The sequence below is a fragment of the Vigna angularis genome, chromosome 9 (assembly GCF_016808095.1).
Source record: "Vigna angularis cultivar LongXiaoDou No.4 chromosome 9, ASM1680809v1, whole genome shotgun sequence".
NCBI classification, from domain to species: domain Eukaryota; kingdom Viridiplantae; phylum Streptophyta; class Magnoliopsida; order Fabales; family Fabaceae; genus Vigna; species Vigna angularis.
This window is the reverse complement of record NC_068978.1, coordinates 28,835,834-28,964,794: the sequence shown is the minus strand read 5'-3', so window position 1 is coordinate 28,964,794 and position 128,961 is coordinate 28,835,834. Positions and strand designations below refer to the sequence as shown.

Here is a 128,961-nt window from a genome sequence, read left to right as displayed (position 1 = left end):
AATATTCAACCCCCCAACCCTTTCTAGTATTTTCTTGTGATTTCAATTGGTATTAGAAATAACCTTAAGGGTTAGTTCTTTTCCAAACTTGAGGAAGGGGGAAGTTCGACTATTGGAAACGAGATGAGACTATTATGTTCACCAAAACAAAAACATTATTAATGTAGTGTTTGTTTCTTTGCTCCAACATAAAATAATATCAATTTTTTTAGAGTTAGTGAATCTTTGTGTTGGATTAGCATGACCCGTTATTTATCATGGTGGATAATTGCTTGATATTTTACTTAAAAATATAATCTATATGTAAACGTGTTTATTATAGCTTTAAGTTTGAGACATGAGTTCGGTCATGGTCATGGTTTGGAATCCTAAATAATTGTTTAAATAGGCTTATGTTAAGCATCATTTTCATTATATAAAAATTTTATTAATAAAAAATAAAAAGAATAGGAAAAATATGGAGGGACCACGTCAAACTCATGATAAAATTACATTATACACACACGCAAAATACCTATTATGAAAACAAAACTAAGTAAATGCATTTATGGAAAATAGTAAACTTATGTAACTATGGGTGGCAAAATGGGCCAACCAAACTCGTTTTAGCTTGACGCGTTGTTGACACGTCAAAAACGAGCTAGGCTAGGTTGGCCCACAATTCAAAAGCGGGTTGAATCGTAGGACCCGTCCCACAACAAGATGAGTTGGCGAGTTGGTCCACCAGTTTTTATTTTTTTTTTATGTAGTCCTATACATATCAAAGAGAATAGACAACTTGCATCTAAGATGATAAAGGAGGAGGAATATCTAAGAATGCTATGAGCAATAAGACAATGCAGAAAGATAATAAGAAAAATCAGTACAACTCAACTCAATTAGGACAAACATAAAAAGAAATTAGGGTTAAATCAAGACAAAATGTTGGAATCATAGCTGTTGTGGAAACATTGTTGTTGTGAGTCTCCTCTTCTAATCTCACTCTCCCTCATGTTGAAGTGGTGGTCCTTGTCATTGTTCGCCTCCTCTGTGAGCCTTCATCCCAATCTTGTTGTCCCTTGCATCATGGTGGTGGTCGCTACTCTAAGTGGTGGTCATTGCTAGTGGTGGTGGTGGCTCACAATTTCTGTGTTTTGTTTACCTTATTTGACTATGTGTGAGGGTGTGGGTTTTGCCTTTATTTAAGTTAACAAACCCTACCCACCATTACATTGTGCAATAAATGAGTTTGTTATTTATTTAAAACCAAACTTTGAGTTGACCTCGCTTAACCCGTAGGCTGGCCCAATGGGTTGGCGAGTCAGGTTGTTCAGGGCTGACAGGTTGAAATGGATGACCCGACCCAATTTTTTTTATTGGGTTAACAAGCTGACTTGTCGGGTCAGACCCATTTTGCTACCCATAAATGTAAGTCCAACTAGCTTAATAATCAAAATCATGAACATATCACAAGATTTATCATTAGCTAATTTTCTCATATTCCAAAAAGCCTTTAAAACTCATCATTTCCTTTTAGAAGTCCTTGCTTTGATAAGTTTAGTATTAGTTTTCTTTGGCTTATCCCTACCAGATTTTTTAATAGTTTGAACTGACATGTCATTATCTTCAATATTAGAATCATTCATCTTATCAAGGACCTTAACCTATTTAAAAGCTAATTTCAATTCTACAAAATAAGTTTTCTTAGAAGTGAAAGAATCATGATCTATCAGAAAATTAATATAAGATGAATCAAGATGTTGTAAATCATACAAACTATTCACAATGATACCATCCAAAAAAGATATATTAGTCAAAGAATCAAAATTCATTACACCACTAGAAGTAAAATCATCTAGATTTTTAAAAATAATTTTTTTTTGCCAAGATAAATATTATCATGATTTCAGAAATTCGATTTAATTAACTTCTTTACGTTCTTAATGTCGAAAAATTAACTAAACTTTTTTCTATCAATTTTTATTGCATGATTTTCCACGAAGCACACTTCAATTCTAGCTGGCAAACATTTTCCCTCAATACACCGCAATCTTACGGCTTGCGTACGTTTCCCGCACCGGAGGCAAACAATAAGTTCCTTTAACCTTTTCATTTATTTGGATCAAATAATTGCTACATTTAAATCACCCAACTATAAATTTTACTAAAACATTTTATTATAAAGCTTCATAAAATAAAAATGTACATAATAATTCAATAAATTTATCAATGAAGGTAAGGGTAAAGTTAAAAATATCTCTATTCAAAATTAGTCTTTGCAAAAGTTGTGTTTCCATATTGTTTTGTTTGAATTGGTCTTTTTTTTTGTTCCATAATATTTTTTCAATTTTAATCAATATCCTTGAAAATTTATTCGATGGAAACTAAAAAATATATTTGTATATTGCAAGATCATAAATTAAATAAATTAATATTTTACATAAATTAAAGCTATATATAATATATTATAATGATAAAAGAAAAAAAATCATATTTTAGAGAGAAAAAATATGACTATATTTGAATGACAACAAAAATTTAAGCATACCAAATATTAGTAAATTGTGTTAAATATTACTAAAAATTGGATTAACGAATTGCTGGTTTTAATTACTTCACAAAAATAATGTCACGCTAAAGATGTCTCTACTGAATTATAGAAATATTAACTAAATATAAGGAAAAAAAACATTATTTAATATATTTCCCTAAAACTTATAAAATTCATATTATTTAAAATCAAATGTTATTTATAAACATTGTCCCTTTATAACCAATTAAAATATATATTTTTATAACAGAATCGTATAATCATAAAATCCAAATCAGATAATATCTCCAATAAAATAATAATATGACGATGTTAGAAAACTTAAGGTATTGACCATAATGTCTTAATGAGAAGATTGTTTCATTCACCTACCAATCCATTGTTTAAAAATCATACCCATTGAAGCATTTTTATTTTACCTATTCTTTTGTTAGAAAATCCATCACTATCAAATATTAAGTCAGACAATATTTCATACGTAACTGTAAAAATTCAAACATGATTTAAATATAAAGACTTTAATGTATTAAAAAAAAATTTATTTAATATTTTATGTATAATTCATTAGTAAAATTTAATAAGTTTAGTTTAATATTATCTTTAGATTTTTAAATTTATGTGAGATTATATATTTAATAAATGATTAAATAGTGCTTTGATGGATTGTGATGCTTATATTTAATAAAAAACAAACAAATTTTACTAAAATAAAATTTAAATGATACTAATATAATTTTAAAAAATTTAATATATAATTCAATTTTACAAAACTAAATGATAAAATATGATATTTTCGTCAACTTTATATTTGTTTTATTTAAAGTCAATATGAGATCTTTAACAAACAGGAAAAAGACATTAAACATAAAAATTAAGAAAAATCTCATAACTATAATCAATGACATAATAAATTTAATTTATTTTAATTAAAATGAACTTTTAGTTACTTTTATATAAGATAATATATCTAATTCTTATTTAACTTTACAAAATAAATTTTAATATATATTATAATTTATTTATTTATTTCACAAAGTTATATCTTTTGTTCCTATTTTATGTTTTTATGTGAACTATGGTTATGAGAGCAGTGTATAAATATTGAGATATATGAGAATATTTATGTGCAGCATAAAATGGAAGGAGTCTGTCCGCGTTTATTCCGCGTTTGGTTATGACTTTAATAACTGTCACTATATAAGTAATTAAGTAACTTAATTCTCTAATGTGAAACTCATTTTGTCTATTAGGTACGTTCTTCTATTTATATTATTTATCTTTTAAAGATTAGGATGCTTCACTTAAATAATGTTTATGTTAGATGAAAAAGAAACTTCTCTATTATTTTATCCATGATACTGGAAATAAAACACACACAAAAAATTCACAAATATTTAAATAATTGTTTTATTTTAAATTTTTAAATATCTCCTAAACTTGGTTGTATCTATTTAAAAATATTTACATTTTATTAAATGTCTAACTTTTTTTTTTTAATTTTGTGTAAGCATCGTGATTTACTATATTGTTATATTTTACTAAAAAAATATCTAAATAATGACTAATTTTAATGATAAAAAATAATTAGTTTATACTAATTTATAAATTTAAAATTATTAATAATTAAAATAGTTTTTAAATTAGTCATTATAGTAAATTGGTTTTTAAATTAATTACTAATATTATTATCAAGATTTTAGCTTCAAAGAAATTGGTTTCTAAATTTGTCTTAATTAAAGACCAATTTGTTTGGTTAGTAATAGTAAACAATTTTAAACAATTTTAGTTATCAATAATATTTAGTATATAAATTAATCACGTGACCAATTACTTTTTATTAGTACAATTGGTCATTATTTAAATATTTTCTTAGTAGTGTATGATTTCTTGTCTTTGACCCACTAACTAATATATTATTTTCTTTTTAATTTTTTCTAACTTGTTTGTCAATTTGTTCTTGAACGAAGAGCAAATTGATTGAAAAGTATGAAAATATTAGAAAGAAATTAATAAATGGATTGGAGATGAAAACATAGTCGTATGATTGACAAAAAGTATTGTAGATCCTACATTAATTAGAAAGAACACGGGTTTACAGTATGTGCAAACATTTCCTTACAAATCAACTTTATAGAGTTGAGTTAGATTTAAAATCCTCTTTTAATATGATATTATAGTAATCCAAACCTATAAGATTTATTATTTGTTAGCATATTGTGTCATTACTATTGAACCATTCATTAATATATAGTCTCACACTATATATATATATATATATATATATATATATATATATATATATATATATATATATATATTGAATATAATGAAGATTGATATGTATGAAAAAATTTTGGTGCTAAATGTTTTTCATATTCAAATTAGGGATGTAGGGTGATTTCATTCACGAACATAGTATGATATATTTCATCTGTTAATTAGTTTAAAATGAATATTAATGGTACAACTAGATGTAGTCCTGATTTAATTACAAGTATTGGTATTTTTAGATGAAGTTGAGATAAATATGTGAATATTTTTTCAACTATTTTAGGAGTGCATACTTCTATTTATATGCTAAGTCGTTTACGTTTTGAAAAAACCTTGGAGCGAGGGCTTTTAAAGACTTTGATCCCAGAAAATGGTTCTATTTTAGTTTATCATTATTTATAAAATTAACAAATAATTCTTTAAAATCTTAAAAGAAAATAACGTGAATGCTTGCATTTTTTTAAACATATATAATTCAAAATTTTAGGAAATCATTGTATCACTTAACTAATTTTGTTTTTATTCATAAAAAAACCATATATATATATATATATATATATATATATATATATTTTAATGTTTTACTTCGTATTTATTTATATATATATATATTTTTATAATAGATATAATTAGTATATATTTGATTATTTGTAATTTTGTATAATAAATTTGGTGTGATATCTTATGCTTTTTATTTTTTATTTAATAACTTTTATGTAATGGTAAATAATTGATAAGTCATATGTCAAAGTTCATATACGTATAAAACAATTTATACAATTTTCCTCACATATAAAAACTTATTCAATAAATTCAATCAAAATATCGCAAATGAAATAAATGTTTTAGTTGTGGTAGGAAAGAAAAAAGGGCAATGTGATGAAGAATCATGTCAGAAAACTTAAATTATTTCTTCAAATTCCCACTCAAAATTCTTGAGTTTTTGTTTCATGGCATATATAAGTCCACATTGTCGTGCATGTTTCCACAGCTAGTTGCATATCTCAAGGCCACAGTCTTTTTCACATGTCTTATATCTCATGGCTCGCAATAGAATTTAAGAATCTATGTTTAAATTTTAATAACTTTTCATTTCTTAAAGTTTTATCACTATTATTATAATTTTTTATATTTTGTAGGATTTTTTGAATTCTTTTATAAATATTCATAAAAAATCATTTTCTACACACTTTTACATGATTTGTGAAAGTTCTATAAAATATTCACATGAAAAATCTCATAAAATACAAAGTAACTATTTCATAGAATAACAATAATGATAGTTATTAATATATTCTTTTGGAAAAGTAACTCATTATTCTAAAAATGAATAAACTCTAATGTTGGCATTCTCTTATATTTTGATCCGTGATTATAGTTCTATGGTCAACTTTCGACTTTGTGTATGTTTTTTTTTCTTTTTTTTTTATATTTAGCTATTTCATATTAATATCTTCAATGAAGATACTATATTTATGACACTTTACCAAAAAAAAAAAATTAAATTTATGATTCAATTGAAAAAAAAATTGAATAAATAAGGTATTTGAGAAATTGATGGTTTGACTAAAACTATATTAATATAAAATTATAATATTTACTACAACTAATTTTTTGTTTTCAAAATTAATACAATATTATCTTCATAAAAGTTTTACAGTCTTACTCATAAAAACTAGTAATATATCACATATAATAATGACATGTATCACATATAATAATAAAAATATTATTTAAAATGACTTTGAAATTGTTGCAGGTTCTAGAAGTGAAGTCAAAGAGAAAAATAAAAAATAATCAACAAAACCAAACCATCGACATCATGTGATGTAGGAAGATAACTTTCCACACCAGTCACGTTTGCAAAATTGATATTTTTAGCATTCTAGTTTTATAACAATTGTAAGGAGAAATAATGTATGCATTGCTTGATAGTATGCACACATCATTATTAATAATAATTTAGTTTGCCTCTTAAAAAAATGATTGATATCTCATTTATAACATTAATTTAAGATGTTTCTTTTTCAAGTTTATGTTATTGTAGTGTAACATCCTCCATTCAATATAGGCTTCTTTTCTCTTGTTGCACTTGTTTGTCTTTATACCCATACTCTTTCCTCCTTCAATTTTACCAATAGTGCTCACATTTCTATATCATCTACAATTATTATATGTAACCACTAGTATATGTTCGCCTTATACAAAACAACAAAGGCTACAAATTAAAAAAGAAAAGAAACATAAATGACAAAAAAAACTGAAAATCAAAACTAAAAATAGAAGAAGACAAAACAAAAATTGAAAAGATAAGATGAGACTCCAACACATGTTAAACGATACATAATACTAAACAATAGATGATACATAAGACACTAGACGATACAAAACACTAGACATTAAATGAAAACACTACTAGATTATACAATAGACATTAGACGATACAAAACTCTAAACATTAAACAAAGACATTATATGTTAGATTAAACAAAAATAACTAACTTAGACTATATTAGACTTCCCTTGAGTTGAGAACACAAGATAAGAAGATTTGTTGGAAATGCATAGGAAAAAAATTGTTATACTAATGAATTTTTAACATTTTCTATACATTTTGACTATTAATAATAGCTGTTTTTTTTTTGTTACACAAATACATATATGTCTATTACTATTTGTGTTGGAAATCCAAGTGTGAGTCTAAGTCCTACATTGGATAGAAATAAGAAAGTAGAGCAATATATAAAGGCGAAAGACCTATTAACTCATTGCCTTAAAGTTTTGGATAGAGAATAATGTCAATCCTCTATATGCTTGGACTCATATCTCATTTGTGTTTGTATCTCTCCGGTAAATTTCTTCCTTGATGACCCAACAATTTGATGAGTGTCTTGTTAAATGGTTTTCCAAAAATAAATAATTTGGAATTAAAGATATAGTAAGTGAATATACATGTATATTTTATTAATACCAATTATAGTATTAAGGTCAATTATGATTATATTACTAAGTAAATAAATATATTAAGGAAAGAAAATATTTTGACTTTAATAAATAATCTAAATCAAATCGATTAATATATTAATTAGTATGACATTGAATAAGGTCTTTGTGTCAAACTTTATATATTAGATGCAAAGAATTACTCTAATATAGAAGTTGAGGTTAGATTATCAATACTTATGATGGGCTAGGTGCCACTTTTTTATTTGACATACGTAATACTTGTATGTGTAGAGTTTGACGCATTCTCAAATAATCATATTAAACCTACAGAATTAATACCTATCCCATTAGAAACACTTTTGGTGATATAATATCTACCTATTATACAAAATTTGAGACAAGCTTCTTCTCTAAATTTATGCATAAAATAATTCTAATTTAGGAAAAAATCTTTCATTCTTTTAAAATTTGATGGAAAATTTAATTCAAACACTTAAACATAAGTTTGAAAGAGTATTTTAGAAAAACTAGTAATTCTAAAATTAACTTTTTTAAGTAATAAATATTAATTGTTAATATGCTACTTTCTTTGTGTTTAGTGGAGATTCGAATGCACAGTATTATTTGCATCGTGCAATGGTTACCCGATGGAATTGACCGAACACATTATTGAATAAATGATGCTATGATACATCAGCCAGATTAATAATTCAAGTGTACATAAAGTATTTTGAATTATAAGCACCATCATTTAACAAACAGTTATAATATGAATATAAAAAACCTACTTTAATTTATACAAAAAAATCAACATCATAATATTCATATTCAAATGTCAAATATATACTATATTTAAAATAAAAAGGCAGCAAAATTTCACTAATTAAAGTGAAACAACATTTGTTTTCGGTTTATTTTCCAATTAATTCATTTTTTTAAAGCAGCACAGGTCCTACATTTTCTTAAGAGAGAAATTTGATACGTTTACCATCTAATGACATTTAAAAATAAAAGCAACTTTTAACTTTTAAATGTGTCTACCCACTAACAAACCTAATATTCTAACCTAATCTCTTAAGATAGAATATTATGATTAAATTATTACTATAAATATGGGATAAAATTATTATTAAGCTTTAAATTATCTTACACAAACATAAAAATTATTATTTGTGTTTTTTTAATTAATGCACAGCAAATTTATTATGTTTACAAGAATTATCTTGAAAAAAATAAATCACAACAAATTTCTATTGATCAATGATACAAAAGTATACTGAAAATACATAAAAAAAAACAGCTTGTATCGTTTATTTATTTGTCTATTTAGATATATAATCTTACTGTAATTATAAAATATAACATGAATTTGGATTCTCATCGCTGAAAAGTTGTGGTGCATAGACATAGTGAATGATGTAAGGAACATTATCCTTAACCTTGACATCCTCTTTTGGGTGTCCTTCACGAGTTTCTATTATTTTGGTTGATTCACCACCTTTTTCCTTGGTTGATTCACCAGATTTTTTAATACTATTATCTTCACCATCTTTTTTCTTGGTCGATTCACCATGATCCTTCTCTTTGCCCTTCTTTTCTTCCTTTTTCACTTCCTTTATGGAAACAATCTCCACATTCTTGTGAACCCTCTTTCTCAAAAAAGATTTCAGTTTCTCCACTTCAATGATGCCTTCCACTGTTACATTCTGTGCTTTCTGATCAGTTTTCACATCGAAAATACCTTCATTAATCAAATCAAAAACCTTAACCTTAGCTTGTATGGTTACATGGATTGATTCAAATGTTATAATAATTAATACCTTTGTGCTTTATTAATCTCCTTTTTAGGTCAGCTTCACATTTGTCACAATGCATGTGAACTTTCACCGAGATGATGCGGATCATTGGCTTGAAACCACACATGAAATATGTTCAATTAATTTAGTAGCCAAGTAGTCCCAAAAGTATTTCAACTATGAATTGAATAGTAGATTGTTTTGCTATTCTTTTTATTAATGCCTATTTTTGTTTGACTACTACTAGTAGTTTAGAAGAATTTGATTACATGGTATTACCGGTGTAATTTTTTTATTTCTTTTTACATTGCAAATTGTCATACATAATAATTTTGTTAAATTTTTCAAATAATAACTACCTAAATAATAGTTTTGTTATGTAAGTCATGGTTGAATTATCGTTTGAAATTAGACTTATTCAGATTGATGACAAATAACCAACTTGAATAATAAAGCCATTAGAGTGATTTAAAATGTAGGATCATGATATTTCACTTGAGAGTTGGAAGAAAAGATTACAAAAAAATTTACTATTGAAAAAAATGTAAAACATGTTCCTTATGTCATTCCTCTTATTTTCTTCTTTGTGAAGTATGTGTCTTTGTGTATCATTATTTCTTATATTCCATCTCTCTAAGATTTGGAGATTATTATCATTATTTTCTGAACCAAAATGTATTAGTGAGATTATGACAAAGTGAAAATCAATTCTAAGAACTACAACCAAAGTTTGCATGTATAAGATTTTGTAGCTATATGTGATATCTAAGTTAAGTAGATTAATATATAGTAATCTTGATATGTAATTTGGTTTATGAATAAGGGAGATTTTACTAACTTTGCATAGTTTTTGGATAATTTATTTGATGAGCACAAGAAAAAGAATCAAGGAAGCTATCTTTGGAATATTATATTATTATACTTTGAATCTATTTGGGAAGTGACTAACTAGTGCAATAATATCTCATCAAGATTATATGCAATGTTCAAGCTAGAAATCTTATTCAAATTAGAAATTCAAACATAAATCAAATTTATTTTCTTTCATTTAATTTTACTTAGGTGAAAATTCATATATTTTAAAGTTAAAAAATGTCACACACACACACACATATATATATATATATATATATATATATATATATATATATATATATATATATATATATATATATATATATATATATATATACGTATCTCAAATGCTTTGAAGATATTATTGATTAATGAACTGATATTGAATATATGAATTTAAAATTACATATTTGATTGAATTGATATATGATATGATTGATTAGATGATTTGTTGAGTTATGTATTTATGAATGATTTGTTAACCTTGCTTTAGTATTAATTAAAGAAAAATACAATATAATAGATATCATAGTTTTACTAAATGTCTAAACAACACATTAGTATCTTAAGTGGTATAAAGTTGAGGAAAAGCTTATGACACATTTTAGATTTTATCTGAGAATTTTTTTTTTTTATTTTCTAGAACTTATAATTAAAATATTCAGTTTACCACTTCCTAAAAAACAGATAATAAAATTATAAAGAAAATACTATGCAAATCAAATAACAGAACTTGTCAATGTGATATACCGAAATCTAATCATAGGTTAGACGAGTAGATATTTATATAATATGATTATAAGTTGGACGAGTAGATATTTAGACAGATGCCGTTTTCATATAATTTTATAATTCTTTTTCATACAAGAATAAAGAAAATAAAGAATGATGAACCTTAATCTATGAAAGGACCATATAATGAAAAGTTACGGTGAACAACATGATAAGAAATTTGATGATGAGAATAATAATAATAATATTTTTTTTAATAATGATGATAATAAATATTATTAGACCTATCTAAATAGGTTTGGTTTCACATATTAGTTTTAAAAACTCGCAAAATGATTTAGATTAAGTTAAAAAAAAATATGTTTTGAATTGAACGGAACTATTTGATCAACCCATTCTATAAAATAATAGATTTTTGTAAAAACAAATAAAAGTAATGTTAATTTTTTTTTTCAAATACATGGATCTGTTATGATTTTGATTTTTAAATTAAGAGAAAATAATTAGATAGTACTGAACTCCAATTTATTCTATGTCTCAATCAATCCATATTTTGATTTTTAAATATAGGACAAAATAGTTAATTTATTGTATTAATGACATAGCACATCATTTTCCAAATCATTATATAAGTGAAGCATGAGAACCGTCAATAATTTATCGTGAATGAAATGAGAAAAAAAGAAATGAAGGTGGAGAATTTGGTGAATGGAAAATGATATTGATAAGTTAAATATGCTTTAAGTTTTAATATTTTACATAAAATTATATTTGATTTATGTCTTTAATTTTGATATATTTTTTTATTCTCAAACTTTAAAAATATTGGATATAATTCTTTTAATTTAATTATTTTAATGTTTTAATTGTATTTTGCAACTAATATGAAAATTATATTAAATGATATAAATAACTTAAATACTAATATGAGATGTATCAATTGTTATAATATGTCAAAAGGCTTAAACAACTTAAATATTAACATAACATTTGATTCGTCAAAAAATTTAATGTAATTAAGTTAAATAAATTATATCTATTCTTTTTTTAAGTTCAAGATCAAAACTTATTAAAGTTTAAGACATAAAAAAATTCCAATTTTACATTAAGATTAAGAAACTAAACATATTTATTTCATTCATAGTTAAAAAAAATAAATATGGGCATCACAAACTTTACGAAATCATAATTTGTCTATTTATATGAAATAATTAAATGACTCAATCATTTATATTACTTCATATTTTATTGAAAAATGAACTATGATTATAATATTAAAAGTGAATTATAAATGTTTAAGTAAATCACGCTTTTTTTTTATGAAAGTACAATATTAAAAGTAAACTGTTAAATGGAAATATTGGAATAATATTAAAAAAACTTAAATCTTTGTTGATAATATTTTTAAAATTAAATATAATTTATACCTTATCTTATTTGTATAAAAAAAATATTTATATACCCAAAAATAATGCAAATAATTTAATTTAAAATATATATTTTGTTACCAATAAGGAGTATTGGTAAATCTTGAAGAAATTTGTTTTGATGATGTTACAAGAAGTTTTAGTTGCAGAAGATATTAGAATTAGTTAAAAGCAATTTGTAGAAATTAAATGTAGTAGGAAATTCTTGTAAACCCTGTAAACTTACATTTTTAACTACAATAATCGATTATGATGAAGCAATAATCGATTATCACAAGTCATACTTGAATAATCGATTATCACTTCATATAATCGATTATCACATCTTTGAAAACCTATAACGGACTTTGAATAATCGATTATCACTTACAATAATCGATTATTCATGGCAGTTGGGAGCTGACCTTTGGCATTCAGTGTACTTGGCTATATATTTTGTTTTGGAGAAATTAGAACAAAAACGTTGTTTTTGAACTGAGAAAGCTTAGAACACTGTGTGTCAGAGGAACGTTCTCAGAAAGCTTTTTGTTCATTGTTCCCTTGCTTGGTCTTGTGAAAGGAGAGGCTCGCGTATCGTGTGTCGATAGTCGGAGCAGACTCTCTTCAAGTTAGCAAGGTGCTCTGCCTGGTCTTGTGAAAGGAGAAGCTTGTGAATCGTTGGTCGATTGCTGAAGTGGTTCTCTTCAAGTTGGTAGAGTAGTTCCATTCATTTTTATTGTTCATTATCTTGTAATCTGTTAAACAATTTTTAGTGAAAAAGGTTAATCACTATTTATAGTGATTAACGACTGGACGTAGAATCTTTTGATTCGAACCAGGATAAAAATTCTGTGTTGTTCTTCTTATTCCCTATACTTATTTTATTGTACGTACATCAACCGTTTGGAAATTTGTCTCTAAGAAAATTAAATTTCTAAAACGAACCATTAAACTTGATTTGTGACCGTAACACGCTTTCTAAGTATTTTATTCCGCTGCGCGACTCTATAACGATACCGATTGTTCCGACAATTGGTATCAGAGCTTGCTTTGATATTCTTTCAAATCTTTTCGAAAATGGCCGGTCATCAAACTCAAGTATATGCCGAGGGTGCTTCCATCAACAGACCACCACTCTTTACTGGTGATAACTATGCATTCTGGAAAGTCAGAATGGAAATTTTTATGGGGTCTGTTGACAGAGGCATCTGGGAAGCTGTACTAAATGGTCCCTATATTCCTAAAAGAACTGTTGATGGTGTAGAAGTAGAAAAACCATACTTTAGCTGGACTCCTGAGGAAAATAGAAGAGCCCAATTTGATATTAAGGCTCGTAATATTATTTCATCTGCTGTTGTACTTGATGAATTTTATAGAATTTCAGTATGTAAGACAGCACAGGAAATGTGGGAGGTCCTCAGAGTCACACATGAGGGTACAGACGACGTGAAACGTGCAAGGAAGAATACACTCATCCAGGAGTATGAGATGTTCAGAATGCAACCTGGAGAACCAATTTCTGATGTCCAGAAGCGTTTCACTCACATTGTGAACCACCTAACAGGTTTAGGTAAGAATTTTGACACTGATGAATTGAATGTGAAAATTTTGAAATCATTAGACAGGTCTTGGCAACCAAAGGTGACTGCCATCTCGGAGTCTCAAAACCTCACTCAGATGTCAACGGCGATTCTCTTTGGAAAGCTTCGTGAGCATGAGCTTGAGTTGAGAAGATTGACGGCTGAAGAAGATCAAGGCAAAAGAAAGACACTAGCCTTCAAGTCCGAGATCTCCAAAGGAAAGAACTCTAAAAGGATTGAAGATGATGACTCCGATGATGATGAAGAAAACATGAGTCTTATGATTAAGAAGTTTGCAAAATTTATGAAAGCCAAGGGAAAAGACAAATACCGTGAAGAAAGGAAAGAAAATCATGGATCTTCTTCAAGCATTAAATGTTATGGATGTGGAGAAAGAGGTCATGTGAAGACTGACTGTCCAAAAAATAAGAAAAGTGAAGAAAAGAAAGAAAGAAAGTTTCCAAAGAAGAAGAAAGCTTACATAGCTTGGGAAGAGAATGCTTCTAGTTCTTCAAGCTCAAGCGTTTCAGATGAAGAAGCAAATTTGTGCTTAATGGCAGACCTAGAAGATGCAGGAAGCCAAGTAAGTGATTCTAGCTTAGAGTCAAGTAATGAGTTTGACTTACAAAAGGCATTTCTTGATTTGTTAAATGAATCTGAAAAACTTGATGTTGCTCATAAAAAGCTAAAGAAAGAGCATAATGAATTGAAATTGAGATATGAAAAAGTTCTAGATGACGAAGTTGTTTTAAGAAACAAAGTTAGTAATTTGAAAACTAAATTATCTGAATCTGATACTATTGTACATCCTATTGAATGTCTATCATGTAAAAGTCATCTATTTGATATTGACATTCTTGAGCACTTACTTGCAAAGGCAACTAAGTCTAAATCATATGCCAAAACAAACTTTGAGAAAAGCAATGCAAGAAGTGGAAACACACATCTACACAAAAAATCTAAAGTGATAAGAACCCGTAGAGTTTGGGTAGAAAAAGGGACTTTTGTGAAAAATAAAGTGTATAAGGCTTGTTGTTTTTACTGCATGAAACTTGGTCACACCTCAAACAAATGCAGCATCAAACACTTTGGTGTTCCAAATGGTAAATATGCATGGGTTAAAACTGTAAAATGATGTATGTTGGCATAAACTAACCCCAAGGACCCATAATAAGATTGGGGACCTAAAGTCTTGCTCAAATTTGTTTTGTAGGAACTTATTAAGTCAAAAAAGTCACTGTGGTATCTTGACAGTGGTTGTTCAAGACACATGACCGGTGACAAGAAAAAGTTCATTTCTTTTGAGAAGAAGAAGCAAGGCTTTGTGACTTATGGAGATAACAACAAAGGTAGAATCATTGGAAATGGAGACATTGGAGGAGGAAACACATTGACTATAAAGGACATATTATGTGTTGAAGGTCTCAAACATAACCTCCTAAGCATAAGTCAATTATGTGACAAGGGTCTCAAGGTAACTTTTGAACGTGATAGATGCACCGTATATCTTAAAGATTCTACTGAAATTGCTTTGCAAGGTGTTAGGCATAATAACATTTACTTGATTGATATTGAAAATGCATCTAGTCATAATATAACATGTTTAGTTGCTAAAGAGGAAAACCCTTGGCTATGGCATAAAAGAGCTGCACATATACATATGCAACATTTGAATAAATTGATTTCAAAAAATCTTGTGATTGGTTTGCCAAATTTAAAATTTGAGAAAAATAAACTTTGCTCTGCATGTCAAAAGGGAAAGCAAACCAAATCCTCATTCTCATCTAAAACTATGATTTCAACATCAAAACCTTTAGAACTTCTGCATATGGACTTGTTTGGTCCATCTAGAATTAAAAGTTTTGGTGGAAACTACTATGCTCTTGTGATTGTTGATGATTACACTAGATTTACTTGGACATTCTTCTTAACCCTTAAAAATGAAGCTTTTAAAGCATTCAAATCGTTTGCAAAACGTGTTCAAAATGAAAAGGAATTGAAAATCAAAACCTTGAGAAGTGATCACGGTGGTGAGTTTGAAAATGAATCTTTTGAAAAGTTTTGTGAAAAACATGGAATTGCTCATAATTTCTCTGCTCCAAGAACTCCCCAACAAAATGGTGTTGTTGAAAGGAAAAATAGGTCATTAGAAGAACTAGCTAGGACTCTTTTAAATGAATCAAATGTGTCAAAATACTTTTGGGCTGATGCAGTTAGTACTGCTTGTTACGTGTTGAACAGAATGCTAATTAGGCCTATTCTTAAGCTAACTCCCTATGAACTGTTTAACGGTAGAAAACCAAATGTATCTCACTTGAAAATCTTTGGATGTAAATGTTTTGTTTTGAATAATGGTAAAGATAATTTAGGCAAATTTGATGCTAAATCTGATGAGGCAATCTTCTTAGGATATTCTTTAACTAGCAAAGCATATAGGGTGTTTAATAGAAGAACCTTGACAATTGAAGAATCAATGCATGTTGTCTTTGATGAAATTGTGGACCTTGAGGTGAACCCTCTTGAGTCAAATAAATCAATTGCAGGTGATGAGGATTATTTGAGGGAAGCTCTTGAAGAGATGTATCTAAATGAAAACTATCCACCAGAAACTCAAAATGAACATCAAGTAGTTGATCCTAAAAGCTATCAACAACCAAGAGGACTTTCTCTGGACAACATCATCGGAGATATATTAAAAGGGGTAACTCCTAGACACAATCTTAATAATTTCTGCTTAACAGTAGCTTTTGTGTCTCAGGTAGAACCTAAGAACATAAAGGAAGCTCTTCAAGATGATAAATGGTGTGTTGCTATGCAAGAAGAACTTAATCAATTTGAAAGGAATGATGTTTGGCAACTCATTCCTAGACAAGATGATCTTCAAGTCATTGGAACAAAGTGGGTGTTTAGAAACAAGCTTGATGAAGATGGAAACATCACAAAGAACAAAGCCAGGTTAGTTGCAAAGGGCTACTGTCAAGAGGAAGGTATCGACTATGATGAAACTTACGCTCCAGTAGCCAGGTTAGAAGCAATTAGATTATTACTTGCTTATGCCTCTTTGATGAAGTTTAAATTGTACCAAATGGATGTGAAAAGCGCATTTTTGAATGGTTTTATTAAAGAAGAGGTATATGTTAGTCAACCTCCTGGTTTTGAGGATTTTAAATATCCTAATCATGTTTATAAGTTAAAAAAGGCCTTGTATGGTCTTAAACAGGCACCTAGATCTTGGTATGACAGACTTAGCACCTTCTTGATTGAAAATGATTTCTCTAGAGGAAAGGTTGATTCCACCCTATTTATTAAGAAAGTAGGAAAACATATCTTGATTGTTCAAGTATACGTAGATGACATTATTTTTGGGTCTACAAATAATTCATTATGTGAGGGATTTGCACAAATCATGCAAGGTGAATTTGAGATGTCTATGATGGGTGAGCTTACCTTCTTCTTAGGGCTGCAAATAAAGCAAATAGATGGGGGGACTTTTGTCTCTCAAACTAAATATTGTAGAGAAGTACTTAAGAAGTTTGGTATGGATACTTGTAGAGAAGCCAACACACCTATGGCAACGTCTTGCTATTTAGATAAGGATGAATCTGGTGAAGGGGTAAATGAAACCATGTTTAGAGGAATGATAGGATCCCTACTGTATCTAACTGCTAGTAGACCAGACATTATGCAAAGTGTATGTGTGTGTGCTAGGTACCAAGCTAATCCTAAAGAATCTCATCTAATTGCTGTCAAAAGAATTTTGAAATACCTTAAAGGAACCACTTCTTTTGGACTCTGGTATCCATCTGATGCTTCACTTAGTTTAATAGGTTATTCTGATGCAGACTATGGTGGCTGTAAAATTGATAGGAAAAGTACTAGTGGCACTTGTCATTTTCTGGGTTGTTCTTTAGTGTCTTGGCATTCAAAGAAACAAGCTTGTGTAGCATTATCTACTACTGAAGCTGAATACATTGCTGCTGGAAATTGTTGTGCCCAAATCTTATGGATGAAACAGCAACTGGAGGATTTTGATATCTTCCTTGATCACATTCCTTTGAAATGTGATAATACTAGTGCTATCAACCTAACTAAGAACCCCATAATGCACTCAAGAACTAAGCACATTGAAATTAGACATCATTTCTTGAGAGATCACATTCAAAAGGGAGATTGCCAAATTGAATACATTGACACGATACATCAATTAGCTGATATCTTTACTAAAGCCCTGCCTAAAGATAGATTCTATGAGCTTAGAAGAGAGTTAGGGGTATTAGACATGTCTTAGACTCCACATTTATGGTTCTTTGCAAATTTTCAAAATATCAGCGTTAATAATCGCTTATCATCAGGTCATAATCGATTATTCCAAACCTGGGATACATCCTCTACACTACCATAATCGATTATGAATCTTCAAACTCATCCCTGGAAAATCATGAGCAAATAATCGATTATCTTCATACATAATCGATTATCGCACAATTTCTGGAACGAGACCAATGAGCAGATAATCGATTATCACTTACGATAATCGATTATCACGCTACCAGTTTCAAAAATAAAGCCGTTAGAGACTCCATAACGGCTCAAAACGGTCATAAACGGCTAGTTCTTCCCTTCTTCTTATAAATAGGCCTCGATAATCGATTGTTAGCCATCTCTTTGCACCTAGAAACTACTGAAATCAAAATCTTGAGCTTCAAATCCCTCCAATTTTGCTCACTCTCTCAAACTATCACTCCCTCAACCTTTCTCCATGGCAGATTCAAGGAGACATCGCCGCAGAGCTGTTGGAGCATCCTCTTCCTCTCAACCACGTCCGGCAACGATTGATGGATGGATTTCAGATCAAGAAAGACATGCGGACTATGTTTCTTCCTGGCAAGAGAGACGCATCATGGCAGTAAAGTATATTCGCCTTGATTTTTTCGGTTTCTATGGATTTCAATTTCCAGCGCTGTTTAATGATCAAGGACTCTCAAATCTGGTGGAGCAAAACGGTTGCATTTATCCCGATCTCATCAGAGTGTTCTACTTCAACTTGCGATATCGAGATGGGATTATTTCCACCAAAGTCAAGGGTGTCCCTATAATTTTAGATGATGATGTGTGGACCAACGTTGCCCACCTACCCATCTGGGATGATGCTGTCAAAGTTCATCTCGGACTCCAAGATTTCGATCGCTTATTGACCTTCCAATCCTTCCTACGTCACCCTGAACAACAGACTAATCGAAGGCAATTGCTTGTTGGAGGTTTCAAGGTTGAAGAAAGGATGATTCACTACTTACTTGTCTGGATCCTCTGTCCTAGAGCAACCAATCATGCTCAATGCTCTGAACAGGATCTACTTCTTCTATATGGGATCCTGAATCACATCCACATCGATTGGCCTGCTCTCATTGCTGACACTATGGTAAAAGCTAAGAAATCCCATTCTTATCACCTTCCTTATGCTCTTCTTATTTCTAGAATCTTGGAGTACAAAGGGGTCAATATTGAAGGAGAACTTGTCCAAGCCACTCAAGTTGTTGGCTCGGAAATCGGCGACACTACCTTTCGTCAGATGGGATTCATTACTAGAGGCAGGGTCCTTATTCACAAAGATGATGATCATCCTGATGTAGTTGAAGATGATGACATGGACACTCATATGGCTGACCCCGTAAGTGCCGCTGCTCCGTCTGATGCTGGACCATCCAACATACCCTCCTCTTCCTCAATTTCTATGGAAGAACATTTTGCAAGGTTATCTAAACAATTGGAGGATATGAGTCTTGCACAAAAGACTCACTTTGAGGCGATTTATGATTGGCAACGATCTGTTGATGAGCACATGGTTGATCAATTTCTTGATCTTGATGTTCGCCTATCTAACATCGAGAATCATCTCAACATTCAACCTCCCGAGAGATCTCCTAGTCCTGAGTTTTAGATATAGGTTCTCTGTAAGACTGTTTTGTTGTTTACTTGCCATTTCATCTATGTTATAATTCAGTCTGTTATGTGTCCTCTTCCAATGTAATCTTTATTTTCATAAATAAAATGATCTCTTGATTATATGCATCCTTTGATTAATTAAGGGGGAGATCATATTTAGGGGGAGCCTTTAACATCTGATCTTTTTGCTTCTGATCAAAAAGGGGGAGAAGTATAAATTATTACAGGTATTGCTAACCTTGTTGTTGTTTGTTAGCTTGTATGTTTTGCAGATAAGCCAAATTTGCTTTTAAAATTGAATTTTTGATCATCATCAAAAAGGGGGAGATTGTTACCAATAAGGAGTATTGGTAAATCTTGAAGAAATTTGTTTTGATGATGTTACAAGAAGTTTTAGTTGCAGAAGATATTAGAATTAGTTAAAAGCAATTTGTAGAAATTAAATGTAGTAGGAAATTCTTGTAAACCCTGTAAACTTACATTTTTAACTACAATAATCGATTATGATGAAGCAATAATCGATTATCACAAGTCATACTTGAATAATCGATTATCACTTCATATAATCGATTATCACATCTTTGAAAACCTATAACGGACTTTGAATAATCGATTATCACTTACAATAATCGATTATTCATGGCAGTTGGGAGCTGACCTTTGGCATTCAGTGTACTTGGCTATATATTTTGTTTTGGAGAAATTAGAACAAAAACGTTGTTTTTGAACTGAGAAAGCTTAGAACACTGTGTGTCAGAGGAACGTTCTCAGAAAGCTTTTTGTTCATTGTTCCCTTGCTTGGTCTTGTGAAAGGAGAGGCTCGCGTATCGTGTGTCGATAGTCGGAGCAGACTCTCTTCAAGTTAGCAAGGTGCTCTGCCTGGTCTTGTGAAAGGAGAAGCTTGTGAATCGTTGGTCGATTGCTGAAGTGGTTCTCTTCAAGTTGGTAGAGTAGTTCCATTCATTTTTATTGTTCATTATCTTGTAATCTGTTAAACAATTTTTAGTGAAAAAGGTTAATCACTATTTATAGTGATTAACGACTGGACGTAGAATCTTTTGATTCGAACCAGGATAAAAATTCTGTGTTGTTCTTCTTATTCCCTATACTTATTTTATTGTACGTACATCAACCGTTTGGAAATTTGTCTCTAAGAAAATTAAATTTCTAAAACGAACCATTAAACTTGATTTGTGACCGTAACACGCTTTCTAAGTATTTTATTCCGCTGCGCGACTCTATAAATTGTTCCGACATATTTAATTTAATTTAATTATGCTAAATAATATTTTCTATTTTTAGCGCTAAGCGAAATAAATACTTAAATAAGAGTCAGAACCTACTTTTTAAAGACAAAAGAAATATTACTAATATATCATATTTATTTTTGTGAGAACTTAATATACATTTAAAACTTGATTATACTTTATATATTCTTTCATTTGTTGAATGACTTGTGGTATAGATAATTTCTTTTATAAATTATATCCTAACAATGTATTTTAGAACGTGATGTTTAAGTTGTATATGAAAATTGATTACGGAATTTATATTATACTTGATCATTTAACTATAACTATTTCTTCTGTTTAACATATATAACTGTAAATTTTCTACAACAACTTTATTTTTTTAATATTTTTTACATTAAACATATAAAAATAGAATTTAAAATATATGTAATTTTTATAACTTTATCATTTTTAATTTAATATGTAAAAATAATTCAAATTATTTTTCAAAATTTGAGATACGATTGTCACAACCTTCTTAAAATAAGTTAAATTTAACTATTGACTTTGAAATATTAATTTCTTTCTTTGTCTCACTCTCTATTTTCATTTACAAACCTTTAAACTCCTTTCACCACGCCTAAATTAATAAGATAAAAATCATTTCTAGTAGTTTAAACACGCAAACCTTGAATATGAAAAAAAGGAAAAAAGAAAACAAAAATTTCCAGAATGACTATGATTGAACGCATATTATAATATCACTAAGTAAAGAATTTTATACAATTTTAGTTTATAGGTGTTATCTGAATATATATATATATATATATATATATATATAAGAATGTAACATTTTTGTTTTCAAAAAAATGTAATTATAATTTTTTTACTACAATTTTGTAAATAAACTAAATGATTAAAAAAAACGTAAAGTGTTGGTATTTGGTGAAAAGAGAAAAAAAAATACATTGAAAATATTAATAATGTTTAATATCTTCGGTTTCCATTGGTTTATAAATTAATTTAGCTTCCAAGTTGATTAAATTAATTTAAGCCAACACCCCTTCACGCGTGTATGTATTATTATTATACAATTACTTTACAAAATTTAATTTTGAGTAATAAATTTATTTTTCATCAAATTATTAAAAAGAGAAAGAATTAAGCGTAATTAAAAATAAAAAATAGTATTATTTTAAGTTTATATTGCAATTGTAACAATCTAACAAAACATTTTGTGTTATTTTGCCTTTCGTCTTTGCTGAATAATGGGCTCCAAGCCCAAATGATAAAAGGTAATCAACAAAGAAATTCTGATCTCAACAAGGAAACAAAATTAAAAAGAAAAAGAAAAGTACATACATGAAATATTATAAATATTGTTGATATTATATTTAAAATTAAGTATAAACTTTTTTATCTCAATAAAATGTGATGATATTAATAAGATTATTCACTATACATATATTATAATTCTTAAAAACAATACCTACAAGTGTTTAAGTTTCATGAAAAGAAGAAAAAGAAACTTCTTATTTTTACATGATGCTTATTTATCTTTTATTCAATGTTTATTCAATTTGATTTTTTTCTTATTAAATAAAATTTTATTTACACATCATAAAAGAAAAATAAAAAGAACTTACTTCTTTGATTTCCTTTGGCTTTTTTTCCATAGTAGTGATCTCCTTAGGTTTGACTTTTGGTGATATTAATTCAACCTTTTTCTTGCTTTTCTTCTCTATAAGTTTCAAGATTTTCAAAGGCTCTATTTTCCCTTTTGCTCTAACTTCTCCTTTCTCAATTTCTATTTCCACACTTTGCACCCCTGTTCGATAATTACCATAAAATAAAATTATTATCTCTCATATCATTAATGCAATAATATTTCTAGTATAAGTGAATTTGTGAAAACCTCTTTTAAATTTTTATTTAGTACATATAAAAGATAGTTTTAATTTACAAATAAATTCATTATTTTCTTCTATTCTAGTGAAAATTCATTATACTTTAATGTTGTTCTATACTTTTGAGACGTTAAATGAATTTATTTATTTAATATTATAAAGTAAAAAGTAGGGAATTGTGGGAGGATTACCCCAGAAGATAATCTTTCAATCTTTTTTGAGGGTCTGATTTATTTATTTTTTAAAATTTTATTTCAGTTTATTTAATTGTAGTTGTAATTTTTGAAGTTAAAGATACATGAATAGTTTTTTTTATTGAATATACTATTATTTTTTACATAATTTATCCGTTCTGGTAGTATAATCTTTTAAAAACAAATCAAATTGTTGAAATTCTTAATTCCAATGAAGTATTAATTATTTATTTTCTAACTTTCCCCAAATCATTAATATTTGCATTTACATCAAATAAAAAATAATTCATTTATTCAGTGAGTTAAGTTATTTCTATAAAAACTCAGTAAGAAAAAATAAGTTATTTTAGTAAGATTATTTTAATAAGTGACACATGTATTTTTTTGTATAAGAAAATATTAATTGTAATTATTATGATATGAAATGATAAACATTAACTAAATTAAACACGTGCATTTATCCTGGGGGGAAAAACAGTAGTGGAATAGAAAACTTCAGAATTAGAATTTTTTATTGATTTATTTTTATTGTTCATCTGTTTCATTTTTAAAATATAATGATAAATATTGATATTTTTGTTTTAAAATATATTGAAAAAATCAATATAACAACGGTGTATTTTGAAAGCTAAAAGGAAATAGTATCAATAAACTAGAAAAAAAAAACTACATGGTATTTTTCATTAAAAAGGATACCATATTTTTTAAATAAAAAAAAAACAAACTTTTGAGACAAATTAAAAAGGAAGAAAGAGTAAAACATTAGTGAAATAAAAAATCATGAAACTAAATTAATTTAAACATAAACAAAATTAGTGTAGAGGTAAAATATGTTTTAGGATATGTTAATTACCTTGGGTGATCATGAGATGTTTCTTGATCTTGTTTCCACATTCCTTACAGTGAAGATTAACTTTGTAAATTGCAGTGATCTCTTCAACCTCTTCTTTCTTCTTTTCTTCTTTTCCTGCTGCCATTTTCTTTTCTGCAAAATGAAGGGTTACAGAGAATCAAAGAAACCCTAATTAAGAAGAAAAAGTGGATCAAGATCACTTCAATGTTACATATATTAAAATTATTCAAATCTGAAATCACAAGTTTTCTTAACATTTTTTTGCAGGTTTAGTTAATGGTAGCTCACCAATTTCTTGAAACTTGTTACATGGTTTCACCCAATTTTGCAATTGGTAGTTGAGAATATTCAAAGTTTCAGTAGTTGAAATAGTTGTATAAATATTATTAAAAATATACCAATTATACAAATTTTCTTGTTAGCTTAAACAAATTACACTTTATATTTAAAAAAAGAAGCTAATTAGATGTAGACACATTAAAGTATATACACTATCAAATTAAACACTATGGAATAAACATTCAATTGTATATAAAAATATTAGGCAATTGCTTCCTGCACCTCATTAATTTTCAAAATGAACATTTTATCTTTGTAAAAGTGACTTTCAGATTATTAATTCTAACAAAATTTTCTGGAACAAAATTTCCAAAACATAATTTTCGAAACAAAATTTTTGATGTAAAATTTTTTAGACTCGTGAAATATATTCTGGAATACAATTTTTCAAATACTTCCGGAACAAAACTTTTCAGAATGAATTTTTCGAAACACTCTTACGCAAAAGAAATTTTTCTAACAATTATTTTACAACTTTTTACGGAAAAGAAAAATGTTTTTTTAACAACTTTTTTACAACACTCACGTAATAAATTCAAACAGATAAATAAAATAGTGACACATAATCTATTGTTAAAAAATTGTTATCACATCGTAATCCTACATAAAATATGTTTTGGAAAGAGTCCAGAACACATGAAATATTTTTCGAAAAAAGCATTCCAAAATGAGCTCTTTAAGCATTTTCTCTCTTCTTATCCTCTGCAGTAATGGTCCGGTGGTGTAGTGTGGTACAATGGTAAAAGGTATTTAAGTATTTTCCTTGTATTGTGGGGTGCGGCAAAATATTTGATGGGGTGCAAGATGCAATTGCCAAAATATTATAATCCAAGATATAAACTTAATAAAACATTCCAAAGACTCACCCTATTCATACAACTTCATCACTTGAGTGATGAACTTGTTTTGAGTTACAAATTATGCAGGCAATTTAAATATAATTTCATTAAAATGGAACTGAATAAAACCCTTGTTCATGCACTATAAATGTGGTATTTAAATATTGAAGTCATGTCTCAAATATTGCAAGTCTCGATTGTTGATTCAAAAGAACTTATATAACATGCATTAACTCAAGGATTCTACACTTATTAGCTATCTAAATTTGGTACCTTTTTCTACCAAGTTCTATGGTCACAAACACAATGTGGCATTCATTTGGCAACTGTTCCTCTATTCCTAGCTTCCACGGTAAGTGCTGAATGAGAATGGAGCAAGCAGAAGAGGAACATGAAAATGTTCCCTTTTTTGTGAATCCTTGATTTCAAACACTATAGACACATAAGGAAAGAAACCATTTGGGATGTACTTCCCAGTGTTGAAACTTATCCTGTATATTCCTGGATTCACATCGTCAACTATGCTCAGCAGTTGACCGCTTCGGCCGTCTTGATCCGTCGTCGATGACCCCTGAAACACCCAATTGCCTCCGCCTGTGGCCCCAAATGTCGGCCGAGGCTGAACACCCCTCCACAGCTCCAGAAGCACCTCAATACCGGCGGCCGGAGAGCCCCGCGACACATCCAACACATGAGTGGTAATTGGAGGGCGAGTTCTTGCAGGATGTTGAATTGGTTTACCTGATGAACTCTCTGAAGCAGCAGTCACATGACTACTGATGATGCTAATGCGATCTTCTAGCATTGGAAAATTAGAAACCAAGATTGGTAACTTGTTGTAAACATCATGATGTAAAAGTTGCAGAGTTTTGAAAATTCAGACCACAACATTTTATAAACAATAAAGGAGGAGGGTTTTGTTGAGCACTCAGAAACCAATTTACCATCCACAGATACCACATGCATCACAGTTAGAAATATATGAAATATCTTAGGAGAAAGTTACTTTGATTTTAACAAATATATATATATATATATATATATATATAGTCTTTGTGTTGCATCTCTTTTAGAATGATGACAAATGATTGTTGAACGGGGTGTCAGTCTAGCTGAGAGATGTCATAGTTCAAAATGGTTAATAACAGGCCACAATCGCATGATTCTGACACCAGTTAATAGTTAAAAATAAATCACTAGTATCCATGATTTGAATATTGTAGAACTCAACTTTTAATGCACTGAAAGAATGAATGAATGAAAAACTCAAATATTTGATCATTCTACTTCTGCACAAAAAGTCATGACTAGTGATGAATGGCTGATGATATGCTACATTTCAATTAATGAATACATACAGCAATAAGCAAAACCAAATTGAATAGTTGAAGGGTTGTCAGGGAAACACAGTGAACACAGTTATATCTTTTCTATGCAGATTTCAATATCAAAAGGGGTTCTTAAACTGTAACCAAACATAAATCAGGAAAGAATATGGAAGTACCTTCTGCCTTTTTAGCAGTGGAATAATTTCCAATTTTAGAAGAAATGTCTTCTGTACTTGAAAAGAGCTTTGCAAGGCGTAGTTCTGTAATTTTCATTTGCTCCTGAGCAGCAATCTCAAACTCAACAATGGGCCGGTTTGTATATCGTCTCTGCACAGTGTAAAATGAATTAATTTAAATTTAAATGAAAAGTCTTATATCAACATTTCATAATAATTCGGGTTCCTAACCAATGTAGGAAATTGGAATGATTGAATTAGGCACATAAGAGATAATGAATGAAGGAATATCCCCCACCCTTTGAATAAGAAGATCACAAGAACTATCATGCTCAACCTTCTAAAAGTAATTAATCCATAGTGTAACCTTAAACAAATCTATGTTCATAACATAATAGCTCAACAAAAACTCACCCAAATAGACATTAATCAAGAATAGAAGTTAAATAAATAAAAGTATTGCCAACACTAAACTTTAAATTCAAATTTACCTTCAGCTCAGCAAGTATCTCATCCGTGGTTCTGCCAGATGCACAAATGAGAAAAACAAACCCAAACTTTTCCCTGTACCGAGCATTCCATTGAGATAGTTCCTGAAAAATGACACGCAGGTAATTAACTTCCATCTATTAACAGTTAACATTGCAGTTGAGGTCCCCCTCTAACCATAAATTTGCAGCCACATCCAAAGCCAAGTTCTGTTAATGAATGCCTAATTTCCACCACAATATTAATAAAAGCAATAGTAAACCACGATGCAGATTCCACAATGAAGGATGCTAACCGTGTGAAATATTAGCAAAGAAATTAAAACTCTTGGAAAGAAGGTGCTTTTCAATTCAATATATTAGACATGGTATGTTCAGTATTATGACAGCAGACCGTAGATCGATCAGGTTCCAACCATATATTTCGTAGTACATCAAAAAGAACTAAAATATTAGTAATATTTTGAGTAGCAGCAGCAAGCAAACCTGTAAGCTGGAACCAGTTGCAGTAGATAAAGCAGTTGATTGCTCTCCTTTACTCCAACTGCATAAAACAGTTCCTTATTATTTCTAACTAGCAAATAGGATATACATTTCTTTACCCTTCTCATTGCATAAATCACAGCTGAAGCCACAGACAAACACCACCCAGATGAAGGGAAATTCACAACATTCACTCAAGGTTCTCACATCAATGTAAAATGGAGAGAAAGCAACCCAGATGGTTAAAAACAGGAACAAAAATGATGGACTGAATAACCGAACTGACAAACTCCATAACTAACTTAAAACTCAACCTTTTGCATCTAATTCATTTGTTTCGCATCAAAACACAAAACAGAATGCATCCAAACAGGAGCAAAATAGCAGGAATAACTGAACTCAACTGACAACTCCACACGAAACTTAAAATCCCAGATACAGATTTCCCGTAGTCAGGGATTTAGGACATTCACTCTATCACACAATTACAACTTTTCGATGAGCATTGGTCGCCTCATATTTTATCTAAGTAGATCAGACTTGAAATATGCATCTCAGATTGAGTAGTCCAAAATTCATCCAACATTCCAACCTGAAGTCCTGATTGCAGGGAATCCATTACCTAACACATGCACCCACTCAAAGAGAAAACCACAATCATACCTAACTCATTAGTTTCACGAGTTTAATTCCTATGGTAAGTATGAATTTCCACAATATCAATCAATCAGAAATCATAGAAGTATGGGATTTTGAAGATAGCATAAAAGTAAACTATTAACCATACATGATGATTTATAACTGAATGATAATGTAAAATCTCTGTCATGTCAGTCCATAGACTATATACGCTCGGCTTCATCCCATACACAAAATAGAGAACCACCCAAGTGATTAAAAAAGAGAGTAAATAGTCTATATACTAACTATCGTGTATTAGAAATTCTCTAACTTTTACATTAACCACTTCAAAAGTCATGCTAAATTTCTGATCGGAAGGGATCAATAACTGAACGCGAACTGACAAATCCCAAGTGAAGACCCAAAGAACCACCAACCCACAAAGACAAAAACACACCCTTTGCACTAAAAAAATCAAATCTTTCACAGCAAAACACAAAAAGTAGAGTGACCCAGATGGAAAAAAGAGATGAATTCAAGTACTGAACTGAGCACTGGCTTCAGAGGCAACAGATGGAGCATGGGTATTCCCGATCTGAGGGTGGGCAGAGAAGGCCTGAAGCCAACCGTTGACATCAACGTTGTTGAACCAAACATCCCTCGCCACAGAAACAGCGTGCTGCAATGAACTGAAAGGAGAAGCCAAAACCATGTCCTTGGCGAATTTGGTGCTTCCACAGCACGATACGAAGTCTTTCTCGTCGAAACTGAACTCCATTCTTCAAACACTAATCACTCTGTTCGCTTGTGTTTTTGACAATTATATTGGAATTGGACTGTTTTTATGATTTGTTCGTGGGAAGAGAAGAGAAGAGAAGAGAAGAGGATGTGACGCTGTGTCAGCACTTAGTCTTGTTCTTGCGATGCAAACAAAAAGCCACGTAGAAATGTTCTTTTGGCCAGCACAAGGGGAAAGTGGTAGTGACACAAATTCTTTTTCTAATGCGGTGATTTTGAAGTTAAAAATTATCTTTTTTTCTCTTTATTTTTCTTAATTTAGTTTCTCACTTTTTAAGTTTAATCCTTTTTCTATTGTGGCATGGTTTTTAATATTAAAAATCTTTTGAATTGACATTTTTTTATTAGAGTTGAATGTGAAATTTAGTCTTTATAAGTTTTTGTCGATTTTGAATCTAATCCTTGTAATATTATTAAATAGATTAAATGCATTTTAAGCTTAAAATATTTGTTTAATTTTAATTTTGAGTATCCAATAACAATATCTTTTAAATTAACTATTTAATAAATTATAAAATTTTGGTTAAATTCTTAAACAAATAGTTATATTTATTTTGTCTTTATTATTATGAAAATGTGTATTTGTACTTTTATTACATTAAAAAATATTTATTATTTTTATAAATAATTAATTAAAAATAAAATTTAGTATATATATATATATATATATATATATAATTAAAAAATTGTATAAATGTTATTGTAAGTGTAAAAATACTAAACAAACATTATACATGTATGTGATAATCAACCAGTATAAAAAAACAATTATACAACAACTATATTATATTATAGTCATCCATAAAAAAAGCATAAAAAATAATCATACAACAATTATATTATAGTCATACATAAAAAAGCATGTGTTGAGTATAGAGAGTCATATATACACACTCATAAAAATCAGAGTTTGTTAAAAGAAAAAAATTATACAAAACAAGATTTTATCCTGAATTATGTTATTGTATCACTCTCTCACCCTACACTTGATCAACTGAGACATTTTCATCTAATCACATCATTAAGGTGATCGTTACAAACAAAAAGAACAAATAGATAAAAAAACACAGAAGAAAGAATAAGTTAATATACAAAAACAACAACAACCATACAACGTGTATAAAAATATTAACACATAAAAACATGCATATCAACAATCCTAGCACATATAATTATTCATACTAGACTCGATCATTTGGATACATGTATTGATATCAGACTCTAGCGAGTTATGCACTTGTGGTAACCTCTACTGCTCTATAGAGTCATTGTCAATGAGTTTCACTCTACTACACACAAAGTTAATCCGTTAACATCTTTGGCTAAGGTAAAGCCCTTAGACTAAGACCTTTTGCTCCTCTCACCATTCTTTACTTAAGATTGGATGATTATTAAAGTGACGAGATAACTCCCAATACGAAATTCATATATCAATACATACATTACTAAAATCACCAGAAGAAACTTCTCATTGAAATTCCTTCCACAACATTTACCATAACCATATTATCATTCCGTACAATTGTCATAATACATCTCAAATATACATATAAACCATGGTGAATCTATCTCAAACAAGTCAAAGCAAAAGGAAATTGCAACATATGCACTAGTGCTCAAAAGTGACGCTCAACGTCTGACCTTTTGCAAAGATGACGCTCAACGCTTGACCTTTTGCAAGGATGACGCTCAATGTCTAACCTTTTGCAAAGGATGACGCTCAACGCCTGACCTTTTGCAAAGGATGACGTTCAACGCCTGACCTTTTGCAAAGGATGACGTTCAACGCCTGACATTTTGCAAAGGATGACGCTGAGCAACAGTCTTGGTGCTCAACACCAAACCTTTCGCAAAAGGTAACGCGCAACGATAGTCTTAAAACTCAACGTCATTCTTCTTGCAAAACGTCATTCTCAACTTTGTCCATGTACCACTCAGTGATCTAGAAATAAAATTGTTCTAGACCTATAGTGGGCAATGAAATTCAATAGTGCTCTACTACCGCTCAGCACCAAAGTATTCACATTTTCTCGCACTCAGTAATACAAGACTATCGCCTAATGGGCTAAAACTGAAATGCTCCTAAACTTGTACAATGAACTGACGCTCAACGCTAACTTGCTCCCGATCAACACTATATCAGATATCAGTAAGTAAAAATTTAGTGATTTATGAAAATAAAACCTATTCAACTGATCAAACTAGTATTCCCTTCTTTGAACTTGGGTCAAAAACATTTTTTAATGTTAAGACACATACTAATTGGCTTAATTGATCAAATTTTCATTTCCCTAATTCAACTCAACTTAATCAATTCAACAAAGCAACATTTAAAACAACCAACATCATTTATTCAACCGATTTCAAACAAATCAAACATGTAAATTAATGTTCTCATAACATATATAACTTTAAAACAAGGCAATTAGCTTCCCTTACCTGAGAGACAACCAAAAAGCTTTAGAACTTATAAAGCTTTTTGGCATTGAGTGACCCTATGTGGCGCTGAGCGGCCCTGTATGGGATTGAGTGTTGCAAAGTCAGAGATCCTATAGGCTCCAAGGCGCTAAGTGCTACAAAGTTAGAGAGCTCTTGTGTTGTGTGGTGTTGAGCGGTGCTTTTGGGCGCTGAGCGTTATTTCTTAACCTTTCCTCTTTGGACGAGAGGTGGGGCTTGCTAGGCAAACATGGTTGCATGAGCACTTGCGCTAAGTGCTAGAGACGTGGATTGAGTGATCCCTACTCTTAAGTCATTGCATGTTTTTGTGTTTTCTTTTTTGCTCTTTTTGAATTAGGTCACTTCAGATTCTATGCATGCGTATTATTATATTAGTTGTGTCATGGGTTGGGATCTAAATGTGAGTGGGTATGATATCTATTCACACATGATATGGTGTTTATTCAATTATGATCAATTAATGATGATGCGTTCGTGATAAGGAATGCACATGATATTTGTGTTTGACGTAATTCCATGTATCTATTGGAGAGATTTTATGATGGTGTTCAGTAGTATAATGCATTGATGTAAGGGCTTTGAAATGGGGGATGTGACACTTTTAATAACCATTCAATCTCAAATAGAGAAGGGTGAGACATGTCATGGAGAGTAGTTGGAAGTCTTTAGTCTAGTGGTTGTTTCGTGGCCATAAAATGTTTGATAGATTAACATTGGTGTGTGATAATTTGATGTGGGTGGGTTGTTTCACTACACCACGAGACAGGTCTCCCATGAGTTCGACAATAATACATGTATTCGGATGGTCAAGTCTAGAAATGATTGTAAGTCCTAGGATTAATTGATTTATCTGTGTTATATGCTTACTTTTATAAAGGTGAAATATGATTGTTTTTGATACATTAGTTTACCATTTCCTTTTTGTTTGTGTGTGGTTGTTTGTAATGATTACCTTAATGATATAAATAGATAAAAATGTTCTGTTGATCTAATGCAAGACAGAAGTTGTGTTAAAGTGTAGAGTAGGAAGTTTAATTTCACTATATCCTGATTTTTGTGAAAGTCTATTACGTTTTTAGTTTCAATGTAATGTAACTCTTAGTAATATGTATCTTGTAAACATAATATTATGTTATTATAGTTGTATCTATAAACCGTTGTAATAGTTTATATGTTTATCTGATTTAATTATATCTATATGTGTGATAATTTTTTTTCATAATTGAACGCTATTAAAATAAGATAACAATTTTAGGCTAAAAATAACATTTTCAAATGGTGTTGTTTTTAACTTGTGTTTTACAGAAATTATTTTTATCCTGAAGCGAAAATTTAAATTTTTATGATCAAGAAAAAAGTTTTTAAACTATGAAAATACCATTTTTCTTATTCATTATTTGATTTGGTAAATGATTGAAATTCTAATGAAAGGTTCTTTAACATTTTTAAAACTTGAATTTTTTAGAAAAAAATTCTATTAAATATTTTAAAAAATATTTTGTCAGTGGAACATATCTTAATTATTTAAGCGCAATAATCCCGCACCTGTAAATAATTGTCTTGACCAAATGCCACGCAAGAAAAATAATTAGATTTTGAGGTTTTATTTTAATAGAATCACAAGTCAAATATCATAATTAATGTCTCCACATGTGGATGTTTAAAAATAATGAATGGAACATCCAAGTTATGGCTGATCAATTGTTTGATAAACACTATAGACTAAATAAATATAATAAAGTTTCTCACATAAATTAAAATTAACGTATGATAAGTTAATTCTTTTAAATGTTTAATTTAAAAAAAAATAATTTTAATACATGTATAAATTAATATTAAATACAAATAAATTTATTTTATTTTATTTAAACATCTAAAATTACACAAATGTTAATGAATGCAACATTAAGTTATGCTAGCTAAGTCTTATTTTCAGTCATTAAGATTTTAGTGGAAAGTCTCTTAAAGTTTTTCATAATTAATTCTAGTGAGAAATTTATCCTCTGTTTCGTTAAAAAAGAGGAAAAAAATAGAGTACACCTTTTGTTTGAAAGTGAAATCAAACAGATAAAAATGTTTGATTTTAAAGAAAAAAAAGTAAAATAATTATTTTTAAATTTACTAATTTACTCTTAAATTATTCTTACCTTTTTTTTTAATTTAAATTAATTTAACCAATTATCATATAACCCTACTAAATTACGTATGAGAGAAGATCAGATTGATTTCTAAAGTGTTATTTCATCCCAACATCTACACTAATTGCAGATAAAATGCAAAGGATAAAGTAGTTTTTCATCTCTTATTATGAAGATAATGTTTCTTCTCTTCAGATATGAAAGAGAAATCTGCTATTCATGAAACTCACATAAACTATTTTCACTCGAAATCACTTTCTGTTTCTTTTAATTTCTTACAGGATTCTAAAGACATTATTAAACATATCTCATTAAGCATAGAAGCTAGTATTGTTTGGAAATCTTTGAACGTTCAATTATAAATTTGCCTTCCTTGAACTTCTGTCTTGCCTCAGAAGCTTGAAGGTATTTCCAACCTAATTCTTCACCACAGTTGCTGCAGAAGATGCCAGCAATGGTGTACACACCAGTTATCATATTTCTCTCTTGCTTTTGCCCAAACACAATGTTCCTTGCATGAGAGAACAGAAATGCTTGCCCTGTTTTTGCCTGAATACCCAAAGGGATGAAGCACTTGCTATTCAATTTTTAAATATGTCCAAAATACTTAGGTTAAACTTTTCAACCATTCATACATTATCAGATTTCTTCATAAACGCTTTCAGGAAAATAAAATTGTCAACCTTTTTTCATTCTTTTGTAAATCATCTTATTGTCGGATTATATTACTTGTAAGAAATCTACTTTCATCTTTATTTTGCTTCTTTTCTCTCTGGGTGTGGAGTAGCACTGTAGTCTCCACAGACATTTCCTGTTTTTATTACAAAAGAAGTAAGTTTATAAAAAAAGTTTATTTCTTTTTCCTTTTGAAGGTAACCTTTGCTACCCTATTGATTAAAAGAGCCACCCTGAGTGTAAAAGTCGTAACTTTATTTCAAGGATGTTATGAACAAAAGATTAAGCATATATACATGTAGGGTTGTTGTCCTCCATAACCATAAAAGTTTGATTCTTTTTAAGTATAGAATTCAGTCAATAGTTACAAAAGTGAAAAATCTCTTCTATTTTTATCTGAAATCTAAGTTGAATTTTTGTATGCAGAAAGATGAGGAAAAGACGAGAAAGAAAAACAGAACTACTCTGGTTTTGGGAAAGGATAAAAGAAAGAGAAAATGAATAGTTTTGGTGTTTTTTTCATCTACAAACAATCATCTGCATCCAAAGACAGAAACAAAGTGACGAAGAGTTGATTGAAGCAAAAAAGCAAAAGATAAAAAACTGAGTTTGATGAACAATATTACCATATAGCTTTTGGAAAGAAGTTCAGCACGATAAGCAATAGGAGTTTGGCAGTTTCTGCAGCTGTAAGTTGCACGTGGATCCATTGAAGTGAATGAAATGAAAAAGATGAAGTTGTGAGTTTTCTTCAACACAACCAATGGGTTTATATAGGAAGAGAGAAGAGGCGTGGATAAACATCCTAGTGACGTGGTCAACACAGTGTTTGGACCAAACGATATGAATATCTGAATTGCCTGCAACGCTCCATAACGCGCTTTCACGCACTCAACAAACCATAAACGTCTGATGTAATCACATCACCTTTTTTCTTTTTCTTTTTATCTAACTATATATTTGCTTGCTTTAATAACTTTTATAAGAGACTTGTTTGTTCTTTTATTGCTATTATTACACTTTTATAATATTCTTTCTGTAAAGAATCAAATCATGTCATTATTACTGTAAATTTATATATTACATATTCAAAGTTTTTCAAAAATTTTAAATATCTTTTTAAATACAAATGTTTTTTCATTAACGAGGAGAAATTGTTGAATATATAAACAAATAAAAAAAGTATTTTGTTATATTATGAAATAATATAAAAATATGAAAATTATTTCTATTAAGCATAGTCAAACTATTACAATTAAATATAAGATATTATTTATATTATAAATATCCAAATGTTACAATTATAAATTATTTTTTTATAAGATAGCCAATTATTTATATAATACAAATTCTTTAAATTATAAAAAGTATATTTTTATTCAAATATTTTTTAAAACTTAAATTTATTTTATATTAAATATTTAATTATTAAATTTAAATATGATTAATAACAAACGATAAAATAAAGATGTTACATAGATAATATTTAAATGAAAAATTACTAGAAGTGTTTTTTAAAATACAATTATAAAAGAAGTATATTTAAAAGCATTTTGTTATGCATGTTTTAGAAAAACACTAGATAAAAAGTTTATATATGTGATTATGATATATTTTCAATTAAAAAACAAAAGATTTATGAATTTTTCTATATATTTATCATTTTATTTATTTATACATATTTATGGACTTTTATATATATTTATTATTTTATTTATTTTTACTTAAATGTGAGATTTCAAACTCTCCTTAAGTTCTTAACCATCTTCGTAAGTTGAATCATAATTTTTAAAAGTTGAAATAATTTCTATAAATTAATTTAACCTTTTTATGTTTTTTAATTTTAATAAACTTTATCCAAATGAAAAGAAATCATATTTTCAGTAATTAGATTCAAAACACTAATCTGAACCGTGGGATCGTGTTGTTACTAGCAGCGAAAGCGAACACACGTGATTTCTAATGCACTACATCCATTCCCACCAAGTGCGCACTTGATAGAGACAACGTTAGGTGCCACGAAAGATCACACAAACATTATAATCTACCAACTTTGACTTCTTTTGCTTTTATATTTTCATCCATTTAACTAATTCTCTATTTTCTTTTCTATTTTCCAAATTAATGACAAAAGAAATGTTATTAACTCAATAACAAATACAATTTACAGTATCATGTTCACAAAATTGACAGTGGAAATCATGATGATAAGAACAAAAAACAAGGTAAAAGAGAGAAAGACTAGTGACAAGAACCAAGCAGCAAGACGAAGAGAGAAACACTATTTAATAAAATATATGAGATGAAGAGAAAAATATACTCTGTATAATTGATGCATATATGGTAAAAGGGATATAAAAGAAGGAAAAACAAAAAGGGAAAATATGAAGTGGGTTGAACTTCCTTGTGCAGGCATAGCAGGCTCAGAGTATAGTGATTGTCATCCCTCAAACTGGAAGTAGATATTAGTTATTCCGAACTTTACTTATCGATATTATACTTTATTTGATGAACGTGGATACAAAGTCTGATGAGAGAACCATATTGTTTTTCCGATTCCAGGTAGCATGTTTTGACTTGCACGTTTTCGATGTATGTTATTTTGATATTTAACATCTAATCTAAATTCGATGTTTTATTGGAAGACGTCAATTTGACATTGGATTACATCAATTTTAACACCGGATAGCTCCTAAACCGACATTTATTTTGTTTTTTTTAATTAATTTATTTTTACAATATTAGCACATCTCAAATGCAGAAAACAATTCTACATATCACAAAATTGTATATACTATGAGTTTCAAGCAATGAAAATTGAACACTTAATGTTGCCGTCGAGATCCGTCAACTCGCACACAAAACTACATCATAACCTAAAGTTAATCGGTACAAACGAAATTTAATTGGTGCAAACAAAATTTAATCTTGGGGATGCCGACGTCTATATGCGTTAAGACGTCGATGGAGCTAGGAGCTGACGTCTATAAGGCTATTTTATTTACAACGGTCATTTTTTACGTTGGTTATATTATTATGAGACATTGTACGCGTGACGTTATACACAGTTTTTATACTGTGTTGTACTATTCAGATGGAGGGACATTGCCAAGCACAAATTCAATTTTTTTTTTGGTTAAAAGTTGTCAACATTGAGCGACTTCAAGAATGGTATATCATCAAGAACCAGCAAAACCAAAGTAGTGGCTTCTTGCTAGGGTGAAGGTAAAGGTAGATGTGTATGAAGCTTTCTTTTGCCATGAAAAATGCAAGAACCATAAACAAAGAAACATCCAAGAGAAAGAGAATAGGGTAAAAGAAAACCAGAGTTACAATAACAAAGCTCATAAGAGTTCTGATACCATAACACAATAATAATAATTGTTATTATTTTTTAACAATTTTGAAATTCAGTTCTCACATTTTCTTTAATTTTTCTTAAATTCAAATTACCTCCATATTCATAATATCTTTTAAATTACAATCTAAATTGGTAGATTCATTTTTTTTGTATTGTTAACATACAAAAGATTAAGATAGACGATTATATATACCAAATTCCGCATCAACAAGACACCTAGAAAAACTAACACCATCATGTGGATTAAAAAGTAAAACAACGATATTATAGACAGTGATAAGTTAGGATCACCATTTATATGTTACAATTATACCATCAATTAAATAAATTATTATATGAAACTAAATATATAATTTCACATCAAATTTTCAAATGTTTTTAGGTATTTGTTCTGCCAAGTAAATGTAAAAATGTCCCATAGCTCCCGTACGAAACTTGTTTTCGTATATAGATTCTAGTGTTAAAACTTCACCATCATTAATATGGATAGAACCAGGTTTTGGATAACAACCTGACATTCCTACTAGATAACCATTTTCATTTCCGGCTTCTTTTCCTGTTCTGTATTTTGGATTTGAAGTGCATAAAATTCTTCCATCCTAAATTAAGGAAAAAGATAAATTTTGAAAATATGCATTAAAATTGTTAGTTTACAAAGATACAAAATTTTATCAACAAATTTTATTACTAATGAATGTACGAAGCACATTAACTTTAACATAAGTTTATCTACATGATATAGATGATGAAGAAAAAAATATCAAATATTACCTGTCCATATAAAGTAGCATTGATAACACCTGAGTGTATATGTGCACTGCCATATATAAGATAACCACCTCTTCTCATTGGGATGCTTGCTTTCTTAACATGAGGAGAGTCACTCTTATGATTTCTTGGGATTATATACTCTGCCTATAACAAATTGAGAAATTTATAATACTCACTTACCCAAGAAAAAAGTAATTCACAACATAATATTATTGTTTGGAATATAAGTGAGTTTCAAAAGTTTGTTTATCATTTGTAAAGTATAGTATATATTGAATGAATCATACCTGACAATCATGAATTGGCGTGGAACCATTTGATCTTACACGATCTGTTGAATCAAGTATATAGAACTTAAGAGGTACCTGGTGTTCATCCCAATCAACCCACCTTATTTTATATCTCAGTGAAAGATTTCTCGTTAGGCCATGGAAGCCATTTTTTAATTTGCATTGTAAGTTATCTTGACAACAAAAGAGTCCTCATTTATAATTTCTAGACAATAATTGATCATCAATGCCCGTTGTGACATTATAAAAGTCCTTTGGGATATTTAAAAGCTTACATCTACGCTCTGAACAATCTTTTCTATCATGTGTGCCACGTGTATCAATAACCATGATGCTAAATAGCCCTCTTTAAACCCATGCTTTATTTTTGCAGGATTACCTAATTCAACTGCAAAAGGATCGGGAAGATTTGAGGATGCTCCTCGTGACTCTGCTCCCAAGCCCCAATAATGTGGAAGCAAAAAACCTTGGCATGCACCATCATTTCTTTTGTATTCGATACCATTGCGAAGGTCGTGAGATTGTTTAATGTAGTCTGACATGCTAATATTTTCAATATATTTTATAGCAAACCAATGGTGAAGGTAAGTTTCATACAAAGGTATAGAATTACCATCTTCATCAACTACTTCAACATCAAAACTCTTGACCCCAATGTGACCCTTTGGAAAATCAATATCAAATAATATTTTCACTACAACTTTTCCTGGTCCCACTTCAATTTTTTCAGATAAAAAAGTACTTGACTGAATATAATTTTTATCAGACTCTAAAACAATTGAGTATGTGGAACTAGGGAGCAAAACCATTATTGATAATAAAATGATTGCTACTTTAGATATAGTCTTCGTATTAATCTGCACATAAACAATTAAGACTAGTCATGAAAATATGTTTAGAGGGTTATTAACTTGATAATTTTATAGATAATTTAAACAAATGTGGTGAAAACACGTAAATCAAATATGATTGAAATGAAAGAATGAAGTAATGGAACATTAAGAATAAAATTTACATACCATACAAGAAAGAGGAAACAGGGTAATCATGGTGATTATTTGGTCTAAGCTGAAGATGTATGATTGTTTGAATTTTAAAGCGGGATAATTATTGTTTATGTGAAGGTAATTGCGAGTTTTATACATTGTAGATGGCTCAATGGTGGTATATTAGGTGTTACTAAATTTTAAATCCAGGTTGAGTATCGTCTTTTGTTGGATATATAAGGTGTTTTCAGTTTACTTTAAACCCAAATTAAGATTTGTTAACCTGGTTTTACAGATCTACAGAAACGATTAGGAAACTTTTATAGTTATTTGTAGGTTTAAAAATAAATTGATTAGCAAATTTGGTATGGTTTAAATCTTTTTATAGGATATTTTCGTACGTAGCAATATTTAGGTACTGAAAGTTTTAACTTAAATAATCTTTAAAAGATAAAAATGAAAAATACCAAATATATAAATGATATGAAAAACTATTCAAAATGAAATATTTACTTTAGATTTACTTGAATATGTAGTAAATTTGGAAGGAAAAAAAATACAAAAATATATTTTAGTACTCTAACTTTATTTTAAAAAATAATTTTAATAAAAATAATAAATTAAACTAATTAATTAATAGGTACAGAAGAAAAAAGATGTAAAAGAAATTTATACATTATAAAGTATTGAGGATCATGATAATTTTTTTTATCAATCTTTAGTATTTTATTTGAAGATAAAATTACACTTTTTATATAATTTAAATTTATGGAAATTAAATATATTTTAAGAATATTATTATGATATATCTCGATAAGAACATATAGTAGAATTTATATGTGTCTTAAAATAATGCGATTGAGTATTTTAATTTTAAAATAATTCAATAATATAAATAAAATTTCTTAAACCCGTCTCATTATCTAAAGCAGTCGCCATCTATTTAGAACTCTTTCTCTGAGTTTTCTTTTCCTTCTCTCTACAAATTCTAACTCCTCGATCATCTGTTTGACGATCAAGAACTGCCCAGGAGATCACCGTAGTGCAATCTCCATTATATACCGATCAGTTTCTATTCTAGAACAAGTAAGTTTTGACTTTTTTTTTCCTTTCGTTCTTAAGTTGAGATCATGCATGGTGATTCCTTATCGCATGTGTCTTATGGCTCTTTTCTTAGTTCATTGTTGATCAAAGATTCTAAGAACTCTCTTTCATCACATTTCTATGTTCTGTAAGTGTTCTTAGGATTCCTAGAGCTAGAAGCAAGGTTGGTGAACTGTATAGAGCTGTGATAGTTCTCTCTTAAGGTAAGGAAACCTACTGACCTTTATTTGCTTTGATATGTATGATTTATGAGTGGCAGTAAATTATGTGTTTTGGTTGAAAGAGGGACATCAATTTTAGTATAAATTGTAATGGAATGATTCTAACTAGTTTTTGGATGCTTGATGTTGTGAATGATATCTATGGAATGTGATGATGATGCTTAGACTTGCATTGGTTATGAATTTTCTATGGTATTGAATGTTGGTGGTGTTAAATGTTGCTAAATTATTGAGAAGGAAAGATTAGGTGGAGTAACAGGTCTTTTTGGTCTAAAATGGAGGTTTAAGAGGTGAGATTTTGAAGAAGTGGTTAAAGAGGGAAAACTAAACTTAAGGGTATATCTTCTGGTCAATTGGATCTTGTTTGAGTCGTGAGTTAGTAGATATGTAAGCTAGAATAGAGTGGTATTCCATATGTGGTGTTTTAGATGGTTTTTAAGTGCAAATTGAGGGTCTTGAGTAATGAGATTTTAATTTAGATGTCTTGAGGAAATTTGGAGTGGTTGAGGTCTGTCTTTTAGTTAATTGTGACTTGTTCAGACCCCTAAGTTGCTTATTTATGAGTTAAAATAGGTAGAATTGATTTAAAGTTTATAAAGTGAGATTTTAGTTGTTTTAAGGTGGAATCTTGTTGTAAAACATGTTCGAAACTAGTTTAAGTTGGTTTATACACATTTGGTTAGGTCCATTTTAGTTTAGAATTCAATCTAGGAGTGTTAGAAGTTGGTAAAAGTGTTTAGCATAAGTCATGGGGTTTAGGGGGTGCAAATTCTACATATTTTGGTGTTGTAGAATTATGCAGAGAGGCTAGACAAGCAAGGGGAGCTCGTTGGGCGACTAGACGACTCAAACAGTGCAGACTCAATTGAACTCAATAGAAAAGAGTGTTGTCCAAATGAGTCAACATAATATTGTAAGGCTTTAGACTTCTATCAGCAATAGACCAATCAAAGCAAAGCATTACATAAGTCAATGCAAACACAACATGGTACTACATGATTATTAGACGAGTCAAAGGCAACTCATGAAGATGAATTTTGAAAATTCTTATTAGATGAGTACTTCCATTAAACGACCAATGGAAAAATGACTAGTCAAGTTAAATAAAGGCAAGACTAAACCAAGTGAAGTTAAATGTGTGAAAGAGAATTAACAAATCACAAGGTGATATGAAGATCAAGTCTAAATCTATCAAAGAAATTTGAATGTTGAAATTGATGATCAAATCAATTAAGAAATTATCAAATTATCAAATTAAGAAGATTGCACAACAAGGATAAATATTATTTGGAGATATTTTGATTAAAGATTTGATTGAAAAGATATAAAGGGAAATCCTCTGAGATTGAAGATATGAATAGTAACAAATGTTTTTCAACCAATCACGAGGAAGAAAAAGACTTTCCAGGTCAAAGACTCAAAGAGAATCTCCAAAAGAGTAAAGCCATAACAATATGAAATTTGAAATTGAAATTGTTAAAAATGACAGATAAGGAAATAAGCGATATTTCACAGAAAACATGAAGAAGATAGCATCAACGAGAACATATCATCCCTCTCCCTCCCCTCTCTGATGTTTTCCTATATTTCAAAAATTAGCATCAAGATTTTCAAGATAAACGCCATAATTTCTAACTCATCGTTCTAAGTGAGATAACTCACACCCATATATATATATATATATTATTATAAGTTATATCTAAATATATGTAATAGCATCTTATATGTTTTTTTTGAGTTAAATATTCTCTATTATTGGATGAATTCTAAAGTAGTTGAATGCTATAAAATTAATTATATAGAACTATTTATTTTATTAATATAATTTTTTTATTAATTTTTTTTATGAATATTTTTTTAGATTTAACTAATCTATTTATTTTAGTAGAATAAGACCTATATTAAAATTGTAAAATTATTTATTTTGTAATATTTTTTAAAGAAATAATATTTTTTATGAATTTAATAATATATATTTAATAATAATATTATTTGTTATCTTTTATCAGCGTATAAGATAAGATAGGCTTGATGTGCACATGTTTTTATACTATTAATTAAAACATATTTATTTTTCCTGAGTTCGAGAGTATTAATTCAAATTCAATTTTCTAACCGCCCGTTCAAATTAAAAATCAAGCATCTGAACTTTTATTGACAGGGATAAGATTATTTAAAATCAAACTTGTAACTGCTGCCCACCAGCCTAAGGGTATTGCTCCTTCCACCACTACACCTTTTTCCCTTCACCCCCTTTACTATTTTGTTCCCTTCACTCCCTTTATTATTTTGTCCCTCAGTCAAATTTTATTTTTAGGGTTATTATTTTTTAATTTTATCCATTCACAACCTATTTCATTAATAACCTATTCTAGTCCCGTACATGAGTAAAATATTTTTCTTTCATTTTAATATTATATTTCTTCCTCTCTTTCTTTCGTCGTTGTGAGATACTACAAGTTGCAAAGATTGGTGGTGGTGGAAAGAATTATCAAGCAGTTTCTCTCTCGTGGGGTAGTGCGTGGAGTGGTGCAGTACGTAGAGTGCTTTCTCGTATTCGAATAAACCTTGAAATAAAACCCTAAAATAAAAAACGTAAAACCCTAACATAAAAAACGTAACCTTTAAACGGAGGTGACATCCTTCAACGGATGTCAACATCCTTCAACGGATGTCAACATCCGTTTAAGGAAAAACGGATGTCGACATCCATTTTACCTTAAACGGATGTTGACCTCCGTTGAAGATGTCACCTCCCGTTTAAAGGTTACATTTTTTATTTTAGAGTTTGTTTTATTAGGTGACATCTCCGTTGATGTATACTTCCTCACGCTGGTTGATGCTCTGGACGTTCCTCGATGTTCCTCCACACCACGGCGGCGACGCTCCTTCACACCACGGCGGCAATGGAAGCTTTCAAACCAAAAAAAAAACTGGAAAGAAAAAGGAATGAAAGTGCGAGAGGTGGGGAGGTGAAACGAAAATGAGGAAAGGGGAAGAGAGTTCCGTGGGTGGGTGCTGGGAAAGTAAAATTAGGGTTTCAAATTATTTAAAATAGAGTAAAAGTAAAAATCTTTTTAACTTAAAGATATAATTGTATTTAAAATAATGTGGGGAGGTAGAGGAAGTATAGGGTAGTGGTGGAGGGAGCAAAGGCCCATCAATCCGATAGGCCCAATAACTCACATGTTAAGGGAGGGCCACCACCACAAGTTGCTCAATGCATTTCTCCATTCCCATTTTGTCCTACAGGTAAAAGCTTTTTCTCATGTTTTTTCTCATGAGTGTTGATGTAAATCAAGATCTTTTAACAACGCATTTCCCACCTCCTCACTTTTTAAAAACTTTAATTTTGTAGCCTTCATTCCCTCATTTTTCTCTTTCAACGATTTATTTTATTTTTTAACAATTTTTTATACATAAAAAATATTACAAAAATTATTAAATTATGTAAAATCCACACAAATAAACATTTACAATGTTCAGAAATTAAAATCTACAAAAAAATAATAAACTAAAAACAAAACAAAAAAATTAAAAGTGTTGAAACGCGAAAGCTTGAACGATGTGGGAAATCAATTCACCTTTCAACGGATCTCAACATCCAGACGGACGAATCTCAAGATCTGTTGAAGGTTGAACAAATTTCTCACATTCGTTCAAACGTTCACGTTTCTCTTCTTTCTCTTACACAACACATCACATACATCTATTTACAGAGCACGTATACAAAAAGAACAAAAAGAAAGAAGCTTTAACCACAAAAATATGCAAGAAAAGAATAAACGAAGAGACAAAGGAAAGGAGTGGAGACTCTGTGTGTATGAAGAAGAGAGGAAGAGAGAAAGTGGGAGGTGGGGGCTGTATGTGTGAAGAAGAAAAGAAGAAAGAAAGTGAGGGGATGAGGGCTGTAGAATTAGGGTTTTAAGAAAAGGTAAATAAAATTAAATGGTAAAAATTAAAAAAATTTAATTTAGGACATTTTTAGAATAAGAAAAAATTTAAAGAAGTGTAGAGAGGAATTGAGTGGTGGAAGGAGTAACTCTCCAACAGTGTGTTCGCTTGAATGGAAAACTCTGTTCAAGAGAAATTCTGAGCGACATTTGCGAGATATTCGTGTTCGTTTCGAGTGATTAACGAGGAAGAATTCGAGATGATTTGTGGGATTGATGCCTTTTTGGTATTTCGTTGAAATGTGATGATTTGAGCTGATTTATTGAGAAATGTCATCCTTACCCTCAGCTTTTTCATCAAATGCCATCACTTTTTGTTTGAAATAACTCATGCCAAATTGAAGAATTCGATTCCAAGTAATCTATAAGCGTGTAGAAGATATAAAAGTGGAGGCTGTATTTGATTCTGTGTGGATGGATTCGGTTCCATCATGTTTTGTGTTGCAGCATATTCGGTTCCATCTGCTGGGATTGGGTTCCACAGCCTTGAAAATTGCTTCAACACCTCGTATTCGGTTACGAGACTGGGTGTAATCGAATACACTGCTTCATACTTGATTCCAGTGCAAGAGATCTTCGTTTTGATGGCTTGAGATCTTCCTTTTGATGGCTATCTCACTTGTTTCTTTGGTTTTGCAGGTGGAAGAAGGGCCAGTGCGCATTGTGGAAGGGGTTAGCCGTAGAGGATTTAATCAAGAAGAGAAAACCCAGTTACTATATATTACGGTGATTGAAAAAGAGAAGAGATCTGGGAAAGATTTTCCCCTACGCGACCCTAATTTAGGTTTGTTTCTGAAGGAGAAGAGTGTGCGAAGTCAAAGGAAAGTGAAAGAAACACTGTCGCAAGCTTCATCAAGCCAACCCAAATATGATACGTGAAAAAAAAAAGGAAACCCCAATGGAAAAATGGAATTAAATTTAGAGTTTCCTCTTAACATATTCAATTAGGATAAAAAAAAATAATTATTAAAAAAAATCCTAAATGCTACTGTTAAATTATATAAATCCCTTTCTCGCTCTCTTTCTCCATAATTGTAAAGAAACTAAAATAAAATAAAAAAACAATCGGTGACATGCTAAATTATTTTTGTACAATACTAAAATTAATTTTAATAATTAATGTTAATTTTTACTCTTTATGAACTTATTTTATAATTAAATATAACATTAACAAATATAATTTTATATTACATTAATATCTAGGGACATTTTAGTAATCTTTAATTTTTATTCATTAAACAAATGTTTTTATCTATCACATCAATCAAATTTTACACTAATTCTTATAAATTTTATTTCTAAATTTACTCTCAATTACCTCAAAATCCATTAAAAATACAACAAAAAAATTATCCTTAAATCTTCTTAAATTTATTGAATCGCTCTTTCTCATATTATCTCGCATGAACACAGCGAAGAGGTTTTGAACGGTACAACGGGAATTGTATAAGAAATGTTTTTGCAGTCACAACGTCAAAGAGAGCGTAGACGCAGCTTTTCTCGGCGGTAACCAAAGGAAAATCAATAAAAATATTAAAAGTCGCGTGCCAGGCACGTGGTGAAATGGTTTAGTTACAAAGGCACCAACCACCACATTTTGGGTTCTCTCTCGTTCTTCCACGGGAACACAGGAAAAGGTCCAGGAGCAACCTTCCCTTGGCTGCCATTATGGCTTCCTTCTCCGAAAGCGATCACCAACAGGTCTCTCTCTATTCTCTATCGTGTGTGTTAATTCAGAAGTTCCGCATAAACTTCACTTCATTTTCCTGCATCAGAAAAAACACTTCTTTTTGTTCTGAATATTTTGTGAATTTCATTTGAATTGAAGGTAAGCAACGATTAATGAAGTGAAATTGTTTCAACTAAGCACCAAAAACACCTAGACTAACCGTATCATAGCTTTTTCCTTGTTATTGTTGTAGTTTGATACATTAGTAAAATGATATTTTTGTTTTCAATTTTTCTTTTTAAATTTATTTTAACTGTTTTTCGTTTTGTTTGGCAGATTCTGGTGGAGCGTAAATCACATGCGAGAATTCTGACCCTAAACAGGCCTAAGCAGTTGAATGCCCTCTCTTTTTATATGGTACGTTTTATTTGATGAATTGTCTTTTGCGTTGGAGCAATTACTGTAGAGTGGATTTGCTTTTCCGAAGTGAGAAAGGGCAGAGTAAGTAATCTCAGTTGTTGATGAAAGCAAAATCAAATAAGTGGGTCTTTTTTCAACAAATTCGTGATTTGTTATGTACATGAACATCAAATTGATTGTTGATTTTATTATCAATGACTGGTATTACATTTGTACCCTCTAAAGTAAGTTCCTCATTTTAGAGCATCTGGATAGTCTAAAGGAATTCGATAATATGGTTTCACTGATTAGGAATTTTCAATATAAAACGCCTGAAACTGTGTGTTGACATGAGAATTGATATTTTTTTTTAAAAATATTATTGATTATTTCTTGCACTGCCTATGTCTTTTCTGATTGTTTATTTGCTGCTCCCATATACATTAGGTTGGCTCAACATAAAAGATAATTATGTCTCTGATACCATACATTAGGTTTTAAGGAGTAAAAAAGTACAATTCCAATTTCCTATTTTCTTACTTTTTCTGCAATATTTTTCTGTCTACTTGTTAATTGTTGTAGGTTTCACGTCTGCTTGAAGTTTTTACTGAGGATGAGGAAAATTCTGATATTAAATTGGTTGTCGTGAAGGTAATCTCCTTTTAGTGAGCAAATTCAGTAGACTTTTATTTTATTCTATGGAAAGGGAACAAAACAACCTGCTATTGGAATTGGACTGAAAGGGTTGGCTGAAGAATATCATTCTCTAAAAAAGTTAATCTGTCCTTTGGTCCTCAAATATTGTTTAGCGCCTAAAAATAATTTAAAGTGATTCTTAAAATATTCTAAATTTTGTAGGTACTATTTTTTTTTTAAAAAAAGATTAAAGTAGGTGTGCAAGGGTATATCACTATACAAAACTTTAATACCAACCAATTTGGCACCCTAGCAGACCAAAATATCATTAAGAAACAAAAGAGAGTGAGGACTAAATCGAGCCCACTAAAACTTAAAAGTTCTACCGTTTGACAGACCAAAACTTTCTCTAAAAGAGTGCCGTGTAACAAAAGACGGGAAATCAACCCACCAAACTAAATCCTAAAGAGTAATACCATGTACAACAAGTTTGTCAGCTATTTCCCTCTCTAATAACGTATGGAACCCTAAAATGCTTGATGATCTTCAGGCAATTTTCCCATTTGTTTGAACTTCCAAGGAACCAAAGAAAATGCTTAACAAACAATATGGATTTATCTCATCATGTCAATATTAATTTATCTGCATTATACACATGTATTTCCATGAAAGGTAACTTTAAAACTTGTGTTTATAAACATTTATATTGTAATAATTAGACAGACACAATTTAAATAAAGGGAAAAAAGGTGGTTATGAAAAAAATTAAATAAGTGTACTACCACACCTTCATTACAATAGTGCATAGCTGTCAAAGGGATTGCTGTCAATACTTAGCGTACTACTCCACCTTCATTACACTTGCACTCCTCCATTGCCATGTAATCTATAGTTTGATCATTGAAAAGTTTGAACAAGAGAGGGTGCACTATTGCATTTCCATAGTTCAAAGGGGCCTATTTGATATAAAACCATTCATACGGATTATGACAAAAGTGAAGGGGGCAAGAGTGCAAGACAGTCACTACCTTGTAAAGTTAAAACTTAAAGGATACTGTTGGAATTAGCTGGAAACATTGTACATATTTGTAAAATTGGTGTGATAGTAATTATTGTTTTGCTTTATATGCACTTGTAATGTTGAGTATTAGGATATATACTGTTTACATTTAGCAGTTTAGGCACCGGAAGACATGAAATATTAATTTTTTTCAGATAACGTCATCTTCGTATGAGTCAATCTTGGCAACCTTATACCAATAGTAGAAGGTCAAGTGACTCAAGTGTACTCCCCCCACATATTCCCTAGTGTCTTGAATTTGACAACCTTTAGTTTACTTTTATTTTGAGAATTTAAATTATTAATTTGAAGAAGATTTTCTGCATGAATCATGAAACTAGTTGGTTGGTAAGTGGTTGCTGCTGAGTACTTGGATTTTTAAAGGGAAGCTTTTAACCATTAACCTTCTTTGCGTCAATATATTTTTTACGTCTTCTCTGGTGTTTTTGCTGAAAATTTTCTGCCTATAATGACTATTTGTTGGTGAAAATCTGTAGTATTTTTGTTGGGAAGTTATGATAGGTGAACCAAGAAGTAATAAAAACAGCTACTTTGTATGAATTTTGGTGTCGCCAGTTGTTCCTTAATGATAATACTTTTTCAGGGCTTCCATTTTTCTAAATATTCCAGTTTTATCTTTTTTTGAATCTTTGTTTTTAAAATATAAGAGAGGATGCAAGTAGCTTTCTATATTACATACTCATTGCTTAGTGACAAACTTCTATTGCTCAAACAATTCATGTAATGTATGTAAATTCATGTATTCTTACTTTAACAACTAGAAAGAGAAGTTATGGGTGGAACAAAATTATAATTTTGTTGAGCAAAATTTTTCTTATTTTCAAAGAGAAAATATTGTTTTTTCTGACTCTACCTATATCAGGGAAATGGAAGGTCTTTCTGTGCTGGTGGTGATGTGGCAGCCGTTGCTCGTGAAGGAAGTAAAGGTATGTTTTATTTTGGTTTCTTAATGGATCACATAATTTGAAAATAATATATATTGTCCTAGACTTTTACAATATCATTTCATATTACATTCTTTTATTGATTTGATCATATTTTAGTTTTATAAATTTTATTTTGCCAATTATGAGCTGTTGTTAGTCCCATGTAAATGTTTTTATTGTTGTAGATTACTAGGCATTAAGATTATTAGTTACTGCAGGCAAGGAACTTTTAAACGTCCATGGCCAGAATTGTCATCAATAATATTCATATTTTTTGCTTCAAGCCTTTTTGAATCAAGTCGAGCCTCAGATGCCATGATTTGATTATGTTAGAGATATGATTTGATTATGTTTCCCATTATTAGATTAGATATTGATTTTGTTCCTTATTATTGTATCTTTCCTTCCTTATAAGTAAGAACACTCTTGTACAAAATACATGAAATTCATTATATTCCTTCTCGGTTTCTAATTTTTCAACATGGTTCTATAGCAGTACCATCCTTTGTAACCTGTTTTGACAATTATCCTTTCAACATGGTTCAATACAAACAATTTTGAATAACTGATTCCTTATCACTTATCATGAGCCATTTCAGAAACTTAAGATGTTGGGTGAAAGCACACAAATGATTCCTATTGTTTTCTTCTTGTGAAAGTAGAATTTAAGCCTAATTCAACGTTGCAAAATTGGTTTAACAAGTAAGGTTTGAACCCACATTTATATCATAATTTGGTCATATCTCTAGTCTAACACACCTCCTTAAGTTGAGGACTAGACATCTTGAGTGTGGGAGTAGAGGGAAACGCGGGTGACATGATAGGTCCAACAAACTTGACTGTGTGTGTGTGTGTCTCAAATACAAAAGGATACAAAAGAATAGGCCAAGGCCACGTATTTTATTACATTTAACATTCTCTAATGTATTCCTTAATAAATTTATTTGTCTTTCCTTGTGGTAACTTCGTGGTACATTGTATACATGTGATGTGAAGGCTTCATGCCTAGGCTGAATTAATAAAAAAAAACCCTGTTGGTACATTGTATTGTAACAATTTCTATAATCTTTATGAGAGGGTGGCTATATTATGTAGAATATTTTGTTGATTTTTGAAATTCTTCATTCATAGTATAAAAATTCAATAATTCTAAATGAATTTTCAAATATTGTATTTAATTTTAATGCAAAATTATTAATTTTTATTTTCTATGAAAATAGGTGAATGGAAGAGTGGTGCAAAATTTTTTCGTACTGAATATACAATGAATTACGTTATGGCAACATATAGTAAGCCCCAGGTAACTCTTCTTGTTTACTATATACCTTTTCTTTTTTGCGTTATGACTGATATACATACATTTTTTTCTTACCTTTGTTTGCAAACATTTGAAGGTTTCCATTCTTAATGGAATTGTCATGGGAGGTGGTGCTGGTGCTTCTGTACATGGAAGATTTCGTGTTGTTACAGAGAATACGGTACTCTTTTGTTGAGAGCATTACTATGTAAATGTAGTTTCAAGGAAGATAGAAAATTTTATTTCATAATCTTTAAACTTTGAAAAGATTGAGATTTATGGGAAGAGTTTGGTCATAGATTTTCTAACCAATCTAAATACAATTCAAATTAAAAAAAAAAAAATAGATATAGGTAAGTCAGGAAAAATAAAACAAAAAGGGATAAGATCAGTAAAAAAAACTGATCATATCTACCCTAAGCGTTCTAGAATTAAATTGTTTTATAATATATCCTAACAACTTCTATACATCCAAAGTTGGTACAAAGATATCCATCACATCCAACTTCCTTACAATAAATTCAAATTTAGGCCGAAGCTACCATCTGGTTAAATTTCTGCCCAATGTTGTGACAAATGGCATATTTAAATTTAGGCTGAAGTTACCATTAGATTACTTCAACAACCTTTTCCTTTATAAATTTCCTATCAATCATCACATGCTTAGTTTGGCATGCTGTATGGCATTTTGTGCTATATGTAATTGCAACTTTATTGTCATTATAGTTCAATTTGTAGATTCATAGGCAAATGAAGTTCTTGAACAATCTTGTTTAGCCACATTATCTCTCACACCCCTTTCGTCATTTCTTTGTATTCAGCCTCTGCAGCCAGCACCTCTCTTTGCTGCAGCGTTATTTTTATTTTTTTCTTCTCCAAGTTAATAGATTACCCCACACAAAGGTGGAGTAATCTGATGTTGACCTTTGATCTCTAACAGATATAACCTGGTAGCATCTGTGTAAGTTTCAGTAGTATGCTGGTCAGTTATTTTGAAGTACAGACATCTGCCTTGAGCACGTATGGGGATGTGTTTCTTGTTAGTTTTAGACTTATCTTCTTTTTACCAAGGAATTTGCTTTCTATCCAAAACAAAAAATGGTGATAGCAAGGAAGATTCGGTGTACACCTTTCTGATTACATCTAAGCATCCAAGTAGTCGTTTACCTAAATTTTCTGTTTGTACTTCGTCACCTATATGTTCTAGTGTTTTCAGGTCTTTGCAATGCCAGAAACAGCTTTGGGTTTTTTTCCTGATGTAGGTGTGCCATATTTCTTGTCAAGACTGCCTGGCTTTTTTGGTATGAATGCTTTATCTCAGAAATTTCTACAAATATAATTAGTCCTAATTGGTATCCTTTATATTAAGGTTACTTAATTTCTCTATATTTTAATTGTTCTCACCATTTGTAAGTCCTACATTCGTTTGGCATGTTAGCACAGGCATCATAATCCTTTAATTTACAATTTGAACATTTTGATATATTTTGGCTATCTATCGATCCATATCTTAAATGAATTTGTATCTTACTATACGTGACCGAATCTATGTACTTTTTATTATTGATATGATTCAAGGATTTATATGTTTTTCACCATTTCTTTTGAAAATTTTTAAAAGAAGTTATGTGAACTCAAATTTTTAAATGAAAAGCAATTTGAAAGAATACTTGTGATACTATTTTGTGTGAAAACTTGCTATTTTGACCTTTTATAAGCATTCTCAAACAGACCTTTTCCCCTGTTTTCTCATTTCTATTGGAAAACAAATTGCAGGAGAATATGTTGGTCTTACAGGTGCTAGGTTGAATGGTGCAGAAATGCTTGCTTGTGGTCTTGCAACACATTTTGTTCCTTCATCGGTATGCCACCTGCCACTGTAATTATGGGCTCTTTCTGGCAAGTAGTGTCTTCTGTATTTACTTTGCCTAAACTTAGTCGTAAAAATTTTGTGCACAAATCACTGAAAAATTTACTGCAGTTTTGAAATAAAATTGGTCAACCAAATGTAATCTGACCTGGAGATTGTTTTCCTATCAAAATCTAATCTTGGGATTGAAAGTATGTCGTGAAATATATATGGATCAATTGTAGGAAGTTAGAGATTCTTTTCGGATTTGGTGTCAAACTTTATTACCCTCTGATTGAGGGAGTGAATGCACCTGCTGAGTAAGGCGGCAGTTGAAGTAATGCCCTTAATTTTATGAGCTGTTGTTTGGTCTCTAACAGATTAAGCGTGAGTAGTTGAGAATCAAATTTCTTTCAATTTGGGTCAATTGTTTTTGGGATTGCTCCTGTCTTCTCTTTAAATGCATTTACTCACTTATTTTAAAATTACAATAAAAACCATATTATAATTTTAAACTTATCCTAGCTAGGTACTTGGAGATATTTTTTAAAGATTACACAAACCTTGTCTCAATATAACTTCTGATTTCAATCAGTTATGGTGGATACTCTTTTGGAACATTATTATGATTTTATAATGCATTATAGTTCTTTCTTATTGTATTTTGTTATATTTCAATTCCCCCTCTTATAATCATTTTATACGCAGAAATTATCTTTATTGGAAGAAGCATTATGCAAGGTAGAAACCAGTGATCCAAATGCAGTGTCTGCTATTATCGATAAGTACTCAGAGCAACCTTTCCTAAAAGACGACAGTGTTTATTACAGGTTGGTATGCATATAAAATAAATACAATGTAGTATATACACAAACATACATAAACAATCAAAGCCTTTGGACGATAGATAGATGGATAATTTAGCATTCACAACAACAGGGGCAGCAACCAAAGTCAATTCTCACTAGGGGCAGTCAGTCACATGAACGAAATCTTGAGGTTTAATTCTAGGTTGTACCTCATGATTTCACCTGTTAGATGTTAAGATGTGTGTCTTTATTATTTGGGCTTAGTCTATTCTGTATTAAGGGCATTGGCCCATATCTTACAATATAAATAAACTACCCTATGTGTAGTCTAAACACACAAGGGATATTTTCTCCCAATCTTCTTTATTTCTCACATGGTATCTAGAGCACAGGAATAGTTCCAGTCAACTCCACGGTCTCCGGCATCCATCACTGCTGCTGTTGTCGCAGTCGCCGCCGCTGCCGTCGCCACCGCCGCCACCACCGCTGCCGTCGTCGCCGCCGCCGCCGCCGCCGCCGGAGTTCCAGAATCGACCGGCGACCACACCATCGGAAGCGTCTCGGCCGGGCGACCACCGTCGTACAAAGATCCCGGCGATCGGACCTCTCACGCGCCTCCACGCGCCGCCGCAAGAGTCGCCGCTGCCGCCGCTGCCGCCGCGCGTGCCGGCGCGTCGCCGGAGGTTTCCACCGCCGATCAGCACCGCCGTGATCGCCTCCTCGCCCTCTTTCTGGATCTGTGGTCGTTGCGTCAATCAGAGCACTTTGAATTTTTAGGGTTTCTCCCTCTCCATGGCTGCCCAACTTGATGATCGGAGTCAGTCTCGCCAATCAGGTAAAGGACGTCCAAAATGTGACCACTGTGGCAAGCTAGGCCACAAAATTGATAGATGTTATGCGCTTCATGGACATCCTCCTCGACCTATAGCAATGGCTAATTCTGATCCACCTCTCCCATCACCGTCTGCAGACCATCCTACATCAAATCCCATAAATAACCCTTTACTCTTTCAGGAATTTCTCAGATGGTATGAGGACCGTCAGCACTCTAGTTCCACTACATTTGCTTCTATTACACGCACAGGTACTCCTTTTATTGGTCTGACTCACTCTCTCGGATCTTGGGTCCTTGACTCAGGCGCCACCGATCATATCACTGGTAACAAGTCCTTGTTTTCTTCCTTGTCATGTCCGGTTAATTTACCCTCGGTAACGATGGCTGATGGGTCTAGAGTCTCATCTCGTGGTATTGGTACTGTTCATATTTTTCCCTCCATATCCATTGATAATGTACTTTATGTCCCTGGGTCTCCGTTTAACTTATTGTCCGTAAGTCGTCTAACTCGTTCCCTTAATTGTGTTATTTCTTTTACCAAAGATTCTGTTTGGTTGCAGGACCGGAGTTCGAAACACATGATTGGCACAGGATGTGAGTCTCATGGTCTATATCATCTCAGCCCTTCTCCACATGCTGGCGTAATCATGGAGTCACCATCCCTTCTTCATGCTCAGTTAGGTCATCCCAGTCTTGCCAAACTGCAGCAACTTGTTCCGAGTCTGTCCAAATTATCAAGTTTGTCGTGTGAGTCTTGTCAGTTAGGTAAACATACTCGTAGTTCCTTTCCTCGTAGTGTTTCACAACGAGCGTCATCCCCCTTTTCATTGGTTCATTCTGATATTTGGGGACCTAGTCGTGTTAAGTCAACTTTAGGATTTTAGTATTTTGTTACCTTTATTGATGACTATTCCAGATGTACTTGGTTGTTTCTCATGAAGAGTCGTTCTGAGTTGTTTTCTATTTTTCAAACCTTTTTTCAATGAAATAAAAACTCAGTTTAGGGTTTCTATTCGCACTTTACGCAGTGATAATGGCCGTGAATACCTTTCTCAACAGTTTAAACATTTTATGGCTTCTCATGGCATTCTTCACCAAACCTCATGTGCTTATACCCCTCAACAAAATGGGGTGGCGGAGCGCAAGAATAGACACCTTATTGAAACAACTCGTACCCTTCTCATTCATGGTCAAGTACCCTCACGTTTTTGGGGTGATGCTGTTCTCACGGCATGTTATCTTATCAACCGCATGCCATCTTCCGTCCTAGAGAACAAAATCCCTCATTCTATCTTATTTCCTCAAGACCCTCTGCATCCACTACCTCTTCGAGTTTTTGGGTCTACATGTTTTGTTCATGATTTTAGTCCTGGTCTTGATAAGTTGTCCCCTAGGTCTCACAAATGTGTCTTCTTAGGATTTCCACGGTCACAAAAGGGCTATAAGTGTTTTTCCCCTTCCCTCAATCGTCATTTTATCTCTGCTGATGTCACTTTTGATGAGTCTTCTTTTTACTTTTCACATCTATCTTCTAGTTCTGTACCTCTCCCTGTTACTGTTGATATTCCTCTTATCTGTGATCCTCCTGGTGATGCTCCACCCATTTTGTCTTCTCCTTCTTTAGACTCTCATTCACCACAGGATCATCCTTCACCTCCACCCCTTCAGGTTTATAGTCGCCGTAATTGTCTCCCTCATGACTCACTTCCGGTGCCGCCTCATGTGTCTCCTCCGGCTCCCGCAACTGAGTCTGACTTGCCTATTGCCCTCCGTAAAGGTATACGCTCTACCCGTAACCCTTCCCCCCATTATACTGTTCTTAATTACCACAGATTATCTCCATCTTTTTATACTTGTCTCTCATCCATTTCTTCTGTGTCAATTCCCAAATCTGTGGGTGATGCCTTAACTCATCCTGGTTGGCGTCAAGCTATGATGGATGAATTAAGTGCTTTACAGGAAAGTGGAACTTGGGAGCTTGTCCAATTACCATCTGGAAAGTCTGTTGTTGGTTGCAGGTGGGTGTATGCTATCAAGGTTGGTCCTGATGGCACCATTGATCGTCTGAAAGCTCGACTGGTTGCCAAAGGCTACACACAGATTTTTGGTTTGGATTATGGTGATACTTTTTCTCCAGTAGCAAAAATGACCTCTGTTCGCCTGTTCATTGCCATGGCCGCTCTTCGACAATGGCCTCTTTACCAACTTGATGTCAAAAATGCTTTTCTCAATGGTGATTTGCAGGAAGAAATTTATATGGAGCAACCGCCTGGCTTTGTTGCTCAGGGGGAGTCATCTGGATTGGTATGTCGTCTTCGCAAATCCTTATATGGCCTAAAACAGTCTCCTCGGGCCTGGTTTGGTAAATTCAGTTGTGTTGTTCAACAATTTGGTATGTCTCGCAGTGAAGCGGATCATTCAGTGTTCTATCGCCACTCGAGTGCTGGATGTATCTATTTAATAGTGTATGTCGATGATATTGTTCTCACAGGAAGCGACTATCTTGGCATCTCTCAGATGAAACAACACCTTTGTCATCATTTTCAAACCAAAGATCTTGGCAAACTCCGGTACTTTTTGGGTATTGAAGTAGCACAATCCAATGATGGTATTGTCATATCTCAGAGGAAGTATGCGTTAGACATCTTGGAGGAAACAGGGTTAATGAATTGTAAATCTGTTGAGACACCTATGGACCCTAACATCAAACTCCTACCAAATCAGGGGGAGCCTTTCTCAGATCCTGAACGGTACAGAAGACTAGTTGGTAAATTAAACTATCTTACTGTTACGCGTCCTGACATTTCCTTCGCAGTTAGTGTGGTGAGTCAATTTCTAAACTCCCCATGTGAAGACCATTGGGATGCAGTTGTTCGTATACTGAAGTATATTAAAAGATCACCTGGAAAAGGTTTGCTATATGGCCCTAACAACGATACAAAGATCGTTTGCTATTCAGATGCTGATTGGGCTGGTTCCCCTTCTGATAGGAGGTCTACTTCTGGATATTGTGTCTCTATTGGTAGCAACTTGATATCTTGGAAAAGTAAGAAGCAAAGTGTTGTGGCAAGGTCGAGTGCAGAAGCAGAATATAGAGCTATGGCATCAGCTACTTGCGAGCTTGTGTGGCTTAAACAATTGCTTAGTGAATTGAAATTTGGAGATGTCACTCACATGATACTTATATGTGATAATCAAGCTGCTCTCCATATTAGCTCTAACCCTGTCTTCCATGAGAGAACCAAACACATTGAAGTTGATTGTCATTTCATTCGAGAAAAAATCATATCCGGAGATATCAAGACTGAGTTTGTTAACTCAAGCAACCAGTTGGCAGACATATTCACTAAGTCCTTACGAGGACCTAGAATTGATTATCTTTGTAACAAGCTTGGAACATATGATTTATATGCTCCAGCTTGAGGGGGAGTGTTAGATGTTAAGATGTGTGTCTTTATTATTTGGGCTTAGTCTATTCTGTATTAAGGGCATTGGCCCATATCTTACAATATAAATAAACTACCCTATGTGTAGTCTAAACACACAAGGGATATTTTCTCCCAATCTTCTTTATTTCTCACATCACCAAATGTCTTTCTTAGTCCAACTCTAATTATTGAGCTATAATGCACCCAATTGACTCTTCTTACTTGGCCTTCTACTGGTCTTCTTATCATATGCCCAAAAATCCTAGACGAGTCTTTGTGCTTTTGTGTACACATACCTGGGAAAGTGTGTATATGTATGTATGTATCTATGCATGTATGTATGTATTCATGTGCATGTGTATGAGTGTTGCTTATTATTTTTCTAATTGTATTTTGGTTAGTCTCTTTCTATATTGTATGGTTTTATTACATCCCTACTCTCTACATAATGGAGTGTGATTTGTTCATGATGGACCAGACTAAATGAATTGGTCATTTTAATTGAATTTCATTCCTATGGTACAGTTTTCTCCCCTACCTTGATGACTAGAGGTTTGAACTTTAAACTCATGACCTCCTACAACCTACCTAAATCGACACTGCTAACCCATTGCTAGTGACCCCAAATGTAGTTCTTGTCGGGTTTTTTTGTCTTTGCCAATTACAAAGTCTATCAATTAGTTACTGCATGAACAAAATCTATCAATTCGTGTTGCGGTCTCTAGAGTCTCATCAGAAATTAGTCAAGTGTATACTGAACAACCTCAAAAAGGTTTATTTCTCATGGATTATGAATCAAACATTTCAGAAATACACAAACTACTAAGAAAAGCCCAACGGGAGAAAAATGACACCCAAAGAAAGATGCACATACTAGCAATGATAACTTCCTTAGCTGGGAGGTCTCAAGCCTAATCACTACCCAAATTGTTTTTTTGTTTCCCTCCTTATAATAATTTATTTCCCCTGTAACAACCTCTCCACTCAACGGAATCCTCTGTTACATTGCTGCCAAGCGTCTGATCTGTTTGTGTTAGTTGTGACAGTTACAACTTTCACTGGATATCCTATTGTGTAACCAGGTGGTAACAGTTCTACCACCTCACAAGGAAGCCGCCGCACTTCCCTTGTATCTGTCAAGTAATTTGATTTAGTTTCAGAACATTTGAGGAGCCTAAATTCTCTTCCTCTGCTTTTCATTATAGATTTGTGTTATGTTTTCTTTCTTAATAATTGAAACATAACACACTAGCTTAGTCTTGTACATTTCTCATTTACATCTTGTGGTGGCTCATTGCAGGATGGATGTGATCAACAAGTGCTTCTCAAGAAAATCAGTCGAGGGAATAATATCTTCTCTCGTAAGTTGTGTGAGTTATGCCTTTGAAAGTATCTGATTAAAATTCTTCAGCACAATGAAGGATGATCTTTTTTCTCTTAGCTACCTGAATTTTGTCTTGCTGTTTTAGGAGGTAGAAGCTACAAGTAAGGCTGATCATTGGATTTCTGAAACTGTTCAAACCTTAAAGAAAGCATCTCCAACAAGCCTTAAAATCTTTCTTAGATTGGTATGTGTCCTGAAGGAATTAGAAGTTATGTTTCATATACATTCTAAATTAATTTCTCTTTTATATGGTCAACTGTTCCAAACTTCCAAGTATATTTGTAGTGTTTTTTCTTTAATATATAAAGGAGTGAATTCATAAAGATAAAGAGGAGATAATAGCAACGAGTTAAGGGATAAGAATACGTCGAAAAATGGAGGGAGAGAAAATGCTTTACACCCATAAAAGATATTGTTTTTAACTTAGTTCAACTTCATATCCCAAGTTGCTCATCCAAATTAGTTTTAATCAAATCACCGAAGTTTCAACATATATTGAGGATATCACTATTCTTGCTCCTTTATTTGTATCAAAACTAGTAGCTAATAGACAAAAGTTGGTGCAAGGCGAAGTGAAGAAATTCATAAAGGAACAGTCATACAACAATATATGAATAAGGTTAATCCAAGCCGTAGATAGAAATAAGACTTTTTCAGGCTTGGTTAGTGCTTGAAATCTTCACCTTTTCTTTTGTAATTTATTTACAGTTTTTAAAAGTACAAATTCTTTTACTGGGCCTTGCAAAAACAAAGTGAGAAAAGGATAAACAAAAAAGCACAATAGGAGTTGAATGGATTTTTAAAACTTTTTGCAAATGTTGAAATACAGGCTCAATTGAACAATGCTTGAAGGAAACACTAACAACTGCACTAGTTGCCCAAGTAATCATTGTTGTCATTTCGTCATCATCATAGTCATAGTCATAGTCAGTCATAATATCATATTGTAATTATAACAACTTCTATCTTTTCCTATTGGCATTTTCAGATTAGAGAAGTTCGGCTCCTAGGTATTGGTCCAAGCCTTGTTCTTGAATATAGAATTGTTTGTCATATTCTAAAAGGACACTACAGCAAGGATTTCTTTGAGGTATCTGATAATTCTTATCCATGGTTGTTTTAGATTATTTTTCTTTCATGGCTTGCTTATTGTTATGCTTTACTGCAGGGTTGTAGGGCTATACTTTTAGATAAGGACAGGAACCCCAAGGTGGGTTAACTACTCTGATCTTTGACTTTGTATAACCGTTTCTCATTTTATCATGATCATTCCTCCACGTAAATTGATTTTCTTGAAAAGTTGTATTTTAGTTATCACATTAAGATATCCTTTTCAGTGGGAACCTTCCAAATTGGAGCTTCTCAGCGATAGCGATGTCGACCGTTACTTCTCCAAACTTGATGATGAAGAATGGGAAGAAATGGAACTTCCTAAAAGGTTAAAAAATCTGCCTACATATGCTATTGCAAAGCTGTAAAGCTTAAAAGTTCTCATATTATCAAGCCAAAAGTATTGAAGACAACTGTCACACCAATCAATGGATTCTCGAATGTTTCAATATTATGTGGCAGTTTATGTATAGTCACCATTGCAATTGATAAGATTTTAAAATATTAAGGGATTGCAGAACATACAATTATTAAGAGAAAAGTTGCAATGCAACTATGGGGGAGGAGATAAAGACTCTGTAGAGAAGTCATGATTTCGATTATAATAAATGATGTCTATTTTTTGTAAACTAGTATCTCTATTTTAAATATGTTCATCATGATGAAGTGTAAGACCATCATATTTTATGAAGCTTAGACTTTGCACTAGATCTTCTTGTCTTATGCGACTCTTGGACAATATTTTTTTATTGTTCGTACAATAGAAAATGTAAGTCTCTATACGAAGCCATAAAACAAGACACGAATTCAGGTTGAATTTTTCAAATTGTTTTTAGAATCATTAGCATGTTTATTCATGAATCATCATAAAGGTTATGACACAACAGACCAATTTCTTGTAGTATGCTAAAATGTAGTCAATACAAGAAAACCATGTTTAGAGAACTAAAGGTACTTTGAAGAACAATAACTTTAGTGTAGCAAAGATCCTTTAACTAAAACGTTACCAACTTCTATTACAATTCTGATATATAACAGAGGATTAACACGTAAGTTATATTGATCTTTTCAAGACACCCATATTGATTGATGAAACCTTTTTATAAAAAGAAAATTGGATATAACCCAATGCTAAATGAATCAATATAAAAATATTTATCTATTTTGTTTATTATATTCTAAAGTATATTCTAAAATAATTTTCCCATTTGAGTGTTCAAAAGGTATTTCTCAGCATCTTCCCAAACATGTTGACATGTCAACCCATATAGATTTGCCTAACATGTCAACCCAACCCAATGGATCACTTAAAAACTTGTATAAGGTCAATCCAACTTATTTTCTAAACACATTGAAAATTTTTCGATTCACTCAACTGTGTATCGGATTAATGAGCCCTTTTGCTCACTTTAAAAAATTTAAAACAAAAGTAAAATGTGTATTTTTAAAATTTAATTCATATTAATGAGATTAATTTTAATTAAATACAAAGTTAAGAATTATAATACATGTAGGTAATAGATTTTATTTAAAAAATATACAATTATGATTTTGAAAAAGTAATTGATTTTTGTATGATCAAACTTTTATTATACACTCTTCAACCTTCCTAGTCAAACCACGTATATTTTAATGTACTTTATCCCCCGCAATTCCCTCTCAATATTCACCAAACTATATGCTATTACGAATCTAACACCACCCTTTGAAAATGATTTACTCACAAAGAGATAATGAAATTTATATATTTTTATCTCCAACAAAAGATTTTATATATTTTTTGTGTAAATTTCATTGAATAAATATAATTTATTCAACTAATTTTCAAAATATTTATTCTTATTAACTCCTTCTTACTCTAAATTTTTAATTCTTCTACTTTCATAAGAATAGTTAAAATTGTATTTTGGTAATGATAATTGGACACAACTTTTCTATTTGAACTTCTAAACTAGTTCTTTACTTATTGTTTCGAGATATAGGATCGAGGTTAATATCTAACATCAAGTCAAATATTTAGGGTCTAAAAGTTGTCTTCAAATTGAAGTCTTATCGTAATCGTTCATCCAAACTGTTTGGAAGGTATTTGCACAAGGCATTGTGATGCCAAAGTTAGCTCAACGTTACCAGTTCAAATATTAGTGGACTAAATACAAATAATCTACCTACTTACTCCAAACCTATATTTATAGATTTTGGAGTGGTTTTTTTATTAACAACGACCTAATTACGGTCCAATTGTGGGTAATCACACTTTACTTCTAAGTTTATTAACATTAAGATTAATCGATAATCATCCAATCTTACTGATGATGGCTTGCTCACAGGTCGTTTCAAGGGTTGACCGTTTAGTCCATGACTGACTAGGTGGTGATATAGTTTACAGGTCCTCAAGCCCAAGCCTAGAATGCTTGTCGAAAGGGTTTGAAATTGGGTGAATAGACATTGTCGTCTATAACGTTTAGGAGTGTTAAGGTCTTTGGTCATCCGCTTGGGAAGCTCCTAGACCGTTCGGCTAACTGACTGGATAATTCTCAAATTATTTAAAAATATGGCAGTTGTTAGGAGGGCACATGGCACTTCAAATCTCGTGCCAAGCAAGGGAGGCCTTCATGGATATAATAGGGGTGGACCTCTCTTATCATTTTAACATTTGCTCTCGTACTTTCTTCTTCAGACTAATCATTCTTCAAATTTAAGGTAATAATCTCGATCGTTCAATTGTCTTCATTTGAGGAGTTAGAGGGAAGGAACAATTTAGGATATGCAGACGACACTTCTTTGTCGTCTGTGTCATTGTCCGTCATTTCTCTTGTTTTGGGATCAATCGAGATGGACACGAATTCAATTGGCAGCGTGGCCAATGTAGATACAAATAAGGTTGTACCTGCCGAAGATGTTGAGGCCAACATTGAGTTGGAAATCAACACTACTAATGATGGGGACGTGGTTGCTCAATCTCTCTTGTTCATTTTAGGTTATGTGGGTGACTGACGAGGTCGAGGAATACGTAACATGCTTTGCATAGGATTGCTAGCTGAGGTGGTGGAGCGAGTGGGCTTACTTTATTGAGTCTACAGATAGCACCAAGATGTTCAGCCTGATCATGTGCAAGGGAAACAAGTAGGTATATTTATGAGCTCCCTTGCCTCCTTCCTTCCCGACAACTCGTCATGTGTTGTGGACCAGCTAACCACTGTGATGAGGTGTTTGGTAAGCTTTATTTATAAATGTTTGAGGAATGCTTCGTGTTAACATGCTAAATTTTCTCTTAATTTTCAGAAATAATGACTTTCCGCAATATAAAATCAGAGGATTTGTTTAAGAGAATAGTTGCTTAGCATGGCGTTGTTGGCGTTAGTTCTTCAGACACTCAGCTGGCGAGTCACCCAACCTCCGAAGTCCAATCTTACTAACGACTCGCTCATATATCATTGCAAGAATTAACCGTCCAATTATAACCGACCGACTAAAAGATGATACGAGTACACTTACTTTATTTACAAGATATAGCAAAGTTTTAAAGTTTAAGGAAATTAAATAAAATATCCATAGTAATTACATTTACTTTAAACAATTTAACAGTCTTGCTGAAGTTGAATATGATAACTAAAATTGGTCATTGTACAATTACAGTATTAATTATCAAAATATTATTTTTATAACTCTGAATTTCTTCACTGTCAATTTTCTCGTTGCTAACGTGATGAATGATTGTTGATGATGTATTCTAATAACATTACCACTTCTAGAATCAAGTGGTCTTTTGTCATTGTTTATCTTCAGCACTTCCAAAACCAATACGTGATCATGTTTCAATATGTTATGTTTCTCTACGTTGCATCACCAACCACAATATTTGTCACTTTTATTTTTATAAAATTTAAAATCATCCACCACTTAAAAATAATTAAATTTATGTATAATAAGATATTAAATTAAATAACATAAAAATAAGAGTATGTTATATAATTTGCAATATTTTCTATTCCAACCTTAATTACAGTGAGATGATATATTAAGGACAATAGTTACATCCAATATATTATTTGTTTTAAATCTTAAATTTTTCATAATTTTATTTTTAAAAGACATCTTAAAAAATAAATAAAAAAGGTATATTTTGATCTTAATGTTTAAGTGAGTAAAAATATTAGATATAGTGAAAGTAGTTAAGGATTAAGAGTGTTTTCATCGTCAATATTCTGACTTTAAATTTAAGATGGTATTGTTATAATCAATTATCTATTTAATATATTGTTTGTTTTAAAGTTTAAAATTTGTTCATCATTTTCTTCTTAAAAATATCTATAAAAGCTGAAGAAAAAAAATCATATTTAAATTTATTTGATTTTGACTTTTAATAATGTAAGATTATTAAGTTAATCAAAGTAATTATAAATAAATTTATTATTACCATACATTAATTTAGTGTTAGTTTTCACCATTGGTCGTTTTATTATACAATATTGGTAGTGCAAACATTTAATTAAGACGATCCTAGTTTATTTTTAGCCATCTTTATGAAATAACCTGTCATCAATAAAGTTCTTTTTTTTAGCCATAAATGTTTTCCCTTAAGACAATATAAAATATTGGATGTTAGAATATTAGAATGGAAAAACTCTACAAAGATGAGCTAACAAATTACGTTTCTAGAAAAGAAAAAAGAAAAAATAGATTACGAAATTTAAATCTATCACCAATCAAAAGAGTTATCTATTTCCCTCTTTCTTCTTTGGTCAAATTTCTCCACTCATAAATTTTTCTTTATAAAGGATTGGGTAAATTAATACAAGTCTCTGCCAGTTATATTATTTTCAGAAATTCCAGACATAACAATAACTTACGATAATAGTTTTTCTTCTTCAAAAAAGATATATATATATATATATATATATATATATATATATATATATATATATATATATATATATATTCAAATTTTTGTTTACCTTTTCATTTTATGATTTTTTTTATAATTTATTTAAATATACTTTCATAGTAGTCTCAACAATTAACACAGCTAAACTCGTGATTCTCCCTCAATTAGTGGTGAGATAAGAAAAGCAGCTTCTCTGTCAAATCAGAAAAGAAAGATAAACCAAAGAAAGAGAAATCATATCATCCAATAAAAGTAAAGCACAATTATAATAATTAAGCCACACAAAATTACAAAATAATGGAAAATAAATAAATTAAAACAAGCTATTTGACAGAGAATATACAATAAAAATAACACCATATAAATCATTGCATGATTTAATTAAATAAAAAATTTATCATTAAGTCAAATTGAACCATAATCAATTTTCCACTTAAATTTCAAAGTAAAAGATAAAGAATCGTTACCTAATTCTTACATAGGTGTGAGTTAGCTAAACCATATATATATATATATATATATATATATATATATATATATATATATATATATATATATATATATATATATATATATATATATATATATATATTTCACCTTCTCCTCTATAAAAGCTTCTATTGTCACCCCATTTGAGAATTCATCAACACTACATCAAGAAATCTCAGAATCAAACATGTCTTACCCCATCAAAACGATCGTCGTTTTGGTTCAAGAAAACCGTTCATTTGACCACATGTTGGGTTGGATGAAGTCCCTCAACCCGGAAATCGACGGGGTCACCGGTTCGGAGTCAAACCCAATTTCCACCTCGGAGCCAGGCTCGAACCGGGTTTATTTTTCCGACCAGTCTGATTTTGTTGAACCGGACCCGGGTCACACGATGGAGGATGTGTACGAACAAGTTTTCGGTGAACCGTGGAGCGAGTCCTCGACGACGAAGAAAGTGTCGCCGACAATGGACGGGTTCGCCCAAAACTCGGTGAAGCAAAAGAAGGGGTCAACCGCGGAGACAGTGATGAACGGGTACAAACCGGATCTGTTACCGGTTTATCGAGAGTTAGTTAAGGAGTTTGCGGTGTGTGATCGGTGGTTTGCTTCGGTTCCCGGTCCGACCCAACCGAACCGGCTATACGTGCACTCTGCGACGTCGTATGGGTTGACCACTCAGGATACGCAGAAACTTATTGGAGGTTTGCCACAGAAGACTATATTTGACTCTTTGGACGAAAATGGGTTCAGTTTTGGAATATATTACCAATACCCACCATCCACACTTTTTTATAGGTAACTCACTTTTCATCTATTTAATTGCAAAAAAATTAAGTATAGTTAAATTTGATTAAAATAATTATTTTTAAAAAATATATCGATGTAAACTAAAATTGATTTGAGTGTTTCTGTTAATGAAATTTAAAGATAATTTTACTCTATTTATTGTTACTAATATTAAAAATATATTTCAGAAACCTTAGGAAAGTGAAATACATAGACAACTTTCATTTGTTCGATCCAAAGTTCAAGAAGCATTGTGAAGAAGGGAAATTGCCAAACTATGTGGTGATTGAGCAAAGATATTTTGACTTGCTATCACTACCTGCAAATGACGACCATCCGTCGCATGATGTTGCAGAGGGACAAAGGTTCGTGAAAGAAGTGTACGAGATACTAAGAAGAAGTCCTCAATGGAATGAAATATTGTTTGTGATAACATATGATGAACATGGAGGGTTCTATGATCATGTGCCAACGCCTGTCGATGGAGTTCCAAACCCAGATGACATTGCAGGTCCTCCACCATTCAACTTTCAGTTTGATAGACTTGGTGTTAGGGTTCCTACCATCATTGTTTCTCCATGGATTCAGGCAGGAAAAGGTATGATCTATTTATTCTTGGCTTTTGGTGATGTCTCAAAATATGTTCTGTTGTAGTAATTAATTATTTATGTTGTATACAGTGTTGCATGAACCTTCTGGGCCATTCCCAACATCACAGTATGAACATTCATCAATACCAGCTACTGTGAAGAAAATGTTCAATCTTCCTCGGTTCTTGACAAAGCGTGATGCATGGGCTGGAACATTCGAAAATCTCTTATCTCTCACCGCTCCACGTACTGATTGTCCAGGTCAGATATCTATTTTTTGTTTGGATAACAATATTTTGACAATATTTTAACACAATCAACGTGTCATTCTTTAATTCGTTAATGTTAATGTTTATAATTATTAGGTTTAATAATTTCGAACATCCCTATTTCTGTACGATCGTCTCAAGTAGGTCCTCATATTGTAAATGTTCCTGATTAAGTCCTTTATTGTGAAAAATTGAATCAATTTAGGCCTCGCCGTTAGTTCCATACTAACACCGTTAAAGGGGTGACACGTGTCAGTTCGTGATTTTTTTGAATTTTTTAATTATATTTTTATTTTTTATTTTATTTTTTATTTTTTTTAAAGTAAAATTTAAAAATGCCACGTGTCAAACTAATAGTGTGCCACGTGGCAATGACAGTGTGACATGGCACGAACAATGCCACGTGTCATTGTCAGGCCAAGTGTCATTACATTAGTCTCAATTTCGTCCTGTATTTTTATTGTGTCTCAATTTGATCCATGTATTTTTATTTTGTCTCAATTTAGTCTTAATTTTAAAAATTAAACAATTTTTCCCTCCTCAAATTCAAACAATGTTTAAATTGTATATAAATCTTAACAAATATTGTTATTAAAATTGATATTTTTAATAAATATTTTTAACAAGATTAATTATATTTATATTTACTTAATCATATAAATGTTAATTATGTTATTTAAATATACCTATAAGGCTTTAATAAAACAGTGACATAACATGGTGGTGTGAATTTTTTAAACGAGTTAGCTCATTGAACAAATTATTAATGTGAAATTTCACTTTTTTTTTCAATAAAAAATTGGAGAAAGTTTTTGTGACAACGGTAATTAAAGGTAGTTTCTTCTTTCATGATTTTCCATGGAAACTTTCACTACAAAAATTCACACCAGCATGTTATGTCACTCTTTTTTTTTAAACCCTTATAGATATATTTAAATAAAATAATTAACATTTATATGATTAAGTAAATATAAATATAATTAAACTTAATCTTGTTAAAAATATTTATTAAAAATAATAATTTTAATAAAAATATTTGTTAAGATTTATATACAATTTAAATTTTGTTTGAATTTGAGGAGGGAAAAATTTGTTTAATTTTAAAATTAAGACTAAATTGAGACAAAATAAAAATACAGGGATCAAATTGCAACATAATAAAAATACAGGGACCAAATTGAGACTAATGCAATGACACGTGGCCTGACAATGACATGTGGCACTGTTAGTGCCATGTCACACTGCCATTGCCACGTGGCACACTATCAGTTTGACACGTGGAATTTTTAAATTTTACTTTAAAAAAATAAAAATTAAAAATAAAAATAATAAAAATAAAAATATAATTAAAAAATTCAAGAAAACCACGAACTGACACGTGTCACCTCCTTTAACGATGTTAGTATGAAACTAACGGCAAGGTTTAAATTGATTCAAATTTTTACAGTAAAGGACCTAATCAAGAACATTTACAATACGAGGACCTACTTGAGACGATCCTACAGAAATAAGAATGTTCGAAATGATTAAAATTATGATTGATTGTTGAGTGATTTTGAACTAATCACAGAATGACACGTGATGAATTTTAAATATTGTAAAAAAAAATGTTGTCAAAATATTATTATTCTTTTCGTTTCTACTATCATTATCTTACAAACTAGTTTTGTAGGGTTGAGTTAGACTTAAAATGATGAATAATTTTTGTTTCCATTTTGACTATTTGTATTACGAATTTAAGTGGAATTGCCGGATCCTATGAAACTACGAGAGGGTGGTGGCGAAGAAGATGCAGGATTGAGTGAGTTTCAAGAAGAACTGATATACTTGACAGCAACTTTAAATGGGGATCATAATAAGAGTACGTATCCGAAACTAACACAGAATTTAACTGTTTCAGAGGCAGTTAAATACTGTGAAAGTGCGTTTCAAACGTTCTTGAATGAGTGTGAGAAAGCAAAGGAAAGTAGAATTGATGGATCTGAAATTGTTCATTGTGCAAAGCCACACACAGCACCACAATCCAAAACTTTCTTGCACAAGATGTTGTCTTGTATATTGTGTAAAGATTGAATATCCAATATCAACTTTACGTTTCTCTCATTATATGTTCTATTAAATATATTTGTTATTCCTCTTTTGCTACTTAATTAATTGACTATTATTGTAAGGGATGATAAAAATAATGATAATAACAAAACTATATATTGATTATAGTTTCATGAATTTGCTATAAATATGGTTAAAGTTAAAATGTTGTGTTTACAGGTAAAGGTTTATGGAGAATTTACCACCTTGATAACAATAAATTTTATTCAAATAATATCTTTTAAATAATTATGATATCATAATAAAAAATATGAATTTTAAATTTATTTTAAAATTTTACATTTGAATTTATAAAATTTTTATTTTTAAACTAATTTTAACATTTGTATAATTTTAACATTTGTATAGCAATTATTAATATATAATATTATAAACATATTATAAAAATATTTTAAATATAAATTTATAAATCTGTATAAATTTATATATAATTATATGAAATATAAGTTCAAATAAAATACAATATATTGTTTGATGTAATAAAATATCAATATGAATATATTCAAAGTTTTAAAACAAATTTTAAATAAAATTTAATATAAAATATAAATTTAAATAAAGGTTTAATCATTCTGGAGGTTCTTATTTTTGCAAATTCATATCAATTGAGTCCTTGTATTTTGAAAGTTTTCAATTGGATCCTTGTTTTGGTAAAATTGAATCAATAATGTCTTTGCTGTTAATTGTTATGAACGGTGTTAACTTTCTTGTGAGGTGGAATGCTGAGGTATCCTTTAATTAAGACGTGACACATTATGCGGTTATTATGTGGATTTATATTAAGTAGGAATGGAAAACAATTTAGACGTGTTCGGCCTGGTGTTCGGCTTGGTGGTCGGTCACTCGGCCTGGTGGTTGGCCTAATGGTCGGTATGGTGGTCGGTCGGCTTGGTGGTGCTAGGAGACCGACCACTAGACCGAGTGGTCAACCACCCACCAGATCAATCGATCACCAGACCGAGTCGCCAAACTCTAAGTCGACCACCAGACCGAGTGGTCGACCACCAGGCCGAGTGGTCGACCACCAGGTCGAGTGGTCGACCACCAGGCCGAACACCAAGCCGACCACCAGGCCGAACACCAAGCCGACCACTAGGCTAACCACCCATTAGGTCGACCACTAGACTGAGTGATCGAACTCCAGACTGACCACTAGGCCGAGTGGCCGACCACCCACTAGGCTGACCACCAGACCGAGTGGCCGAACTTCAGGCCGACCACCAAGTTGAGTGACCAACCACCAAATCGAGTGGTCGAACTCCAGGCCGACCACCCACCAGGCCGACCACTAGACCGAGTGGCCGACCATTAGGTCGACCACCCGTCAGACTGAGAGGAGTGTGATGTTCCACTACCACGTGCTTAACCATTGCACAATCAACATGCCATAAGACAACAACTTTACAGTTCAATTAACGACAAGGTTAAAATTGACTCAACTTTATATAAATAAAGACCTAATTGAGATAAAAAAAATACGAAAACCTAATTAATACAAATTTATACAAATAGAAACATCCGAAATGAACCTTAAATAAACTTAATCTTTTTAAAAGTTTTAATATTTACTAAATTTTATTTCAAAAAATAACATTTATATAAAAATTAAATTAAATTTTAATAAATAAAATTGTTCAGTTTTATTGAAATAAATTAAAATAATAAATAAAAAATCGAATTAAGATTTGAATAATGATTTGATTTAAGACGCGATAGCAACTTAACACGTCATAGAAGAATTTTTTTTTTCAGAAATTTAAAAAAATTAAAAAATTAAAAATCAAAACCATGAATGTGACACATATTTTGTTAGTATAATACTAAATAATCTAATTATTATATTTAAAAAACAAAAAACCTAGATCAATCAAAATATGGGAAAAGAATGTACCTTTTCTTATATAATTAATTTGGATTTATTAACCTCATAATAATCAATTATATTATTCGGAAACTTTTAATCCAAAAAATGTTAAGAAAAAAGTAAAAGTGATTTTAAAAAAAATAAAATTGTAAGGGGAGTGTCATAAGAATGAAAAGGGTTACGTGGAGAAACAAAATAGGCTATTGCTTCCTACGTTTCCATAATTACTAACATACTAACTGCACCCCTACTTTAACAGAAAATGTCTAAAATACCTTTTATTAGTGTATAATAAATTTGTTTGAAAGAAAATTTTGTTTTAAAATGTATTTTATGCGTTTGAGAAATTTTGTTCCAAATCTGGAGTTCTAAAAGACTTACTCTGGATTTCACAACATGTAATTTAAAAATTACTTTCAAAAAGGATAAAATGATCATTTTAAAAATGTGGTGAGTGTACAAAGAAATTATAGGGTGCAGGAGTACAGCTGAAGCCCAAAATGAAAAAAAAAGGAAGTTAAGAGGAAGCCCAAGTTATAGGATAAATGATGAAAACCTAAGTTTTAAGGAGCAGTGCGAAAGAAGAGCAGAGAAGAGAAGAGAAGCCGCAGAGAGAAGCGGAAGAAGAAGAAGAGAAGAAGAAGAGAAGAAGAAGAAGAAGTATGGGGCGCGTGAGAACGAAGACGGTGAAGAAATCTTCACGGCAAGTGATCGAGCGTTACTACTCTCGGATGACGCTGGACTTTCACACGAACAAGAAGCTTCTAGAAGAGGTGGCGATCATCCCCTCCAAGAGGCTTCGGAACAAGATCGCAGGTTTCTCCACCCATCTCATGAAGCGCATCCAGAAAGGTCCTGTTCGCGGCATCTCGCTCAAGCTGCAAGAGGAGGAGCGCGAGCGCCGCATGGACTTCGTCCCCGACATCTCCGCCATCAACACCGACCACATCGAGGTCGATAAGGAAACCATGGAAATGCTCCACTCCCTCGGTATCAACGACGTCTCCGGCATCGTCCAGGTCGACCCTGTCCCTGTCCAACCCACCTTCGCCTTCAACAGGAGGTACTGATCCCTCCTCCGTCGTCACACCAAGGATAAGGAATTTCTCTTTTGCTTTTTATTCATGCTTTTCGCTTCCTATTTTTCCTTTACGTTGTTGGTACTGTCGCTGTTTTAAGTCAGACCCACTTCTAGCTTTTCGATTATATCAAATTATATACCATCTGTTCTTCCCAATTTTATTTATTTTTTCTTCCTGCTTTTACTCTTAATTTTAATTAATGGAATGTTGTGGTGTGGTAATTTTCGATCATTTGGGGGAATGGAGTAAACCCTAATTGCATTCGAGTATTGAATCTTAAAATAAAGGATTTTTTCTTCTAGAGTGAAGAGAAGCATATGATCGCTGAAATTATGGTTTCATTACCCAAGTTCCTAAATTTTGAGAGGGTCAAGAAAAAAATCATTACCTCACTGAGTACTCGTGGTTGATGTGAATAATTTTCCCAGTTTAAGATAGTCACGATCGATTAGATTAACAACCCTTTTTGAGCGCCCCCAATTTATTCTCGCTGCAATGGCATGAATCCAGGACCATGCAATAAGGATTTTAAGCAGTTGTGATAGATCTTGCTTAGTGGAATGAATATTCGGATTATTCATTTAGGCCTTGTTCACTTGAGTGGATTTGAGGGAAGAGTGAGTGGATTTGAGGGAAGAGTAATTGAGGAGATTTGAGAGGATTTAAAAATAATTTTTTTTGTTGTTTATTTGAGTCAATTTGGAGGTAAGTGAGAATGAATTTGGAAGTAAAGTTTATGAGAATTAGTGTAGGATTTGATTGACGTGACAGATTAAAAAAATTTACTTCCGAATCCAATCTCATTTACCTCCAAATTCACTCAAATAATCAACAAAAAAATTTATTTTTAAATTCTCTCAAATCCCCTCAATCACTTTCCCTCAAATCCACTCAAGTGAACAAGGCCTTAGTGTGGTTCATTTTCACAAATTTCTTATCCAAACTTATTGTTACAAACTCCAAAATCTGGTCCGTTTGTTGTAGTTTTTGCTTGAGAAAGCATGAGCGCACAAGGGTACTTGCACAAAGGAAAACTATAATACACGATGGTCATATTTTGCAGAAACTAGTACATATTAGGGAAGTTATTCAATTTGGTTTCTTAGTAGTATAAGGTTATGTTCTCGATTGACATTTGCTTAATATACACATTTTGAATTGAATCATCCAAAGAATCTATCCAAAGCTTTATATTCAAGAAAAAAAAAGAATCTATCCTAATGTTGAAGATTTCAACACATGAATAAAAACCGATGACATAATAACTGATTTTGTAAAATGTTTACCTTAGATATCATAGGGATTGCTTTTTGCACTCCCGCAAGTCTTTACTGCATCTCCGTCAATTTAAAATCTTTTTATTTTAAAATTAAATTTTTGTAGTGAAAATGGAAGTGGTGTCACACCCAATATCGAAGAAAAGAAAAATCACAAATACTCCATAAATGGCAGATCCGATTCCCAGAAGAATCACATAGCAAGAGATCCGATTTAGGAGAAACCGAAAGAAACAAATACTTTATAAATTACAGATTTGATTTATCGAAAAATCACACACTGCAGAAGAAACACTGCCATTTGAAGTGAAACATAATGTAGGACACATGCAAAAAGAAGAAAGAAGAGGAAAGATACACATGAACAAACCAACATTTATTTTAGATGTGTTCTATTTCTCACCTGACCTTAAAAGTCTACTTTATAAAAAGGGACCAAACATACTGTTTACTTTTTTCAAACTTATTTTTATTTTTTTCATATTCAAGTAAATTTTTATATTTAACTCTTTTTTATAAAATATTAAGATGAATCAAATTATGAATCAAGAATATGAAACAAAATAGGGATATGTTTCAAAGTTATAAAAGACTTCTAAGAGTGGAAAAATTATGATTATATATATATATATATATATATATATATATATATATGATTTAAATTTTTTTATTTATTTCTATTTTTGTTGAATTTTTGAATGTGAGACTATTTTTTTAGTGGTTAATGTGGGCTCAATTTTTATAATTTATGTTTAATTTGGTCATTTTTTATAATGTCTAAATCGTTACCAACATACTGTACACATAAGCCACCACAACACCATTTTTGGTTTGTCAACTAGTCGAATGAAGGATAGATTGTTATTAGTGACTCATTTTTATTTGACAGACCAGTCTAAACCAATCTGTTTTTGACGAGTTAACTATGGATCAAGTCAAAATGAATCAAATTGACCATTTTGTCAATCCTAACACAAATATACTACCTTTTGTTGTCCAAGTCTCCCCCACGGTAGATTAACAACAGACCAACCCGTTAAAAACTTTAATAACAAGGAGAAAATTGAAAATGATGAGAGAGGGAAAGTGAATGAGAAAATAGAATCTTGATGTTTAAGTTGTTTTGGCGTTGTGGAATGTTTTGCACTTACGTTGAACACATTCAAGAACCAATATAGCAATTGTTCTTGAACTTCTGAAATCCATCTTAAGGAACATTTTGCCACCATTACTAAAGGCATGTTAGTGACGATCTATGCTCTGTTAGTTATAACTTATTTGTTAATCATGCTATTGATATGATGTAGATGAAAATGAGTATGAATATTAGGTTCTATTTAATTAAGTTTAAGCATCAAAATCAAGCTATATATAATTTGTTTATAAATTGATTGGATGAGATGATAATATAGGAATATTATTATAATTTCATTGGATGTCAAATGTAATAATCAATCTTTTAAAAAAAACACATATTATGATGTACTAAACAATGTACGTCATGATAAGTTGATCACATATTATAACGTACAAAAATATATACGTAATAATAGATTACATATTATAACGTACAAAAACTTCTACGTCATAATTTCTTCCGCCCTATTATAACCGAATGAAAATTTGTCATAATAAATTGCACATATTATGACGGACTTCAGAAACTACGTTATAATATGTTCAACATATTATGACATAAATTTCTGCTACGTTATAAAATGCACAGACATAATATAACGCCCACAACTATGTGCTCAGTAACTATGTTATAATATATTATTTTTGTAGGTTATAAAATGTCATTTTTACACTCGTGATAAAAACATTATACTTCTTATTATAGAACTATTTAAGATTGTAGATATTGACAAAGTATTAATGATAAAAAGAATAATTATTGTAGATATAAACAAAATAATAATAATAATAGATGTCATGAAAAATTATCCATTTTAAATCTAAAACATAAATATATCTTATTAAATGAGAAATATTACCGACACGCAACAATAAAAATAGTTCTTATAATTTTAACAAAAAATATTTTTATTAAAAAACAATTCTAGTCAACATAAATTGAAAAATAATCACCAAACAATACATTGCTTTTAGTCCAGTTAATTACACTTAAACAAAAATCAAGTTAATGAGAATATGAAAAAAAAAATGCATAAATTTGTAAATATAAAAAATTTCAAATCCTAACAATTTTTAAATCATACATCATTAATCCAAATGTATAACCAAACTCAAAACAAAAGTTAAAAGCTCTTACAATGTGTTCTTGTGTATATCCAATGCTAATAACATCAACAGTTACTCATACAGTGTTCAATCAATCTTGTTGGAAAAACCTTCTTAACTTGCTTCCAAAGATGCTTGGTGATGCTTCGAACCATCACATAAACAGGAAACTGAATGATTGCAAAAATAGTAACAGGAAAGAAAGCAGCACTGTATATCAATGTGGAAGTCCAATTCTTCCATTCCAATCGAATGGTCAACAACATGGTTGCACTGAATGCAAGCATTGTTGTCATCAATGATAAGAACAACAAAGCAAATCCCAAATTCAGTTTTCTTGGGAGAGACTTGTGAAAATCCCATAACTCACATGGAGAAGTGAGAATGGAAAGGAAGACCACCACTGAAGCAAGTGAGGTAGCAAGAGCCACAACATCCATGATGGTGAAAAAGAGAAACTCACTTGAATGAAGAAACACAGGAGTGCCATTTTCAGTTCCACCTGGAATGGTGTATGCAGCAGCAAATACAACTGTGGCAACCAGAATAGCAACAGTGGAACATGATTGAGCTGTTTCCTTCAACCATTTTTGTGCCTCTTTAAGCATTCCATCATGCTCAATTTCTAACATGTCTTCTGGTGTGTGTCCATCTATGTCAGAGTGCATGTTGTAATGTTTAGGTGTGAATCTTCTCACCGTCTGAAAATACAATAGTTACTTTCTACTCATTATTCATTGCAAGTATATTAAGGTTAGATATCCCCATAGATATAAGAAACATATGAAATAAATATCTTATTTTTGATATAGAATTTTAGGTTTTTCATGTTTTTGGAAAAAGAAATAAGTGTGATGGTATCTAGGAAATCCAAATATTAGTAAGGATCTAAATTCACTAGATTATTTACCTCCCTATATTGAAAAAGTTTTTTTTTTAATTAAATCTTGTCCAAATTCCATGACTTTGGTCTAATATTCTTATTATCCTGGTATCTTTATCTTTTGTTTATGGGTTGACATTCTTTAGGTGATGAGTAAATGTTAAAGTTACTAACTTTGTTGAGATGATAATAGTATAATAAAGTGATGCAAAACATATATATATAAATAAAACTCTAATGAAACCTACTTCCATACCACACACTATATACTTTTTTCTATATATATTTATTAGGTCCTTTAACAAAATGAACTTGAATTAATTCAAATTTTTATTTCTAATTAAATAAAAAACAAACTATTTCTTTTTTCTAAAAGTGTTTCATATACTAAAGTTATTTTTATAATTTTAACAAATATTTAATAGGTTAAAAGGAGAGAAATAAAAAGTTAATTTTGTACATAATAATAATAAAACCATAAGCTGATATGTGATTGAGTCAAGTGACTAAATTTTAGAGTTTAAATTTATGGGGTTTTTTTTATGCTGTCTTGCTGAGGTTTTTATAAAATACATTGATGTAAAGGGTTTTAAATATATTTTAAATATTAAAATCAGTATTTATCAATATATTATGAAGAGATATAATAGAAGAACAAGAGTAAAAATTTAATAGAAAATATAATTTTTTAAATTAATAGTGTCCAAATATATATGTGAAGTTGTAAAAAGTACTTACATCATACCAACGCAACTCATCTTGTAGATGGAATGCCACTCCAGCTAAGTGTTCTGCTTTGTAATAATCCATTCTTGCAACTTCATGCAAGACAGTTCTTCCTTTATCTGTGATTTGACCAACCAATGATTCCATTGTACCTGTTCTTTCTATTATTTTAAGGATTTTCTTCTGTCGATACTTAACAGCCCTGTGCATAAATTACATTAAACAAAATAAGTATGACAATATTGAAAGAAAATTGTTATAACAGTACTACTTTTGATCCATTCTTACATTGTCAATATGTTCTGCTTATTCTTAGTGACATGATATATAGAGGCTGGATACACTTCAAGAAACGTTTTAACAATTTCTACAATTCCAGTTTTAGCTGCTATGAACAATGCTGGGCGTTCTGGTCTTTCTTCAGTGTTTTTGCGCCTCTCTTCCCTTTTCTGTACACTTACTCTTCTTCTTTTTGCCACATTCAAAGGATCACGTGGCATTGTAATCAACAATGTCCTATTATACTCATTGTTTGATACTTGCCATGATAAGTCATATGTTACTAAAGTGCTTGCTAGTTGTTCAGCCAACTTATGTTTTTTCTTTTCCTTCCACATGTGGTCAATTCCTTCAAACTCTGAAATGAAACATCAAAACAAAAAATTTATCATAATGAAATAATTGGTGGAATATATGATATAACTAGTTGGTAAAGGATTATAAAGATCAATACATTAGTAAAGTGAACATGTTAGTTACAATTTAATATTACATTACTTTTATCGGCAAAATATTAATATTATGTGTTTTTTTTTGTAGAGTTTTAACATAATGTCTATGAGATCCGAACCTAATTATATAAGGGATTAATACTATTTTTGACCAAAAATCTTAAAGTAATGGATTAATGGGTCTTTATTCTTAGATAATGTTTAACTTTATTATTTTTACTTAACATGGGACTACTCACACTTGATTTCCAACATATTTAAATGTTGATGTAATTGGCAAATGGACAATTGCAGAAAAGAACAAAATTTTCTTTAGTTGCATAAATATCCTTTTCTTGGATAAGAAGACTATGCACCAATGGAATTTTTTTATTTGCTACTCTTTTATTCCAAAAATCATGTACAATCAAATAAAATATATATGTACAACATACAAAGTGTTGAAAATTCTACATGATAGGATAAGATTAAGTTATAGTATATAATAGATTCAACCATTACTTTATAAGTTGCTTTTGTAAATTTGAGTTAAGCTTAAAATTCACTTTTTAATATGATATCAAAATTATGTTAGAATCTATCTTAATAAAATTTATCACTTGGATCTATTTGTTTTGTTTCTTGTTGGACCACCATAGATATCTAGTCTTACATTTGAGTTGTAATGTAAGGGAATAATGTTGGAAATTCCAAAAATTAAATCAAATTATATAGTATATAAGTGAGTTTAAATCATTTTGTAGAACTTAAGTTCATTTTCTAATATGAAATCAAGTATATGTTTGGTTAACTGAGAAATGGAACCTTTGAGTAATATGATGCAAATTTATGCAATAACAAAGAATGTGAATAGGATAAGTAGTTGTTGTCATGCTAAAAATATAAACTTGTTTAGAGGAAAATATATTTAGTTTACATAGATTAATTTTGAAATTATTTTAAAAATTAAATGTCGTTAAATTATTATTTATTGTTAAGTCTAATAATGAAATATAAATTTAGATTATGTTTTATTTTTCGATTAATTTAGTGACTAATATAATAAAGAATATATACAAAAATAAATACTTAGCTTTTGATGATTAATTTTACATTTTATAACTTTTCGGTGTAATGGTTAGAATATTTACCCTATTTATCATGATTATATTGTATTTAGGTTACTCTATTTATCATGATTATAGTGTATCTAGGGTTATCATATTTATCATGATTATATTGTGTCTATCCTATTTATCATGATTATATTGTGTGTATGTTAGACTATTTATCATATTATATTGTGTCAATTTATTTTTATAAATAGAACATTATGAGAATTATGAGAGCGATCAATTAAGTTTATTTTACAATTTTAATTCTCAAGTGTAATTAGTTAAATATTATAGCAAGTCTTACAAATCAGTTTTTTTTAATCAATTTTATATTTTCTAACTTTTCCCTTTCTAATTAGTTAATTCTCATCATCATTTTATAGCCATCCAATCAGTCTTTTTTTTTTCAAATTTTTAACTTCTATTAAATTTAAAGAATTTTTTTTAACTAGAATATTGCTTGTTTAAAGTAAAGTACTAAATTTGTGGTAAAAATGAATAATGATTGATTCAAAATAATGGAATACGACAAAGCTTGAAAGAAATACCTTTAGCCAAACGTTTCCAAAAGCTGTAGTTTATCTTTGAAACGGCTGAAATTTATATATATTCTAATGTTATAAATAAACACAAATAATATTTTAGAAAAAACGGAATAGAATTTAGACTACTACCAGATTTACAGATTTGAGGTTCATTCTCTTCACCATTTTCTTCATCCTTCTTTTGTTTAAACAAAAGACAGTGTTCATCATCATTATCATATTCATCAGGAAGCACTGCAACACAAATCATAACCCACCAACATTACTTTTTATATATATATATATATATATATATATATATATATATATATATATATATATATATATATATATATATATATATATATATATATATATATATATATATTGCAACAGAAAAAGAGCAAAACTTATTTACAAATGTATAGCATTATGATAAACTTTACAAACAGAGATAGGGAAAGTACAGATATATATGGCGCTCTTCACAAGTCCGAGGTGAATATGGCTCCGAAAAACCTGTGGCATTTTTGAAAGTAATTGAAGACTTGTTAATTGCTTTTCATCTCTCTCCAGAGCAAGTGTTTCATCTTTTCTTTGCAGCCAAATTGCAACATCTATCCAACAAAGAATACACATAAACTTTGAGATTTTTGTAACTTGAAAATTACACAATACAAAAATAATCTCTTTCCACACAAATGCACCAATAACAGATTTGAATAAAAGCATATAAAAAAAATGACTCAGGACTTACATCCACGGCAATAGTTAACCATTTAAATTTTTCATAAAAACTGTAAATATTTATCCATATTTTCTAACAAAAACTGCGATTTTTTATTTTTCTAACAAAAACTATAATGTTTTTGACAAAAATTACAAATCATGATATAAAACTATCTAAGTTATCTGGACATTCAAGCAATAATCCCTCTCAAATCAAATATTTACTTTTATAATAGTTTTGTTTTACTATTTCTTTATATTATTCCATGTGAAATTTTGATGAATACCAATTGAAAATTTATATTCTAAAAAATATAACATTTAAAGATGTGAAACTAGTTCATAGCATAAATTGGGTTTTTTTTTAATTTATGGAAGTAGGCAAATTTTAGACATAAATTACAAAATTAGATAAATTTAAAAAAATTACAAAAATAAATAAGTCGTGGAATCTCTATTTAATAGTATATAATAAATAAATTTTAGACATAAATTACAAAATTCTTTTATTTTCATAATTTTTTTTAATTTGTCTATTTCAATAATTTGTCTAAATTTTGCTTAAATACGTAAAAAAAAACCATAAACTGAAACAATATAGAAGATTTCTATAACAACATAGAAGTTTTCTTTTTCATGAAATGATGAATAGATTTTAGGGTACCAAGATAACTAACATAAATGTAAAAGTTTACTAACGTGACTTTATTTGAAACTAGAGACACGCTCTCAAGTAAAAACAAAAAGGTATCAGAAATTTACTCGAAACACAGGCAGACACGCAAGTATAGAGAGAAGAGAAAGACATACGAAAATGCTGGCCAATGACACTCGCATGAAGAGCGTTGTATTTGTCAGATCGACGAAAATGTTTTGGAAGATTGTCCATAGCTTCTACACGCTTAGCCATATACTTGAGAATCTTGAGCTTTCCATGCATGGCAGCGACGAACAAAGGGGTTTCTCCTCTGTTGTTTCTGAGCTCTAGCAATGGCCTCTGCTCCTCCATTTCTTGTGGCAGCAACTGATGTTCAAATCTGAACACAACCTCAGCCATTTCCTTCGCCTTTTTGGAAAACACGATCTCATGCAAGACGCTGTTTCCCTCACCATTCTGTTTGCACAAAGCATGCCACCTTTCTGCTACGGGCACCATTTCTATCATCTCTCTCAGAAGTTCAGGGTGGGAGCGAGTTGCAACATGGATCGCGTTGTTCCCTAACAGGTCAAACTGCGTGAGAATGTTTCCCTGATTTTCCATCATCCTTTTCTTGAAATCTTTCCACCGTTTTTCCATGGCTGCTTTTTGAGCTTCTTTCATTTCCTCACAAAACAGTTTCGTTTCTTCCATTCTGTTCAACTCTCCATTCTTTAGTGCCTGCATTTCTCTCATTCTATATCACTTGGAATATGTAAGTTCACTCTCTCTCCACATAGACATAATATATATATATAGTTGAGTATTTTTTTCCGACAGAGAGAATCATGCCACAGTATAAATATATAATGTGAGAATTGTGCATGTGACAAATAAGAATTTTACATATTAAAAATTAAAATATAACTAATAATTACGAAATTGTTTTAAAATGATTTAATAAGTTATATTTATTATTATTGTTTTCATAATAAAATTGTATATACAAAAATAGATATTCAAAAATAGATGAAAAGAATTAAACATGTTTCAGTGAAAATAAAATTCAAACCTAATATTTTACTCTTTGGAATAGTGTTTTTTTTAATCTCCATTGTTTTAGAGATCACAACATGATATATAAGAAATAAGAATGAAAGAGTTGATATTAAAAGAATTAATTCTCTAGTGTAATGCATTTTTAATTATGTTTCATTTTATTAAATTAATTCCAGTGTTTGCCAAATTAAACGTCATTTCAAATGCTTAGAAACGTGTAAAGGTACACTATATCAGGGTAGTGAAGATTTTGACGCTTAGTACTTTTGTATGCTTTTTCTTTTCTTTATTCTTTTAATTTTTATTCTTTTTTGCAGATTTTTCTTAGAAAGAATCTACCTTTACAACACACATCTTCCTTTATTTTTATTTAACAACTATATATGTAATAAAAAAAAATATCGAATCAAGTTTAATAATAAAATAAAATTTAACAAAAATGGATGTGGACTGGGAGTATAAATGTGAAAGCTGGAAAGTTATAACAACCGTCTTTTCTATATATCTTCTCTTTTATTGTGTGTGATCTTGAATTTGAATTTTTCAATTAGTTTCACGAAATACTGAGAATTTCTTAAAAGTAACAGATAAATTATCAATAACAAAATTTTTATAATTACTAATTTTGTTTAATACTATTTGCTCTGTTAAATTTCATTCCTTTTCTGTCAAAAATTCAATTTGATTTTCCATTTCTAAAAACATTTCGATATGATTCTTTTGAAGTGGAACTCCTTAAGCTTAGAATATTTTACACTTATTATTTACTAGTAAAGACAGTCAAAAGTTATTGTTATTTTAAAATTAAAAATTGAATTAAAAAATTTTATATTTAAAAGTTTTAAATTTTTTCTATAGTTGGTGAAAATATAAAATATAGGTTTAATAAAATATAGGTTTAATGTCGAAGGTCCCTATTTATGCAGATTCGTATCAATTGAGTCTTTGTATTCTGAAAGTTCTCAATTGAGTTTCTATTTTGGTAAAATTGAGTTAATAATGTCCTTGCCGTTAATTGCTGTGAACGATGTTAACTTTCTTGCAATGTGACATGATGAAGTGTTATTTAACTATGACGTGGCACAGATTAACCAACCAGAACATACCACCTCACACCTCCTGCCACTTCATCTATGTCTTCTCCGCAAAAACCTTAATTTCCAAACCCTAGCTACTATGTGCCGCCACCGCCATCTTCACCGACAATTGTCCCCTCAACCTTCACTGTGAACCTCCATGGCCGTCGCAAGTCCTTTGTCACTTTCCTCCTTGGTCAATCGCAAGCAACCTGTAGAAGATCAAACCACAGTACCCAGAATCACGCATCTACTTCTCGCGCGAGAATCTACTCCATCATCTTCTTCATGGCAGCCACGCGAATCACATGTCAACTCCATTGAAGCCGCCACCATGAAATCACCACCGGACCTGCATACCAGAAATCGCCACCAAGCGCCGCTGTGAAAGTGCCATTCGCGAGTTTTTCCGTTCACCAGACCTACAAATCCAAAAACACAACAGAAACCCAAATTGAAAACCTAATTGCACAATCATGGTTTCTCAATTGTAGCTCAAGCGAACCTGCAATGCAAATTAGAATTTGTGGCGCGACACTACTTCACCACCATTAACTCACACCTTCCAGAGAAAACACAAAGACCCAAAATCAGAGAAAATGCAATCACGATTGAGCGCGAGATCATCGTTCAGAGTCGCTTCTTCCTCATCATTTTCAGGCAAGCACATCCAAGGAAATTTGCCTTCGTGGAGCAAGTAAGTGCAAACAGAACCCAAAAAAAAAATCCCCAAACTCAATACCTTAACATTCTCAGTCTGAACCCTAACCCCAATATCGCAAGTGAAACTTCAAAATGCATTTGCAGAAAAGAATAACAACAATCATCCCAGTTCGCAAAAATCACAACACCTAAAACCCAATCAAAATCAAAAAAGGAAGAGGGGAAGGAAGCTTCCTCATTGCCTCACGAATCAGAATGGAGGGACGAAGAAGAAACGCGCCCTTGCCGCGTCCCACCACGCCTCCGCCGGACTCTCGTCGCCTCTGTCATCAATCCGCGTATTTTAAAATTTAAATGATATAAATATCCACGTAATAACCTCATACTGTGTCACGTCGTAATTAAAGGACACCTCAGCACGCCACATTGCAAGAAAGTTAATACTGTCTACAACAATTAACATCAAAAACATTATTAATTCAATTTTACCAAAATAGAGACTCAATTGAAAACTTTCAAAATACGAGAAATAGAGTCCTCCAAAAACATTAATCCTAAAATATAAAATGTTAAAGTGACTTTACTGGTCAACGAATGGGTTTAAAGTCAAGTTCTTTTGATTATATGTAAATATTTCTAAAATTCTCAAGTCAGTAATAATAATATAAATAATATATATATATATATATTAATTATTAAAAACTAATGAGAACATGTGTGTCAATTTTGTTTAATGGTAATAAAAAATGATAAAATTATTATTGTTATTATAATTATAAAAATAAATATAAATAAACTTTATATTTTTATTATAAATGAATTTTATTTATTTTTGAAAAAAATTGTTTTTATAAATTGTTTTTTTATTTAATAAGATAGTTAAATTTTAAAAAATAAATCAAATATAATAGTTGTTAAATTTTAAAAAAGTGTTATTTAAAATAGTAAAATAATTAATTTAATTTAAAATTTATTATATAAAAAGTAAAATAACAAAAAAATATGGACACAGAAAAGGAGGAGCGTATAGATATTTAATGGAAGCACATAAATTAAATAAGTAAATCTAATTATTTTCAAAATCGTTTTATTAAAATCCTATTAAATATAACATAACAAATATGTTTTAATTTTTCAAAAGCTAAATATATTTATATTTTATTAATATTTCCAAAATAAAATATAAATAATTTCGAAAGATTTTCATATATATATATATATATAATTACTTTTAAAATGAATTAGTAAAATAGTTTTTACAAATTTACATTATTATCCTCTTGTACATCTAACACAGGTGTAAAAAGAGGTTTATAATGTGATTATATTTGTGTTGAAGGTAGTAAAATTTGACTTAAAAAATGTATGATATTTTTGTAAATATTGCCCTTAAACTTCTTTACAATATATTTGAATTTGTAATTTAACTTAAGACCAATAGACGTTAGGTGATGTTGAATTACTCTATCATTATGGTGAACACATTTTACTTGATTTTGATATTGTAAGGACCTAAAAATTTGGATCCGGGTTATTGGGACTTAATTGTGGCAGTTAAACCTTTAGCAATTTGGACTCATGACCTTGGTAAGGGGGCTCTCCTAAAAAGAAAAAGCTGAAGTTCATTTGCCAATTCTCCTTTCTCTCTCTAAAACTCATTTTCCCAAATTCTTTTATGCCTTCTCTCTAGCCTCCACACTGATTTAGTCATTGCATGTTCTGTTAGGTGGTACCCTAGCGACCGTCTCGTAGAGAGCTTCAAAACCATCCGATTGGTTTTACGTTCTTCAGCCGGTAAGTGGCTTCCTCTTTTCTCCGCTATTTTCGAAATCTAGGGCTTATGGTTCTACTGCTTTTGTGCAATTAGAACTATCCTCTTTCCAATTCCTGTCAAGTTTGAGCTCTAAGGGTTGTTCTCATCACCAATGTGATGGTTGTAGGGCACTGCTTAAGTTCTTCCTAGGGTAGGATACTGTTGAAAGTTGTGTTGTGTGCTAGACTGCTCAACTTCAAGGTAAGGGGAGCTGGTTATGTTTATTTGATTTAATATTATATGCTTTGTATGTATGATAATTTGATTGGCATGTTGTTTGAAATTTTCTGTTACGATTAAGAAATATTGGGTGTTATGTGTTGAAATTATGAAACTGTGATTGATGGCTTGTGGAATGTTTGATGAACTGATTGCTATAATTGGAACTGTTTGATGTAAGGGGAGCTAATTATTTTGTGTAAATTTATTTTATAAAATATATGCATGTTAATTGATAAAAGGATGCACTGTTGGGACTGTTTGTTGCTGTCTTATGTAATTGATCTTGGTATGAGCTTGATTGCGTAAAGGGGAACCTATGATTTATTTCCTGTGCATTGTTTGATGAATCTAATTGTTTCTGAATGAGTTATTGACTATGATTGATGATGTTTTGGAAAGGCTTTGGGTGAGACTTTAATTAACATTATTTGGGTAGTACTTGGATGCATGAGTATTATTTCAGAGTATTGTGAGAGGGGGGTAAAATATAAAAATTGGGCGTTTGAGGTTTAAAGCACAACAAACTAGTTTAGGTAACTTAAATAAATTAATTAAAACTGGTTGAGAGTCTTTCCTTGTTGGTAGGATAGAGGGGACTTAAAAACCTGAGTTGACACATCCCTGATCATAGAGCAGCCCTGGCTTGGTCCAGTCAGTTGTGACTAGTTATATGTGCCAGCGCCGAAGGTGAGTCTGATGTGTTCAGACATCTGAACCCTCTTCGGTGACCAATTGGGTAGTGAAGGGAGGTTGGGAGCAAACATTCTGTGGTAATGAATAATTTAACAGGCCCTTTCATAATTAAGGGAACATTGTAAGTTATTCGGAAATAATACGTATCATAATATATTATATTATTAATATATATATATATATATTATATATACGTAACATAGTATATATATTAAATATATGTAACATATTATATACGTAACATATTATATAGTATATATTATATTATATATGTAAATTGGTGCATGCAGTGGCTATATATATACATATTATATATACGTAATATTAAATTAATTTTTGGTGTTTTATAAATGCTTGAAGGGTATTACGTCACTTAATATTATTGTAACATATATTGTATAGGAGTTTAGTCATTGGAAATAAATTATAAAGATTTTGGTATTGAGAAATTTAGATTAAATTTATGGAGCTATTACTTTTATAACTTGTGATGATTGAGTTAATGTATATTGTTGAGATTATGTATATGTTTGTATGCAATGTAAAAGTGAAAGGTTATATGTATATGGTTTCATATGGGTCACGGTTGGTTATAAGTATGGTTGATGGACGTAATTCCATGATCCTCAAGGGAGGTTACATGGTGGTGCCCTGTGGTTGTTGTGATTGACCGTATGAATGGGCGGAGTGTCCTTATGGGGTTTATCCTGACATTCTAATGATCATCCATGCTCAAGTAGAGAGTGATGAGTCATGTGGTGAGAATAGCAGGAGGTCCTAGCCCATAGGTTCTTCGGTGAGTTATAACGGACTAACCTCAGGTGGCAGCTGATGGTTTTCCAGTTACTACATCACCCGAGTGCACAAACCCCTGGAACTTGACATTTCATACTAGTCCGGATGGTCAAATCACGTGGTCGGTCATTGGTATCAAGATAATGCATTCAGTCCTAGTTTGTATTGTGTTATGATCCTTGCATGCTTGAAATACTTGATTGTTACATGCTTATATAAATGTTAAATTGATATGGGTTGTATGATTTTTATATAACTAGCTCACCCTTGTTTGTTTGTGTTTGTGCCTTTTTTGTCTGTGTTTTTTTTTTGCGATGATCATCCACTTGGATGTGAACAGAGGGAGATAAGACATCTGTGGAGTAGGAGCTAGAGGGTGCCAATGGTGTTGAGTAGCCTAGGAACTTATAGATTTACCTACTTCTATTCTTTTGAAATACTCTACTCTTTTGTAATTTAAGTTTTAATTTCCTAACTCTTTTGGAAGGATAAATGTAATCCTATTGCCCTAATCACTTGTCCTAACTGTTTTATCGTATTATACTTGATGACGTCTTATATTATATAATTCCTATAAAAAAGAAAAAGAATACATGTGTTATTTCTGTAATAGAGATCATTTGCAACAAAAAAAATATAAAGTAATAGACGTTAAATATTGTTTTTTTGTTAGTATAAGCTACACGAAACAAACCTTATCCTCATTAAAGAAGAAAAGAAAAGATATTTTAATGATTTTGTCCAAATCATGTGAATTAACTTTGTTTTTTTTGAAAAGTTAAGGACGTACAAAATCACTTTAATAAGTTTTGTCAAATCATGTGAATTTATACGATTCCCACTTTATAAAAACAATTTTATTATCTTCCAAGCATAAGCATATGACATTAACGATTTTTTGGCATTTAGTTTACTGGAGCATTATAACACTTTCAATTATATATATAATCCCTCCATTAACACCCATATTTCTCATCATTTACCGTCTTTATTTCATCATTCTTATATTATTTACACCATAAATAAGTTAAATCCTACAAATTACCAGCATAATGTACAACATATCACTGTTTTCACTATTTTGTGTGTTCCAATTATTTTCTTAATCAATTTATATACACTCTGATCAATATGTCTATATCTATATATACATAATTTCATTGCCATTATTATTCAAATATTTTAGAATTTGGTTTCAATTTTTATATTAAAAAATATATTGAAGAAAAACAAAAAATTAAAAAAAAATTACATTTTTTAATTAAATGAGATTTTCAATTTAACCCAGGAAGTGGGTTATCCATTTTGACAATTTTATAAAAGAAAAAACCATCAAATACCTTTTAACAGATATCTATGAATTATGTTAAGTAATACGTTACTTTTATGAAATGTTACTTATAATTAATAAAACTATTATTCTCTCAAGTGATATTTTCATAAAGACTTAGTTGATTTCTCGTATTATATATACAAATTTTTAAATTTTATAAAATCTCTTTCATTTTGTAAGATTTAATAGATAGTTTATTTTTTAATAAGATATAAGAAAATAGATTTCCGAAACATTATTTCTCTTTCTTTTATATAGGATTGGATAGGATCTTGTTTTCCTCTAAGATTGGAGACAACCGTACCCTCCAAAATAAATAATTGACGATTATTGTCTTTAAAGGTTGTCAAACCACTTTAATTAACAATGTTTTTTCAAAAGTAATGTGAAATCATGTAATAAATTATATTCTACAATCTCCACTTTATAGAAAACGTGTTGTGGCATGTTCCTCGAATATGCTTTTCTATTTCATCTAATTGATTCCAGGATGATAACATTGAAAGAAAAATAGTTTGTATCAATAGTTTGCATCTTAAACGAGTTTCAATATCAATAAAACTCAAGGATTAGATAAATTATTTTTGCGAAAATATAATTAAAAATAATTTTAGTATATTTCAAACACATTTTAAGTATTCTTAAAATTAAACCAAATCCAAATAAATCTTTAGATCAAAATACCGAGTGCATTAAATATTATATTACGTATAAAATATGAAATTGTTCCAGAATAAAACACATCAACATCACATTTAAGTTAGTACATAATAAAATATGAAATTGTTTCAAAATAAAACACATAATTAATACCAAAATAGCTTTCAACTTCACCTATAGGATGAATACAACGCCACCTTAAAAAACATGGTGATACAAGTGTCATTTATTGTTGCTGAATTGGAATTGCATATTGTTTATTTAATTTAATTAATATTCATTATTTTTCCACTAGATGAAATTTAAATTGTCTTACTTTGTAATTTAAAATATGTAAATGTTAGAAATATTAGAAATATTTGTTTTGTTAAATGTGTTTGGACCGAGTCTCAAAGTGTCCGAACTTCAACAAACTTTGAACAATTCTTAGTTTTCTATTTAAGATTTAATATATTGATTTGTTTAGTACTTCTTTAATTTTAAACAATAGAAATTTTATTTAAAATTAGTAAAGGTTGCATATAATTGAATCTTGAATTGTCTTGGTAAGGTTACATATAATTATATTGAATCTTGAATTATCAGGTAGAATATTTGGGAAAATTAATCACTTTTTATTCATTGATTAGTACATAACATATAATCTACATTTAATACATTTCACTTAATTTTAGTTCATTGCATTTTTGTTGATTTCCGAGCATATATTTGATTATGGAGATCTGGTGTCACCACTTTCAATTTGTGTCATTTGAAGACTAAGGTAAAATGTTGTCCAAATTTGTGAAATATAAGATATTATGATTAAGATTTATGTACAAATTGTTACCAATAAGGAGTATTGGTAAATCTTGAAGAAATTTGTTTTGATGATGCTACAAGAAGTTTTAGTTGAAGAAGATATTAGAATTAGTTAAAAGCAATTTGTAGAAATTAAATGTAGTAGGAAATTCTTGTAAACCTTGTAAACTTGCATTTTTAACTGCAATAATCGATTATGGAATGGCAATAATCGATTATCACAGAGTCATACAGGAATAATCGATTATCACTTCATATAATCGATTATCACATTTTGAAAACCCTGTAACGGACTTAAATAATCGATTATCACTTACAATAATCGATTATTCGTGGCAGTTGAGACTTAACCTTAGATATTCAGAACAGCTAGCTATATATTGGGTTTCTGTGAAGATCAATAGAAAAGTTGTTGAACAGAAGCTCTTGCAGAATACTGTTTGTCAGAGGAAGTTCTCAGAAGCTATAGTTCAAGTTCCCTTGCTTGGTCTCGTGAACAGGAGAGGCTCGTGTGTCGTGTGTCGATAGTCGGAGCAAGCTCTCTTCGAGTTAGCAAGGTGCTTTGCCTGGTCTCGTGAATAGGAGAAGCTCGCGTTTCGTTTGTCGATAGTCGGAGCGGTTCTCTTCGAGTTGGCAGAGTGTTCTTCTTCCGGTTCGTTCGTCGAAGGAAGGTTTATTTATCTGCTTTATTCACTATTTGTTGTAATTTGTGGAACCATTTTTAGTGAAAAAGGTTAATCACTATTTATAGTGATTAACGACTGGACGTAGAATCTTTTGATTCGAACCAGGATAAAAATTATGTGTTGATCTTCTTATTCCCTACACTCATTTTATTGTACGTACATCAACTGTTTGATAAATTTTCTCTAAGAAAATTGTTTTTCTAAAACGGACCATTAAACTTGATTTGTGACCGTAACACGCTTTCTAAGTATTTTATTCCGCTGCGCGACTCTATAACGGTACCGATTGTTCCAACAATTGGTATCAGAGCTTGCTTTGATATTTTTTCAAATTTTTTTTCGAAAATGGCCGGTCATCAAACTCAAGTATATGCCGAGGGTGCTTCAATCAACAGACCACCACTCTTTACTGGTGATAACTATGCATTCTGGAAAGTCAGAATGGAAATTTTTATGGGGTCTGTTGACAGAGGCATCTGGGAAGCTGTACTAAATGGTCCCTATATTCCAAAAAGAACTATTGATGGTGTAGAAGTAGAAAAACCATACTTTAACTGGACTCCAGAGGAAAATAGAAGAGCTCAATTTGATATTAAGGCTCGTAATATTATTTCATCTGCTGTTGTGCTTGATGAATTTTATAGAATTTCTGTGTGTAAGACAGCACAGGAAATGTGGGAAGTTCTGAGAGTCACACATGAAGGAACAGAGGATGTGAAACGTGCAAGGAAGAACACTCTCATTCAGGAATATGAGATGTTCAGAATGCAACCTGGAGAAACAATTTCTGATGTCCAAAAGCGTTTCACTCACATAGTGAACCACTTGACAGGGTTGGGTAAGACTTTTGATACTGATGAATTGAATGTAAAAATTTTGAAATCATTGGACAGGTCGTGGCAACCAAAGGTAACTGCCATCTCTGAGTCTCAAAATCTCACTCAAATGTCAATGCCAATTTTGTTTGGGAAACTCCGTGAGCATGAGCTTGAGTTGAGAAGATTGACGGCTGAAGAAGATCAAGGCAAAAGAAAGACACTAGCCTTCAAGTCCGAAATCTCCAAAGTAAAGAAATCTAATAGGATTGAAGATGATGATTCTGATGATGAGGAGAACATGAGCCTCATGATAAAGAAATTTGCCAAGTTTATGAAGGCAAAAGGTAAGGACAAATTTCATAAAGAAAGGAGAGAAAATCAAGAATCTTCTTCAAGTGTTAAATGCTATGGATGTGGAGAAAAAGGACACATGAAAACTGAATGTCCAAAGAACAAGAAAAGTGAAGAAAAGAAAGAAAGGAAATTCCCAAAGAAGAAGAAAGCTTACATAGCTTGGGAAGACAATGCATCTAGCTCAACAAGCTCAAGTGATTCAGATGAAGAAGCCAATATTTGTCTAATGGCTGAATCAGAAGATACTGGAAGCCAAGTAAGTGATTCCAGCTTTGAATCTAGTGAATTTGATGTACAAAAGGCTTTTCTTGAATTGCTTGATGAATCTGAAAAATTGAATGTTGATCATAAAAATTTGAAAAAGGAATTTAAACAATTGCAAATTAAGTATGATAATGCATTAGATGAGGAAGTCATATTAAGAAACAAAGTTAGTAATCTTGAAACAAAATTGTCTGAATCTAATTCAAATGAAAAACCTGTTGAGTGTTTATCTTGTAAAAGTCACATGTTTGACATTGACATATTGGAAAATTTACTTTCTAAAGAAATCAAGCCTATCTCACATGTTCAAAATGTTTTTAGGAAGAGCAATCTTAGAAATATAAACATGCATCTTCATAAAAAGTCTAAAGTTAAGAGAACTCGTAGAGTTTGGGTTGAGAAAGGGACTTTTGTGAAAAACAAGGTGCATGATGTTTGTTGTTTTTATTGTATGAAAAAGGGACATACTTCTAACAAATGTAAAATTAAACATTTTGATGTTCCAAATGGAAAATATGCTTGGATTCCTGTTATAAAGTAAATTGTCTCTAACCTCAAAGGACCCAAATGAGATTATGGGGACCAAAACTCTATTGTTTTTACTTTGCAGGTTAAGTTTTCAAAAGGATAAGAGAGCTCTATGGTATTATGCTCTTTGAAGTGATGCTACAAACCAGGATGTAACTCCATCAAGTGGTATCCAAAAGCCTTCATTCAAGCACCAAGTAATTGAGCTAAGTGTTGTTTAAACTGTGGTGTTGCATCCTGTATTTACTTGATCTTCCATTATTTAGTTACTGTTATATTCATGCCTGGTTGAGAAAATGATATGTTGATCACTGTTTCATTCATCTTGTGGTATGTTCGTGTCTGTTTACACATTTTGATCAAGTGAATTCATTTATTTAAAATATTCAGGTGTTGAATTTCATTCATGTCATGTAAAGCCATGTGCATTGTTATTTCAGTGCTTTGTTGATAATTATCTATTGAATTTGTGTTTAACTGGCTTAGTATTCAATTTCATGAGTACTTTGAAGTTACTTTGGTGTAATCTCTGTCAAGCATCAAAAACTATGAAAAAGTCATTTAAATGAGTTGGCCGATAGATTTTCATTAGCAATTTTTAATGATTAAGATATGTGAAAATTAAATTGTCATTTCTATTTCAAAGTTGGTTCTGTGGAGATTTATTTTTAAGTTCAAATGCATAACGAATGAGCTATGATAATATACATTGAGAGCCTGGATGCAGAAAATGAACTTATCAAATTTGCATAATTTTGATGTAAATTATTTTGTTTAAAAAATGTTGAAAGATAGCACCTGAATCAGCTCTTGTGATTGAATTTTTTCATATGTTGTTTTGATATGCATAGTTGAATATATGAAGTTGAACAAATTGGGATATGAGAGTGCATGAATCATAGTTGGTGTTTGGGAAGTTGAAATTTGTGTTGTCAAAATTAGTTTCTGAACTGATTGTGCTAGCTGAAATGCTTTCTTGTTAAACCTGGAGATAGATTTTTTGAGCTTAGAAGAGAGTTAGGAGTGTTAGACATATCTTAGAATCAAAATCTATGCAAATTTTTGCATTTTTCGTAAACTTAACGCTTCATAATCGATTATCACTAAGTTATAATCGATTATTCATGCATTAAAATCAATTCTGGAAAATCTTGAGCAGATAATCGATTATCATTATGTATAATCGATTATCATGCAATTCTGGGCAGTAATTATTGAACTGATAATCGATTATCACAAGCCATAATCGATTATCACGCTGACAGGTTCAAAAATAGAGCCGTTGGAGCATCCCATAACGGCTATAAACGACCATAAACGACTAGTTTGTCCATTCTTCTTATAATGTAATATTTATTTTCATAAATAAAATGATCTCTTGATTATATGCATCCTTTGATTAATTGAGGGGGAGATCATATTTAGGGGGAGCCTTTAACATCCGGTCTTTTTGCTTCTGATCAAAAAGGGGGAGAAGAATAATACAAGGGGAGAAGTATAAATTATTACAGGTATTGCTAACCTTGTTGTTTGTTAGCTTGTATGTTTTGCAGGTAAGCCAAACTTGCTTTTAAAATTGAATTTTTGATCATCATCAAAAAGGGGGAGATTGTTACCAATAAGGAGTATTGGTAAATCTTGAAGAAATTTGTTTTGATGATGCTACAAGAAGTTTTAGTTGAAGAAGATATTAGAATTAGTTAAAAGCAATTTGTAGAAATTAAATGTAGTAGGAAATTCTTGTAAACCTTGTAAACTTGCATTTTTAACTGCAATAATCGATTATGGAATGGCAATAATCGATTATCACAGAGTCATACAGGAATAATCGATTATCACTTCATATAATCGATTATCACATTTTGAAAACCCTGTAACGGACTTAAATAATCGATTATCACTTACAATAATCGATTATTCGTGGCAGTTGAGACTTAACCTTAGATATTCAGAACAGCTAGCTATATATTGGGTTTCTGTGAAGATCAATAGAAAAGTTGTTGAACAGAAGCTCTTGCAGAATACTGTTTGTCAGAGGAAGTTCTCAGAAGCTATAGTTCAAGTTCCCTTGCTTGGTCTCGTGAACAAGAGAGGCTCGTGTGTCGTGTGTCGATAGTCGGAGCAAGCTCTCTTCGAGTTAGCAAGGTGCTTTGCCTGGTCTCGTGAATAGGAGAAGCTCGCGTTTCGTTTGTCGATAGTCGGAGCGGTTCTCTTCGAGTTGGCAGAGTGTTCTTCTTCCGGTTCGTTCGTCGAAGGAAGGTTTATTTATCTGCTTTATTCACTATTTGTTGTAATTTGTGAAACCATTTTTAGTGAAAAAGGTTAATCACTATTTATAGTGATTAACGACTGGACGTAGAATCTTTTGATTCGAACCAGGATAAAAATTATGTGTTGATCTTCTTATTCCCTACACTCATTTTATTGTACGTACATCAACTGTTTGATAAATTTTCTCTAAGAAAATTGTTTTTCTAAAACGGACCATTAAACTTGATTTGTGACCGTAACACGCTTTCTAAGTATTTTATTCCGCTGCGCGACTCTATAACGGTACCGATTGTTCCAACACAAATAACTATAATAAAACTACATTTTTTCGAATGGGATATGATCATACATTTTATAAAAAAGAGAGAGATTTACATGCATTGAACAAAAACATAATTTCAATGATCTACAAACAAAACAGGAAAGTCAACTCTCAATCTAACAGATCTTTATCGAAGAAGGTTATATATAGATGATTGCATGAAGAAAAGACACGAAGAATACGTGCATATAAACAAACTTACTCTTACATTATCTCTCTTTCTCTACATCGTATAATGCTTTCGTTATCAAATTTGTTGTGTGTGTGTATCATACTTACTTTCTTTTCCCTGATCCTCCCCCTATCTCTAATAAATGTTCTACATGCTCCCAAAATTATCAAAAATTTTATTTCGGTTAGAAAATCTACTACTGATAACTCTGCGACCGTGGAATTTGATCCTTTTGGTTTTTCTGGGAAGGATTTTCAGACGGGGATGCTAATAATAAGATGTGATAGCCAAAGTGATCTTTACCCTCTTAATACTCCTATCAACAATCAAAATCTTCCATCAACCTTTGTCGCCATTTCTCCTAAGCTTTGGCATATGATCAGTTGGGTCATCTCGGTGCTCCTACTTTAGATGTTCTTAGGAAAAATAAAAACATTGCTTGTAATCATCGTTCTAGTTATAGTCTTTGTCAATCTTGTGTTTTTGTAAAACATATTAAGTTGTCATTTGTTTCCTCTTCTACGAGTACGTCTATGTCTTTCAATATTATTCATAGTGATATTTGGACATCTCCTATTTTGAGTTCAATGGGACATCGATATTATGTCTTATTTTTGGATGATTATTCTAATTATTTATGGACTTTTCCGTTGACTAGAAGGTCTAATGTATTTGAGAAATTCTTAGCTTTTCGAGCCCACATTCTCATCCAATTAGAACGTCATATAAAAAGTTTCCAATGTGATAATGGGAGGGAGTTTGACAGTGGTCCTTTTTAGGACTTGTGTACAATTAATGGTATGTCTTTCTTTCCTTCTTGCCCCCACACCTCACCGCAAAATGGGAAAGTCGAAAGGAAAATTCAGACTATCTTTTCAGAAACTACACTCCCCTTCTTCTACTTCTTATGATTTCTTTTATGATGATATGAGTGCATACACTATTCATCACCTTCACGATTAATTTCCAAATGTTTATGCTCCTCCCACGGACCAACCTGAAACACAAAGCCATCCCCTACTAGCCCAGATCCCGTGAGCCCAGATACTGCCAACCCACACTTCCCTTCAAGCCTACCCGATTCTCCTTCCCTTAGCCCATCCTCTTTTCCTATCTCCACAACAGCAGACCAAATAGTACCTTCCCCTCATATTCCCATCCAACCGTCTTGTTTGGTCACAGGAAGCAAATGGGCAATTTTAAGCCAAACAAGAAATATGATGATGAATATAGCTTAGCCACTTCAGTTACTCGGTCTCCATTACCTCGTAACAAAGTTGCAACTCTTCGTGATACCAATTGAAAATGGCCATGGACGATGAATATGATGCTCTTATTAAAAATAAGACATGAGAGTTGGTACCACATCCACCTAATGTTAATGTTATTCAATCTCTGTGGATTTTTACTCATAAAAAGAAATCTAACGGTGTGTTTGAGAGGCATAAAGCCCGTCTTGTAGGTAATGGAAAAACTCAGCAGGTTGGCATTGATTGTTGAGAAACTTTTAGCCTAGTAGTGAAACCAGCTACATGAAACAATTGATATGCCTCAACCATTGGAGTATCATGATCATACTCATCCGGATTATGTGTGCCATTTGCATAAGTCATTATATGGTCTTAAACAAGCACCTCGTGCTTGGTATAAGCAGTTTGCCCCTACACATCAACACGAGATTTTCCAGTGTGCTTTGTCCTCACTCACACTTTCCGAGAAAATTTCCCGGAAGATCACCCATCTCAAATTACTCCAGGCTAAGCACGCTTAACCATGGAGTTCTTATGGGTTAGGCCACCGAAAAGCAAATGCATTTTGATGATATGAGTAGCCAAATCAATTCCTTTAAACTATCCTTCAACTGTATAGTCCCATACTTATACAGTCTCCAGATCCCTCTTATTCCGATGTATGTTCGATTCGTCCATGTGCCCCTTCCACTAGAAGCCTTCCAGGAGCCGCTCCTTGTCCGTGCCCCCTGCACTATTCTCCCTGTACCGGCGACACTCCCCGCCCTCGTTAGTGCCCGAGTGTCACAGACACCAACGCTAAGGTGAGTACTACTTCTAGCGCACCTTATGAGGATCCCACTCTTTATACGAGTCTTTCTAAGGCTCTATAATATATCACTTTCACCAGGTCGAATATCTCTTATGCGGTGCAACAGGTGTGCTTATATGCTCAATCTGAGGATGGACCATATGCAAGCTGTCAAACGTGTTATCCGGTATTTAAAAGGTATACTTGATCTTGGTCTTTATCTCAATTCATCTACGATCTCATCTCTTGTTTCTTATACTGATGTTGAATGGGGTGGATGCCTTGATATAAGACCTTCTACCTCGGGTTACTGTGTGTTTTTGGGTGACAACTTAGTCTTATGGTTCTCCAAGCGTCAATCTATACTCTCTCAGTCTAATGTAGAGGTTGAGTATAAGGGTGTTGCTAATGTGGTCTCTGAGTCGTGTTGGCTTTGAAATTTGTTATTGGAATTACATTGTCTGGTTACCAAGGCTACTATTGTGTATTGTGAATATATTAGTGTTATCTATTTGTCAAGCAACTCGGTGCAACATCAATGTAACAAACATATTGAGATGGACATACATTTTGTACGGGAAAAGATTGCATGTGGTTAGGTTCGAGTTCTTCATATGCCTTCACGATATTAGATCGCGAACATCTTTACTAAGGGACTTCCGCGTGTGTTGTTTGATGATTTTAGAGACAACCTTAGTGTTCGTTGTCCTCCTGCTTTGATTGCGGGGTGTGTTAAGATATATGTAAATATATTTTGTTATTGTATTTTAGGTGATCATATATTTATTTTATAATTAGTTTTCTAAATATATGCCATATATTATTTGTTACCTAATTAGTTTATAAGATTATTGCATTTATTCGAAGTTCATGAAGGAGATCGATTTAGAAAAATATTCTTTTAGATATAATTTAAAAGATAACATAATTGCTTACTAAAGAAAAAGTTTCATACTAGATAGAAAAGTAAATCTTTGCCTTTATGTTTTTAACTCGCTAGCACATTTTTTAGAATTAAAATTAAAAAAAAAATAGTTTAAAAAATTAACTTTTATATATTATATTATTTGAAAAGTGTAAGTATAAGATATTATTATTACTTAAATAATAGGTAGACACTTAAGTTTTAATTATTAATTATAATAAAATAATTAACATATAAATAATAATAATTTATCTTAGGTTTAATTGTTTTCTTTATCCTTAGTTTCTCTACAGTATGTCAATTTCGTCCACACCTGGTAAAATTTGTCTCAATCAAGTCAATTTCGTTAAATATGAACAAACGGAGTTAACAATTTCATGATAACGTGGCAAAAGAGTATGGTAACGTGGCATTGTCTTGGGATATTGTTTGTGACGTGTAAGCAAATTAGAGGGTGGCGTGGAATTAGGGTTTACAATTGGAGAAAAAAGTTAATATAATTAAGGGTTTCGAGGAAGGAAAACGAATTTGGGCATTTGTGATAGAGGATTGTTGAGTTTGTCATCGAAGAGAATTGGTCATCTACATTACAAACAAAGAAGAATCGCAATTGAGGGTTTCAAAAATAGAAGCGCATTTGGGGATTTGGAAGCACATTTGGATGAGGAAGTGTTCTTCTCTTTTATTCTTCTTCTTCTTCTGCTTCTCTTCATTTCATGCATTCTAACATTTTTTCCCTTTATTCCATCGTAGTGACACCTCCTTCGGAGTTGCACACAATGCCTTCAACACCTTCTTCAGCGAAATCAGATCTAGCAAGCATGTCTCGCACTCTGTCTTTGTCAATTTTGAGCCCACTGTCATCGACGAAGTTCGATGCGGTGCTTATCGCCAACTCTTCCACCCTGAACAACTCATCTTTGACAAGGAAGACACCACCAACAACTTCGCTAGAGGCCACTACACCGGTGATGGCAACCCCTTTAGGGACTTCCCATTCAAAGAAGTATCAACTTAACACTAAGACTAAGAAAGGAAAGTTGAATAAAGACTTTTTACACAAAAGGATCTTTTCTTTCTAAGTCTTGAAATGTTCTCTTTAACTAAATACTTTTACATTGTTTTGTAGGTCACCAATAAAGGTGGGAAACCATGCAAATCCCTCTTAGGAAGCTTACCAAGCAAAGGAGAGCAAAGGAAGCAAGTAGGAGTGCATTTTCACTCATTCCCGGATTGAAGCAGCTGACTTTCGGAATGCAAATTCAAAGGGAAATAGCTACTGGATTCAGCCAAAGCGCCCAGCCAACATCACCCACCGCCAACGTTTTTCAACCAAGCAAAACACATTAAACACGTGTTAATTGTGTTTTGCGTGGAACATGCAGCCTAATCTTCAAAGCTTATCTAGCACGCTTCACTTGCATCTGAGTAGCTTCCCATGAACATTTCAGAACCTCTCTTCATCTATAAAAGAGAGGATTCAATCCTTTGTAAAACTTAACTTGAGTGATATAGTGAATTGTTGTCGAATTGAATTTCCAGCCACTTCTCTCGAGTTCATTGTCTTGTGCCACTTTAGCACACTCATCATCTAGCTTCCTTCTCTCTTGGAAGGCTTCATAAGTTAGAGCAACTGCATACACACCTCCAATCCTTCTCCAAACAATTCATCGAACACCTTCAGTGCACCAGAAATTCCAACATCTTCTCCCAATCCGTTGTGTCATTCTGCGTTGAGGAGAGCTTTGTCGTGATCGGTGGAGCTGCTTCTATCAACCGGTATCCATCTCTCACTCTCTGTCACACTTTCACTCACTTAATTCAACCTAATTTTTGATTTTGCCCCTTTCAATTGGCAAAGAGATCGTAGATCTATGCCTCGACCGTGCCTGCAAGCTCGCCAACAATTGTATCGGTCTCTAGGGCTTCCTCATCTTCAATGTCGTCGGCAGAGGAACCAATACCGGTCTAGGATCCCTCCTATTGGAGCGTCTCTTTGTGGATTACAGCAAAATCTCTAAACTAGGGTTCACCATTTATACCCCGGTTTCAACCGTCATCGTTGAACCCTTAAAAAATCATGTTACCATACTCTTTTATCACATCAAGAAACACTTAACTTCGTTTGTTTATATTTAACGGAAGGAACTTGATTGGGTCAAATTTTACCAAGTGTGGACGGAATTGAAACTTTTTTAAAAGATAAGACCAACTTGACACACTGCAGCGAAACTAGAGAAAAAAAAACCATTAAACCTTTATCTTATTAGAGATATTAATTAATTAATTAAAAGTTAAAAATATTTAGATGATTAACTTTTATTTTTGTTTTAATTGATTGAAATAGTGCTTCAATAAAGTGTTTCTTTTTTTAAAAAAAAAAAATTAACCACTTACCATGTGTAAATACGTGAATTTTAAATTTGAAGACATTTTTTTGTAAAATTTTGTATTGCCACACATACCAGGTATGATACATGCAAATTTAAGTATCATGGGACAGAATTAAGGATCACCTTGATTTCAATTTATTTTTAGACCCCAATTTTTTAAAACTTAAGCAATTTTTTTTTTAAAAGAACCACACTTTTTCAAAAAGCAATTGAAATAAAAATCAAAACGACTAGTTAAGTTTATTTATTTATTTATTTATTATTATTATTATTATTATTATTATTATTATTATTATTATTATTATTATTATTATTATTATTATTGTCGTCGTCTTTCATCTCTTTACCTCAATTTACAATGTTCAATAAGTCTTAGGCTGACAAAACATTTATAGATCTTTATCCACCACTTAGAAAATTAAAGGTCTCACTCTCCTCAATTTCTCAAACTTTCACTCTCTTCTTCTCCATTCATAATGTAATTTATTTCTTTTTTTAATTTAAATCTTAATATTATTACTTTTTAAGTCTCGCGGATTTGTTGTAGTATGAATGTCTAAATCTACTTAATTACATGTTACATACATAATTATCCCTAAGTAATTACATACAAAAATTATTCATAGATAATTATATACAAATTTTTATGTAGGTAATTACATACAGATTTATCTGTAAATAATTACATACGGATATTATTTACGGATTTATCCGTATGTATTATTTATGAATAAATTCGTATGTAATTATGTAGAGATTTATCTGTAGGTAACATTTTCTATGACCATTTTACTTATGAATTTTTGTTCGTAGGTAATCGGTAGACAACATTGTCTTATCTATAGATTTTTGTCTTTACATATGAATTTTGGTCGTAGGTAATAACATTTTTTCTTGTAGTGTGTGGCGATCAAAGAACTCAAGTTCAAAGCATATATAAGTGGTTTCCTGTGCAAGTTTGGAGCATAATCTCAAGGGTGTTTTGGTTATCTTCCAACCTCGTTCTAATGGACTCTAGTCTTCAAGTGATGTTATTTGTTTTAAGAATGTGAGCCAGTAGTTATGTATCAAGTGTGGTTTAAGCTAAAGGGGATTAGTTAAAAATGTTCAACGATTAGTTAGACCTAAAAGTGTGGAGTTACAGAAAGGAAGTTGGTTAAGAGAGAAAGAAGATGAAGTGAGCCTATGGTTTCAAGTTATGGTTTTAATCTTGAAGTGAGAAAGTATTAAAGGGATGCTTTGATTATAGAGAAAATATGAGTTGTTGACTTAATGAAAATAGAGTAGGACTTAGTGGAGAAGTATGAGGCTCAGAGTCTGAAGTGAAGTTGTGAGGAGATTTCATTAGTATAACTTTCATACTATAACTAGTGAGTTTCTCAAAATGGTGGGGAAAAGGAAGACCAAACAATCCTAGTTTGAGATGTATCATAGTGTTGTTAGGTACAGATCAAACTAGTGATGTCAAGTTGAGTAGTATGTAATTTAAAGATGGTTACAGACAAATTGTTCAAAAAGTGCATATGTAGTACCAGTATTGGTTTTAATCTTGCAACCGATGAAAGTTCTTCTTTGATAGTAGGATAACACGGTTGAGGACTATGTCACTCATTAACCAAGAGTAAATGAAGTGTGAAGTTATCAGAGTGGTTGAGTTAAGGACGATCAAAAGTGTCAACGTTTGGAAGTAGATCAAATGTTGTGGGTGCTCAAGTTAGTTGTGTGAAGCTTTAAAGAGAAAATAAGATGATGTCAAGAGATATCCACCATGTATCAGATTAAGACCCAAGGCTATGTTTCGTTTTTTTTTGTAGAACTTACAGGAGTAGTGGACGATATATGGAAGGTGAGTTCAGTTTAGGTAGATATAATTTTGGTTGATCAGAAGTAAAGAATCATCCAAGTTTTAAGTTGAGGTTGAGAAGTTGTTTTGAGAATAATGGCTAAATCAATCTACACTATTTTAGAAGTAATAGTGCTTTAAAAATAATGGAACTCAATTATTTTAAAATTCAATGGTTTTAATATAAATAGTTTTATTATAAACGAGCTTTATTATTTTAAAACGCCTAGAGTTCTCTAACTTCTCTCTAAGGGTTCTCACTCTCTATTCGTCTGTTTGAAGATTAGAGACCGTCTGAGTGATCCTTGCGGCGAGATCTTCAAGTCTAACTGATCAATTTATCAGATAGAGTAAGTTGGTTTTTGTCATGTCCATTAAATTCCCCAGCTAGTGGGATCCATGTGTCACGAGAGGGAGTGTGAAATTCAGAAAGTGGAGGATAAGTGGCAGCAGCAGAGTGGACCGTTCGGTTTTTGGAGGCAGTATTTAAAGTGGGATTTTCAAAACTGGTGCCACTTTCTCTACATGCACATTCTTCTCCAATTTTCTGAAAACTCATTTTCTCCCCCTTCTCTCTAAAATCCTTAAACTTCTCTCTAAGAATTCTCACCTTTTTCTTCCTCCGATCACCAATCAGCCACCGTCTAAGCATTTCTGGCGTCGAGAGCATTCTTTTGCACCAAACAAGTTGTTGTCTTGGATCTGGTAAGTCAGAATCCTCTTCGTTCATGAATTCCTGATGCATGCAAACACTGTTTTGGCTTGCATGTGTTTATCTAGATTTTTCCTGATTCTATTTTCGGTCTCTGACGCTATGGTTCGTTTCACTTCACCAATCAAGAGCTTGTAGGAAGTCTTAGAAGTTGGTTACGTCTCGGCACTACTGTGAGAACATAGGAGTTACTAGATTTAGAGGTAAGTGAAGCTTATATAATTTAATTATGATTTTCTGAATTGTATGAGGATATGAATGAATGAGTTATGTTAATGAATTGGTTGATATTATGATATTGTATGTTTGATTGAAGGTGTTGATGTTTGATAAATGACATGCACTTGGTAGAAATAGGGTCTGATCTTAATTTTAGTCTTCTGTAAGATTTTGGTAACGGTCACCGAGAGTTCGGTGTGACCGTTCGGTCCTACTTTAGGGCATTCGGTCTTGACTGGATTCTCTTTCTATAGGGAGTTCAGTTAATGACCGATCGGTATTCTACTAGTATGTTGGAAATATATATATATATATATATATATATATATATATATATATATATATATTCTGTTTAATTAAAGTACCCTATTTTACTTAATAATCAGTCTAGTCAAAGCATTCAAATAAGTTAAAGCAGGTACCTTTCATTGTCATTCTACATACATATAAATTCTTTTAAAGAGTGTTCGGTCATATACTGGTACTCGGTCTTTCAAATAGTGTTCGGTCTTGTACGGGTATTCGGCCTTCTAAAGATTGTTCAGTCATAGACTATCATGATGTCTGAATGGTACTTGGTCTATTGAAGAGAACTTCGTCATATAGTCAAGTGTTTGGTCTAATCTATAAATGCTCGGCCAAGATTCCAAAGTGTTCGGCCTAAGCTCAAAATGCTCGGCCTAAGTTATAAATATTATATATAAGTCTTTAGTATTCGGTTTAACCTTATAGGTAGTTGATCCTAGACTGTATTCGGCTCATACTAGAGATATCTTGTTACCGGACCGTTCGGTCATGTTCTTGAGCTAAGGGTGTTTTTACCGTTCGGTCGTGTTCATAGACTACAGTATAACTTTCTTTAGGTCTATTTATAAATCTTGATTTTTTGCTATGCTGATCAGTTTTATTATATTGACGATTAAGTATGATGATTTTAATGAGTTATATGAAATGAATAACATGGATGTGGAAGAGAGTTCCAAGCAGGAATTTCTCATAGATGGTTTGAATGGTAAAGTATGAATATGGTTATGCTAAGCTGTCGTTTATCCTAATATTCTATGATTACTCATTCTCACGTAAAGAAGAGTAAGTCATATGTGAGAATGGCAGGAGGTCCTTTAGCCTCACGGTATTGTTGTACCGAGGTATGCTTCACTGGATTAACCTCGGGTGGCAGCTGTTGAGGGCATCCCAGTTAGGGTCCACCCTGGTGTAGGAACGACTGTAACTACATAATTCAAACAATCCGGATGAGTCATGTCATAGTCGGTCATAATATGTATTGGATGTTCGGTCTTTGCCTGTATTCCTTAATTTGATAGTATTTTGAAGTGTATGCATGAATTCTGGATGATATGATTTAATTTGAATGATAATATGATTAATTAAATTACATAAACTTACCCTGTATTTCCTGTCTTGTCTTTTAAATGTTCAGTCGTTCTCTTCACTGCAATGATCATCCCATGGATGTGAACAGAGGGCGATGCTGGTTCTCTGGAGGAAGTGCTCGGGAGTACCGAACCTAAAACTAGTGTAGGACCGCTCGGTCAGTAGGCTGCTTATTAATTGGTGTAGACACCGTTCGATTTATAGTATTTTGTATAATCGTTCGGCTTTGTCTTATCTTTTGTAATACCGTTCGGTCTAGGTTTAGATATATATATATATCCGTTTGGTTTGAGGGTTAAATTGTATAAGATTTCTAGAACTTGTACAGTTTAAATTTTATGGACATTTTATATATCCCAATTCTATAGAATGACTTCTTCCATGGCTTTGTCTTCTTCCATAGATTTTATATAATTAACAATCAGTTTATGTTACTAGATTTAGGATGTAAAAAGAATATTTTTAAAACTATATTAATTTGCACGTTGAATTAAAAATAGATAGAGTAGGGTATTAATATTTTTTAATGGTTCAAAAATAAAGAACATTTCTCTTTTAGAGAGTTTTTCAGTGACTTATTTATTTTCATTTAATTTTTGTACCAAATAGTCAATGTGTCAACACCCAATTTCGTCCGGATGACTAAATAATATAGGTATTTCTTTTTTATTGTATCTTATTTTATTTTATGCTTTTTTATGATTTTAATTCTGTTTTTATTATTATTTTATTTCGTGTTTTTTATTATTATTTTATTTCGTGTTTTTTTCTTTTCTTATTATTATTTCATTTGATTTTCAGTATTTTAAAAAGAAAAAAAAAAAAAAGAAAAAAAGAAAAAAAGACATGTCCCTTTTTGGCTCTCCACTACTCTGACCCGTAACGACCTCTCTTCAGAAATTCTCCCCTGAATCAGGCACGCACTCGGGGACATAACAGAAAGGATCCTCTATCAGGCAGAGGCACGATCCCAGGACTCACTCAACAGAATCATCCGCTCTGAAATCAATTCTTGGCTTGGGCACATAAAAGGGATCCATTGATTCACCTCTCACACGGCTCTCAATTCCTCTATTCGCTCGCACAAAGAAACGCCCTCTTCATCATCAGTTCATCTTGGATTTACCATTCCATCTTCTTCAACACCTGAAAAACAGATAAGAACTCACTCACTTCCTAACCTCTACCACATTCCTATCACCATCACTCCAACCCATCTCAACACCCAAAAACATAAAAACACACGGTTCACACACAGAACTTCCATCACCATTATCAAACCATGACCCATTCATGAGCACGACTCAGTTCAACATCTTGTTCCACTTTATCCTCCAACCATATTTCCCTTTCACTCCCAATTCCTCACCTCCCACAGCATCCATCATTCACCTCTGACCAAAAACCTCTGCCTCTATCACGTGTTCTAACACCATCATCATTCACACACCCGTAACCACCCCAACATCACCCAGCAAAAATCCCAAGGGCCACTTCCACGCAAAGGCAGAGGCATTCCCGGTCACGGCGTTGTGGTGTGGCGGTGTCGCGGCGGTGAGCGGCAGCACCGGCGAGGAGTCACGATTCGTGGTGGTGAACCTGAGAAAGTGTGAACCCCATTCGAAGGAGGGAGGTAGAGGAGCGAGAGCTTGGCGCGACAACTGGCAGGATCTAAGGCAGCCATCGGCGCACTGGCGGCGGCCGGTCTTGGCGGAGGTGACGGCGCACGTGTAGAAGAAACAAACCCCTCTTTGGGTTGCCGTTTTCGAACGGAGAAGAGGAAGAGAAGGTGGTGGCGCCGCGGCCGGCAGTGGATCCGATGGCGTTCGGTGTCGCCGGCGAGGCTATGGGATGAAGTGGGTGTTTGAGTGGTGGAGCGAGTATGTGAGGGAGAGACTTGGATCTCTGATGTTGAGTGCAAGTGATAAAATGAGAGGAAGGAAGAAGAACCCCTAATGAGTTTCTGAGTAAAGAAGCTTTGGGCCTAGGCCAAGAATTACGTAGCGCACCCCCACTGCCCACTCGCACCCCTGTTCCGTTTTGGGCTTCAGCCCATCCTGTTTCTGCAAACAAAAATAAAAGAAGAATTGGGCCTGTGCACACTATTTCGGGATGCACCACCATTTTCATCTTTACACCTTGGCAGATTCAAAGTTGGAGAAAAAGAACTTTGACCCAAACCAAAAGAGCCTCAATTTCACTCCACACCTCTGGTTTTTATTTCTGTACCCCTATTCATGTTGGGCTTTTCTCTTGCTTTATTTTTATGCTTTTGTTTTCTTTTTATTAGTTAGTTTTTTATTGCATGTAACCCCTTTATGATAGTCCACACGCTTTTGTTTTATTTATATCGGTTAGACTTGTTTGTTTCATTCTCCATAAAAATTACAAAAAATATTTTGAAAAGGTTTAAGCACACGTGCGACCGCTCGCGTAGGCCTTGTGCTGAAAATCTTTTCCCCTTCTTTTACAAAAGTTAAAAATCAAATAAAAATATTTTGAAAAGGTTTTAAGCACACGTGCGACCGCTCGCGTAGGCCTTGTGCTAAAAAACCTTTTCCTTTTCTTTTACAAAAGTTTAAAATCAAATAAAAATATTTTGAAAAGGTTTTAAGCACACGTGCGACCGCTCGCGTAGGCCTTGTGCTAAAAAAACCTTTTCCTTTTCTTTTACAAAAGTTTAAAATCAAATAAAAATATTTTGAAAAGGTTTTAAGCACACGTGCGACCGCTCGCGTAGGCCTTGTGCTAAAAAACCTTTTCCTTTTCTTTTACAAAAGTTAAAAATCAAATAAAAATATTTGAAAAGGTTTAAGCACACGTGTGACCGCTCGCGTAGGCCTTGTGCTAGAAAACCTTTTCCTTCTTTATTAAAAATACTAAAATATTCCCAGCTACAAGTAATTTCTCAGCTAAAACTACGTTACCCTTGATTCTTCATCAAAAATGGAGATACGTAGGAGCAAGGTCAGTCCTTGTCAGGTTCATTTCCCAAAAATACAAAATCAATTTCTCAAACAGATTTCTCAAACAAAATTTTCAAGCAGTTTCCAAAAGAACTACGTAACCCTGATTTCTCATTTTGAATGAGAATACGTAGGAGCAAGGTCAATCCTTTTCGGGCCCAAAAAACTAAAAAATGTATTTTGTTTATTTAGAATTTTATTTTATGGGATAGTTAAACATTTTTGAAAACCACATCATATTCGTGTATTTATTTAAAGGTACTGCCTTAGGGCAGGCGTTGTAGGGTGCTAACACCTTCCCTACGCGTAACTGACTCCCGAACCCAGAATATGGTTTTCGTGGACCGTGTCTTATTATTTTATGGTTTTTCCGTAGTTTTCCAGAATAAACTATGGTGGCGACTCCAAAATCTCTTTTCAAAACCCGTTTCTTTTTGGATCGTCGTCCCGTCGCGATTTCGGTTGCGACACAATGTAATTGGAAAAATAATAATGAATATTTTGGATTTTTTTTTCTATTCACATTCTGTTATCTAATCACCCTGAAAGTTAATTTTATTACTCACTCAAGACAGACAAACAAATTCACTGAAAGAGGTGTTAAAGTGGAACCATAAAATTTAATCAATTTGTATAGTTTGTGTGTATGATTTTAAATGGAAGAATTGTGCAATCTTTTATACTTTTTCAAACTCTTTTTTTTTTCATAGTTTGAAAACATAGCTAATAAAAATTGTCATTTTTTAAGATACAATATAACTGAGTTATTGAAAAAAATATATATATTCAATGTTTTTTTTGTTAATTTAATGACAAAAACATGCTTTAATCATACTACCAATGATAAAAAAAAATATTATTTAAGTCTTAAATGCTTTTAGTTAAAACAATATGAGTAGTTACTAGTGATTAAAAAATCAAGTATTATTAACATAACTACTCTTAATTAAACTACTGATATTCTTTGTATTAACCATTATTCTTGTATAAGATTCAAGTATACTCTAGAATTTAACCACTTTTGGCTCAAATACAAATGTTTGAAAGGAAATTATTTAAAAGATTACGGAAACTGCTTATTAGAAAGAAAGATTATATCTAACAACAAATACAAAGATAGGGATGGAAAAGCGATTCTTTGCCTTCTAGCTAAATTGATGTTATTAATTCACTAACATGCCTTTCTTATAATTAAAAACTGAAATAAATAGTAGTTTAAACTATTAATTCCTTGTATTATATTATTTGAAAGGTTTAAATATGCAACTCTCTCAAGTGTGACTTTCTTATTTTCTTTTTATTTAATTTTTCATGTCCCACATGTATCATCTCACATACTTTATCTTAATATGTGACTTTCTTATTTTCTTTTCATTTAATTTTTCTGGTCTCACATGTATCATCTCATTAATAGTATATAACTATTAAATAAAATATTAAAATTTTATAATACACAATATATAATAAAAAAAATATAATATTAATATACTTATCCATGTTAATAACTATAAAATATACGTTCACACTAAAAGAAAATTATAAGAGTTTTTTTAAAAGGAAAGAAACTCATATACAACAAACTAGATAAAACCAAACAATCATTTTTCTGCATTCTCACCTTTCAATAAAGACATATCATCACCTAACTCGCTTTTTTCTCACACCGTGAAGTGATCATTGTAACATCTCATTTTAATAGTATAAACTACTAAAATAAGACGTACATATATGAGAACTTACAAGGAACTAGAGACTACTAGAGCAAGAGACCCTATCTTTGACGAACCAAAGACTGTCTATCATGTTGCTTGTCTCTCTCAACCAAATGCTGAACCAATTAAAAAGATGTCTCCCTAAGCTCACATTATTTAGGTGATCATTGCAAAAGAGAAAATAAAACATAAATAGATAACACAAAAGCAAAGGTAAGCTAGTAGTAAAACAGTCCATCAATATACAATAAAATTCTATTATACATGATATTACACACATAATAAACATATCTCATAATTATATCACAACCTTAGACTTGACTCATTTGGATATTGTATGAATGTCGAACTATTGGTAGTTTGTGCACTTCTAATGGTAATACAACTGGCTGAAACCAAGCTACCAGTCAAGGTTAGTCCACTTCAGTTGCTTATGGCTATGATCAAAGCCTATAGACGAAAACCTCTCGCTACGTGAGAATGAATGATTATTAAGAGTGTCGGAATAGATCACTAGTTCAAAGCTCCATATATTCATACAACAATAACACATACACCACCATGAAACTTCTCCACGAGTCATGGAATTATATTCATCAATACCATACACATAATCAACCACATGTTCGTCATCATCATAACCCTCTCATTATATATATATATATATATATATATATATATATATATATATATATATAAATATATATATATATACTTCATTCACACATGGCATACTATCACACTAAACCTCAAAGCATTCATCACAGAATCATCAACAATGCATCAAGAAATCACAACACAGTATAAAACCAATGAACCAAGACCTGAGATCTGGCGCTCAAGCGCCCAGGGTGTAGTGCTCAACGCCCTAGGTGTTGTTTCCTAGCGCTCAACGCCCCAAGGCTGGCGATCAGTGCCCTAGCCTTTGGAAACTGGCACCTAGCACCCTGAAGAGGCGCTCAGGCGCTGTCAGCAAACTTATACTCTTTTTGGATGACTTCACACACTTTCCCCACAATTTTGAATGGTTTCTAGGACCTTCTAAACACCCTGAAACATCTTATATCTGATTCCTAACTCCAAATGACTACCTTAAACCAATTTACTACCTTAAACCATACCAAACTCAATTATATCACTTGCAAAACCCAATTTCTGCAAATAATAGCTTAAACAAGTTAGAATGGACTTAATAACAACCTACCAATCATCACAATTAACCTAGAACACCTGATTCAAAATTTCACTTGTCAAAACCCCTAAATTTAGCCTAAAAAGTTAAACTTTACCTGTGAACCATCAACTACTCTTGTATCATTTTTATACCATTCTCACCACTCCAAGACAATTGTAAATTACCCCAAAGACAGATCCAAATGTTCATTTCAGTTCATACTCCATTCCTTTAGAGTTTACCTATTTAAAACCCCTAAAATGGACTTATAACCTTCCTAAATTCACTAGTCAGACTCTTCCTCTATTCCTTATATGTTTTTATCAACTCAAGGCACCAATAAGTCCCAAATAACCCATAACTAGACTTGCAAATGACAGATTTCATACTCCAACACTAACTCATCAAATGGCCTCTCAAAACCTCAATTTCAACTATTAAAACTCAAAAGACTTCAACTCATTACTTCACAATCTTTAAAATGTACATTCCAATCATCAATACAACATATCTACATGCAAATCATCATCACAATATCATCCAAAATGCATCACACCAGAATTTCATTGTTAAATGACCAAATACACAATTTAGTTGAACTAGCACTAGTCTAAAAACAGAAATCACCATTTAATCAAGTTAACATACATAAGAACACTAAACCTACATCACAAACATAAATTAAAGATAAACCTCTAGCTTCCCTTACCTTACATCGAAGATACAAAGCTCTAAGAACGTACACACTAGGAACTCTAGAAACACCTACAAATCACTAAATTATGATAGGAAAGAGTCTTTGGGACCACATACTTACAAAGAGTCAAGAGGTAAACACATATGATACATGCGAAAGGAATTTCTTATGAAAGATGATAAACAAATGATTAAAAGAAAAAGGGGTAGAAAGTTACTTGCTCTAAATCTAGAATTGATCAGTTAGAAATAAAGATTATTCCGTTGTGATCTCATAGGAACTTCCTAATTTTCAAACAGATGATGATCCTGGAATAAGATAATCTAGAGAGAAGATAGAGAGCTCTAGAAGAGTGTTACTAGAGAGATGGTACATTTTAAAATAATGAAACTCATTTATAACAAAACTATTTATAATAAAACCATTTAATATTAAAATAACTGAGTCTCACTATTTTTAGACTACCACCACTTCTAAAATACCATTTTCTAGGGTTTTACAATCATCATAAAGAAAAAGAAAAAGGCACGGTATGCTAGTATGCAAAAGAAACATAATAAAACAATTTAATCATGTCATATACCAGTTCAAAATTAATAAAGTACCAAAACTAATATTAAACACATATAAGGGTTGACTCTAGACTCAATTATCCGAATACATGTCTTTGATAACTATAGGACTTCGATGTAGGTGTGCACTTGTTGTAGTATTTATATTCTAGAAAGTTATAAACACAGACATTATCACCATATTACTCACAAGATTAGTCTCATTCATGCCTATAACTAAAATCAAAAGTTAGAACCTTTTTATATTATAAAAAATAAGCTATAAAAGAACTACGTGGATTGCGTAATTTTTTATGCTTTATTATGTGAAGAAATATATAACTAATGTAAATAAACATTTTCATCAATTTAAAAGAAAATAATTAAGATTCATTTCATATTATTAGATTGAGGAGATAAAAAAATATGTTTAAAATTATTTAAAAAATAAATAATTAAAAATTAGTTTATATTATTAAATTTAGGAGATAAAATAAAAAATTTTAAAAATATTAATTTGCACGTTCAATCTAACATAGATAAAGTAGGATATTAATATATATTTTTTTTCATAACTTTTCTCTTAAATCATATGTAACTTTCTTATTTCGATTTCATTTAGTTTTTATGGTTCCATAATTGTACAGTAATATATAACTATGAAACACAATATTAAAATTTGATTTTCAAAAAATATATATAATATTAATATAGTTATTTATATTAATAACTATAAAAATATATGTTCACACCAAAAAAAGAGAACTATAAGAGTTTTTTAAAAAGAAAGAAATTCCTATAAAAAAAACACTTATTTTGTTGAAGAAATTGGTAAGATAATTTTGATGAACTCACTGTTAAAATAAATATTATTGATTCTTAAGTTTAAAATATAGACGGATACTAAAAAATCTTAGATAAAAGAAAAAAAAACTATTGAGAAAAAGTTTTAAATATAATATATGTTTTTAAATAATAAAACTAGTTTATAAAAATTATATTTATATTTTATTATTTTAATTTTAAAATAATCAAATCTAACTATTCTACTTACATTATGAATTCTAAAACACTATTTTCTATATAGTTGGGAAAATATTAATGAATGTTTTGGACTATATATTTATATTCATATTCTGATATCTAATTATTTTGAAGGATAATTTTTACTAGTAACTCGAGAAAAATAAAATATTAACTGAAAGAGAAGATGAGAACGTAGAATCACACCATTTAATCAAATTTTACGTTTGTGTGTTGAAATTTAAATGGAAGAAGTGCAGAATCTCTTATACTTTCACAATTTTTTTTTATCTATCTATTGTTTGAAAACTTCGCTATAAAAATCTTCATTCTTTGACGCGAAATATAACTTGAGTTATTGAAAAAGAAAACTTCGCTATAAAAATCTTCTTGTTTTCTCAGACTTTTTACTCTTTTCTTTTCATCATTTCATCATGTCATCTTTAACCAAGACAATGAAGGTTTATGTGGCAGCCGCGATCACAGTATTTGTTGTGATTATCCTTGGTTTAGTCAATATAAATAATTATAAAGATATCAAAGACAACGAAGAATTCAACTTCTATGTGAGTAACGCCACCGTGCTCAACTTCTCCTACAACACCACCACCACCACCTTCACTTACAACCTTGGTCTTTTCGTCATCATCCCCGAAAGGTTCGAATTCCTTAAATATGTCAAGGCAACAGCCTCGTACCTAAATCATACATTTGCTTCGAAACCAGATGAAACCTTGGTCCAAGGTTTCACCGGACTTAGGATGCGCTTCAACGGTGAGTATGTCGTGCCTTTCACTAAAGATCAACTTTTGACATTAAACAATAACCAAATAGCTGGGCTTTACAACATCACTATCAGAATATGGCCATCGGTAACATACCCGGACTACATCAAAGCACGAATTATGAAGAAACTTGTTCTATGTGACATACAATTTCCTCTTCAATCTAGGGTTTTATGTGGTTCGACCAATCATGAGTAAGAAGAGTTGAGAAAAGCGATCATTATTACACTTTATTTTTATTATTTTTATTTGATTCATGGAATAAAGACTTGTATTTATTTACATGTTTTGGAGTTTTTTTTAATGTAAATTATTTACCATTAACGTGCAATGTAAAGGAATTATCTTTCTTGGTTTTTGGTAGAAGAGGAAGGAAATCACAGAGTATGTTAATGCATTTAATTGTTTATAAATGATACCCAGTTTTAAGTTAGGATTTGAGATTTTGTGAAGATAAGCTATTATGAGTATGAAATGTAAGGTTAATTAGGGTATGATTAGGGTTGTATCAGATTTTTTCAACGTTGATTGAGATTTCTTTATTCAATGGTAATTTGTTAGGATTAGGTTTGTATCATATATCAAATTTAGTAATTATATTTTGCAAATAATCTCTAGCAGTTTTCTTTAACTAATATGTTTCGAGAAAATTACCATATAAAAAATTAAGAACTTGTTTTTCATAATAATTTGTTACATCCGGTAACAAATGGAGGAGAGAAAGGGGGAAAAGAACCTAACAAATGCAGAGAAAGAGAAAAGAACGCTATTATGAATAAAACTTGAAGCATTGTTTTTGCAAAAATATCTATTTTAGAATTACTATTTAATGAAATATTATATTATAATAAAATATTTTTTATATATAGTATAAGATGATTGTAGAAGTGAGAAAAAGTCAAAATATATATATAAAGTCTTATATTAACTTTTTAGTTTTGAGTATAATATATTTTGTAAAGTTTTTTTTATCTTTTTACATATCAAATCATAACTTTGAACCATTATACTTTTAAATAGAAAAAAAGGCATCATAATTATTAATTATAATTTAAAATGTTATGTTTATCATAATCACTGTCATATTACTTGTCTCTTATATTTGTAATATATATAGATATTAAATATATGGTGGGATCTAATGTGTTTACAAATTTAAATAATAAAAAATCAGCTATAAAAGAATTGTGTAGACAGGGTAATTTTTTATGTTTTATTTTGAATAGAAATATCCAAGTAATGTAAATAGGCAATTTCATCTATTTAAAAAAAATAATTAAAATTAGTTTATATTATTAGATTTAGGAGATAAAATAAATATGTTTAAAATTATTTAAACAAATAAATAATTAACAATCAGTTTATGTTACTAGATTTAGGATGTAAAAAGAATATTTTTAAAACTATATTAATTTGCACGTTGAATTAAAAATAGATAGAGTAGGGTATTAATATTTTTTAATGGTTCAAAAATAAAGAACATTTCTCTTTTAGAGAGTTTTTCAGTGACTTATTTATTTTCATTTAATTTTTGTACCAAATAGTCAATGTAATAGGAAAAATAATAATGAATATTTTGGATTTTTTTTTCTATTCACATTCTGTTATCTAATCACCCTGAAAGTTAATTTTATTACTCACTCAAGACAGACAAACAAATTCACTGAAAGAGGTGTTAAAGTGGAACCATAAAATTTAATCAATTTGTATAGTTTGTGTGTATGATTTTAAATGGAAGAATTGTGCAATCTTTTATACTTTTTCAAACTCTTTTTTTTTTCATAGTTTGAAAACATAGCTAATAAAAATTGTCATTTTTTAAGATACAATATAACTGAGTTATTGAAAAAAATATATATATTCAATGTTTTTTTTGTTAATTTAATGACAAAAACATGCTTTAATCATACTACCAATGATAAAAAAAAATATTATTTAAGTCTTAAATGCTTTTAGTTAAAACAATATGAGTAGTTACTAGTGATTAAAAAATCAAGTATTATTAACATAACTACTCTTAATTAAACTACTGATATTCTTTGTATTAACCATTATTCTTGTATAAGATTCAAGTATACTCTAGAATTTAACCACTTTTGGCTCAAATACAAATGTTTGAAAGGAAATTATTTAAAAGATTACGGAAACTGCTTATTAGAAAGAAAGATTATATCTAACAACAAATACAAAGATAGGGATGGAAAAGCGATTCTTTGCCTTCTAGCTAAATTGATGTTATTAATTCACTAACATGCCTTTCTTATAATTAAAAACTGAAATAAATAGTAGTTTAAACTATTAATTCCTTGTATTATATTATTTGAAAGGTTTAAATATGCAACTCTCTCAAGTGTGACTTTCTTATTTTCTTTTTATTTAATTTTTCATGTCCCACATGTATCATCTCACATACTTTATCTTAATATGTGACTTTCTTATTTTCTTTTCATTTAATTTTTCTGGTCTCACATGTATCATCTCATTAATAGTATATAACTATTAAATAAAATATTAAAATTTTATAATACACAATATATAATAAAAAAAATATAATATTAATATACTTATCCATGTTAATAACTATAAAATATACGTTCACACTAAAAGAAAATTATAAGAGTTTTTTTAAAAGGAAAGAAACTCATATACAACAAACTAGATAAAACCAAACAATCATTTTTCTGCATTCTCACCTTTCAATAAAGACATATCATCACCTAACTCGCTTTTTTCTCACACCGTGAAGTGATCATTGTAACATCTCATTTTAATAGTATAAACTACTAAAATAAGACGTACATATATGAGAACTTACAAGGAACTAGAGACTACTAGAGCAAGAGACCCTATCTTTGACGAACCAAAGACTGTCTATCATGTTGCTTGTCTCTCTCAACCAAATGCTGAACCAATTAAAAAGATGTCTCCCTAAGCTCACATTATTTAGGTGATCATTGCAAAAGAGAAAATAAAACATAAATAGATAACACAAAAGCAAAGGTAAGCTAGTAGTAAAACAGTCCATCAATATACAATAAAATTCTATTATACATGATATTACACACATAATAAACATATCTCATAATTATATCACAACCTTAGACTTGACTCATTTGGATATTGTATGAATGTCGAACTATTGGTAGTTTGTGCACTTCTAATGGTAATACAACTGGCTGAAACCAAGCTACCATTCAAGGTTAGTCCACTTCAGTTGCTTATGGCTATGATCAAAGCCTATAGACGAAAACCTCCCGCTACGTGAGAATGAATGATTATTAAGAGTGTCGGAATAGACCACTAGTTCAAAGTTCCATACATTCATACAACAATAACACAGACACCACCATGAAACTTCTCCACAAGTCATGGAATTACGTTCATCAATACCATACACATAATCAACCACATGTTCGTCATCATCATAACCCTCTCATTGTTATATATATATATATATATATATATATATATATATATATATATATATATATATATATACACTTCATTCACACATGGCATACTATCACATTAAACCTCAAAGCATTCATCACAGAATCATCAACAATGCATCAAGAAATCACAACACAGCATAAAACCAATGAACCAAGACCTGAGATCTGGCGCTCAAGCGCCCAGGGTGTAGTGCTCAACGCCCTAGGTGTTGTTTCCTGGCGCTCAATGCCCCAAGGCTGGCGATCAGTGCCCTAGCCTTTGGAAACTGGCACCTAGCACCCTGAAGGGGCGCTCAGGCGCTGTCAGCAAACTTATACTCTTTTTGGATGACTTCACACACTTTCCCCACAATTTTGAATGGTTTCTAGGATCTTCTAAACACCCTGAAACATCTGATATCTGATTCCTAACTCCAAATGACTACCTTAAACTAACTTACTACCTTAAACCATACCAAACTCAATTCTATCACTTGCAAAACCCAATTTCTGCAAATAATAGCTTAAACAAGTTAGAATGGACTTAATAACAACCTACCAATCATCACAATTAACCTAGAACACCTGATTCAAAATATCACTTGTCAAAACCCCTAAATTTAGCCTAAAAAGTTAAACTTTACCTGTGAACCATCAACTACTCTTGTATCATTTTTATACCATTCTCACCACTCCAAGACAATTGTAAATTACCCCAAAGACAGATCCAAATGTTCATTTCAGTTCATACTCCATTCCTTTAGATTTTACCTATTTAAAACCCCTAAAATGGACTTATAACCTTCCTAAATTCACTAGTCAGACTCTTCCTCTATTCCTTATATGTTTTTATCAACTCTAGGCACCAATAAGTCCCAAATAACCCATAACTAGACTTGCAAATGACAGATTTCATACTCCAACACTAACTCATCAAATGGCCTATCAAAACCTCAATTTCAACTATTAAAACTCAAAAGACTTCAACTCATTACTTCACAATCTTTAAAATGTACATTCCAATCATCAATACAACATATCTACATGCAAATCATCATCACAATATCATCCAAAATGCATCACACCAGAATTTCATTGTTAAATGACCAAATACACAATTTAGTTGAACTAGCACTAGTCTAAAAACAGAAATCACCATTTAATCAAGTTAACATACATAAGAACACTAAACCTACATCACAAACATCAATTAAAGATAAACCTCTAGCTTCCCTTACCTTACATCGAAGATACAAAGCTCTAAGAACGTACACACAAGGAACTCTAGAAACACCTACAAATCACTAAATTATGATAGGAAAGAGTCTTTGGGACCACATACTTACAAAGAGTCAAGAGGTAAACACATATGATACATGCGAAAGGAATTTCTTATGAAAGATGATAAACAAATGATTAAAAGAAAAAGGGGTAGAAAGTTACTTGCTCTAAATCTAGAATTGATCAGTTAGAAATAAAGATTATTCCGTTGTGATCTCATAGGAACTTCCTAATTTTCAAACAGATGATGATCCTGGAATAAGATAATCTAGAGAGAAGATAGAGAGCTCTAGAAGAGTGTTACTAGAGAGATGGTACACTTTAAAATAATGAAACTCATTTATAACAAAACTATTTATAATAAAACCATTTAATATTAAAATAACTGAGTCTCACTATTTTTAGACTACCACCACTTCTAAAATACCATTTTCTAGGGTTTTACAATCATCATAAAGAAAAAGAAAAAGAAAACATAAAAGAAAAAGGCAGGGTATGCTAGTATGCAAAAGAAACATAATAAGACAATTTAATCATGTCATATACCAGTTCAAAATTAATAAAGTACCAAAACTAATATTAAACACACATAAGGGTTGACTGTAGACTCTCTTATCCGAATACATGTCTTTGATAACTGTAGGACTTCGATGTAGGTGTGCACTTATTGTAGTATTTATATTCTAGAAAGTTATAAACACAGACATTATCATCATACTACTCACAAGGTTAGTCTCATTCATGCCTATAACTAAAATCAAAAGTTAGAACCTTCTTATATTATAAAAAAGAAGCTATAAAAGAACTATGTGGATTGCGTAATTTTTTATGCTTTATTATGTGAAGAAATATATAACTAATGTAAATAAACATTTTCATCAATTTAAAAGAAAATAATTAAGAATTCATTTCATATTATTAGATTGAGGAGATAAACAAATATGTTTAAAATTATTTAAAAAATAAATAATTAAAAATTAGTTTATATTATTAAATTTAGGAGATAAAATAAAAAATTTTAAAAATATTAATTTGCACGTTCAATCTAACACAGATAAAGTAGGATATTAATATATATTTTTTTTCGTAACTTTTCTCTTAAATCATATGTAACTTTCTTATTTCGATTTCATTTAGTTTTTATGGTTCCATAATTGTACAGTAATATATAACTATTAAACACAATATTAAAATTTGATTTTCAAAAAAAATATATAATATTAATATAGTTATTTATATTAATAACTATAAAAATATATGTTCACACCAAAAAAAGAGAACTATAAGAGTTTTTTAAAAAGAAAGAAATTCCTATAAAAAAAAACTTATTTTGTTGAAGAAATTGGTCAGATAATTTTGATGAACTCACTGTTAAAATAAATCTTATTGATTCTTATGTTTAAAATATAGACGGATACTAAAAAATCTTAGATAAAAGAAAAAAAACTATTAAGAAAAAGTTTTAAATATAATATATATTTTTAAATAATAAAACTAGTTTATAAAAATTATATTTATATTTTATTATTTTAATTTTAAAATAATCAAATCTAACTATTCTACTTACATTATGAATTCTAAAACACTATTTTCTATATAGTTGGAAAAATATTAATGAATGTTTTGGATTATATATTTATATTCATATTCTGTTATCTAATTATCTTGAAGGATAATTTTTACTAGTAACTCGAGAAAAATAAAATATTAACTGAAAGAGAAGATGAGAACGTAGAATCACATCATTTAATCAAATTTTACGTTTGTGTGTTGGAATTTAAATGGAAGAATTGCAGAATCTTTTATACTTTCACAATTTTTCTTTTATCTATTTATTGTTTAAAAATTTCGCTATAAAAATCTTCATTCTTTGACGCGAAATATAACTGTGTTATTGAAAAAGAAAACTTTGCTATAAAAATCTTCTCGTTTTCTCAGATTTTTTACTCTCTTCTTTTCTTTTCATCATTTCATCGTGTCATCTTCAACCAAGACAATGAAGGTCTATGTGACACCCGCGATCATAGTATTTGTTGTGATTATCCTTGGTTTAGTCAATATAAATAATTATAAAGACATCAAAGACAACGAAGAATTCAACTTCTATGTGAGTAACGCCACCGTGCTCAACTTCTCCTACAACACCACCACCACCACCTTTACTTACAACCTTGCTCTTTTCGTCATCATCCTCGAAAGGTTCGAATTCCTTAAATATGTCAAGGCAACAGCCTCGTACCTAAATCATACATTTGCTTCGAAACCAGATGAAACCTTGGTCCAAGGTTTCACCGGACTTAGGATGCGCTTCAACGGTGAGTATGTCGTGCCTTTCACTAAAGATCAACTTTTGACGTTAAACAATAACCAAATGGCTGGGCTTTACAACATCACTATCAGAATATGGCCATCGGTAACATACTCGGACTACATCAAAGCACGAATTATGAAGAAACTTGTTCTATGTGACATACAATTTCCTCTTCAATCTAGGGTTTTATGTGGTTCGACCAATCATGAGTAAGAAGAGTTGAGAAAAGCGATCATTATTACACTTTATTTTTATTATTTTTATTTGATTCATGGAATAAAGACTACATGTTTTGGAGTTTTTTTTAATGTAAATTATTTACCATTAACATGCAATGTAAAGGAATTATCTTTCTTGGTTTTTGGTAGAAGAGGAAGGAAATCACAGAGTATGTTAATGCATTTAATTGTTCATAAATGATACCCAGTTTTAAGTTAGGATTTGAGATTTTGTGAAGATAAGTTATTATGGGTATGAAATGTAAGGTTAATTAGAGTTTGATTAGGGTTGTATGAGATTTTTTCAACGTTGATTGAGATTTCTTTATTCAATGGTGATTTGTTAGGATTAGGTTTGTATGATATATCAAATTCAGTGATTATATTTTGCAAATAATCTCTAGCAGTTTTCTTTAACTAATATGTTTCGAGAAAATTACCATATAAAAAATTAAGAACTTGTTTTTCATAATAATTTGTTACATCGGGTAACAAATGGAGGAGAGAAAGGGGGAAAAGAACCTAACAAATGGAGAGAAAGAGAAAAGAACGCTATTATGAATAAAACTTTTTCAACTTTTATGAGGCCACGCTCTATGAGAACTGTTATTCTAATATCAGAATGTAGCCCACAGCCATTTAATATCTCTGTCACATAGTCTCTGTCTTTGCCAATATATCCTTTTCCGTATCACGTAAATCTTCAAAACTTATTTTTAATACGCTCAGAAGTTCATCCGGGTGAATTCTTTGTAGTTTCAACGATACACTTAGCGGTAGTCCTCTACAATAAACAACCACGTTTCTTGCGAGTTCACTCCATTCGTTTCTTGGTTTTGCTTCTCTAAAGGCATGCCAACTAAAAAGCTCAAGTGACTCATTTTCGTTCAAAAGATGCGTTTGAGTCGGTTCAGCAGGCTAACATTTCTAGTTGTAATGATTATCACAGTTCCTTGACCGAACCATTTAAGACTCCCCCATAGGTTTACTAAATTGGCTAATTGCTCAAAGCCATTCACGTCATCAAGCACAATGAGCAACTTTTTTCGAGAAAGTTCAACCCAGATCGAAGTTCTTCCCATCTCAACGCTTTCCTCCTCGAACTTGGATTTTAGGACATCAGAAAGAAGATTTTCTTGCAAAGTAACATACCTTTCATAACCAACATTCTCAATAAAACTCTTACCAATGAATTGACGATAAATTCGATTGTAGATGGCTTTGGCTATGGTTGTTTTACCTTATCCTCTCATTCCGCATATTGCTATCATACACACTTTGAAGGATTGATTTTGAATACATTTAATCACGTCTTCCACGCGGGACTCTAATCCAACAGCATATTCGGTAATAAATAAGTCTTTATAGTCCAATAATGTCTTAACGCGGTTAACAATTACGTCTACAAGTTCAGCGTCATGCCTTCAAGATGATAATGTGTTACCAAAATTAAAACACAACCTTAACATGTGTAAAAGATAAAAAAAACAAGCTGTACTTCTAAATTTTTTTTATCTTTTACATCAATCAAATTAAACTAACAAGCTGTACTTCCAAATCCACTCTCAATTACTCATAAATCTACTTAAAAAAAACAACAAAAAATCACCCTCAAATCCATTCAAATCATCTCTCCCAAATCACTATTGTTTCGGTAAGGATTTGTGAGACCGAGACACTAACCTTCGACTGGTGCGCTTCGCTTGTCTGTTTCTCGTTCGTATCGATCGGTCACCTTCAATATTGGCCGCTCGGTCACCCTCTTTGTAAAAGAGGAGAGGTACCTTCGACTGGTGCGCTTCGCTTGTCTGCTTCTCGTTCGTACTGATCGGTCACCTTCAATATTGGCCGCTCGGTCACCCTCTTTGTAAAAGAGGAGAGGTACCTGCAAAAGGCACTCCGACGCTCAAGTTAGGAGCGGTTTTATCAACTGTTCGTGACAATTAAATATTGAAATAAATAGAGCGTATTGTAGTCTAAGTTCAAATCTGTCTTTACCTCCCACCTAAACCCTTATTTATAGAGTTTAAAGGAATCTGACACATTAATTTACCTCTTAATGGTCATTAATGCAAACCTTAATTACTTAACGACAGCCGTTACAACATTCATTGTGCGTTACACCTACTTAATTGTTGTCGAGACCGAACGGTTGAGAAACTGGTCGAGACCGAACGAAAAGCTTTGTCGAGACCGAACGGTTGATAAACTAACCGAGACCAAACGGTAGAGACCGAACGGCTGAGAAAGCTAATCGAGACCGAACGGTAGAGACCGAACAGTAGCCTGCGAGCCCATAGTAACAACTATAAAAGAACAAAGCATAAGAGTTGCAATTATTCACTTTCCATTTCAAAGAAAAATTTTAAATATTAAAATATTTATGTTATTTAAGTAAGATTTTTAAAGGAATTACGATATTCTATCAAAACTTTAAAAAGATTTAGAAAAGGAAACACTTAAATAATATTTAATTAAGATTTTAAAGGAAAACATTAGATGTTGTGTAGAATTCTTAGTTTTTCTCTTTCTTTATTCTTTCATTCTAACACAAAATTTTTAATGGAAGATTTAGGTATTTCATTTTTGTTTACGTTTCTTATGTGTCAAGGAGTTTATATTTTCTTTAATTTCTTGTGAAGAAACTATCTCTGTTGCCAACCTGCTTCCCTAAAAGCCATTTTAAATCAACGAATTGGAAAAAACGACTATTTAAAAACACGATGCAAAGAAACTGAAATCTATTGTTAAAGAATGAATATATAAACCAAGCAGCAATACAACACATTATTCAGAAACAGAGAAGCAGTCTGAACATTAAATTACACTAGTTTCTACAACAAAATTTAACTAAAATTATTAAAGTGTAATTAAAATTCTAGAAAAATATAGAAACTCCTAAAATAAAAGAATTAAAATGTAATACACATTCTAAAATATTGTAGAAAAGTTTAAGATAGAAAAAAGAAAACTAAAAACATAGGTAAAAATCTAAAATATTTCACATAACTTGTAGCTAGAATGTTCTAGAATAATCGATGGATCTATAAATATCTATGTACTCTATCATAGGCAAGACAACATCTATCACAACTAAGATAACTACAACACTTCTTCCAACTACTACTTCCATATTATACTATCAACATTTTCTCTACATTCCAGTATCTCTACATTTTCTCTATCTCATCAACTATTCCTTTCACAACCTCAAAATACTAACAGTGGTACTAGAGCTACGTTCGGTCATCTACTAGACATAGATAAAATTTTGAACACAAAACTATAACTCCATTTTGTACTACTTCCAAAATATTTTCTCAACTCATGATTACTATCAATCATAAATTCCAGTACATATTTTCACAAGAGAAAATTATTATTTTTGGAGTGTCAAAATGAAAACATTCTTTTGCTCCCAATATTTATGGGACATCATAAAAGAAGGGTTATTCGAGAAGACACATTCACTCTTACTACAACTCAAAAAAAGGAGTTCAAGGAAAACAAGCAGAAGGATTCAAGGGTTTTATTTGCTCTTCAACAAGCAATTGATGATAATTTTTCCAATGATAATTGGTGCCACAAGTGCAAAACAAGCTTGGAACATAATACAAGAGGAGTTTCAAGGAAGTGATTTGGTATGCAATGTTAAAATTCATTCTCTAAGATAAGAGTTTGAATTATTAAGAATGAAAGAATCCAAGACCTTTAAAGACTACAATTCTAGAATAAAAGAAATAGTTAGTCAGATGAGAGCCTATGAAGAAAATATTCTTAACAAAAAAAAATCGTTGAGAAAATTTTAATTTTTATTCTTTAAAAATATTATGCAATCGCAACCGCGATTGAACAAACAAAAGATTTGGCTACATTGTCAATAACACAACTAATAGACTTTCTTGAAGCTTATGAACAAAGATTGAAAAGGCATGAAAAAGACTTGGTCGAAAATTCCTTTTAATCAAAACTGAAATTACAGTCTCAAAATAAAGAATATGAAGGAAATAAAGTTAGAGGAGAAATTTCTAGAAATAAAGAAAATTCTAAAAGTTTCTTTGTGATTCGTCAAGGAAAATATCCTTCATGTAGCATCTGTAAACAAACAAGTCACTTGAAAAAAGATTGTTGGCATCACGGAAAATCTCAATGTCAGAACTGCAAGAAATTTGGTCACATAGAAAAGTATCGTCGTAATAAAAATAAGCATCAAGCAAACTTTTTGAAAGAACATAATCAAGAGAAACTTTTATTCTACACCAATCAAGAATCTCCTAGTGGAGAAGGAAGTTGGTACTTGGGTAGTGAATGCAACAATCACATGGCAAAAGATCAAAGCATCTTCAAAGACATTGACAAATCTGTAATGTCAAAGTTCGGCTAGAAAATGACATCACAATGGAGTTTTGAGGGAAATGAACTATCATGGTGGAGACAAAGAAAGGTATGAAATTCACCAAGAATGTTTTACTGGTTCCAAATCTTAAAGAAAAACTTTAAAGTATTGGTAAAATGATGGAGAATGGTTATTCTCTTCATTTTGAGAAAGATACATGCAAAATTTATGACAATAAAATGATAGAAATTCGCCAAGTAAAAATGGAGAAGAGAAATATAAGCTTTCCTATAAGCTTCAAACCTGGAACTAATATTGTCATGAAGGTAAAAGTTGATAACTCATGGCTTTGGCATAGGAGATTTGGCTATTTCAACACACATGCCTTAAAGCTTCTATATTAGAAAAACATGATGAGAGATCTTCCATACTTGAAGGAGAATAATGAACCATGTGAAGGATGTCTCCTCGTCAAACAACACTGATTACCATTCTTAATAGGCAAAGCATGGAGAGAAAAAACTTATTAGAGTTGATTCATACTGATGTTTGTGAACCAATAAGGACACCTTCACATCACAACAATAAGTATTTCATCATTTTCATTGATGACTTCTCTCGAATGACATGGGTCTATTTCTTAAAGGCAAAGTCAGAAGTCTTCGAAGTATTCAAGAAATTCAAGGCCCTTATTGAGAAGCAAAGTGGAAAACAGATAAGATTACTTATAAATGATCGTAGCAAGGAGTACACATCTCGCGAGTTTGAAAAATTCTGCAAAGATGAAGGCAAAGAGCGACAACTTACAGTCGCATATACTCCACAACAAAAGTGTCTCAAAGAGAAAGAATTGCATAGTTATGGAGATGACAAGATCAATACTAAAAGAGAAAAATATATCTAACACTTTTTCTTTTGTATAACAATATTTTAATCTAATTTCAAAATTTCAATTACACAAACCTTTTATTTAGTAAGTAATTTAAAAAACTTATCTTTTTTATTCTCTTGGGTCCTTAATTCTTATTTCATAGGAAAAACTTTTAGTTTGCTAAAAAAATTTTTATTATCTTTTAACAATTCGACCATTTTGATATCTATAAAATTTTTTTATATTTTTAATATATTTTTCATCTTATTATGTCCTTAATTATACATTTTTTTTTCTTTTTCTTTGTGTGATTCAGTAAATGATGTATCAACTTGTTTTGAAGACACACATTTAATTGTTTTTACTCATTTTTAATATTTTTTGTTGTTTACTTTTATCATGTAGAATATTATTTTTTATTGTTTTTATATAATTATTTTTTTAACTCAATTCATAAGTATAATTTTATCACCACAATTGTATAAATATATTTTATTTACTATAATATAATAACTTAATGTCATTGTCACAACTCTTGTACATAAATTGAAATTCAAAAGATGAAAGATCTATACTAAATTTTAATTATTATCAGTCTAATGATTGTGTTTTGTATGATTTCGTTCAAGAGGTATATTATAATTTTTATTAGTGTATAAAAAAAATATTTAATTAGAATTTATAGAAAGAAAGTAAACAAATAAATGAATATAGCTCTTTTAACCTAATTACCTTAAACTTTTTGTTTTACATATCAAATATATTTCTAAAATGACATTGACGAAAGAATATGTCAAATCATGTAAATAACTCAAATGACCACATAAAACATATTTAACATGTTAAAAAAATGTAACATAATTGAATTAAAAAATTATATTTATTCCGAATATAAATAAATTTTAATTTCACATCAAATTAGGTTTAACCCATAAAAATATTATACCCATTCAAAATAAACATAAAAATTAATAGTCATCTCAAATAATTGACAAATGAAACTTATCATATATTACGTCCATAAGTGGAATTAATGTATATTTCCTAGTTTGAATATTAAATTTTTCTCTCAGAATTGAAATAATTTTTTTCTTTAAAAATAAATATGAAATAATGAAATATTATTCCAAACAAGCATAGCCTTATCGAAATTTTTTTGTGTTATGTAGGAATCCATGTCCAAACAACCTTAACTCCGTCGTCATAATTGTAATGTCCCACTTTTCAGTAACCCTGTTGACCTCTAATTTTAAATTGATTGTTGGGAGTCGGAACACATTCATAGATGTTAAAACAGAGGTGAACTTGATTCGTTTCTGTAAGTTTAGTGATTACAGTGAAGAAGGTTATTAGTAGGAAGTAAAATTTGAGAAAGAGCAAAGGGTTGGAGTGAATGAGACGTCAACACAAAAAAAACAGAGATGGTCACATGTGACTGCACAAAGCACAATGAAAGTTATTAGTCTGTCAATTTAGTCTATCAATTTTAAAATATATTAATTTAATTTTTTTAACCAATTGTTAAATTTATTTAATATTTTAAATATATAATAATATTTATGTTTGATATATTGTTCGATATATTTTTTCTAAAATGTTAGTTAATAAATACGTTTAAAAATATTAAATAAATTTAACAAAATTTAATTAAAATAACTAAATTCTTACTATTCTAAAAAAACTTAAGTTTGAAAAAATAACTAATTTTAATTTTTATTTAAATTAAAAAGACAAAAATATATTTCACCTTTTTAAATAATTTTAAGTTGATGAAGTTATAAAATCTTAATTAATTCAATATAAAAAAAAATATAATCAAACTGAGATATGAATATGATATTAGAGTATCCGTGAGGTTATTCTTTAAAGTTTTGATCTAATTTTTGTAAACACTACATTTTAATATTTTTTTTTATAATTTTTATTCAAT

General features: G+C 31.1%; 7 protein-coding genes, 1 long non-coding RNA gene and 1 pseudogene across 11 annotated transcripts; 5 read left to right on the top strand and 4 right to left on the bottom strand.

Annotated features, from left to right (window-relative positions):
• Positions 1–25,542: 25,542 nt before the first annotated feature.
• Positions 25,543–29,479, bottom strand: LOC108346223 (uric acid degradation bifunctional protein TTL). 2 transcript variants are annotated; one of them, XM_017585239.2, is made up of 5 exons: positions 29,068–29,479; positions 27,902–27,959; positions 27,419–27,520; positions 26,928–27,078; positions 25,543–26,221 (listed from the first exon to the last, which is right to left on the bottom strand). In XM_017585239.2, exons 1-5 carry the CDS (start codon positions 29,295–29,297, stop codon positions 25,764–25,766), a joined length of 999 nt encoding a protein of 332 aa, XP_017440728.1. In that variant the 5' UTR covers positions 29,298–29,479; the 3' UTR covers positions 25,543–25,763. The 2 variants fall into 2 exon arrangements, with proteins under 2 accessions (XP_017440728.1, XP_017440729.1); XM_017585240.2 differs by having other exon boundaries at positions 25,543–26,218.
• Positions 29,480–34,048: 4,569 nt separating this feature from the next.
• LOC108347032 (protein yippee-like At4g27740) lies at positions 34,049–35,327 on the bottom strand. Its single transcript, XM_017586134.2, has 2 exons — positions 35,214–35,327; positions 34,049–34,461 (listed from the first exon to the last, which is right to left on the bottom strand). Exons 1-2 carry the CDS (start codon positions 35,295–35,297, stop codon positions 34,237–34,239), a joined length of 309 nt encoding a protein of 102 aa, XP_017441623.1. The 5' UTR covers positions 35,298–35,327; the 3' UTR covers positions 34,049–34,236.
• Positions 35,328–38,316: 2,989 nt separating this feature from the next.
• On the bottom strand, positions 38,317–39,818 carry LOC108346762 (uncharacterized; annotated as a pseudogene).
• A 6,932-nt stretch (positions 39,819–46,750) lies between these two features.
• Positions 46,751–61,404, top strand: LOC108347739 (3-hydroxyisobutyryl-CoA hydrolase 1). Of its 2 annotated transcripts, none has more exons than XM_017587172.2 (14): positions 46,751–46,974; positions 47,279–47,359; positions 47,924–47,992; positions 49,921–49,984; positions 51,205–51,284; positions 51,379–51,462; positions 52,498–52,582; positions 53,058–53,143; positions 53,839–53,960; positions 59,503–59,572; positions 59,672–59,770; positions 60,575–60,676; positions 60,755–60,796; positions 60,924–61,404. In XM_017587172.2, the coding sequence occupies exons 1-14, from the start codon at positions 46,942–46,944 to the stop codon at positions 61,062–61,064; spliced, it is 1,158 nt and encodes a 385-aa protein (XP_017442661.1). In that variant the 5' UTR covers positions 46,751–46,941; the 3' UTR covers positions 61,065–61,404. The 2 variants fall into 2 exon arrangements, with proteins under 2 accessions (XP_017442661.1, XP_017442662.1); XM_017587173.2 differs by having other exon boundaries at positions 46,754–46,974; positions 59,503–59,563.
• Positions 61,405–66,187: 4,783 nt separating this feature from the next.
• On the top strand, positions 66,188–69,824 carry LOC108347144 (non-specific phospholipase C4). The gene is made up of 4 exons (XM_017586292.2): positions 66,188–66,868; positions 67,048–67,457; positions 67,540–67,710; positions 69,460–69,824. Exons 1-4 carry the CDS (start codon positions 66,258–66,260, stop codon positions 69,789–69,791), a joined length of 1,524 nt encoding a protein of 507 aa, XP_017441781.1. The 5' UTR covers positions 66,188–66,257; the 3' UTR covers positions 69,792–69,824.
• A 2,421-nt stretch (positions 69,825–72,245) lies between these two features.
• LOC108347006 (40S ribosomal protein S17-2) lies at positions 72,246–72,928 on the top strand. The gene has a single exon (XM_017586097.2). The coding sequence runs from the start codon at positions 72,354–72,356 to the stop codon at positions 72,759–72,761; it is 408 nt and encodes a 135-aa protein (XP_017441586.1). The 5' UTR covers positions 72,246–72,353; the 3' UTR covers positions 72,762–72,928.
• Positions 72,929–76,232: 3,304 nt separating this feature from the next.
• On the bottom strand, positions 76,233–82,419 carry LOC108347162 (uncharacterized). 2 transcript variants are annotated; one of them, XM_017586313.2, is made up of 7 exons: positions 81,792–82,419; positions 80,720–80,869; positions 80,403–80,507; positions 80,277–80,321; positions 78,192–78,540; positions 77,916–78,105; positions 76,233–76,995 (listed from the first exon to the last, which is right to left on the bottom strand). In XM_017586313.2, the coding sequence occupies exons 1-7, from the start codon at positions 82,372–82,374 to the stop codon at positions 76,360–76,362; spliced, it is 2,058 nt and encodes a 685-aa protein (XP_017441802.1). In that variant the 5' UTR covers positions 82,375–82,419; the 3' UTR covers positions 76,233–76,359. The 2 variants fall into 2 exon arrangements, with proteins under 2 accessions (XP_017441802.1, XP_017441803.1); XM_017586314.2 differs by having other exon boundaries at positions 80,436–80,507.
• A 3,631-nt stretch (positions 82,420–86,050) lies between these two features.
• LOC108347351 (uncharacterized) lies at positions 86,051–88,356 on the top strand. The gene is made up of 3 exons (XR_001833871.1): positions 86,051–86,210; positions 86,357–86,430; positions 88,280–88,356. It is a non-coding gene; the product is annotated as an uncharacterized LOC108347351 (long non-coding RNA).
• A 9,699-nt stretch (positions 88,357–98,055) lies between these two features.
• On the top strand, positions 98,056–98,625 carry LOC108346761 (uncharacterized mitochondrial protein AtMg00810-like). Its single transcript, XM_017585811.1, has 2 exons — positions 98,056–98,201; positions 98,316–98,625. Exons 1-2 carry the CDS (start codon positions 98,056–98,058, stop codon positions 98,623–98,625), a joined length of 456 nt encoding a protein of 151 aa, XP_017441300.1.
• The last annotated feature ends 30,336 nt before the right edge of the window (positions 98,626–128,961 follow it).

Excerpts from the sequence above, each read along its gene's own strand:
- LOC108346223 (XM_017585239.2), bottom strand. The coding sequence starts at position 29,297 with ATGGAGTTCAGTTTCGACGAGAAAGACTTCGTATCGTGCTGTGGAAGC. Across the intron at positions 27,079-27,418 it reads AGATACTTGCTGAGCTGAAG|AGACGATATACAAACCGGCC; the intron begins GTAAATTTGAAT and ends TACACTGTGCAG. Across the intron at positions 26,222-26,927 it reads CACTGCTAAAAAGGCAGAAG|AAGATCGCATTAGCATCATC; the intron begins GTACTTCCATAT and ends TTCCAATGCTAG.
- LOC108347032 (XM_017586134.2), bottom strand. The coding sequence starts at position 35,297 with ATGGATCCACGTGCAACTTACAGCTGCAGAAACTGCCAAACTCCTATT. Across the intron at positions 34,462-35,213 it reads TTCTTTCCAAAAGCTATATG|GCAAAAACAGGGCAAGCATT; the intron begins GTAATATTGTTC and ends TTGGGTATTCAG.
- LOC108347739 (XM_017587172.2), top strand. The coding sequence starts at position 46,942 with ATGGCTTCCTTCTCCGAAAGCGATCACCAACAG. Across the intron at positions 49,985-51,204 it reads TGCTCGTGAAGGAAGTAAAG|GTGAATGGAAGAGTGGTGCA; the intron begins GTATGTTTTATT and ends CTATGAAAATAG. Across the intron at positions 53,961-59,502 it reads GACGACAGTGTTTATTACAG|GATGGATGTGATCAACAAGT; the intron begins GTTGGTATGCAT and ends GGCTCATTGCAG.
- LOC108347144 (XM_017586292.2), top strand. The coding sequence starts at position 66,258 with ATGTCTTACCCCATCAAAACGATCGTCGTTTTGGTTCAAGAAAACCGT. Across the intron at positions 66,869-67,047 it reads CCATCCACACTTTTTTATAG|AAACCTTAGGAAAGTGAAAT; the intron begins GTAACTCACTTT and ends AATATATTTCAG. Across the intron at positions 67,711-69,459 it reads TCCACGTACTGATTGTCCAG|TGGAATTGCCGGATCCTATG; the intron begins GTCAGATATCTA and ends TACGAATTTAAG.
- LOC108347006 (XM_017586097.2), top strand. The coding sequence starts at position 72,354 with ATGGGGCGCGTGAGAACGAAGACGGTGAAGAAATCTTCACGGCAAGTG.
- LOC108347162 (XM_017586313.2), bottom strand. The coding sequence starts at position 82,374 with ATGAGAGAAATGCAGGCACTAAAGAATGGAGAGTTGAACAGAATGGAA. Across the intron at positions 80,508-80,719 it reads GAAGAGCGCCATATATATCT|TGCTTCCTGATGAATATGAT; the intron begins GTACTTTCCCTA and ends TTTGTGTTGCAG. Across the intron at positions 80,322-80,402 it reads ACCTCAAATCTGTAAATCTG|CCGTTTCAAAGATAAACTAC; the intron begins GTAGTAGTCTAA and ends TATAAATTTCAG.
- LOC108346761 (XM_017585811.1), top strand. The coding sequence starts at position 98,056 with ATGTATGTTCGATTCGTCCATGTGCCCCTTCCACTAGAAGCCTTCCAG. Across the intron at positions 98,202-98,315 it reads TCACAGACACCAACGCTAAG|GTGTGCTTATATGCTCAATC; the intron begins GTGAGTACTACT and ends GCGGTGCAACAG.